Source organism: Dipodomys merriami, unplaced genomic scaffold (genome assembly GCF_024711535.1).
Source record: "Dipodomys merriami isolate MVZ:Mamm:240054 unplaced genomic scaffold, mDipMer1.0.p SCAF_446, whole genome shotgun sequence".
In the NCBI taxonomy this organism is placed as follows: domain Eukaryota; kingdom Metazoa; phylum Chordata; class Mammalia; order Rodentia; family Heteromyidae; genus Dipodomys; species Dipodomys merriami.
Window position 1 is genome coordinate 297,814 of NW_027206009.1, and position 141,414 is coordinate 439,227.

At 50.3% G+C, this 141,414-nt stretch overlaps 4 protein-coding genes across 7 annotated transcripts in view; all 4 read right to left on the minus strand.

The window, feature by feature from the left end:
* Positions 1–527: 527 nt before the first annotated feature.
* Positions 528–63,890, minus strand: LOC138808180 (uncharacterized protein KIAA0232-like). 3 transcript variants are annotated; one of them, XM_069994115.1, is made up of 10 exons: positions 63,776–63,890; positions 48,053–48,553; positions 34,124–34,261; positions 22,999–23,065; positions 22,044–22,122; positions 15,446–18,782; positions 14,016–14,087; positions 8,659–8,767; positions 4,941–5,038; positions 528–3,137 (listed from the first exon to the last, which is right to left on the minus strand). In XM_069994115.1, exons 2-10 carry the CDS (start codon positions 48,281–48,283, stop codon positions 2,961–2,963), a joined length of 4,308 nt encoding a protein of 1,435 aa, XP_069850216.1. In that variant the 5' UTR covers positions 48,284–48,553; positions 63,776–63,890; the 3' UTR covers positions 528–2,960. The 3 variants fall into 3 exon arrangements, with proteins under 3 accessions (XP_069850216.1, XP_069850217.1, XP_069850218.1); XM_069994116.1 differs by lacking the exon at positions 14,016–14,087; XM_069994117.1 differs by lacking the exon at positions 4,941–5,038 and having other exon boundaries at positions 3,023–3,137.
* Positions 63,891–105,328: 41,438 nt separating this feature from the next.
* LOC138808192 (biogenesis of lysosome-related organelles complex 1 subunit 4-like) lies at positions 105,329–106,317 on the minus strand. The gene has a single exon (XM_069994164.1). The coding sequence runs from the start codon at positions 106,296–106,298 to the stop codon at positions 105,657–105,659; it is 642 nt and encodes a 213-aa protein (XP_069850265.1). The 5' UTR covers positions 106,299–106,317; the 3' UTR covers positions 105,329–105,656.
* A 4,354-nt stretch (positions 106,318–110,671) lies between these two features.
* Positions 110,672–113,308, minus strand: LOC138808182 (MORF4 family-associated protein 1-like). Its single transcript, XM_069994124.1, has 2 exons — positions 112,717–113,308; positions 110,672–111,623 (listed from the first exon to the last, which is right to left on the minus strand). The coding sequence occupies exon 1, from the start codon at positions 113,097–113,099 to the stop codon at positions 112,731–112,733; it is 369 nt and encodes a 122-aa protein (XP_069850225.1). The 5' UTR covers positions 113,100–113,308; the 3' UTR covers positions 110,672–111,623; positions 112,717–112,730.
* Positions 113,309–118,337: 5,029 nt separating this feature from the next.
* Positions 118,338–141,414, minus strand: part of LOC138808183 (epididymis-specific alpha-mannosidase-like) — a 23,867-nt gene continuing 790 nt past the window's right edge. The window contains exons 2-19 of one of the 2 annotated variants that reach the window (XM_069994125.1): positions 140,276–140,422; positions 138,661–138,766; positions 135,307–135,479; positions 134,758–134,873; positions 133,979–134,156; positions 132,859–133,057; positions 131,664–131,854; positions 130,662–130,833; positions 129,122–129,255; positions 127,628–127,902; positions 126,500–126,691; positions 125,702–125,954; positions 125,010–125,120; positions 124,700–124,913; positions 121,317–121,454; positions 120,006–120,118; positions 119,126–119,243; positions 118,338–118,607 (exon numbers count right to left, since the gene is read on the minus strand). In XM_069994125.1, the coding sequence (XP_069850226.1) occupies positions 118,507–118,607; positions 119,126–119,243; positions 120,006–120,118; positions 121,317–121,454; positions 124,700–124,913; positions 125,010–125,120; positions 125,702–125,954; positions 126,500–126,691; positions 127,628–127,902; positions 129,122–129,255; positions 130,662–130,833; positions 131,664–131,854; positions 132,859–133,057; positions 133,979–134,156; positions 134,758–134,873; positions 135,307–135,479; positions 138,661–138,766; positions 140,276–140,422 (2,931 nt within the window). In that variant the 3' untranslated portion in view covers positions 118,338–118,506. The other variant, XM_069994126.1, reaches the window with a different exon arrangement.

Below are 141,414 nucleotides of genomic sequence, written 5' to 3' on the forward strand. Positions count from 1 at the left end.
GTAGTGAATACACAGAAAAATGCTCTAACCAACCGTGATCAATGCTAAACCTCATGATGGCAGAGAATCCAACTGTAACCACACAGCTGCGTGACTGCTGAGCCTGGACGTCAGGACAGAGCGAGTTCCTGTCTCAACCAGGGGCTGTGGCAGCTCTGCAGCACAGGGGTGAAGAATGGAGGCGTCTGCCTTCCCCATGTGCGCTCTTAAGCATACACAGACTTCTTTTTATAACAGACACCAATCATGTTACATGTGTAAACATCTGTTGTTTTTTTTTCTCCAGAGAAAAACAAAGAAGCAGTTTTATTACCTTTGTGAGGATCAGGCCTACCGCGTGTGCTGGGATAAAAAGTCTGCTTATTACTCAATAGACCCCGCCCACTCCCCTTTCCAGCTTCCGGGGCCTCTGTAAGGAAGTTACCTGCTTTCCATATAATAAGGTAATTTACGCTCTTAGGTTCTTCAGTTAAGAGGCCGAGTTTCTTGAAATCTTTTGTATCATAAATAATATCAGCAAACTGTTTTTAATTTTTTTTTTATTTGGTGTTAACTCCACAAGAAAACAAACAAAAAAAAATCAGTTACTCTGGTGTACGTGAAATCAGAACAATACAACCACGGAAAAAAAAATCTGAGCGCAGGAATGGAAAACTGAAACCTCAGTGCTATGGATATGCAACCTGCGTCACACCAGTGCTGCCACACTACAGAGTAGTGTGCCACACCAGTGAGCGTGTCACACCAGTGTGTGCCACAGGGTAGTGTGCACGGCACATCACAGTGAGCATGTCACACCAGTGAGCGTGCCACACCATGGCATAGTGTATGCGCCACACCATAGCGCGCTCAGCATTTGCCAACTGTTTTTAATGCTTTTTGTGATCATCCATTCACAAAACTTAAAAACCACACTTTCAACTCTGTGCTAAAAGCCTCTGAGCTTTAGCCACTTCACTATGATAACAAATAGACTTTGTCGATCCTTTGCTTATCAGCCTTCCCGTCCCCCACGGAAGGCATTCTATAGCCCCTCCCCCACGCTGGAGGATGTCAGCTCCTTTGTCACTTTGGAGCCCTTTCATGATGAGCAGCAGCTGTCCACAATCAGCTGAGCTCAAGGTTGTATCGGAAATCTATTTATTTGGTCTCTGCTACATAAGCAACGATTCCTAGGATAATGGTCACTGCAGTGATTTTAGGAATTTTCAATTTCCAATCCTTTTTTTTTTTTTTGCCTTTGATGTTATTAAGTGATATTTCAGTGCAGATGCTAATCAAATTTTAGGAAGCTCTAAAAGAAAGAAAATACATAAAAACTTATGTCTATAAATAAATAAGTGCAACAAAAAAACCTTACACATGCACACACGCACTCATACACACACATACACACACATACACATACACACACACACACACACACACACACACACACACATCCACTGTAAAGTGTCAAAGGATGATGGTATGCTGTATAAAAATAAACCCTAGCAGGCAGTGAGGACCCCAGAGAGCGATCCGGGCTTCCCATGGTGAGGATACACACAACTCCAGCACTCCACACAGCACTGATGCTGCTTTCTACATTGTCAATTAAGAAAACACAACACACTTAACTGCTTCAGACCAAATACTTCGTGGGGCAGTTCAGTTCCCAGCCAATAAGCTCGTTATTCCTGTGTCCACTGCCTGCCCAAGTCAGTGGTGACGCTGTCAGACTTTTCTCCAACATCCCTGATGTCGCAGACATGCTAACCTGATTTTACAGGCTAGATGTTTTTGTTTTAAAACAGCGAGCTGGTTAAAAAAAAGGAAAATGATTTAGAATGTTTCGATTTTGCACTTTTTGCTCCTAACCTCGCATCACTCTGCTGTACAGTGTGGTGAGCGCTCGAGGACGTGGGCGGTGCGTGCACACGCCTCCTGCGAGATGCACCGACTCCTTGGGGGAACCCAAGGCAACTGGAAAGCAAGTCACACGAGGCGATAATCAGAACAGCAGTCACACCGATACGCAGAAAAAATTACTCTACCCATCCCAGCCCACAGCACACAGAACTTCCCAGAACATTCTCTCAAACACAAAGTAAGAAGCAAGCTATACTACATCACAGCTACAAAGCAGCTAGCTGCAGCAGCCAAGATTTCTTTGGGGTGATAAGGCCTTCCTTCTTGCATGTCAAATGTTTGTAACTTCCAAGTTTTGAGGACTACAACTCAAAGTAGTCACCAATGAACAGCAACCAAGGGCCTCACCCTGGGCTGAGGGGTGGGTGAGGGGCATCCTTACCCCTCCCCGCCTCATCTCCTGTCCCACCCCCCAAATCCTTGGCTTCTTCAGTTAGCAAGAGTAACAAGTCATAGTTTCTTCCGTGATACTTTAGAGGGAAACTCTAAGAGAGAAAACACAGTAGTAGTTTACTAAGTCTCTAAGCGCACACCCTTGCGGGTCCTAGTCAAGAGTCCATGAGGCTTCACTGAAGGACCGCGGATGAGTCGCCATGCCTCCCTCCTGCCTTCAGAAAGGCCCGGGCCCCGTGCAGGGAAGGGCCCATCTCCTGGCTCTCAGAGAACATGGCTAGTCTCTGGCCAGCGCCACAGCTGCTGGCGCTGCTATGTGGGTGGGTCATGGCGGAGCAGCGGCAGCGAGGGGAAGGAAGGCCTGCAGCTGCGATGCAGGAGCGGGGACACCTCTAAGACAAGCACATGCACACCCATTCTTCACTGGACAGCACAGTCTAGTCTACTTCAGATAGCAAGAACTGAACAGCTGGGAAACAAATCTTCAACAGGACAGCTGTCCTCAACTCTAAAATAAGCAAGAAGAGAAAGAGAATCACTGATGTGAATCAGTTAATTGAAGAAGAAACCTAAGTTGCTGCTTTAGACTAACAGGCCTCACAGAAGGCGATTTCCCGTCACACATCGTTTGACACGAGCGGAGCCACTCTGCAGGGTCAGAGGTGAGTTCGGGAGAAGAGCTCCTCTCCACTGGGGCCCGCCCACTGGCCGCCTTCGGAGCCAGAGTCCCGGGAGTCGGAGCTGGCACTGGAGTACGTCTTCCTGCGGAGGCCGTTCGGTTTTGCTCCAGAACCTCTCTCTTCTGTGCATCGTGCCTCATAAACAGAAGACACCTAAGATTCAAGAACAAATGTTCAACAGTTCAAAAATCAAAACTTCTCCTCCAAAGGGCTAAGACACCCCACTGATTAAACAGAGAAGAAAGAACAAATCACTAGTGTTCTGTGGAGTTTCACTTTTTTAGAGAAAAATTTCCTCTGCTCCCTAATCCATCAAGATCCCAAATATGAATTCTGCACGGGGTCACGTGGACAATGTGGCGGTGTCAGGGTAGCTAAAAGGGATTCCTTAATTTTCTACAAGTGTTTAAGTGCTCTGGTGCTGGGTGCAGACGGGTGCAGACCTTTTCCAGGAGGTGGCCACTCCTCGGGTTCGATGCCCTGCGGGTGGGGAGGATGGGAGTGGCTGAGAGGTGGGACTCTGGGGGGGAGGGGGGAGTTTCTGCAATGGGCCCAGCATGATCTCACCCTGCATAGGGTTGATTCTCTAGTGTGGGACTGTTCCTCCATGAGAGGGTTAGCATCTCTTGCCCCTCAGACACGAGAGGCAAGTAGAAACTCTGCGAGTCACAGCAACGCTCGCCACCCCCACAACACACTTACCAGCCCTACTCTATCACTGTCCCTGCTAGAGAGCCCAAAGCACTAGCACTGAAAGGCCAGGGAGGGGAGATCAAGACTGCTGAGCCAGGGGGCCAAAGCACACAGGGCCTTCCAGGCCAGAGGGAGTTAGGGCTTTATGCAGCAGGTAGGAGTGCGGGGAACGGGATGGGGGTGGGGTCCTAGAGTCAGGGCACAGGGGCTCCCGGCTCAGGACTGCACTCACTTGGTAGTTCAGTTCTATGACCTTAGCCACATGGCTCTTAATCTTTAGGTGCCTCATGTTTTGGGGTTTTTTGTTTTTTTTCCAGGAAAAATGGGCGTGCCATCAGTGCCTACCACGTGAGGGTATTTTGAGGCCACTGTCTTGCTGGCTAGAGAGCAGAAGCAGAAGCAGGAAGGACCCTGAGGAGGCATGAGAGGATGGATAGAGGGGCGGTATGAAGTGGATGTGAGTGGAACTCAGGCCAGTAGGCAGACTGCATGTGCAGGGAGGGAGGAAGAGACAGGCAAGAGTGGCTCCAGGTCTGGGCTTGAGGTTGGTGGGAAGGAGGAGTCTGCGAGCCCCCTTACAGGGCAGCCTCGGTCCACCAAATGACAGGCCTGTGGGCACAGACATCACGTGGTGTTTTGAAGGAAGTTCTTACAGGGCTTGAACCAACACCCACAATCAGCTCTGAGAAGGAAAATGAGTCTCCTTAAATTTATTCACCCGCCTTCTTGCCTAACTAGGAAGGCCTGAGACTAAGGCAGACACGGGCCATGACCCTGCCTTCAAGGCACCCAGCCTTTCTGACAATACCGATGTATAGATTATCCAGTGCACCAAATGCCATGGCTCCAACAAGAGTGCTACCCAGACAGTGTGGTGAGGGACAGAGGCAGGGGGGAGGGGGCGGAATATCTGTCCCTCAGAGGCCAGGACAGACAGGAAAAAGCCACTAGAAAGGCTCCTTGGCAAGTGCTTTGACAGATGCAAAGGTGCCGCTCAAGAAGGTCGGGGCCGGCCAGCTTCCCATGTAGATGTCCTGCGGCAGCAGTGTCAAGGCGGCCAGAGCAAGACGGAGGACTTTGTGAGAAGGCTGGACATAAAGGGTCAAGGGAGAAGGTGAGGGAAACCCGAAGGAAAAGCCAGAGAGGATGGGGATGGGGAGGGGGTGGGAGTACGTCGCATGGCTCCCAGGTGTCTGACTACAGTGACGAGGGCAGCCGTGGCCATTTCTAAGTTAACAGCAAGGAGGAGGACAGTCCACTTACCCTATTAAAATCTAACAGACGCTCTTCATTACTGGGTATTTCTTTAACATCTGGATATTCTTCTATACCATTGTCTCCCTTGGCATTTGTATAACATTCTTAATCATTTTGAATGGAAAAGGGAAAAAAGGGAAAGGGGGGAAATTCCATTAAGACAGTTATGAAACATACATTTTTGTTCCATTTTCACTGAAAAGTCAGATCTCCCAACCCTTTGGAGGTTTAAAGCAGGCACTAAAAGAAGGCAGGCAGCAAGGTATGCACAGGAAAAATGCTCTCTTGGACCAGACTATGAATGAATCTGATCTAAACCACAGGCATTCTAAGCACAGTCCAACATGAGACCTGCTCCAATCTGCTCTCGCGCCTCTGACAGGGTGCCCTTGGGAGCACAGGATAAGGAAGCTCATGGGGCTGTGCTCTCAAGAGTGCATGCGAGTGGAGGGAGACGGTGACACGCTACGGATGTGCTCATGAAACAGCACACAGGGACGTGCAAGGAGAAAGCAAGACAGGCCTGGCCTGGCCTGTTCTTCCTGGCAACCCCCCTAACCCAGTGTTCCCTATACCTGTGCCACGTGAAAGGAAGGAGGCTAACCAGTCTCCTTGTACCGGGCAGTGGCCCCCAAAGCAGGAAGGACTCAAACAGCTCCAAGAAGTCCAATTGTTTGCAGCCTAGGCTGAGCATCTGAGTCATCGGTAGCACTCAAGAGACAGACTGCTAGAACTGCTTGAAGAGGCAGGCGACGGTCCAGCCGTCTGAGAAGCAACCCCAGCAGGTACTAGTCTCAATCTAGACTGGCCTTTGTCCCCTGGCTTCATGCAGGCAGCGGCTATGAAAGACATGGCACATGAGAAAACTAGCTAGACTGGACTTGGGCCTAGCTCTGACATATACTCGGGCAGGAAGTCCCTTGGTACTCGAAGCAGCACCAATGCAATGCTCTGTGCACAGAGGCACGGCAGCAGCCACCACTGGGGGTCAAGGGAGGCCGTGCATGCCAAGGCCTACCCTGTGCAGCCTTTCACCTTGTGTTGGCTGTATGCATCACTCTCCACAACCTGGCATGGCCAACTGAAAACTACTAGGAAAACCCAGGCTTGATGCCAGTTCTGCTCCTCACCTGCAGTGTAACTCTGTCCCAGACCTCTTACCTGCCCTCGGAAGACTCTGAGCACATCACCTTCAAGGAGGCACTCACTGTGCACGAAGTTGGCATGCGCACAACCACCACACTAGGCTGGACAGGGCAGGGGCCTGTGATGGCCCAGCCTTGCTTCCTCCCTCTGACTACGCTCCCACCCCGCTGCTCTTGCCCCAGCTGGTCCAGGAATGCTCCTCTCTCCCAGGAAGGGCATTAGGACAGAGAACTAGGCCCCTGCAGCTCACAGTGCTCACAGCAACAGCCATGAGTAAATTCAAGGGATAAGCCCAGCACGGTCTGGTGCCCTGTACCTTTCTGCACAGCTGCCCAGACTGGACTCGTGCCTTTGAGCCTCTACTTACAAATGGAGCCAGTGGAGCACACAAAGGCCCCATCACTGTGGAGACCTAGAAACTAGGCACAGCAACATGGAGTTCCAACTGAGCACTGTGTCTCCAGTCTGGGCTCTAACCATGGTCTCTGCTCCAGACTCAGGGCCCTCTCCACATGGCTAGGATAACACATGCCAGTGCCAGCAGACCCTTCCAAATCCTGAAAGCCAGCTGGACAGTGCTGTCACACCAGTCAAAGCCTCTGGAGCCTGCTCTCCACTAACTGGCTGCTTACACTCCCGTGTCATCAGCCTTTGTCCAGCCACTGCTTCTGTCTGGCACTTCTCCCTGCAGCTAGTCTAGGCAGTCCCACCTAACCAGAGGAGGGCAGGGATTGTCTCTGCATTCCCAGAGCCAAGAGCAGTACCCAGTACAAGGCAGGCATGACCTGCTGAGTGAAGTGCCCATTCAGCAAGAAGACGACGGGGGAGAGTGCCAGGGGCATGCACCCTCAAGCCAGCTGGGAGCCCAAACAGGCTGTCTCACTTCCCAGCCTGGGCCCCTCTGTGTACTGGAGGACAATCTGCTTTCCAGAGAACAAGTCAGGCACTACTCTGAGCAGTGCCAATCATGCCCAATACTAGAAGCATCAGAATGTGCTCAGTCATTACTGCCTACCTGTCTTCTACCTGGAACTTCCTCCCGAGGCTAGAATTACCCAGGCCCCCCACAGAAAGTACATTTCATACTGTCATGACTGGGCAGCTCACGGGGATCTAATCATCCAAAGGAGTGGCTGCCTCCAGGCACAGGTGGCTCCCTCCTGTCATCCTAGCCACTCAGGAGCAGAGATCCAAGGATCTCAGTTCAAAGCTAGCCCGGGCAGAAAAATCTGTCAAATTCTATGTCCACTTAACCAGCAAAATGCCAGACTGGAGGTGTGGCTCAAGTGGTTGAGTGCTAGCTGTAAGATAACACACTGAGGCCCTGTATTCAGGCCCTGACACATAAGTGAACAAACACAGACACACACACACGGACTGGCTACTATCACTTATCCACAAGCCACTCTATACCACAGACAGAAGTAGTACATAGCATCACTTATTGGCACCTGCCAAGAGATTATAACCTTGATAACTGAGAACCTAAAGCCAGAAGTTGGTGCTGGGTTCCTTCCTACTAAGGATGACAGCCATCCCAGAGCTGAGGGACCCATCAGTGGAGTACATGTTAAAATCACTACAAGGAAGCAGTCTTATGCTAAAGGTGGCAGCTCCTTACTAAAGGCTCTTCCAGAGTGGGCTTCTGCAGCACAGCTCTGGATTCTTCACTGTTGCCACAGATGTTTGAAGCATACACCTGATGGTAACACCCTCCAAACTCACAGACACCCTTTCCTCAGCCATCCTTTCTCCATGGAAACTCTGACAAACACACTTAGGTTCCCAAATAATCAGATAAGCTCCTTCCCATCTGCTTCTGGGCCCAGCGACAACCTGCTGAGCCCATGGGACCTTGTTTATTTATTTATTTTTTTGTCAGTGGTGGGACTTGAACTCGGCCTGGGCGCTGTCCCGAGCTCTTCAACTCAAGGCCAGGGCTCTATCATTTCCAGTTTTCTGGTAGTTAATTGGAGATAAGAGTCTCCTGCCTGGGCTGGCCTTGAACCTCAATCTTCAGATCTCAGTCTCCTGAGTTGCTAGGATGACAGGAAGGAGCCACAGCAGCCGGCTTTGTTTAATATCTTCAAGCAGCTGTACGAAGGAGTTGCCATTCAACAAGAAGTCTACAAATACAATCTATCTTGATCAATGTCACTCCCTTCAATATTCTCAATGCATCCCTCTCCTCCCCACCCCTACCCTCACTCTTTTTAATTTTGCAGGCCATGCATTGGATTCTTGGCTGCATGCTCCTCTTCTGGACCCCTGTTCTTTTCTCCTGTCAGTCCCTCGTGCTTTCTTTCCTGATTATTTCCTCCTCTGTGTCCACTGGTGGCAGCACACATCTCATCATGGCCATTAGGAATTTCCAACCTGTCCCCTGTTGCCCTGTTGTTGAGGTTAATAGCAGGATCCAGTTCTCACTCCTCATCACTATGTGCTGTGTGTGTGTGACAAAGATGCTTGCCACAGAAATCGCTAGTTAAGTGTTCGTGGACTGACAGTCCTAACAAAGGAATTTGTTGCGCTAATGAATTTGAAATCTGAATGAGTAAATGAACACAAATCTCCTTACCTTCACATTCTGATGCTGGAAAAAGAGGAGAATACAAAGCTTTTTCCCACCACATCTGCTTTCCTTGATTTGTATTCATTTCTTGTACATCAGTGTTCAATACAGGAAACTGTTTAGATTAAACCAAATACAGAAAGTGTTTATAAACTGGCAGGATAGAGACTATCCAACTATTATTAATTATGGACAGCAAAGTCCAGGATTTTTACACTGGTGAGACTTTTTGGTACTGTTTTGGATAAGGCAAGGATAAAAGCCAACATGTTTGTAGCAAATTAAGTTTTCATAAAAAGCTATTACTCTGAAAGTGGACAAAAATCTTAACAAAACAAACCCCAAACTACTAAACAAGGCTTAAAATCGGACAAGAAATGCTGCCAATTTAGAGAAGATTTCTAGGTTTCAAAGTGCACACAGGTAATCAGGGCTCTGGCATTAATGAGGTACGCTACAGAATGGGGTAAAGGGTGACGACTCTTACCCATGGCCACAGCAGGGGGAGGTGTCCACACCCACAAGAGTAACCCAAGGCTGAATCCACGCTCCAACGTTCACAACTACAACTCTCAAAGGTTAGCTGGACTCTCTCACCACCTTTCTGGGAAGCGAGGGCAAGGCCCCACATGGCTGTGGCCAGCTTGGTCGGCACACACATTCTGGTGTGCCAGTCTTCACCCCTCCCGTGTTCTTTTTACTCTGCCTGTGGCAGGCCTGTTAACACTCCCAGAGCTAGGGCCTAGGCTTGTAGAAGCAGCCTGCTCAGCGGAGAGGCCTGTAAACTCCAGATAAATATTTACCATTTTAATGCCTTTTTTTTTTTTTTGTCGGTCGTGGGTCTTGAACTCTGGGCCTGGGGGCTGTCCCTCAGCTCTTCAGCTTAAGGCTAGCCCTCTACTGCTTGAGCCACAGAGCCACTTAATCTTTATCACTTTAAAGGTGTGTTCAAGTTTAAAACCTGAACTACTTCAATAGCTGATGATCATCAATTCTCTAAAAGGTTTAAGCTTTTAACTGTAAATTATTTTATGGGTCTAAAACTGTTTGACTCAGAAACATATCTCTATTTTGTGACTGAGAAACACACTTCATGCTTTCATTTTTATTCAAAATAATTTTCAGAAATACCCCTAAATTAGGAACCAGAGGAGAATGGTACTGTCTATCCAAAGTGGTCAGTTAACTAATCTTCGTTGTTTTCTCCTGCAGCTTATTCTACAGGAGACCTAATCGCACTGTTAAGACTCGAGGTGCTGGGGTCAAGAGGACTGAGCAGGTGAGGCTGAACGTAACTGAGGCCAGCAGTACAGTCTGTAGTTAATTAAAGGTGGACAACAACACCTGACACCCGGTTCACAGCAACCCTAAGCCTCTTCAGGAAGACCTTACCTATTCTGCGAGAGGCACTGGGCAGTACTAAGGGAAGGGTAGCAGAATTCTCACCACCGCATACTGGAAAGATGTGGATTTTAGGGAACAGGCCCCTGTTGGAGTTCCCATCAGCTCTGAGGACCTAATGATGCTGCTTATTTATCTGTGAATCCTCTCATGAGACAGGATGAGGACTTGGGCGAGAGAAGGGGAGTTAATGATGGAGGACTGGTCATGGTGAAGAAGGAGCCTGGAGGGGTCAAGGCACCACTGAGGAACTGGGGTCACACACGGAGACGAGGTCAGATGCCAACGGAGACGCACTGGGAGCTTAAGGACAAGACTATGTATTTTAACCAGGTACACAGTAGATAACTGTGCCTACAAACCTGAAGAATCCCCTCTAATCTAGGGTGATTACTCAGCACATCAGTTCTTCTCTTTCTTCTGCTGACCCCATTACTAAGAGCTGACCCATTTCTACCTTTGTTTCAGGAGTCTTTGCAGCAGCATCCTCCATTTGGATGTCAGCTCCAATGGCAGGTTATTTACAGTCTTGTTTCATGCTTGGCTAACTATGTTCAACAAATAGGTGTCAGTTCATGAACTCTTTCCTGCCGGTTGTTCCCAACTTTTAGGTTGCAAAGCAAAGATGTGACCACATTTTGCTTACCTACTGTTTAACAATGAACTAAGCTTGGTTTGGTTGTGAGTACTAAGGAGGAAACTGGAGTCAGGGAAGAGAGTTAGATCACCAAGAGGAGGTGATCTACCTGCCTCCGGTATCTTCTCCCTCACCCACCTCCAAGTGCTTCCTGCCTGGTCTGACTCCTCCCTGCATCCCCAACTAACCATGTGCCTGGTGTCCACGCCCCGATTCTGGACAGCCTTACACTCTCATAAAGCACCTAAGTCAGTGTGTTCACTGTAAAGGCAGCAGGTAATGACAAAAACACAGGCTCTCTGCTGCTATTCATTCTAGCACCTGGCACAGCAGGCACTTGATAATACTCAATGAAAACAGTGCATGTGTGCGGGGTTGGGGGGTGGAGGGATGGGGAAGGGAGGAAGAGGAAAAAGAAGAGGAGAGAGAGAGAGAAGCTTTATCCAAATTGCCTAACAACGAACATTTTTAGCAACACCTGTTACACTCAGAGTTCTTCAGAAGATGAAGGTAAAGGAAGCCAAGACTCTGAGCTTTACATTCTTTCTTACTCAATAGCCTAGCTATTCAGGGGAGCAGAAAGATGCTGCAGTACCTTTATGGGGTTCCAGCATCCTCTGTCAAAGCTGCCTGTGTTGTTAGGGCCCGCCTTAACCTCTTTAAAGAAAAAAAAAGTGAAAAAAAAAAAAAAAAAAAGCAACAGATAAGAGAAGATCCTGAGCACAACACAGCCTGGAAAGCACCTGCTTTGTGCTTTCCCTCATTTGTGGAGATTGAGAGCCATGGGAAAGCTTTGGCCAGCTCCCTCCCCTCACCCTGTGGAGCCTGTACCTCCTGCAGCAAAACATCATGGGGGGGCTGGGAAGGTGGCTCAGTGGTAGAGCGCTTGCCTTGCATGTCTGAGGCCCTGGGTTCAATTCCTCAGCACCACATAAGCAAAAAGAAAAAAGCCAGAAGTGGCGCTGTGGCTCAAGTGGTAGAGCGCTAGCCTTGAGCTGAAGAGCTGAGGGACAGCGCCCAGGCCCAGAGTTCAGACCCCACAACCGGACCCCTCCCCCCCCCAAAAAAAAAACAGCATGGGAGGGATTGTTGTAACATCGCCAGGACAGCCCCTTTCCGACTGCAGACCCACCGCCCTCCACAGCCAGTCTAGCAGCACAGCCCAACGTCTGTAGAATCTAAGTGACTTCTCTTTGACTGGACCAGGAGATTCTTGAAGGCAGTAACTGAGCCTCCTGCTTCTTTTTGGAGCTAAGGGAGCAATGGAGTAAGTGACAAGAAGGCATACACGCTGAGGACCTGCGGTACACTGCAAGTTTGTTGGTCCTTACTTCCACCCACAATGAAAGAGCCATGGTCCCTACCATACACACCTCTACCCAGGCTTCTCCACCTGGCATCCCGCCTGCAGCCTACGCCCTCCTTACATCCTGTACAACCCAAGTGTGTTCAAATGGCCTTCCACACCTCTTATGGTCTGGACAGGCTCTCCAAGGTTCCAATAGCGGTCCAGGTTCACCTCCATCTCCCAGTCTACCTCAGTCCCTAAAATGGTGTTGGCTCTGATGCACTGAAGGTTAAGGAACTAGGTAGTGGATCACATACATCCATACAGTGAAACGTGTAGGAAATCAAAGGCCATTATAATAACATGCCATTTTAGTTAAAAAGGAGAAAACAGGAGGAAGTATGTGTTTCCACGCAGGAAACACAGATGGCAGATTTACTTGTGCTAGCAGTTGCTACTGGGAAATATGATACTCTCCTGTAACTTAATACAAAATGTACCAATGGCCTATTTCAATGAAAGTAAACTATTTACAAACTCATTTTATAACCTGTTTACTTTGTGTGTGCCAGTACCAGGGCTTGAACTCAGGGACTTGTATTCGCAGCTTTTTTGTTCAAGGCTGGCACTCTACTCTTGAAACAGACCCCCACTTCTGGCTTTTTGCTGGCTAACGGAGATAAGCTTTGAGCTGCACTCCTCAGATCTTAGTCTCCTGAGTAGCTAGGACTACAGACTTGGGTTGCCAGCACCTGGCTGGACTGGTTTTCTTGAAGACCAGAATGAACTCTTCATGGACAAGAACGATGCTCCCTCACCCAGGGCTCCCACCTCAGTGAAACAAGCAGGCCACAGGCATCTGAAAAGGCTGCGTAAGTGAACTTTTTTTTTTTTTTTTGGTCAGTTGTGGGACCTGAACTCAGGGTTTACATATCTTTCTCCCTGGACTTTTTCCATGGACTAACCTATTTATCTCATCTTTATGTAAATTCAAATATTCTCATAATACTGACTGCTATTCTGACTCATGTTCATTATATCTTGTGGTTTTTAGTTTAACTCTCAATTCTAAACATAAGGAGATCATAACTTATAGTATAAGTATCAATTATGAGTGAAAGAAAGCAATCATTTGATTTGTTTTGTTTTGTGGGAAGTAGGGGCTCAAACCTAGGGTCAGGTCTATGCTAAGCAAGCTGGTACTATTCGCTGTCCCTGAACCTCTTTTTGCTCAAGGCTAGTGCTCTACCACTTGAGCCACAGCACCACTTCCAGTTTTTCAGTGGATAAAAGTGTCACGCAGACATTTCTGTCCGGTCTGGCTTTGAACCGCAATCCTCAGATCTCAGCCTCCAGAGTAGCTAGGATGATAGATAGGCATGAGCTACTGGCACCCAAAAACAAATCCTATTCTTCTCATTTTCCCAAATACCAATTCTACTAGAAATGCTACATTTTTGTCCTCTTGCTCTAGTGCAGAGACTACTAGTCACTTTTTTTTTTTGGTCCAGTTGTGGGGCCTGAACTCTGGGCCTGAGCACTGTCCCTCAGCTCTTCAGCTCAAGGCTAGTGCTCTACCACTTGAGCCACAGCGCCACTTCCGGCTTTTTTCTTTTTGCTTATGTGGTGCTGAGGAATCGAACCCAGGGTCTCAGGCATGCAAGGCAAGCGCTCTACCACTGAGCCAACTTCCCAGCCCTACTAGTCACTTTTAAGTGAGTTCACAGACTGCCTTCTGGAAAGGTTCTCCAGGGAAGGTAAGAATCTCCTCTTATGAGCCCCAAAGTTGACCAGCCAATTGTGACGGGGGCAAGGGCACAGGTCTGAGCCCCAGCCTAGTCTCAAACTGTCCCTTCAGGTCACTCCTTCAACTTCATACCTCACGTGGATCTATGAGGTCAACCTGAACCTATAGAGATGTTAGGAGAGATTGGTGCTGACAGTACCGGCAACTCAACTCTTGGGAAACCCCAAACATCCTCTGGAAGCTAAGACCTCAAGGCCCAGAATGCTGATAAGATAAATACATCAACATACTAGAAAGCGAAGGAATATGGTAGTGGTATGATGTAGAATCTTGCTTCTTTCCTCTTTTTCTTTCTTCCCAATCTGGAACCAGGTGAAATACAAAGTACATAAAGGAATATTTAAGGAATAAAAATGGGGCAATGAACAACAAATAAAGGCTAGCATTACTGAGTTCTCTTTAGCATTCACATTTTGGTTTTTCAGTGGAAGTGAACTCATCACTCTACACATCTCTATGGGCCGACTAGAAGGGATTCCAAGTTCCTGGGACCCCTATTCTCACAGCTGGACACTGAAGCACAGAGCCTCAACAAATGAGTAAGGTGTGGTCCACAGCCATATGGAGTTGCTAATCAAGTACAAGACAGAAAGTACATAAAAAACATGGAAAATGTGATAAAACAAGAGGCAAGAAGTGCAGGAAAATTACAAGGGAGAAATGAATTCAGCGTGAGGGTGAAGTAGAGAAGTAGGACTGTGTCAGTGAAGGAGGTGCCTGGTGCAGAGGGCCTCAAGGTGTGGGTGGAACCAGCATGCTGAGGGAGGGGAGAGCGAGGGGGAAGGGAGAAGAGGAAGGAAAGGAGGGGGAAGGGAGGAGGGACACAGCAGCTGTCCACCTCAGAAAGCCTGGCTTCTAAATGCCTTCAACTCTGCTTAATAAGCTGCTTTTGGAAAAAGGCCAGCCACGACTATGCCAAATGCTAGTTGAAAAGTGAGCGAGACAGGTAGCTAAGCTTGTTTGTGAGACAAGTTATTGCCTTAAATATTATTTCTGGTGTAATCAACTGAACTTCAAACCACTTTTTAGGGATATACTTTAGGGGTACAATAACTCTTACTTCATAGACAATCATAGAGAATTCTCAATTTCAAGAACCCATACTTCATATAAAGCCAGGTATACCTATACTAAGGCTCAGTAAAATATGTTTTGCGGCATTTGGTTTGTGGGTTCCTTTTTACATGTACCACACTATATCTTAGGGAACACTGTCCAGATGTAATGTATTTTACACATAATAAAGTTTTAATACACCTGACCAACATCGAACAGGCTTGCTACCTAAAAAAAAAATCTTTCTGCTAGCAACTATGTCTTGGTTCATGAACTCTGAAATCTGAAATGCTTATGTACATTAAGTTTTTGCTTAAAGCATAGTACATGTATATTATGTAAGAAACTTGTATGCTGAAATTTCTTTCCAGAGAAAATGTCTTTTCTCTGTAGGAAAGTCTACTGTCTACTTCAAATTTATAAATGTCAAATCCATTTTAAGTCCTTAAAAAAAATGTAAATTTGTAAGAAAGGTAAGCCCTAAGACATTTCAGCTAGTTTCCCAGAAATTTAAACCTTATCTTTCATGTCTGATATGGCTCTTCCAGGATTACTGTCTGGTTGATACTTGGTCAAATACAGGCAAGCTAGGTTTTATACATACCTCTTCCAGCTGTCCGGAAGAAAGTGGATTCTCTTCACAAGCAGGGAACTGACAGCCTGCTTTGCAACTGCAAAAATCATTGATTTCTTCCTCACACTGTGCCATTATCTTACAATTTGCTTCTGAGCTTTCTGAATCTATCTCCAGAGATTCATCCATGCTACATTCCAAACACTGGTTCTGCTTTGCAGCCGGCAGAGTCCCAGCGGCCTCCTCCTGGGAATCCAGCGATGTCTGAGCACTCTTCTCCATTCCAGATTTCTTTAACCTGGGGAGGAATTTCCCAGACTCCAGCTCTGATTTTCCATAGTAATGACCTTCTTTCTCTGCATCTTCTTCCAGAGGTTTGAGATCAGCCTGTGGATCTTCAAACACATCAACCTGAGAAGGAATGGGAATACTGGCTTCCTCTTTCTCAGATTCAAATTCCGACTCACTTCCTCCTCCGGGGGACAGTTCAGATGCAGAAATTGGACGAAAGTGAGTCCTCGGAGAAATCCGAATAGCCCTGTATTGTGTTCTGTCAACACCACATATTCTGGGGTGAAAAACTTCACTGTCTGAATCAGAGCAGAGGATTGATTTCGGCTTAAAACTAGGGCTGAAAGATGCAATCCCTTCAGGTTCAAATGAACATTCTACATGAAGAACTTGTGAAAATGGATTGCTTAAGTCCAAGGAGGAGAATGAATATTCAAGCCCAGGATCTTCCACTTGAAAGTTACCACATGCCCCAAGCAAGTCTTCATGGAAGATAAAAGAAAATCCCTTATTCAATCCATTTTCCCCACTCTTCGGCTGATCGTTCTGTTCAAATGAAACGAAGGGCTTCCATAATTGCCTGTGACCAGGAGCAAAGCTGTTTCCAGGGGTCATGAAGACGTCTGTGCCAGCTATTGTCACAACGTCGGAAGCTGCACACTGCAGCAAGCTTCCTTTTGTGTGACTAGGTGGTACAACTGCCCACTCCCCATCGCTGTTGAAGGTCTTGAGTTCTCCATAAACTCCTCCGAGAATGAATGCATTCTCTTTATCTTGGGCCACATCCCACGGTTTCGAAGGTGTGGTATAGTCACCACCATCCACATTTGACAGCTCCCTAGAAACAAATGCTCTTTTCTCCGGGTTCTCCTTCTGCCCCTCCCAGAGATGATATTCTGATCTCTGCACAGCCCTGCTAGGCTCCTGAAGGGTCTCCAGTTTAGCTTCGGCATCCAAACAGCAGCAGTAGTTATTTACATCAGTCGAGAACAATTCATCCTCAACTCTTTCCATTTCTACCGTAGCTGCAGAATTTCCATCTGCCATTTTTGTCCAAATGTCTTTAATGACCCCTGAGCTGTAGCCATCTCCGTGTGGACTGCTTTCACTACCTGCTTGTGTAGTTCCAAAGCTTTTGTTTTCTGGTTTTTGTTCTAGCTGAATACCACAGACAGATTCTAGTTTAGATCTTTTCTTGAAAACTAATGTAGGAACTTCCCCTAAAGTCCTACTGTTTTGCTGGCAAGTTTCATCTTGCAAAAAATCTAGAAGTTCTTCATCCACATAATTTGATGAGATTCTAGGAACTACATAGTTAATATCTTCTCCACTAAACTGTGTGGATTCTTCAAACTGAATGTTTAATGTCTCATTATCTGAACGTGTTTCTTCTGAATGGGACCACGGACTACAGGTTCTTGTTGAAAGATTAGAACAGTGTTCATGTTCTTCAAAGGCACTATTTTTGGTCCATATTAGCAATCTAGACTGTGTTTTCCCAAGCAGATTAGCACTAGAATCTGTATTTTCATTTCCCAAATTGAGTGTTTCAAAAGAAAATGGTAAAACAGAATTACTGCATTGCACTTCAAACACTGAAAAACAAGAGTTTATACCAGATCCTTCATTCATATCTGAAAAGAGCTCTTGATTGCCAGCAAGCAAGTGTGAATTGAGCATTGTGCTGTCCAAGACCGGAGAGTCTCCTCCAAAACTCTCCCCATCGGCATCACCAGAGCTGGATGAACAGCACTCCCAAAACTGAGCCAGATTGCCAAGGTCTTGCAGAAACAAGCCCTCGGCACCCACGGGGCTGGTAGAATCTGTCCATATTGCACGTTCCCCTCGCAACTCCATACCATCTAACACTATGCAACATTCGGCCTCAAAATCTGTATTCTCTTTGCTTTTCTGTCGAATCATATTCAAAATCCGACTTTCTCCTTGCATTGTTTCTGAGGCACCAGGATCCAACATGGATTGATCAATATCCACTTCATAGAAGTGTGTTAATTCTGATAGATGAATATCATCCAAATACTTATTGTCCTCTGGCAGAGAACATAATGAGGTCCCAGTGAAGTCAATATCCTCATTTATAACGGCAGGCATCTCTACAAAATGACCATCAATGAAAGTACCTGCTGAGAGGTATGTTTTATGAATATTATTGTTGCTGATACAAAGACCATGCACTGATTCAGACAAGCTTTCCACTGCCTCTGATGTCGGAGCACTTGCGTCTTGTCTGTTTCGGTATGTGGTCTCTAGCTTGCTTTTTCTGCTCACTGGAACAAAGTATTCAGCAATGGGTTCGGTGTACCACAGGGGTTCCTCCTTGTATTCTTTGTCATCTCTGCTCTCTGCACACAGGTCTTTTCCTCCCATGCTCCCAGGATCTTTCCTCCCTGTCTCTTTCACTGGTCGTTTACCTCGCTTGCACAGCTGCCTGATGGACCCGCTGCTGCTGCTGCTGCTGCTGCTGCTGCTGCCACCACTGCTGCCACTACCAGCACCAGCACCAGCACCAGCAGCACCAGCAGCACCAGCACCAGCATGGATGCTTCTTTCTGCCTTCTCACCATGCTTCAGTGACAGCCTGCTTTGGCCATTCCGCCCTTTTTTGTTTCGGATTTCTCGCGCCTTGTGTCTCACTTTCATATACTTCATAGATGCTTTTAATTCACCTTGATTACCACTTGAACTTGAGCCTGCTTCACTGGAGCCAGAAGACCATGAGCGAGGACGAATCTTCCCTTCAGGTTTATGTCTGATTTGCTTTCTATACAAGGCAGGCTTATCTTCAGAAGTGCTGGGACTCACATTGTTCTCCTTATTATGTCTGCTTCTGCTCTGCGTTTTCTCATGAATAAGGGTGGGCACTTGGGCACCTCTTTCCTTGGTGACTTCGCCTTCACTATGACAGTCCTTTGGAGAGGGTGTATCTGTGCTTGCTGGGGGGGCTGTGGAGGAGGAGGAACTAGAGTAAGAACAGGCTTTGGACTTGTTCCACACTGTCATGATTTCTTGCAGGCAAACTGGTTTCTCAGAAAGTGGTGGAAATGCTTCGTAGTACCTGAGAAACAGAGTAAAGAGTTCAAAAGCAAGCACTTGCAGGTGTTAACACATAGCCACATACTAGTCCCAACCAGAGAGTACAGCATCTCATCTTTTTTTTTTTTCTTTTTTGACAGTCCTGGGGCTTGAACTCTGGGCCTGGGCACCATCCCTGAGCTTCTTTTGCTCAAGGATAGCACTCTATCACTTGAGCCATATTCTCAGCCAAGTAACTCATCTTGAGTCATACAGAAATCATTAATCTAAAATAATTTATAGTACAGTAATGTATGTGGTATTCCTACTTGGGAGTATAAATGGTTTCCACCTCATAGAGAGGCTCCTGGAGTAAAAGAATTCACACAAGAAATAAGTAAGAAAAGAGTCTGCTACAGGCTCTGTCCTTGTTCCCAGTGCTCTATCTCAGGACGCTAGCACAGGGTCTGTCCTTGTCTCTGGTGCTCTATCTCAGGACGCTAGCACAGGGTCTGTCCTTGTCTCTGGTGCTCTATCTCAGAATGCTAGCACAGGGTCTGTCCTTGTCTCTGGTGCTCTATCTCAGGATGCTAGCACAGGGTCTGTCCTTGTCTCTGGTGCTCTATCTCAGGACGCTAGCACAGGGTCTGTCCTTGTCTCTGGTGCTCTATCTCAGAATGCTAGCACAGGGTCTGTCCTTGTCTCTGGTGCTCTATCTCAGGATGCTAGCACAGGGTCTGTCCTTGTCTCTGGTGCTCTATCTCAGGATGCTAGCACAGGGTCTGTCCTTGTTCCCGGTGCTCTATCTCAGGATGCTAGCACAGGGTCTGTCCTTGTCTCTGGTGCTCTATCTCAGGACGCTAGCACAGGGTCTGTCCTTGTTCCCGGTGCTCTATCTCAGGATGCTAGCACAGGCTCTGTCCTTGTCTCCAGTGCTCTATCTCAGGACGCTAGCACAGGGTCTGTCCTTGTCTCTGGTGCTCTATCTCGGGATGCTAGCACAGGGTCTGTCCTTGTCTCTGGTGCTCTATCTCAGGACGCTAGCACAGGGTCTGTCCTTGTTCCCGGTGCTCTATCTCAGGATGCTAGCACAGGCTCTGTCCTTGTCTCTGGTGCTCTATCTCAGGACGCTAGCACAGGGTCTGTCCTTGTTCCCAGTGCTCTATCTCAGGACGCTAGCACAGGGTCTGTCCTTGTTCCCAGTGCTCTATCTCAGGATGCTAGCACAGGGTCTGTCCTTGTTCCCAGTGCTCTATCTCAGGATGCTAGCACAGGGTCTGTCCTTGTCTCTGGTGCTCTATCTCAGGATGCTAGCACAGGGTCTGTCCTTGTCTCTGGTGCTCTATCTCAGGATGCTAGCACAGGGTCTGTCCTTGTCTCTGGTGCTCTATCTCAGGATGCTAGCACAGGGTCTGTCCTTGTCTCTGGTGCTCTATCTCAGGACGCTAGCACAGGGTCTGTCCTTGTTCCCGGTGCTCTATCTCAGGATGCTAGCACAGGCTCTGTCCTTGTCTCTGGTGCTCTATCTCAGGATGCTAGCACAGGGTCTGTCCTTGTCTCTGGTGCTCTATCTCAGGATGCTAGCACAGGGTCTGTCCTTGTTCCCGGTGCTCTATCTCAGGATGCTAGCACAGGGTCTGGCATTTAAGAAGGCCTTCAGGAATGATAGGGAATATGACATCCTGGTGCTTAGAAAAGCAGACATTGGAGAAGCCAAAAACAATGAGAAAAGTAGACCAAAACTGGGTCTTGCAGACCCACAGTGCATCAGTTTAGAGAACTGTGATGTGTGAGGACATGACAAAACACACGCCATTCTCTACAGTGGATGCCTACATGCATCACTGACCACTGAAAATGGACAGAGGGAAGATCAGGGAGGCTGGCTACAGTGAGCTTGAAAATGAGGAACTTACTTCTGACTTTCTAGGACACTAGTGCTATTAAAGATCTAAGAGCAGAATGACTTGCCAAAGGATAATTTAAAGCCATGTTGGCCACTGAGAGCACTCATGCCCCACAGACAACACTCCAGGTCATGCCCAAAATGTCAAAGGCCGTGTTTTCAAGGGTCTGAACATGACTCTCCTTTCAGTCTATATTACAGCTATTCAACAGAAATATATTTTTCTAAATATATATACATATATATCATATATATATATAGATAGATAGATAGATAGATAGTTCTAGCAATCACACTAAAAGTATAAGATGGTGAAATCAATTCCAGTAATATACTCTAACCAAGTAAGTCCATATTATCGTTTCAATGAGAAATTCAGGTTTTGTACTTTTTTATACTGTCTTTGCAACCTAATGAGAATTCACCACTTATGGTGTGTCTCAATGCAAACTAGCCATATTTCAACAGCTCAGTACCCTTGCATGTCTTGCAATAACTGGATTAGATAGCACAAGTCTATACATGTTCATTTTTCCTTAGGCTTCAGAAGCTTGTTGTTGTTGTTGGTCATGGGGCTTGAACTCCGGGCCTGGGCACTGTCCCTCAGCTCTTCAGCTCAAGGCTAGTGCTTTACCACTTGAGCCACAGCGCCACTTCCAGGCTTCAGAAGTTTATAAAAGACGTGACAAAGTTGCCTGCTTACAATGAAGATTATTTGAATACTACTTACAAAGAAAAGAACTAAATGTATAGATGGTTAGGTCAAAGATCTGATTGTGTTCTTTTTTTTTTTTTTTTTTTTTTTTGGTTTTTGGTTTTGGTCGGTCCTGAGGCTTGAACTCTTGGCTTGGGTGCTGTCCCAGCGCTCTTCAGCTCAAGGCAAGCACTCTACCACTTGAGCCACAGCGCCACTTCTGGTTTTTTAGTGGTTTACTGGAGTTAAGAGTCTCATGGACTTTCCTGCCCAGGCTGGCTTTGAACCGTGATCCTCAGATCTCAGCCTCCTGAGTAGATAGGATTACAGGCATGAGCCACCAGCACTTGGCTGTGTGTTCTCTTTTTGATAAGCAGTGAAGACTCAGTTTTCTTGCATAAATATAGAGACAGTAACAATTTCTTACAGCCATCTCAAAGGCTAATAACATAATGGACTTTGTAAACAACAGCCTTCCTTGTTTCATTCATTTTATAAATGTTAATTGCATCTGCAGTGTGAGCACAGAACCAATGAACTCTTTTGCAATCTCAGTATCAGTCATGTGATAAAGCTTCAATGGATGTTTTCTAAATTATGAAATAACAAATTAAATATACAACAAAACAAAAATAGAAGGCATGTCGCACTGTTAGTCTAATCTTAGCACACAGACATCTGGTACTGAGTACACTCTTACATACATTTCCACCTGATCCTTTGTGGGGGACGGCTCCGCCTCTGGAGAGGGCGACCCCTCTAACTTTTTGTGATTCTTCTCTTCTGTTAAGAAACAAAAATTCAGAAAGATTTGTCTTCTATCTAGTTAATACATGCCACGTTCTTTAGTTTCTCAAATAATGTTAATCAGAAATAACAGAGGCTTGTGTGGCCTCAAGAGAGTTCTTACTGGTTGCCTTTTTAATATAAATCTATTTCTTCAGTGGGCTAAAAGGCATTCCTTGGCTAAATCACACTAGCATCAGGCCTAAAGGTGAGAATGGTTTATCCTGTCACTGATACCATGGCTCTGGAGGCACTTGAATTAAGAGACCGAAGTCCCCTTAACTTTCTAATTAGACCAGAAGGGAACAAGCATCTGTTAAGATTCCAAAAATATTTTCTCACAAAATTCGGACTCATGGACTTTATACTGATTCATTTTGGCTAATACTAACCTGTACAGAAAATCCTCTATCACCATCAGCTGTTACATGACTTGCAGGCAAGCTAGGTGTCCCTTCAACTCAAGCAGAAACCACAAGTGTCTCTCCCCACTTGGCCCAGACACTAGATTACATCACCTACAAGCTGTGCCCTTCACAGGAGGCCTCAAGGTATGTGCACAGGTAAGGCAGGAAACAATGGTTCTTTGCTTAAAATCTAGGTCTCCTCTGAAGTCTTACAAAGCAATCAGCTACAGCAACCATACCTTAAATTTGAGCTTGAATTTTTCCTGTCAATAAAGGTTTCTTATGGTTGAAGTCCCTCCTTTTGAAGCAGGGATTTCTACAAGTGGCTGCAAAGGGCCAACACAGAAGCCATTCACAGAGCTCAAGACAGCATGGAATCAATCTACAATTTTCCTCAATCCAGATCCCCAGAGGTGTGATGGCAGGATGGGGCCACTGCTCCCGATGAGCTGATACTGACACTCACCTTGCTCACTCTGCAGGTCTTTCAGTCTGCAGCAGAGCTCCTCCACCAAGGTCTCAATTCCAGAGCTCTGCGTGACAACAAAAAGACTATTATTAGTTTGCCGCTAGGTACATGAAAGACAGACACTTAATACAGAGGCCTACAAGACTTCCACCTGGGCTGAAAAGGTGGCTCAATGGTAGAGCACTTGCCCTGCATGCATGAGGCCCTGGGTTTGATTTCTCAGCACCACATAAGCAAAAAGAAAAAAAGCCGGAAGTGGCACTGTGGATCAAGTGGTAGAGCACTAGCCTTGAGCTGAAGAGCTGAGGGATAGCGCCCAGGCCCAGAGTTCAAGCCCCACAACCAACCCAAAAAAAAAAAAAAAAAAAAAAAGACTTCCACCTAAGAAAAGAAATACATTGCCACAGTTAAGTGAACACTAGCATTTAAAAGCTGCATCTTTGTAGACCCAAATTAATTTATTTTACTACTTAACAACGTAAGTGGAACTTACTGTTAAAACATAGAAGTATTAATGACTGTTCTAGAATGGTATGTCTTCCCAGAGGACCATTATGGCTCTCGAAGTACAACAGACTGAGGACTCAAGTCCCATTATCTGGCCAAAAGTCATCCATCAAAAAACCAGCATGAAGGCTCACACCTAAAATCCTGCCTATTGAGGACGCTGAGATCTGAAGACTGAGGTTCAAAGCCAGCCTGGGCAGGAAAGTCCACGAGACTCTTATCTCAAACAAATCGAAAGTAGTGCTATGGCTCAAGTGGTAGAGCGCTAGCCTTGAGCTGAAGAGCTCAGGGACAGCGTCCAGACCCAGAGTTCAAGCCCCCACAAAAAATCTTTCTGACAGGCTCAAGTAATAGAGCCCTTGCCTAGCAAATGTGAGACCTGAAGTTCAATGTTTAGAACCACACAAACAACAAATCCTTTTTCCAGTCTTATAGAAATACAAGGCAAAGAAAATGACACACACACACACACACACACACACACACACACACACACACTCCCTCCCTCCCTCCCTCCCTTCCTTCCTTCCTTCCTTCCTTCTTTCCTTCCTTCCTTCCTTCCTTCCCTCCCTCCCTCCCTCCCTCCCTCCCTCCCTTCCCTTCAGGGAAATCATCAAGTCTCTAGCCAAGGAGGAAGAGACCTAGAAATGAAACTCCTCCTTGGTGATTATACAGATCAGACACTGTAATAAAATAAGCCTTTTCTTTTTAAAATTATCCTCTAAGTCCTCTAGCAGCATTTGTTCTTCTGTAAGTGAACTTTCATGACTGCAACAACAAAAGCAGTACAAAACAACGTATCAGTGCTGTGAGTAATCAGGGAAGCTCTGTTTCTTTCTGAGTCAGGAACAAAGAATACACCTCTAAACAGAAGTGGGGTTAACATTTAAGGAGAGAACAACGAGAGTATGGAATTGGGAGGATAAAAATAAGAGTCACGCTTTAATGAAAAATGAATATTGGAAGCAGGCACAAACACATAATAACTCACTACGAAGACATTTAAACTTTTCAAATTCTTGATTTCAAGGAAAAAAAATAAGAAAATCCTTTACAACTTCAAGTTTATTCACTGGCCCCAGTTCTAATGAAATGGAACCATGTCTCTTATGTGGGCAACATGGACAGTTGCAATGAGACAGAACACAGCGCCTCTCAGCCTGCAGGACTAAAAATAGACATCTACCCAATTCGCTTAACTCAAAATGACTCAGCACAAGCATTAAGGATATCTTAAGCAAGAAACCTCCCTGTTATACAGTTTTGCAGTTTAAGCAGCAAGAAACAGAGTACAACGAAAATGGTTAATGGCAAACATCAATAGTTACACTCTAGGCACCAACATTTGTAACAAGGAGGCAGGAAAATGGACCAGAAGAAAGCTACCTTCCTTCTTTAGAAAACAACAAAAACAATTCTAAAGACATGGCAGAAATTAGCTGTAAACACTGGTCCACTCCACAATTCCATCAGAGAAAGTCTTGCTTACCATAATGTTCAAGGTGTGATAAGGCTGGCAATTATACTCCATTTCCCCCTGACCCGGAACCTAACACCAGTGTCAGCTGACATGCTGCATACTGTTCTGTAGAACAAGCCTATGTCACTGTGCTCGTAAACCAAGGGCTGTCTGCAGTGCAAAACTGAACCTCCAGAGACAGCTTATTAAACACCTTTCAATACTCTAATACTAGTAGTCATTTGGAACGCTGAATGACCATTACAACCTAGTAACGGGATATTTTTCTTTGTCTTAGAAATTAGCCATGCTTTCAGATTTACATATGGGAGCAAATGTCATATACACACAGTATATATTATGTATATATATTTTCACATATACAGAGCAAAAGAAATAAAGAGCTTCTTCCATACTGTGTATAAAAAGCAAGCTTTACCAGTCAGGTTTTATTCTCTTTGCTAACTATACACAGTATCCTCCTTTGTAATTTTAGAACAATCATTTAGGCTACTGGGTTATCCTAAGCAGACCAGAAAGTCTGAAGGCACACAGAAACTGCCAGCACACCTTGTCACGTCCTGGCCTACACGACACCAATTTAAAACTGAGAAATTTTATTTAAATTTGCAATTAAAATATAAACTACAATGTAATCTGAAGAATCATATTTTCTAAGCATATCACATCCATAGGGATATTCAAGAATACTCAAGAAGTGGTGCTGTGGCTGAAGTGGCAGGGCACTTGCCTTGAGCAGAAGAGCGCAGGGACAGTGCCCAGTCCCACAGTTCAAGAACCATGGCCGGCGGGGGGGAAAAAAAAATTGGTAGAATTCTTACTTAGCATGCATGAAGCCCTGGGTTCCTTATTACCACATAAACAGAAAAGGCTGGAAGTGGCACTGTGGCTCAAGTGGTAGAGCACTAGCCTTGAGCAAAAGAAGCTCAGGGACAGCACCCAGGCCCAGAGTTCAAGCCCCAGTACCAGCAAAAAAGACATACATCATAGTACCATTTATATAAAGCTAAGGAACATAAAAAAGCCCCATATTTGCATGTGCCTTCAAACAATAAGCTCTACAATGGACTAATAAATAAGCATGGGACAAGATAAGCACCAGGTCGGGCAGGTGGTGGCCCCTGGCCCAGGGAGGGCTCAGTACCTTCCCTGCCACACCTCGGCCTTCCCAGCCTTGGTCAGTGTGTCCTACACCCCACACTGTACTGTCAGGCCACACTAGCCCCATGCCAGCCTGTAACTGCCTGCACCCCTATTTTTATGCCCTTTGCTCACCAACGGGGCAGACTTTTATAGCAGCCCCTCCCACTTGTTCCTTTCTCACACCCTCACTTTCCACTTTTGAAAGAAAGGAAAGAGGGCATTTCCAGTACTTCACCCACTTCCCAGCACAGACACTGCCTTACGCTAGAGGGAGCGCTGGAACAGGGGCTGACGGTGTGCATCGTTCCAACAGTCCAGTCTAGCTATGTTTGTGTTCAGAGGGGTCAGAGGTGCCCCAAGTAGAGTCAGAGGTGGTCTGACGGTCCGCTGTCCCAAGCATAGTCAGTGTTAAAGTGAGAGCCACTGACAGCTGGAGGCACTTATGTCTCCTATCTGGGGTTCCAAGACATCTCCAAAAATCCTACTGCCGGGGAGAATGGTTCAGGGCAACGGACATAGATAGAAAATGTAATGTAATGCCTAGCCTTTATTCTGCTTTTAGCTAATTCATGGACCCACGTGAGGTGATTAGTGTTTCTCAGCAGATAATTTACTTTGTAAATATACAGCATATAAACAATACATATGAAAAATATGAAGGTACTCTCCTGGCAAAAAGAGCATTTACTAATGAGAGTCCAGGGGGGTGTGTGAAGCTAAGTGAAGAAGACCCCAGTACCGTACCTGGGCATGAATCTTCTATAAAGCTTCTTTGAATAACCAGATCTGATTAGTTACTCAGATTCAGCAGTATCACTGTTACAGTCAAAACTGACACACAGCACTGTAATAGATTCACTCTCCAAGCAGGACATCACAACCTTTTTAATCCTCCCACTCTCAAAATGGGAAATGATAGAAAAGTTTTGATTAGTTTTAAGAGGCTCAATGAAACCAGGTGCCTGTAATCCTAGCTACTCAGGAGGCTGAGCTCTGAAGATCACAGTTTGAAGCCAGCAACTGGGAGTGGAGCTGTGGCTCAAGTGGTAGAGTGCCAGCCTTTAGCACTAAAGCTCAGGGACAGCACCCTGAGGCTTTAACCAGCCCAAACAAACAAAAAAAATGGCTAAATTCAAGTCTCAGCGGCAGGCACCTTCCTAGCAAGCATAAGGTCCTGAGTTCAAGCCCCAGCACCAAATACATACATACATACAAACTCACAAACATACGTACATACATACAAACACACAAACTCAATGAAAATAAAACAAATATAAGTTATTTAAAATAAAACAAATGCAAGCAAACATTAAAAGGCTTGAGCTTTGAGGATGGAGATATATAAACAAGTAAACCTGAGGATTTTTTTTTTTTTGGGTCCGGTCGTGGGGCCTGAACTCTGGGCCTGAGCGCTGTCCCTCAGCTCTTCAGCTCAAAACTAGCGCTCTACCACTTGAGCCACAGCGCCACTTCCGGCTCTTTTCTTTTTGCTTATGTGGTGCTGAGGAATTGAACCCAGGGCCTCCGGCATGCAAGGCAAGTGCTCTACCACTGAGCCAGCCACCTTCCCAGCCCAAACCTGAGAATTTAAACCAACAATAGCTACAGCAGAGTTTACAACTATTTCCTACTTTTCTAAAGGGAAAGGAGAGAAAGCTGAATATACTTAACAATATCAGATCCATGGGGAAGAGCTGAGAAATACACCATGCAACAGCTACCTGCTCCCAGGAGGCTGAGCTGCTACTGCTAAGTCACAGTACCATTCCTCCTAAGCAGACCCCATTACTAACTGAAACAACAGCAAATGCGAAACACATCAGAAAATGAATACTCAGAGACTCGCATGCTATTTGCATGTATAAATGAAAAGTGAATTACCAAAGGCAGCTTGAGCCAGGACCTAACAACCAACAAAGTCTATCAAGGGTCTTGATCTTCTAGAGAGATAATTCACCATATGCTCAGAAATCGTCACATCACTGCCAAATTTTCATCGATTTAAGAAATTAAAATGTAAGCTAGGTACTGGTGGCTCACGCCTGTAATCCTAGCTACTCAGGAGGCTGAGATCTGAGGATCGAGGTTCAAAGCCAAGCCCAGGCAGGAAAGTCTGTGAGACTCTTATCTCCAATAAACCACTAGAAAACTGGAAGTGGTGCGGTGGCTCAAGCAGTAGAGTGTTCACCTTGAGCTGAAGAGCTGAGGGACAGCGCCTAAGCCCTGAGTTCAAGCCCCATGCCCAACCCCCCCCCCCAAAAAAAAGAAATTAGGGGGCTGGGAAGGTGTCTCAGTGGTAGAGTGCTTGCCTCATATGCATGAGGCCCTGGGTTCAATTCCTCAGCACTACCTAAACAGAAAAAGCTGGAAGTGGTGCTGTGTCTCAAGTGGTAGAGCACTAGCTTTGAGCTGAGGAGCTGAGGGGCAGCACCCAGACCGAGAGTTCAAACCCCACAATGGACAAAAAATAAATAAATAAAAAAGAAATTAAAATGTAGCCAGGTGGCGGTGGTGGTGGCTCATGTCTGTAATCCTAGCTACTCAGATGGCTGAGATCTGAGGATCAAGGTTCAAAGCCAGCCTGGGCAAGAAAGTCCATGAGACTCCAATCGCCAATTAACTACCAGAATACCAGAAGTGGAGCTGTGACTCAAAGTGGTAGCATGCTAGCCTTAAACAAAAAAGCTCTGAGACAGCGTCCAGGCCTTGAGTTCAAGCCCTATGACTGACAAAAATAAAAATTAAGCCAGGTACCAGTGGCGCATGCCTGTCATCCTAGCTACTCAGGAGGCTGAGATCTGAAGATCACAGTTCAAAGCCAGCCCAGGCAGGAAAGTCCATGAGACTCTTATCTCCAGTAAACCACTAGAAAATCCGAAGTGATGCTATGGCTCAAGTGGTAGAGTGCTAGCCTTGAGCTAAAGAGCACAGGGACAGTGCCCAAGCCTAGAAATCAAGCCCCACAACCAACCAAAATAAATAATAAATTAATAAATAATAAAATTAAAATTAAAACGTGACATATTTCACCTCAGTTGAAGTCTTTTCTGGTAGTTTCTCAGATATAAAATATGGAGTTATGCAGGCCAAGAGATGTGCTATAAAGCACAAGAAGAGTCTGGCAATGGTATGGTTAGACAACAGTCCACACTGTAACAGCCATACTACACATTAACACAGTGACAAGAATTTGTCTTATCTAAATGCACATCAGCCGGGTGCCGGTGGCTCATGCCTGTAATCCTAGCTACTCAGGAGGCTGAGATCTGAGGATCACAGTTCAAAGCCAAACCGGGCAGGAAAGACTGTAAGACTCCTATCTCCAATAAACCACTAGAAAACCGGAAGTGGTGTTATAGTTGGAGTAGTAGTGCGCTCACCTTGAGCTGACGAGCGCAGGGACAATGCCCAAGCCCAGAGTTCAAGCCCCACGACTGACAAAATAAATAAATAAATAAATAAATGAATAAATAAAATGCACATCACTACTACTAATCTACTATACCCCTATATGCAATATAATGTCATCTATATTACTGCCCTATAATTAGGTCATTGGCATTTTTATCAACTCACAAATATGAACTGTTTGTGGTTTGTTTGTTTGTTTTGGGTCCGGTCATGGGGCCTGAACTCTGGGCCTGGGGGCTGTCCCTCAGCTCTTCAGCTCAAGGCTAGTGCTCTACCACTTGAGCCACAGCGCCACTTCCGGCTTTTTTCTTTTTTTTTGTTGTTTTGTTTTTTTGTTTTTTTGGTCGGCCGTGGGGCTTGAACTCTGGGCCTGGGCGCTGTCCCTCAGCTCTTCAGTTCAAGGCGAGCGCTCTACCATTTGAGCTACAGCGCCACTTCCCCGGCTTTTTTCTTTTTGCTTATGTTGTGCTGAGGAATCGAACCCAGGGCCTCATGCTTGCAAGGCAAGCGCTCTACCACTGAGCCACCTTCCCAGCCCCTGTTAGTGGTTTTGACTGTGGTGAGTGATACTGATGACAGAGTGTCCTTGGAAGACCTCTAAGGGGGAACACCTGACTGAATCAGAGAGCCCAGCCCAATATGAAGGACATGACCATCCGTAGTAGTGAGGAAACAAGCAATAAACCTACCAAAACCATTCACTGTGGTGACAAAATACCATGATACACACTGTTTCATTATAATGTCCTACCTAGATTCTCCTGATCTTTTCTTTAGAAATCTGTGCAAGAGATTCTACAGAGAAGATCTCTGAGAGGACACAGCCTACAACCCATACACTGGCACTCAGGTTCTTTCTACTCACTCCAACTTCCATGAGCCCAGACAGCTGGTTCACAGGCTCTGTACTGAAGCACCAACCAGCACCTGGCTTCAAGGTGGGGACTTACAACTTCTTCCACAAAGGTTCACTGAGTACCTGGCATATGTCTGCATATTCATCACCTCAGGAAACTGAAATTTCATGACAATTTTCAAAATAACTATCAGGAAAAAGTAATGAAATTATTTTTTTTAAGGAAAGAAAGAGGACAACTCTGTTTACTGGTGTTGAAATAACAATCCTTCCTATTACAACAGGGCAAGTACAAGTATTGCTCCACGACAGTCACGGAAGGCCCTGTGGCAGGCATTCCCCTCCCTTGCACTGCTGCCGCCTCCACTCTTCAGCACGCAACATGCTCAGCTGATAGGAATTACACAAACTGCATGTGCAAAGGTCTCACGATAAGACTCTCAACCTCCTCCACAATTTTCGCCTACCCTGTTTTCACACAGCTTAACCATAAACCAAAGGCCAGTTTCTCAGCAACTCTGGTCAGAAGAAGTAAGATGTACTCCCAGACTGAGGCTGCCCTGCTCATATTTTCCTTCCAACATGACTCAGCAACTTCCTTGGATTTTGCTCAGAAAATTTACCTGAAATAACCTCTCACTTATAAAGACCAGCTGCATTCTGAATTTTTTTTTTTTTTGCCAGTCCTAGAATTTGAACTCAGGGTCTAGGCACTGTCCCTGGCTTCTTTGGCTCAAGGCTAGCACACTTGCAGCTTTTTCTCTGTATGTGGTACTGAGGAATCGAACCCAGGGCTTCATGCATGCTAGGCAAGCACTCTACCACTAAGCCATATTCCCAGCCCTGCATTCTGAATTGTTTTAGAGGCTCCAATTTACTTTATCAATCTGCTCCTTCAGTACCATGATCAGAACACTTTGAGGTAACTGACCACCTTTTCTCTGTGGACTACTCACTCATGTCTCTGCTGAAGGGGGACCCAACGCAACGCCCCTCCAACCCACAGTTCATCCAGGGAGGGATGGACACCTAGCCCCACTTCTCTCTGTGGTGAACAGCAGTGGACACCAGGGCTTAGCAGTCATGTCCAGCCAGAGCTGGAATGGCCAGCCTATACCAGGTGTGTGCTAAGGTGGAGAAACAGAATTCTGAAAGCAAGGAAATGACCCAAAAGTAGAAGAAAAACACATGAGAGACTGTAGGTATTTAGAGAAAATGATTTTATCATACTGTGCCCAGCTTGGGTTTCTCCTGAGAACACTACATTCCATCTTGATTTCAGTGTGATATCCTGTATTCATGTATGCATGCATGTATGTACACACACACATGTATCCTATTTTTCTTAAATTAGCTTAATTAAAATCTCTCCTGTGGTAATGAAATGATACCTGATTAAGACATCCATATAACCAGTCATTTCCAAATTTCTATACAACAAGAATATTCAGCAATAGCTTCAGCTAATTCAGAAATTTAAAAGGCGGGAGAGGGGAAGGCCAAAGAGAGAAAGGAGAGGAAAACATTTGGAAGATGGAAGAGCACTCCTAAAAGAAGAGTCAATTTTTAAAAAGTGAAATTTCACCAGGTGGCTCATGCCTATAATCCTAGACAAATAAATCCATGAGCCTCTTATCTCCAATTAACCACCAAAAAGCTGGAAGTGGGAGCTTTGGCTCAAGTGATAGCGTGCCAACCTTGAATGAAAAAAGAGACAGCATTCAGGACCCTAGTTTAGGCTCCAACACACACAGAGAAAAAGGTAAGCTGACCAGGAAGCTGAGATCTGAGAATCATGGTATGAAGCTAGCCCAAGCAGCAACGTCCACAAAACTCTCATCTTCATTTAGCCAGCAAAAAGTTAGAAGTGGCACTGTAACTCTAGTGGTATAGTGCCAGATTTGAGCACAAAGGTTCAGAGACAGTGCCCAGGCCCTGAGTTCAAGTCCCAATATCAGCACACATACACACAAGTGAAACTTCAACTCGGTTCAAGAGAAATTCAGTAACTTTTTCTATGTGGCAGGCATTCACTCTGCTAGGCCCAAAGAGAGCAAAACAAAGCACAAGGGTAATGCCCAGTCCTTGCCTTCAATGAGCAAGATAAGATATAAGCAGAGCCCCTACTTAGCATGTGCAAGGTCTTGTATCTGATCTCGGACACCACACACACTCACAAATAAAACTGTGTGTAAGTACAAATACATTTTATAAAAACAAAACACATATCAACATGGACTCCAAGAATTGGAAATAAGAGGTTCTTATTCTGTCCTGTATGTAGCTATTGCTCTTTTTTTGTCTCTTAAGTTTTCTGTACCTTGTGTCTTGTATATAAGTTTATTCCATCTGTGGAAGGCTAAGGGAATCACAGAAATAGCAGTACAAAGGATGAACTAATTAATGCAACATTGATACTCACTATGTTGGAAATGAACTTCACAACTTGCAGGGAGGGGAGTAGGGAAAGGTAAGCTGGAGAAAATGAGGGATAGGGTAACAGTGTTTAAAAACAAATGTACTCTAAGCCAGGCGCCAGCATCTCGCGCCAGTAATCCTAGCTACACAGGAGGCAAAGATCTGAGGATCGTTGATTAAAAGCCATTCCAGGCAGGAAAGCCCATGAGACTCTTATCTCCAATCAACCACCAGAAAACCAGAAGTGGCCCTGTGGCTCAAGTGGTAGAATGCTCACCTTGAGCTGAAGAGCTGAGGGACAGCACCCAGGCCCAGAGTTCAAGCCTCATGACAAAAAAAAACAAAACAAAACAAAAAAAAAACCCACAAATAAATGTACTCATTACCTTACCTGTGTAACTGTTACTCTCTTGCTCATCACCTTTTCAATGATTTTTTTTTTTTTCCAGTCATGGGGCCTGAACTCTGGGCCTGGGCACTGTCCTTCAGCTCTTCAGCTCAAGGCTAGCGCTCTACCACTGGAGCCAAGCACCACTTCCAGCTTTTTCTGCTTATGTGGTGCTAAGGAATCGAACCCAGGGCCTCATGCATGCAAGGCAAGCACTCTACTACTGAGCCACCTTCCCAGCCCCTCAATGAAGATTTTTAAAAGTAAAACATGGGACTGGGAATGTGGCTTAGTGATATAGAGTGTTTGTCTAGGATTCATGAAGCCCTGGGTTCAATTCCTCAGTACCACATACAGAAAAAAATCAGAAGTGGTGCTATCGCTGAAGTGGTAGAATGCTAGCCTTGAGCAAAAGAAGTTCAGGAACAGTGCCCAGGCCCTGAATTCAAGCCCCAGGACTGGCAAAAAGAAATTAAAAAGTAGCCGGGTGCCAGTGGCTCACGCCTGTAATCCTAGCTACTCAGGAGGCTGAGATTTGAGGATCAAGGTTCAAAGCCAAGCCAGGGCAGGAAAGTCCATGAGACTCTTATCTCCAATAAACCACTAGAAAACTGGAAGTGGTGCTGTAGCTCAAACAGTAGAGCACACGCCTTGAGCTGAAGTGTGCAGGGACAGCGACAGCGCCCAAGCCCAGAGTTCAAGCCCCACAACAAACCAAAAAAAAAAAAAAAAGAAAGAAAGAAAGAAAGAAATTAAAAGTTAAAATGTGAAGTTCTTCAAAAGGGACAAATGGTAATGTTCACATATTACAGTGGTAATGCACAGTTTATTTCTAAAGTTTTTTAACAGGCTGTTATATTTATGTTAAGGCACTTTTCTCTTGCTTCTTCTAGGAGTTAAAAATGACAAGTGAACTTACTTCATCAGAAGCTGATCGAAGACACTGGACAGCAGCCTGTTTCTTCATTTCTTCTAGTGTTAGATCTGAACACTTTTTCTTACTCTTTCCCCATTTCTTATAAGCTCCTTTCTCCCAGCCCAGGAAGATGTCATTCTCCTGCAAGAAGATTGCAACAGGCTCAATAACTACAACTAAAGAATAAGTTTCAAGGGCTGTTTCCAACTACTATATATACATTCACAAAACGGCCCACACTAACATACTCCCCCTGAACACTCAGTAAACAACTCAACTCAGATGTTTGTACATAAACACAAAAATAACTGAAATTCTTAATTACAAGCCTTCTGTAATTCCTACTCTTTAATAATGAGTATTTGGTTACTATCATATTTTAAAAATCAACAGTTAAAATTTCCACATTTTATAGTCTAAAAACAAAAGATAAAGCATGTTAAATTTATTTCTCCTCCCTGACATATATCCATTATAAAAATCTAAAGAAAGCTCAACAGTGGTGTCTCCCACTTGTCATCCCACTCAGGAGACTGAGATCTGAAGGTCATGGTTCAAAACCAGTCTGAGCCTGGCTCACATCTGTTATCCTAGCTACTCAGGAGGCTGAGATCTGAGGATCGAGGTTGAAAGCCAGCCAGGGCAGGAAAGTCCATGAGACTCTTATCTCCAATAAACCACTAGAAAACTGGAAGTGGCACTGTGGCTCAAGCAGTAGAGCGCTCACCTTGAGCTAAAGAGCGCAGGGACAGTGCCCAAGCCCAGAGTTCAATCCCCACGACCGACCAAAAAAAAAAACAAAAAAAACAAAAAACAGTCTAAGCAGGGAAGTCCATGAGACTCTTACCTCTAATTAACCACCAAAAAGCCAGGAGCAGAGCTGCAGCTCAAGTGGTAGAGCTCCAGCCTTGAACAAAAAAATTAAGGGACAATATCCAGGCCCTGAGTTCAAGCCCCAGTATTGATATGTGTGAGTGCATATGTGCATATATGTGATATATAACTAATTGTATAACTCTGTACTTGACTGAATTATAAACATTAACCCATGTTACCAATTCTTTTGGCTATATAATATTCTAAGGTGTGGGTACACTTAGCTATTTTCCTAGACTAGAAACTTTAATATTTTTCATTACCTTTCCTTTCTTTTAATAAATTATAATTAAAACTTTTGGACAGACAACATGTGACAAAGAGAGTAGAAAGGGCAGACAACAGCGCTTGGCTTACCTGTATGAATAAATCAATGAATGAATGAGCTAAAGAAGAAAATGCATACCGATAAAACCAGAAGAACTTTTAAGATCAAATAATAGGTCAGCAACCCAAGTTATTCTAAGGTCCAAAGCATAAAATTTAGTTTTGTACCACAGATAAAAGCGGACCCGGGCGCTGGTGGCTCATGCCTGTCATCCTAGCTACTCAGGAGGCTGAGATCTGCTAAGGCCCAGAGTTCAAGGCCCACAACCGACAAAAAAAAGTGCCAAAAAGATCATTCCTGGGCATGTTTTCAGATCTCACAAGCCTGAAAGTCATTTTTTCCTGATGGTATTATTTCCACTTTCCAAGGGAAAAATATGCAGTAGAGCAATGAGAAGTATCAGTGTTTACATTTATTCAATGTAGTTAGCTAGGCTACTTAGGAGATCTGATGATTCTTGCCAATATTTCTGGGGGTAGAGTTTGTCTTGTAACAAAAACAGGACAGAATCATTACAGTTTGCATTCAAAGCTTTTTAAAGGCAGAGGGAAAAAAAAAAAATCTTTAAAAGTCCTACTATAAACCTGGCGCTGGATTACCATGTCATCAATTCTTAGATGTGAAAATAAAATTATATTCTTTGTAAAAATAAATAAATAAATAAATAAATAAACCTGGCGCTGGTGGCTCACACCTATAATCCTAGCTACTCAGGAAACTGAGATCTGAGGATTCTGGTTTGAAGCTGGCCAGAGCAGGAGCCCCCCCCCCTTTTTTTTTTTGGTCAGTTGTAGGGCTTGAACTCAGGGCCTGGCACTGTCCCTGAGCTCTTCTGCTCAAGGCTAGCACTCTGCCCTTTGAGCCACAGCTCCACTTTCAGTTTTTGAGTGGTTAATTGGAGATAAAAGTCTCATAGAGACTTCTGTACAGGTTGGCTCTGAATCACTATCCTCAGATCTCAGCCTCTTTATTCGGGGGGGGGGGGGTGGGGGGGGTCGGTCGTGGGGCCTGAACTCTGGGCCTGGGCGCTGTCCCTCAGCTCTTCAGCTCAAAACTAGCGCTCTACCACTTGAGCCACAGCACCACTTCCGGCTTTTTTTCTTTTTGCTTATGTGGTGCTGAGGAATCGAACCCAGGGCCTTAGGCATGCAAGGCAAGCGCTCTACCACTGAACCACCTTCCCAGCCCCATCAGCCTCTTGAGTTAGCTAGGATTACATGCACTAGTCATTGGTGCTTGTTAAGAATCTTATCTCCAATTAATTGAAAAAGCTGGAAGCAGCACTGTGGCTTAAGTGGTAGACTGCCAGCCTTGAGCAAAAGGAGCACAGAGACAGCACCTAGGCCCAGAGTTCAAGCCCCAGGCCTGAGAGGGGAAGGGGAGGGGGTCCTGCTATTCACAGTATATAAAAGAACAAATGCAAGTTACTGAAAACAAAACGTATTTTTGTCTTGGCTGGAGACTGGCTGTTTCTCCTTGTTTAAGTATTATTCCTCACAAACATTTTGCTACTAAAGTATATTATAGCTCAGCAGAGGTTAACATATAATGAACAGTCCCAGTCAACTTCTCTTATAGACAGCAGAAATTTTCCCAATTCAGGGAGATCTATAGGCCTTCTGAAACACAGCTTGACAATACCTATCCAACATCTCAAATATATAGGTGTACTTTTGATCCATTTTTTACTTCTGAGACCTGATGTCAACAGTAATGCTGTCTGTGATGCAGACAACTTCAATGTCAAACAGAGAGACATGGCTAAGGAAGTCATTCTTAATAAGTACTACTTATTGACCTGAAAAGTAACTGTTATTTTAAGAGAATCACTTTTACAATAGTATTATCTCACTTTTGGTTAAACATATTGTACATGAAAAGATTTGAGAATGCTATTAAAAGGTTCCCAGGGAGTTTGTGTCTTAGTGAGTAGGGACAGGTTATTACGGGGGGGGGGGGTGGTCCGGTCGTGGGGCCTGGGCGCTGTCCCTCAGCTCTTCAGCTCACAGCCAGCACTCTACCACTTGAGCCACAGCGCCACTTCCGGGTTTTTTTTTCCTTTTTTTTGCTTATGTGGTGCTGGGGAATCGAACCCAGGGCCTCATGCATGCAAGGCAAGTGCTCTGCCACTGAGCCACCTTCCCAGCCCCCAGGTTATCATTACATTTTTATTTTCTAAATTATATCTGGGCCATACTCCCTTAAGGAAGTCACATTTACGGTTTCACATAGAAGTTAGAAGAGGTGTTCACCTATCTATGAAACATCTATCAACAGCTTTACATTTCTGCTTGGCAATCTTTTTATTCATGGAACCAGTTTCATCCTTTCCCAAGAAACCATTGAAGTGTCTTTCTTGTGGTAGCAAGGTTGTAGCAAATATGGTATAGTCCCTGCCTACTAGTGATGAAGTCTAGTGGAAAAGAAAGAAAGGCAAAGCAACCATTCATAGCATGACTGATGCTGTCACACACATCTTAGAAATACTAAGTAAAGTGCAGAAGAGGATGTTCTTTTCTTGGCCTGAGAGGGAAGCAAAGGCTTCCTACCAGAGGAAGGGTCAGGATGCTCGCAGTCTTAAAGACTAAGCTGGCATGAGCAGGAAATGAATACCAGGCAGAAAATGTGCTAATGCAGGGAACAGCCAAGTTTTTCTGTAAAGGACTAGACAGTAACTATATTAAGCCAAGAGAAAGTTCAAAAATAAAATATAGATTCTTTTATATATACACACACACACAAAGAAAAAATGAGAAAGAACATTTCTAAAATTTTTATTGATAAAATGTAATTCAGTAAAAATGTATGTACTATAGCCCTTCTGATGAACAGCTGTTCTGGGGAGGAAATAACATGATTAACTGGAATTTAAAGTTAAGTGTTCCCTACCCATTACAACCAACTAGAGGCCAGAGACAGTGGCACACATGCCTACTGTCCCAGCTACTCAGGAGGTTGTGGGGAGGAGGATTAATCACTAAAGCCCAAGAGCTTCAGACCAACCTAACAAGAGCCAAGAAAGCAAAATAAAACCAAATCAACTACAAATACTCACCTCTTAAGGTTAACTTTTAAAAAATATTTTTGTAGTAAAATACAAATAAAATATACCACATGTGAGTACATGAGAGCAGTTGGTTTCCACCCTCTTTTCCAAACTACTGCTAACCACTAACCTGCCTTCTGTGTAGGGGTTTGCCTGCTGTGGACATTCTAAATAAATGGGCTTTAAAAGAACACACGTCCTTTGGGTCTGGTTTCTTTCACTTACAATGGTGTTCATGTTGTAGCATGTGTCAGCACTTCATTCCCTTTGGTTACCAAATACTATTCAGTTGTACGGATCACTACATTTTGTTGCTCCATTCATCCCCTGACAGACACTTGAGTTGGATGTACATTTTGGCTATCAATAATGCTGCTATGAATATTCAAGTGTGTGTGTGTGTGTGTGTGTGTGTGCGCGCGCGTGTGCGTGCGTGCGTGCGCGTGAGCGCGCCATTGTGGGGCTTGAATGCAGGGCCTGGGTGCTGTCCTTGAGCTTTTAATATGCTAAAGGCTAACACTCTTCCACTTGAGCCACGGCCTCAATTCCAGCTTTTTGGTGGTTAATCAGAGATAAAGAGTCTCTCCTACCTGGGGTGGCTTTGAACCTCAGTCTCCAGGAGTTACTAGGATTACAAACTGTGAGTGCATGGCATCTGGCCTGAGAGATAGCTATTGTAATGCACATTTACTTTCAATTCTACATAGAATTGCTGGGTCAATCAATCTTGAAGAACTGCCTATCTCCAGAGCAGCTGCTTTTCTAATCACACCAGCAATCTACTGGGGTGTGGAGGAGCCCCAACTTTCCATACCCTTGCCAACCTATGTAAGTGTGTTTTTTATTTTAGGTATCCTTGCAGGTATGAAGTGGTATCTCGCTGTGGTTTTAGATTCCCTAAGGATAAATCCTAACTGCAATTTGCATATCACCTTCAGACAAATAGTTACTTAAAACTCTTTGCTTCATTTAATAGTTTTTTCTTTTGAGTGGGAGATAGTACCTGGACCTGAACTCAAGGTTCTCCCTTGACTTGTTCACAGCTGGCAATCTACTACTTAAGCAATACTCCAGGACTTTTCTGCCTGGGCTGGCCCTGGATTAAGACCCTTCGGGTCTCAACTTCTAAAGTAGCTGGGATTACAGCATGAGCCACAGGAGAGCACTTGACTCTGACCTCATTTCTATCTCTCCCCTTCTTGCCATGAAGTATGTAGCTTTCCTTTGCTATACTCTTCTGCCATGAAGTTTTCCTCCCCCACCAAAGCCTACAGGCAATGGAGACAGCTTACCATAAACTGACTGAACCTATGAAACTGTGCCAAAATAACGTCTTTCTCCTTTCTTATGTTGTAAATATATGTATTTACAAATGTATATATTTATATATATGTTTGTTATATTTCAGCGGCAGAAAGCTAATGCACACCTGCTGTCTTTTTATTTCTTCCATCTGTACTGAATGTCAATTGATGATCACAATAAAATAGCAGATACATACCAAATATTACTCAAAAACACTGAGTCAAATGAAATGTTTTTTCTGAGCTCTCCCTGGACTGGAGACCTGGCTTAGGAGCTCCTGCCTACTGATGAAGCTCCTCACTAATGAAGGGCCCTAAGTTCAGACCTCAGTACTAACGAAAACAAAGACAAAAAAAATTAAAACTCTAACCTTAAAGATGAATCACAATTATGAAGAACTTCCCAATGTATTATTTATTGCCAAGTACTTTTCTATTATGATGGCATTTATTACCAAGTAGTATGTATTACCAATTACTTTTCTAGACTTCACTGTGGGGTAACGTAAGGCTAGAGTTTTGAGTGACTCCCTCATGCTGTCTTCTATCAAAAAGGGAGACTGGGAACTGGAGGAAGGCAAGAACACAGCATTCTAATACACAGCTGGTGTCACTGACGTATGCAGTGAGCTGCTGAGCACCCCCCTGCCTCCCACAACTTCCTGGGAGCAGCCTCCTAAGAACATAAACTGACATGTCAGAATGGGACCAGTGCCATCTCATCTTGAAGCTCCGTGTGGCTAAACACAAACTAGTTGTCTCATCTCTTTGGCCACAAGGATCCACTCAGAGAGAGGCATGAGGCCAACCAAAAAGGCACCCTGCACAGTGCTGCTGGGCATGTAGAAAACACTTCTTTTAGAGAGTATAAAAGAATATGACGCCAAAACTATATCTGCTGTCACTATCCTGGCCCTACAAGGAGCTAGTTTATGCCAGAAAAGAAAATAATGAGCAAATAAGTGAGTTCTTCCCAAATGCCAATAAGCAGAGGTAATTATTATTAATAAGTAGCATATATTTAGACCTTTTTTCAAGTGTAGACGATAGCCCAACACAACAGTATAACCAGTATAAATGTACAGCTTCATGAAAAATAGTATTTGTTAGGTTAAACTCAGACCTAGACCATTATACCTGTCAAAAGTTATTTTTGTTACCCTTATACTTAATTGAGTACAATGTTTTAGATCAGAGATAATAGTCCTCAAATCTGGAAGGCAATTACGTTCTACAACACTTTTATAAAAGCAACATCATAATTTAAAAATCTGAGTAAGATCTGCTTTTATTGTTGTATTCTTTCTGGAAAACCAGCCTCCTGTTTGCCCTTAGTGGTGTAAACTTCATAAGCATGTGACTTGGCAGAATGGGGATTCTATCTTCAAGAGAATGAGAGATCACGGGGCTGGTAAGGCAGCTCAGTGGTAGAACGCTTGCCTTGCATGCATGAGGCCCTGGGTTCAATTCCTCAGCACCACATAAGCAAAAAGAAAAAAAGCCAGGGCTGGGAAGATGGCTCAGTGGTAGAGTGCTTGCCTTGCATGCCTGAGGCCCTGGGTTCGATTCCTCAGCACCACATAAGCAAAAAAGAAAAAAAGCCGGAGGTGGCGCTGTGGCTCAAGTGGTAGAGCGCTAGCCTTGAGCTGAAGAGCTGAGGGACAGCGCCCAGGCCCAGAGTTCAGGCCCCACTACCGGACCCAAAAAAAAAAAAAAAAAGAAAAGAAAAAAAGCCAGAAGTGGCGCTGTGGCTCAAGTGGTAGAGTGCTAGCCGTGAGCTGAAGAGCTGAGGGACAGCAACTAGGCCCAGAGTTCAGGCCCCACGACCGGACCCAAAAAAAAAAAAGGAGAATGAGAGATCTGCCCTCCCATCCCAGAACTCTGCAATGAACAGACCACAGAGGTTGTGATGCCATGTGACTTTTGAGGCTGTGTGTGTGTGTGTCAGAGAGAGAGAGCTGGGGGAAGATGTCTTGGGGCTTGAACTCTAGGCCTGGGCAAAGTCCCTGAACTCTTCAGCTCAAGGCTGGCACTTGAGCCACAGTGCGACTTCTGGTTTTCTGGTGGTTTATTGGAGATAAGAGCCTCACAGAATTTTCTGCCTGAGCTGCCTTTGCACCATAATTCTCAGATCTCAGCATCCTGAGGAGCTAGGATCACAGGTGTGAGCCACCAGCGCCCAGCTTGAGACTGTCTAACAGAGCCTCTCTTGGCTTGCCTGCTCAGAGGGAAGCCATTAATAGCGGCAGTCCAGCTCTAGTCCAAATGAAGAGATCTGCTTCATGACCCCACTGAACCTAGCTCTCTAGTTTTCCTACCAAGGTATCAAACATGCTAGTGAAGCTACCTTGGGGCTCCAGGCCAGTGCACCTCCCAGGTGGTTACCAGTGAGTGACCTCACATAAAATCAGGAAGAGGGGCTGGGAAAGTGGCTCGCTGGGAAAGTGGCTCAGTGGTAGAGTGCTTGCCTTGTATGCATGAGGCCCTGGGTTCAATTCCTCAGCACCACATAAGCAGAAAAAGCCAGGAGTGATACTGTGGCTCAAGTGGTAGAGCACTAGCCCGAAGAGCTGAGGGACAACGCCCAGGCGCAGAGTTCAGGCCCCACAACCAATTTAAAAAAAAAAAAAAAAAATTAGGAAGAGGTTAAAAAAAAATCAATTGGGGCTGGGATGCAGTTCAGTGGCAAAGCGCTTGCCTAGCAAGTGCAACATCCTGGGTTGGATCCCCAGTACCAAAAAAGACAAAAAAAAAAAAAATTATTAGCCAAATGCTTTACTACTTGAGCCTTTTGCTTTGTTCATTTTTTGGTGGTACCGGGGAGTGGCCTAGGGCCTTGAGCCAAGAAGGCACATTTGTTGGGAAGGAGCTCTACCACTTGAGCCACATCTCTTGCCACTTTTCCCATTTGTTATTTCAAGGTAGGGTCTCTCACTTTATGCCTGGGCTGATCTTCTTACTCTTCCTGTTCACTAGGGATGACAGGTACCTTGAATTGCACCCAGCCAATGTGCTTCACTTTACTATAAGACATGTGTCACCTCACACAACCACTGGTTGAGGCAGGGTTTCACAAACTTCTATGTTTGGGCTAAGTCTCCAAGCTTATCTCCAGATCTCTGCCTTCCAAATAGTCTGAGTACAGGCTGGAGTCACTGTGCCCAGCCGCTTTAGCAGACAGGTTCTTCTGACTTTGCCTGAGGAGAGCCTGAGACTACAATCCTACCTTCTTCACATAGGTGCACCCAGGCTCACGGGTGTAAACCATCAAATCCAGCTGGTATTCTTCTGAGACAGTCTCACTAACTTTCTTGTCTCAGCTGGCCCCTACTATACATTTTGTTGAACAAATCTAGATTCATTTTATCTACACATATTATCAGAGATTTTAATTTAGCCTCCTAAAATTTATTATTTTAAACCAGGCCATCCTGTCACAAATAGAAAGTGCTACCAGAATGTTAGTCCAGTGTAATAAAACATCTTTTCAAGAGATACACTGTTATCAAAAGTACTAATTATATACAGAAATGTCCTAGTGAACACACTTGCTGAACAAAATATGTGGCAAGGCTGAATATTTCAGATTGAGATTGTTCTGGAAAATTTTGGGGGATACTCTATTAGCAGCTTATAACTGCATCCAATTACTTTTAAAGGATAGTTAATAGAAGAAACTCTATAAAGGATATATGGCAAGGTTTCTTTTTCCTTTTTTTTGTCAGTCATGGGGCTTGAACTCTGGGCCTGGGTGCTGTCCCTCAGCTCTTCAGCCCAAGCTCTTCAGCCACTTCAGGTTTTCTGAGTGGTTTATTGGAGATAAGAGTCTGGCAGCCTCTCCTGAGTTGGCTTTGAATCGTGATACTCAGATCTCAGCCTCCTGAGTAGCTAGGAGTACAGGCGTATGCCACTGGCGCCCGGCTACATGGCAAGGTTTCTATGGATGCTGTTTACTTAGCATTCACTCTGTGCCAGGCACTGTCCTTCCTATATTATTAGTGCCTAGAATGATTCCTCGCATCTATGACAGCTTAACAAATACAAGTCAAAGGGGGCTGGGAAGGTGGCTCAGTGGTAGAGTGCTTGCCTTGCATGCATGAGGCCCTGGGTTCAATTCCTCAGCACCACATAAACAGAAAAAGCCAGAAGTGGCGCTGTGGCTCAAGTGGTAGAGTGCTCGCCTTGAGCTGAAGAGCTGAGGGACAGTGCCCAGGCCCAGAGTTCAGGTGCACAACCGGCAAAAAAAAAAAAAATACAAGTCAAAGAATAAATCTCCTTTAATCCTCAATAATGTCATCAGACTTGCAGAAGACATGAAGCTTAGAAATGAAGAGAAAGGCAGAGGTTCTGATTCACCCAAGCTAGAAGGTGAAACACACTAGGTGCTGATGGGCTCACCTTTATGATCTAGCTAACAGGGAGGGCAGATTGAGAGGATCACAATTTAAGGCTAGCCCAAGCAAAAAGTCCAAAAGACCTCACCTCAACAAAAAAAAAAAAAACGGTTGGGCAAGGTGGCATGTGCCCGTTTTCCCAGCTATAGAAGAAAAAGGAAATAGGAAGATCATGATGGCATTACCACTGAGTACAAAACCTCAGAGACAGCTCCCAAGCCCTGAGTTCAAGCCCCAGGGCCAGCCTACGTGCATGCATACACACATATACAGATAGATACGCAGACGCAGACGCAGACGCAGACGCAGACGCAGACGCAGACGCAGACGCACACGCACACGCACACGCACACACACACACACACACACACACACACACACACACACACACACACACACACACACACACACACACACACACACACACCAGCAGAAAAAGACTAGAGGTATGGTCCAAGTAGTAAAGTACCTGCCTAGCAAGTACAAATCCCAGTTCAAGCCCCACTACTGCCAAAAAAAAAAAAAATAGGTAGAATAAGAACTCAGAGGGCTAGGAAGTTGGCTCGGTGGTACAGCGCTTGCCTTGCATGCCTGAGGCCATGGGTTCGATTCCTCAGCACCACATAAGCAAAAAGAAAAAAGCCGGAAGTGGCGCTGTGGCTCAAGTGGTAGAGCGCTAGCCTTGAGCTGAAGAGCTGAGGGACAGCACCCAGGTCCAGAGTTCAGGCCCCACGACTGGACCCAAAAAAAAAAAAAAAAAAAGAACCCAGATCTTCAGATTTTGCAGCCTATAATTAACCTCATGATAGTGACAATAAAGGAGAAGGCGGGCTCAAAGCAAGAACTGGAAGCTATATATCTGACAGTACTTGGGACAAACCCCAGATACTATCACACACACACACACACACACACCTCAGATACTATCACACACACCCCAGATACTATCACACACACACACCCCCGATACTAACACACACACACACACACACACCCCAGATACTAACACACACACACACCCCAGATACTAACACACACACACACCCCAGATACTATCACACACACACCCCAGATACTAACACACACACACACACCCCAGATACTAACACACACACACACCCCAGATACTAACACACATACCCCAGATACTAACACACACACACACCCCAGATACTATCACACACACACACCCCAGATACTAACACACACACACACACCCCAGATACTATCACACACACACCCCCCAGATACTAACACACACACACACACACACCCCAGATACTAACACACACACACACCCCAGATACTAACACACACACACACACACCCCAGATACTAACACACACACACACACACACACACCCCAGATACTAACACACACACACACCCCAGATACTAACATACACACACACCCCAGATACTAACACACACCCTTCAGTTACTATCACACACACACACACAGATACTCACACACCACACACACACACACACCCCATATACTAACACACACACACACACCCCAGATACTAACACACACACACACCCCAGATACTAACACACACACACACCCCAGATACTATCACAGACACACACACCAGCTACTAACACACACACACACACACACACACACACACCCTTCAGTTAGGGACAATACAATGCATACTATTTTTCATCCCTTGTCCCTCCTATGCCTCCATGATGCACATGCTACAGCACATCTATTCCAGAGTGCTTCTATCTTCCCTAGTCAATGTGAATCCTAGCATGAACACACTCTCCCATTAGGAGCAAAAGCCAATCTGGGGAGGATTTGAGGACTAGAAAAGGTTCTAGGGGCATTCCTAGCTTCTTCCCAGCTCTGAAATGCTGACTATAAAATATTGAACTGGGTTAGGGGCAAAGCTCAAGTAGTAGAGCATTTGTCTAGCAAGTGAGGCCCTATAGTCAATTGCCAGTACTGGAGGAAGGCAAAAAAGATGAAGTTAATTAGGGATACTAGCCAAATAAAGGAATGAAGAAAAAAGTACAATTTAAATGTACATATCAATGCTCATCTAACAGAAAGCACTAGTTTCTGTAGACCTAAAGGTATACTGAAATAAAGCAGATGTTCCTCAACTTACAGTAAGGTTATATTCTTATAAACCCAGGAGGCCTAGCATGCACACTGACTTGCATATTACCTCCCCCCTGCAAAAAAAACTGGCATCTAGGCCCATGTCAAAAGGTGGTCCTGTCAAGAGGAAAAGGAAGCAGCAGGGCTGGAGCAGACTTTCAGGACCGAAGAGAAAAAGCTAGAGACCCAGGGGCACCAGGAGAAAGGCTAGGAAACAGGCTGATCTCCCAGAGATCCCCTCAGACAAGAGGAATTCTAAGGTGGAGTGTAGCACAAGAGGGGCTTCTAGACTGCCAGGAACACTTCACTTCTGTATATGGGTGTATTTACATGGATATGACCTCTGTGAAAATTTACCGAGTCCTATATTTTTCTTTTTCTTTTTTCTTTTTTTTTTTTGTTGGTCGTGAGGCTTGAACTCTGGGCCTGGGTGCTGTGCCTCAGCTCTTCAGCTCAAGGCAAGTGCTCTACCGCTTGAGCCACAGCGCCACTTCCAGTTTTCTAGTAGTTTATTGGAGATAAAAGAGTGTCATGGCCTTTCCTGCCCGGGCTGGCTTTGAACCCTAATCCTCAGATCTCAGCCTCCTAAGTAGCTAGGATTACAGGCGTGAGCCACCAGCACCAGGGGATTTCTTCTTCTTTCTTCTTCTTTTTTCTTTTTCCTCCTCCTCCTCCTCCTCCCTCCTCCTCTTCCTCCTCCTCCTCCTCCTCTTCCTCCTCCTCCTCCTCCTCCTCCTCCTCTTCCTCCTCCTCCTCCTTTTTTTAACCAGCCCTGAGGCTTGAACTCGGGGCCAGGGCACTGTCCCTGGGCTGCTTTTGCTCAAGACTAGCGCTTTACTACTTTCAGCCACAGCACTACTTCCAATTTTTTCTGTTTATGTGGTACTAAGGAATCAAACCCCAGGCTTCATGCATGTTAGGCAAGCACTCTACCACTAAGCCACACTCCCAGCCCAAGAGGACTCTTTCGTGATGTTCAGCACACTGATCATTCCAGATTTCTTTTCTTTTTTTTTTTTTTTTGGGGGGGGGGGAGGAAACTATCATTCTCCTCAAGTTCTGGTCCCTAGGGCTCATATTCTTGTATCCCTAACCCTCCAGACCTCATTACAGTGACCCGAACAAGAACAGAATGGCTTTTAATGTCGATCCTCAGATCTCAGCCTCCTGAGTAACTAAGATGACAGGCGTGAGCCACTGGGGCCTGGCTCCAGTAGCTCTTCTTAAAGAGAACAAAACTAAGGTTGAGGGTTTTCTCAAAAACTAAGATTTGACTTGTCAATTTAAACTCAGCACCTATCAAACACCAAAAGGAGACTTACAATGTGATACACCATGATTTCCAGTAAAGCTGCTGTGTCATACACACTGTAATTAACAATAAGTTTAATATTCTTGCTGATAAAATATAGTATTCACCTTTGGAGTAGTCGAAGCGTAATTGCCTAGGCTATGCAAGACCCTGGCTTCAATCCCTAGTACCACAAGAAAACAAAACAAAAAACCAAAAAGACCCATGGTTAATTTAAGTATGTACTTGAATTGAAAGAGTATCTTGCATAGTAGAAACCTATTCTCTAGGGCATTACTACTCAAAAGTGACTGGTCATAAACCACTGTGGATGTTAATAGGTTATTTAGCAGTCCATAATAAAAGAAAGTAGCACTAAGATCTAAAGTCTGTTGAGAAAAGGCCTAATGTGCTCAGTGACATAGCTAATTTACCTTCCAATGCAATCTTAGTGTCCTGTAACTCAAAGGTTAAAAGTTTGCAGACTCACACTGATAAGCACAATCTGGAATATCAAAATGCACATACAGACACAAGCACAGGTTTTTTTCATGAAATACATGAGACATGTAAATACCTGTTCCTGCAGGTCGTAGTCATAACTGTCATGCAGCAGAAGACTGAGGACGTATCGAGTATAAATCATGGCATCAATGCCACATTTCTCCAGCTCTTGTCCCAGCCAGGTCTGCACTGGGCCCAAAGCATGAAGCAGAGACATGTCAGAAACAGACACTGGGCCTGGATAAGAACCTGAGGAGCTTTCAGATGGCAAACCGTCCACCACAAGTGCACACACAGGGTGCATGAATTTAGGTTGCTGACATCCTTAAAACGCAAAGCATTTTCTGCAGTTGGTACTCAGTTGATCTCTGGAGGGGATTTTCACTCCAGCAGAAAGGAGAGGTGCTTGACATCTAGGACAAACATGTGCATTTGTGCTGTAGTCAGCTCTCTAAATGAGACTTTCCCTTTTCAGGCATGACTAATTAATAAGTATCTTGCCAGCAACAGACATGTAGCTGAAATTTTCTACTTTTGTTTCACATTGAGGCCAAATGTAAATCTCCGGCAGAACCTACAAAAATGAGAGAAGAGAGAAAAATATATAGTTATAAATTCAATTTAAATTTTTAAAACTTCCTCTTCATGAAGGCATTATAGGTATATTAGAAAGTTTCCCCCAACCTCTGGAATCTCTGACTTTAAAAAATTTAATTTTTTCCAGGCGCTGGTGGCTCACGCCTGTCATCCTAGCTACTCAGGAGGCTGAGATCTGAGGATCACGGTTCAAAGCCAGCCCAGGCAGGAAAGTCCATGAGACTCTTATCTCCAATAAACCGCTAGAAAACCGAAGTGGCACTGTGGCTCAAGTGGTCGAGTGCTTGCCTTGAGCTGAAGAGCTGAGGCACAGCACCCAGGCCCAGAGTTCAAGCCCCACGACCGACAAAAAAAAAAATTGTTATTATGAAGGTGATGTACAGAGGGGTTACAGTTACTTAAGTCAGGTAATGAGTACATTTCTTTTTGGACAGTATCACCCCTTCCCTGGCTCTCTCCTAGCTTTTCCCTCCTGCCCCACCCACAAGTTATATAGTTCATTTTCAAGATAGTGTCCAGTAAGTACCACTGCAGCATTTGTTCACCATTTGTCCCTCCATTTCTGTGCCTCACCTTACCCTCCTAAAATCTTTGACATTTTAAACTACATGACACAGTAAACTTTAAAAGCTTAATATCATTTAAAATTAAAATTGAAAGGTTGATTTCTGCTTATGCTCATATTTATTTTGCTATCACAAGATAGCAAATAAATAACTTAGTAGAATTTGTTTATCTGCAACGAAGAATTCACTAACAAATTACCAGTTCATATTGAATATAATAGAAATAAGCTACTGAAGAGCCATTTCATTGGAACACTGCTTTAAAAATTAGTTCCTTAAACTTAAGTTTTATACAGGTAATCAAAATTTTTAAGCCACAGGCTCACACCTGTAATCTTAGACACTCAGGAGGCTGAGATCTGATGATTACTGTTCAAAGGCAGCTAGAGAGCTCATAAATTCAACAGACTCTTAGCTTCAATTAACCAGCAAAAAGCAGGAATGAGAGGCATAGCTGAAGTGGTAGAGCACCATCAGCCTTGTGTTATCACTCTACATTTTTACTCAAGGCTCTTGAGTTCAAGCCCAAGTAATAGCACAAAAAATTTGTTGTTTTTTTTTTGGGGGGGGGTCTGGTTGTGGGACCTGAACTCTGGGCCTGGGCACTGTCCCTCAGCTCTTCAGCTCAAGGCTAGCACTCTACCACTTGAGCCACAGTGCCACTTCTGGCTTTTTTGTTTTTTTCTGCTTATGTGGTGCTGAGGAATCAAACCCAGGGCCTCAAGCATGCAAGGCAAGAGCTCTACCACTGAGCCACCTTCCAAGCCCCCCCAAAAAATTGTTTTAAACAAACAACAACAAAATAAATACCAAAGCTGAAGGGATGGCTCAGATGGCTATATCACCTAGCAAGTATAAAGTCCTGAGCTCAAACCCCACTACCAAAAAATAAAGGTGAAACACAGATTTGTTTTATACCCATGCTAAACTATACTGTTATCTCCACCGCATCTTTCTTGTTCCTCTAGACTGAATCTCTCATTACTTGTAACAAATGACCACCAATGCATTTTATAGTTTTCACAACGTGCTATTCAAGTATGAGTGTTATTTTAAACTATCAAAAATTGTTCATCACAGTGTCAAACTAGAGGAGGGTACCCTTAGGGGAGGGATCCAAAGTTGTTTACTCCTTTGAACATTTAAAATACCACTTATTGACACAAATTCTAGGAAATGGAAATAAGGAGTTTTTGGTCGTTGTGGGTAGTGGTCTTTTGTTGTTGCTGTTGTTTTGTTTTGTTTTTTAGGGGAGGTAAAGGGGGACACAGAAAGGGAGGAAGGCTGAACAAATGCAGTCGTGGTATTCAATATACTCTATGTGGGAAATGAACTACAGGAGGGAGAAACTGGGGGAAAGTAAAGGCAGGAGTAGCATGGTCCAAAAAGAAGTATACTCATTACCTCACTTATGAAATGATAACTCCTCTGTACAACACCTTAATAACATTAAAATTCTATTTTAAAAAATTGTTTATGAGGCTGGGAAGGTGGCTCAGTAGTACAGTGCTTGCCTTGCATGCATGAGGCCCTGGGTTTGATTCCTCAGCACCAAACAGAATAAAGCCGGAAGTTGCACTGTGGCTCAAGTGGTACAGCACTAGCCTTGAGCTGAAGAGCTGAGGGACAGCGCCCAGGCCCAGAATTCAGTCCCCATGACCAACAAAAAAAATTTTTTTGTATTTGCCAGGCGCTGATGGCTCACACTTGTAATCCTAGCTACTCAGGAGGCTGAGATCTGAGGATCACAATTCAAAGCCAACCTAGGCAGGAAAGTCCATGAGACTTTTCTCTCCAGTTAACCACCAGGAAACCGGAAGTGTCGCTGTGGCTAAAGTGCTCAAGCACTCACCTTGAGCTGAAGAGCTCAGGGACAGCACCCAGGCCCAGAGTTTAACCAAAAATTTGTTAAAAATATATTTATATCTAATCTCACAAGTTCATTTACTTGAAAGAACAGCCCCTTGAGTCAGGCTTTAAATGTTGATGTATTGGCAAGGCTAACCTCAAACTCATGATCCTTCTGCCTCAGCCTTCCAAATGCTGGGATTACAAGTTGTGTCATCAAGCCAGGCTAAATAAAGGGGCTTCTCAATCCGTCCAATTGTTTGTTTTACAGTGAAGATGGCTGCAGGGCAATCTGTGTCCATTTAAGCTACAGATAGACTCAATGAAGCTTGCTTGGCACACACTAGGCTTTTTCTGTAGTGTAGTGTAAATTTCCAGCTATTTTAAGAACTTAGCTGTTAAAAACAGTAGCAGTGAATGGTGGTGAATGAATGGAGCTGTGTGAAGGCTCTAGGACAATATTGCTCTGTGCCTGGCAGTGAATGTGTTGGAACAATGGGAGAACAATCCCCAAGAGTTGCTCAATCAATCCACAGCATCCCAGGAAACTCTGGACTAAATTTAAGTTTAAATATACACTAGCAGGATCCAGGAGTCGCGCTCCAGAGGTCTGAGACTCATGATCTGATTTGGGACAAGAGCAATTTTTTTTTTTTTTTGGTAGACTGTGGGTCCAGGCCTGGGTGTGGTCCCCGGGCTTTTGTGCTCAAGACTAGAGCTCTATCACTTTAAGCCTCAGCTCCACTTTTGTTTTCAGGTGGTTAGAGATAAAGATCTCAAGTACTTTCCTGGCCAAGTTAGCTTCAAACTGTGATTTTCAGACCTCCAACTTTTTTTTGGGGGGGGAGGGGGGGTGGTCAGTCGTGGGGCTTGAACTCTGGGCCTGGGCACTGTCCCTCAGCTCTTCAGCTCAAGCCAAGTGCTCTACCACTTGAGCCACAAAGCCACTTCCGGTTTCCTGGTGGTTAATTGGAGATAAAAGTCTCATGGACTTTCTTGCCTAGGTTGGCTTTGAATTGTGATCCTCAGATTACAACCTCCTGAGTAGCTAGGATTACAGGCATGAGCCACCAGCACCTAGCCAAAAACAGTTTTTTTTAAATGAAGGCATTTAATTCTTCAACTGTCTAGTCTACATGTTCTTAACATGACATAACTTTCCCTAAGCGGTCTGTGCTCTGAGGAAGAGAGACAACAGATCCAAAACTTACAATTACCAGGCAATACTTTTTAAACAAATAGATAAGACATAATGTCATGAGTTTCAAATATGTAATGTAGTAAAAAGGGTCATTTTGTGTTGATTCATTAATCTGACAAAATCTCACCCCTTTTATGACAGTGTTCTGGGAAATTCAGTGCTGTTCTTGTGGTACAGCATGAAAATAACTAGTGTTTCTAGGTGTTTACTAGTGGTGGCCTGGCGACGTTTGCTATACGCCATGAAAGTACACTCTATGTATGGTTCAATTTCTCACAATCTATGTTTAAATACAGCAGCCATGGGGTCTGCTTAATTTAACTATTAAGGTGCTTCCCTTCTTTTACATTTTGGTGTAATTACAACACTTTAAAAGCAGGGCTGTTTCTGATATTCTGCTGGTTGGGGACTTCTTTCTGAACTTGCCTGAATTGTAGCATAGCCAATCCTACCAGGTGCCACATAAGAAACAGCTAGGAACCATGCTGCCGCAGCGTTTGTACAATGTGATGCCTGGAAATACCTCGGCTGCTGTTCAGCCAAGACACTCACTTGCTGAAGCAGTCTTCCCTGTTCAAACTTACCTTATATACATGTTTAAAGTATGGAAGCAGGGGCTGGGAAGGTGGCTCAGTGGTAGAGCGCTTGCCTTGCATGCCTGAGGCCCTGGGTTCGATTCCTCAGCACCACATAAGCAAAAAGAAAAAAGCTGGAAGTGGCGCTGTGGCTCAAGTGGTAGAGCGCTAGCCTTGAGCTGAAGAGCTGAGGGACAGCGCCCAGGCCCAGAGTTCAGGTCCTACGACCAGACCCAAAAATAAATAAAATAAAGTATGGATGCAAAACACATACAATTTCAGCTCCTAAATGGCTTTTAATTTTTAATTATTTCAACATGTTAAGTAACATACAGCTCCATTTTCACTTCGTTCCTTGCATCTAGCATTATCACTACACTTTGGTCTAGAGTCTCACTGTCCAATACAATAGCCACTAGTCACAGGTAGCTATTTAAATTCAAGTTAAAAACTGTCCCTCAGCCAGGCACCAGTGGCTCACTCTGTAATCCTAGCTACTCAGAAGGCTAAAATGTGGAAGACAGATTTGAAGCTAGTCCAGGCAGAAAAGTCTGTGAAATTCCATCTCCAATTAACTGGCAAGATGCCAGCGTGGAGGCACACTCAAGGCTCTAGTGAGAGTGTGAAGGTAAGCCAGAGTTCAAGCCCTGGGACTGAAGAAATCTGTACTAGCACAAAAGAAATCATTCCTCAGTCATACCAGCCATGCTTCAAGTGCTCAAAACCTACATGCATAATGATGTGAATCCATGACGGCTACATCACACACAGAAGTTGTGACTCCAGCAAATGACTGTGTTGAGCTCCACAAAGACTCCTTCAAATCTCTCTTCAGAGCACATATACCCCTCATATGCTGCCTGCATTCTATACTCAGTATGATTCCTTATACCCAGGAGCTGGCATGCTGAACGCCAGGCCATCTGATAATACATGCCCAAGTAGAACTGTTTGAAGGAATTGGAAAGCATGTTCCTTTATGCTGGGTAGCCAAAAATCAAATTTCATTACAGGTCAATACAATCATAGACGGTTCGATCACAAGGTCAGACAAATGAAGCTTACTGGCAGGGTAAAACAAGAATGAAAATAACCAGGAGCTGACGGGGGGACAAAAGCAAGGCACAGTATGCTGCACAAACTACCCCCAGATAGTAATAAACACAAAGGCTGTATGTCTGCCGGCCATCCTAGATTGACAGGAATGCCCAGGGTAATTGTTCAAAATGATTATTCTGGTACCCAAGTGGACAAAAAGACCACCATGTGAACTCTGGTACTAGGCCAAAGGCCAAAGAAAACAAGTTCTGTACCAGAGTACACAGTGATGCTTAGAATGATTTCTTCTGGAAATGAGGGTCTCACAGCTCATTAGTTAGAATGAGTGTCCAAGCCCCACTGCATCAGGAACAGGTGTGTGAGCCATAGCCACCACTGCACAGGGGAAGAATTTGGGCCCTTAATAGGAACCACTTAACTTCTTTGTAACTTTGTTGAAACCAGTATCTGGTAGAGTTAGACAAAATTTGGGGTTTTCTGGCCAGTCCTGAGGTTTGAACTCAAGACCTGGGCACTGTCCCTGAGCTTCTTTTGTTCAAGGCTAGCACTCTAACACTTGAGCCACAGTGCCATTTCTGGCTTTTTCTGGGTATGTAGTACTGAGGAATCAAACCAAGGGCTTCATGCATGCTAGGCAAGCACTCTACCACTAAGCCATATTCCCAGCCCTACATAAACTATCAAGAGGCACAGACAGCCAAGCACCAATGACTCACATCTGTACTCGTAATTACTCAGGAGGCTGAGATCTAAGGACCATAGTTCAAAGCCAGCATGGGCAGGAAGTTCCATGAGACTCTTATCTCTAATTAATCACCAGAAAACTGGAAATGGAGCTATGGCTAAAAATAACAGGGCACTACCGCTGAGCAAAAAAGCTCAGGAACAGAACCCAGGCCCTGAGTTCAAGCCCCATGACCAACTGAAAAAAAAAAAGAGAGAGAGGCACATAAGATTAAAACAAGGCCTGGGAAGGTGGCTCAGTGGTAGAGTGCTTGCTCTGCATGCATGAGGCCCTGGGTTCAATTTCTCAGCACCACATAAGCAGAAAAAACCAGAAGTGGTGCTGTGGCTCAAGTGGTAGAGCTCTAGCCTTGAGTTGAAGAGCTCGGGGACAGCGCTCAGGCCCAGAGTCCAGGCCCCACCACCAAAAAAAAAAAAAGATTAAAACAATATATCCATGAAAGATTACCCTTCAGAAACAATGAGCACAGATGAAACATGGCTGCTGAACTGACAACTATCCATTCCCCATCTGTCCCCTTAATCACTTAAGGTCATTGCACTGTGGCTTCACACGGGGCTGTTACTGTCCTCAGCATGCTTTGCTTCATGACTGCCATTCAGACAACTGCCTGTTGGTGTGGGCTCCTTCACAAATGAGGCTACATGGTTCTCAGGCCAAACTGTGACATATTTCATGCCCTATTTAACATAATGCTTACACCTTAGTAGGTGAGCCAAACTGTGTTGAACTACTTCCTAAATCCAAACAAAGGAAAATAAATTCTGGAAAGAGAGTAAGCATGTAGATGGAAATGCCAACTTTCAAGTTTAGAGGCCACAAGAAGAGGGCAAAGTGAGTTTCTCCCTACCCTAGAAATACTTGGGTGAAGAGATCAGGCTGGTGGCTCCCGCCTGTAATCCTCACTACTGAGGAGGCTGAGATCTGAGGATCACAGTTCAAAGCCAGCCCGAGCAGGAAAGTCTGAGAGACTCTTATCTCCAATTAACCACTAGAAAACCAGAAGTGGTACTGTGGCTCAAGCAGTAGAGTGCGCGCCTTGAGCTGAAGAGCGCAGGGATAGAGCCCAGGCCCAGAGTTCAAGCCCCACGACCGACAAAAAAAAAAAAAGTGGGGGAGGGGTCACTCTAACCTAGGAATTCTCACCCATTCTTTTACCATCCCACGTCACATATGCAGCTTGCTCCCTGCCAGGCACTGTGTGTGGTACTGGAGATGTAAAGATGAGGACACTTAGGATTTTTCTATCAGTATGAACTGGTCTATATTAGTGAGCTATGATTTCATGCTTGCAAACCTACTTGTACTTCTTCCCATTGAAACCCTCTGTATTCCCTCTGGAAAGTAAGGTACTTCCACACTTATGCCGCAATTCTTGACTATATACACGTTGTGTGTGCACGCACATGCGCACACCCCAATTCCTGGAGCTTGAACTCAGGATCTGGGTGCTCAAACTTTTTTGCTCAAGGCTAGCACTCTACCACATAAGCCACAGCTCCATTTCTAGCTTTGTTGTTGGTTAACTGGAAATACATTTCCTAGATTTGTTTGCCCAGGCTGGTTTTGAACCATGATTCCCTTAGATCTCAGGACTCCTTAGTAGTTAGAATTACACGCATGCGCTACCAGCACTTGGCTTTGACTACATACTTTTGACTTGTCCTTCAGCAATTAATAAGATCTTTGTAGTAAGGAAGGACAAGTCAAAAGTATGTAGTCAAATCCTGGTACTGGAAGCTCATGCTTGCAATAGCTACCCAAAAGTCTCAAAACAATGTTCACTATTACGAAACTCTAAAAGCTTTTTCTGGAAAATGAAATTTAAATAAAAATGAATGAATGAATGAAAATTGTTAGAAACTAATAAAATAGCTAAATTGTGCAAATTCTAACACTTGATTAGGAGAAATTAAGGCTTATCTTCATTCTAAGAAATGCAAAGGGTTGGTGTTCTATCACTTGGGCCATGTCTCCAGTTTCTATTACTGCTATTTTGCAAGGTGCTTATTTATAACTCTTAAGTTAAATCTGCTTAAGGATGTTATGAATTTGTATATCGCTATAATGAAATACTGAGATTGGCTATTTATAAAGAACCGAGGTTTGCTTGCTCACAGTTCTGCGGACTTACAGTGAAGGCGGTGTAGCTCATTGATGAGGGCGGCAGCCGGCAGCACATCATGGCTGAGCATGTGTCGGAGCAAGCAGCCACATCTTGAATCAGGACACAGGCAGAGAGGAAGGAATCAAGCCTTGCAGCCTTTTTTTTTTTTTTTGGTCAGTGTGGGATTTGAACTCAGGGTCTGGGCTCTGTCCCTGAGCTCTTCAGCTCAAGGCTAGCATAATACCAACCACCTTGAGCCACAACTCCACTTCTGGCTTTCTGGTGATTCATAAGAGTCTTGTGGACTTTCCTGCCCAGGCTGGCTTTGAACCACAATTTTCAGATCTCAGCCTCCTGAGTAGCTAGGATTACAGGCATGAGCCACTGGCATCTGGCTGACTTGCAGCATTTATAACTCTTAAGAGAACTACCCTAGTCCCTTCTCAAAAGCAGCATCCCATGGATCTCCTACTAGATTCCGCCTCCTTTTTTTTTTTTTTATTGTCGGACGTGGGGCTTGAACTCAGGGCACTGTCCCTGAGCTCTTCAGCTCAAGGCTACCCCTCTACCACTTGAGCCACAATGCTACTTCCAGTGTTCTGGTGGTTTTATTGGAGATAAAAGTCTCACAGAATTTCCTGCCCAGACTGGCTTTGAACCACAATCCTCAGATCTCAGCCTCTAGAGTAGCTAGGATTACAGGCATAAGCCATGTGCACCGGGCTTAGATTCTGCCTCTTAAAGGCTTCATTATCTACCAAGACCACCACCCTGAGGGCCAGATGCTTATTACAGGGACCCTTGGAGCACTCTTAAACAACATCCAAACTATAACATCTCCTCTTACAATGCAAAATGCATTTGTTCCATCCCCCATAATCACCAAGTGCCTGAACTATCTGTTTCATTAATGCTCAAAAGACAAATCTGAAATCTCCTAGGACTCAGGCAAACTGTTAGCTATGAGCCCCTGTAAGGAACAAAAATATAAGTTGCATAGTGCCAAGATAAAAGAGTGGGACAGGCATGGATAAACATTACCAGTCCAAAAAGGAGCAATGAAGAAGTAGTAAAATAGCCCAAAGCCACAGCCAAGCCCGGCAGCAGACTTGTAGAGCTGCGCACATCTGCAGGGCTGGCTCTGCACGCGGGCAGGCTGCACGGCAGTGTGGCTGCTTCTGTGGGAGTGTGGCAAGGGCATACTACTTTTTCAGGTCTCCATGGTGGTATGATTTACCAAAAATTGCTTTGTTTTTCCTTTTAATACAAGTGCCTGTGTAAAAGCTTACTTTAAAGCACACAGTCGTGTGTGTGCTCTGAATGTCGTAGAAATTCACCATTTTAGCCCTACTCCCTTCCTCCTGATTCTGAATTAGTTCAGTCAAACATTTAACAAGCTGATACTATGGAAAGGACTAATTGCACACTAGAGGGAACAAGATTCCCCTTTCTTCATGCAAGAATTAAAAATCCAGGAGCAGCTAGGCACCAGTGACTCACGCCTATAATCCTAGCTACTCTGAAGGCTGAGATCTGAGGATCGCAGTTCAAAGCTAGCCTAGGCAGGAAAGTCCATGAGACTCATCTCCAATTAACCACCAAAAATCTGGAAGTGGCGCTGTGGCCCAAGTGGTAGAGCACCAGCCTTGAGCTGAAGAGCTGAGGGACAGTGCCCAGGCCCAGAGTTCAAACCACACGAAGAACAAAAAAAAAAAAAAAAAATCCAGAGGCAGCCACCATACAAATAAATTATAGTTAGAATAAAACAGATTATCAGGCAGACACTGTGTGGGAGAAGAATGATGTGTGCAAGTAGCAGCTTTTCGGTCACATCTTCAAGATTGTGAAGTGAGGCGTGCACAGGACAGTGCCAGTAAAGGAAGCAATCATGAAAATGGCCAGCAGTCTGGTGACTGACTCTGAAATGCCCACGAGGTTCGTGTGAACTACAGTCCCAGGTGGTAATGCAACTCTCAGCCGTGTTCGGAAGTTCAGAAAGTGAAGCTTAGTTGGAGGAAGTAGGTCCTTAGTGTGCCTGGTCCCTCCCTCTCCCTGTCTCCATCCCTCCCCCCTCGGCTCCCTCTCCCTGTCCTGCCTCCCATGAGGTGAGGAACTCTGCTCCATCACATCTCAGTCATGACCAACTGAAGCATCAGACACCATGAGCCAAAGTCTATCTTCCCTCCCCTCAAGTTGGTGAGCCAAGACACCAGCCCAGGTATTTTTTATGGCGATGAAAGCCTAGCACGTAAGGTAACAAGAACTGCAGCTAATCGTTAAGAGTGAGCCCAGATGAAAATGCCCTTAAGAGTGATTTCCTAACCTTTTCAAATCACATCTCAACCAAGAGATGAAGTCGCTCGTGCACCTAAGGTAACAATCTTTGCACAAGCAAGCCTACAGCCTTACCGAGAGAACTGTCACATCCCTTGGGGGTGACAGATAACTTCTGATGCTTATGCTTACACACTTGGATTGAAAATATGGTAATTTGATGTTCATATTAAGTAATTTGACAAAAGACCAAAGGAGGACCAGAAAGGAGATAAGAGGAGTCTAGTTAGGACTACAGTAACTCTTCCTAAGGGATGGTAATGGCCTTAGGAAGGGCAGGGCAGGGCAGGGCAGGGCAAGGCCGGGCAGGATAGGGAATCAGGCAGAAAAAGAATGAAGTTGGTGCATGGAGGCTGTCCTGGTGAAAACATGCTCATGGAGAAAGGAAGTCTCCAAAGGTTCTCAGCTGAGGTAAGAAGGACAACAAAATATGTATGAAGCAAGACATCTTGTTACCTCATACTTGTACAGGATGTGCAGAACACAGCCTGGCCACCTCAAGTGCCTAACAAAGCAAAACAGGTGGGACAAGACGGTTCTCATTTTTCAGAGTAAAGACAAGGCCAAGAGAGGTTTGACAAGCTTGCCTGCAGTGACCCAGTAGGTAGCAGATGAGCCAAGACACCAGCCCTGGTGCTCTTTTAAAACCAATTAATTTTAGGAGTACAATTTCCACAAAAGAAACGTTTTGGACAAAAAGTGTAACATCTAGCCAGGAGCCGGTGGCTCACACCTGTAATCCTAGCTACTCAGGAGTCTGAGATCTGAGGATCGCAGTTCAAAGCCAGGCAAGGCAGAAAAGTCCGTGAGACTCTTATCTCCAATAAACCACCAGAAAACTGGAAGTGGGCTGTGGCTCAAGTGGTAGAGATCTTGCTTTGAAGAGCTCAGGGACAGTGCCCAGGCCTAGAGTTCAAGCCCCAGAATTGACCAAAAAAAAAAAAAAAAGTAGCATCTGCTGGAGGTGAAATGACACTTTATTTCTAAGGAATATTTTCAAGCTCATGCACTGGTACAGACCCTGAGTTTGGATGAAGGCAAGGTGATCATCTCACCTTGCACAAACATAACTGCAAAGAAATACACTGAATTGTCACTATCTTCAACACAGTAAAACCACATTTCTAATGCTATGGTACTCTAATGTTTTGTCATTAAAATTCTCTGTATTGTTAATATGTTCTTAAAGTTAATTATAGGCATTGGTCTTGTTTAGAAAACATCTAAGCATTTTCTTATGTTTAAACCCCTGAGCAGTGTGTTGGGGGGTAAAATATGATGTGGGCATTATAGCCAGAGTTGAATAAAAAAAATTATAATACATGATATAGACAATAATAAAAGTGAAAACAAAAAGCTAAGATCTCATAAAGAGTAACTGATTTACAATACATGATATAAACAATAATGAAAGAGAAAACAAAAAGCCAAGATCACATAAGGAGTAATTCATTTATACTACATGATATAGACAATAATGAAAGTGAAAACAAAAAGCTAAGATCATATAAGGAGTAATTCATGTTGACAAGATTTCCAAAGGGCTCTGGAGAGGATACAATACGTGACTAGTAAGAACTTTTTCTTGTGTGTATGCTAGAACTGGAATTTGAACTCAAAGCTTTTTGTTCTCACTCTGCTTTTTCCCTCAACAACTGGTGCTCTACCACTTGGACCATGGTTATGGTTCTAGCTTTTTTTTGGTTAACTGGAGATGTGAGTCTTAAGGATTTGTGTGCCCAGGCTGAGTTTGAATCACAGTTCTCAGATCTCAGACTTCTGAGTAGCTAGGATTCAAACAGCCACAAGCATCTAGACGTGAAGAAGGTGGGAATAAATGGGCATTCCAATCAGAAAAAAAGATTATAAGCAAAGAGAAATCACTTGGCATGTTTAGAGAACCAAGAGTAGTCTTATTTAGATGTACAATGAGGACAAGAGACAAAAAAGGCCAATCACAGAGGTAACAGGAGGCCCCACTAAGAGGAACCCTCAATGTGATCTTGATGTCTGCATTCTAAGCTCCAGACCACAGTATATTTTACAGAAGTTTATGGAGCCAGAAGCTGGTAAGAACGAACTCTGGAAGCCATGCAAAGTGTAGACAGATAGGAAGGGCAGGAGGAGCGTTAAGTCAAGGCCGTAAACTCTAAGCTGTCAGAGGAATCTGAAGTTTAACAACAGCAACATTAATAGAGTACTGACGAAATTATTTCACATCTTCCTTCACTGACCAGCTCGACCATCCTGTGAGACAGGTGTCAACATTCTTCCCATTTCACAGGTGACAAAACTGGCTCAGAGGCCAGTAACTGCTCCAACTCAAATGCAATCAAATGAGAGACGAAGCTCAGGCTCAGTACTTTTCCACACAGTGCAAAATAAATATCAACTTCATTGTTTCTAAAGAGTGCTATGATAAAATAAGGCATAGAACTGCTCAACAGAACCACTAGATAAGTGCTAACAGTTCATTTAATTTTCTTAAATGTTTGCAACTGGTGTAACAAACTATCCTTAAAATAGTTATACATGTCATGTTGTAATGTTAAGACTTCTATTTTTTCTTTAAAGCAAAGGCACAAAAACCTTGTACTACCAATCATCTTTGTATGGAACTAAATACTTAAGAATAGTAACTGGGAGCCAGGAACCAGTAACTCACGCCTATAATCCTAACTACTCAAGAGGCTGAGATCTGAGGATTGCAGTTCAACGTCAACCCGGGCAGGAAAGTCCATGAAGCTCTTATCTCCAATAAACCACCAGAAAACCGGAAGTGGCACTGTGGCTCAAGTGGTAGACCACTAGCCTTGAGCTGAAGAGTTCAGGGACATTGCCCAGGCCCAGAGTTCAAGCCCCATAACTGACCAAAAAAAAAAAAAAAATAGTAACCAGGTGCTGATGGTTCATGCCTGTAATCCTAACTTCTCAGGAGGCTGTGATCTGAGAATTGTGGTTCAAAGCCAACATAGGCAGGAAGGTCCCTGAGACACATCTCCAATTAATCACTAAAAAGACAGTAGAGCTGTGGCTCAAGAGGTAGAGCAATATAGCCTTGAGTAAAAAGATAGGACCAGTGCCCAGGCCCTGAGTTCAAGCCCCAGGACCAGCACACAGTGTTTTCTTTCAATATTTCATTGGTTGCCTCTTTGCCAGTGGGTCATGCCTGTATCCTAGCTAGGCTCAGAAGGCTGAGATCTGAGGATCACAGTTCAAACCCAATTTAGGAAGGTAAGTCCATGAAAACTCTTATCTGTAATTAACGGAAAAAAGCCAGAAGTGGAGCTAACCTGAACAAAAAGCTAAGGGACAGTGGCTAGGCCCTGAGTTCAAGTATTGGCACAGTAAGTAAATAGATAAATAAGTGGCTGAATTAACATTTCCTTGCTGAAAACAGGCCTATATAAAAGACAATACACCAAAAACTGAGTTAATTGTGTGTGTGTGTGTGTGTGTGTGTGTGTGTGTGTGTTGTCAGGGATCAAAACCAGGTACTGATAGATGCTCGTCAAGCTACGTCCTCAACCGAAACCACTTTTTAAATTATTAAAAATTCATTATTGAGCAAGTGCAGCAATTGAATCTAGGATATGGGAAGCGTTCGTGGCAAGGAGCTTCTGTCTGAGTTGGAAGGCTGAATTTTGGATCCCTAGACCTATTTAAGAATGGTTCAGTCCAAAATAACTGATGGGCGAATGTGACCTTCAGGATGCAGGGTGACATATTTTTTCTCTCCCTTTAAATCTGAAGTCTATGAAATGCTGGACAGAATGTTCAGGAGCCGAGGTTACACTGCAGGGCCCAAATCTGGCAAGCGTGGGGGTGCCCACTCCACGGTCACCTGTTATCAAGCCGCCTGCCACCTCCTCCCCACCAACCCTCGACCTCCCATGTTGAAGCAAGAGAGACATGAACCCCATTTAGACATGAATCCGTGTGGAAGCTGGGTACATTCTCACCAGGGACCCCGTTAAGCTACGTGACGGCGGAGGGCGGCGCGTCGCCCTCCCCACTTGGTCTCCATCCTAGGCTTTCCCCAGCCGGCCCGGGGAGGCCGCGACCCCGAGAGCGCCCCGCCGGGCTGGGGGCTCCGCGCCGGGGGCTCGTCGCGCCGGGTCAGCTGCGCACCGCGCCGCCAGCTCGGTTCCCAGGCGCCACGAAGCCCGCGCGCCGCCCCCTCCCCGCGCCCGTCCGCGCAGCCGGGGCAGCCGCGGGAAAGGCTCCGCCGAGGGGCCGGGCGGCGGCGGCGCGCGGGCCGGCGCCGGTGACTCGGCGGCCCGTCCCTCCGGCCTCCGGCCTAACCTTCGCCAAACCCTGCGCCGCGCCCGGCCCCGCCCGGCCGCCCCCCGCGCCATAGGCCGGCGCGCCCGCCACTCAGCCGCCCTCCGCGGCCCCCGCCCCGCCCCGCCCGCCCTCCGCGGGCCCCGCAAGGACAATGCTGCGGGGCGGCCCGGGGCGCCGGGGCTCCCCGCGGGCCTCGCGTCCGGCGCGCGGGCCTCGGGGCCCGAGGCGGCCGCGGCCGGCAGCGGCGCGCGGGAGGCCGGGCGTGCGCACTCCCCGCCGCCCCGCGGCCCGGCCGCCGGCGGGGGTCCCGGCCCGAGCCCGCCGCGCGCCCCGCGCCCCGCCCGGCCCCGCGGCGCCAGCGGCCCGGCCTCCCTCAGGCCTCCGGGAGCCCCGCGCGCCGCCCGCCGCCTCTCCCCGCCCGGGCCCGTCCCTGCGCCCACCGTGCCGGGCCGCCGCCCACCGCCCCTCGCTCCGTACCTGCCGAGGCGGCCGGGGCGCGCGGCCGGCGGGCGCCTCTCCTCGCGCTCCGAGGGCTGCGGGCGGCTGCCGAGCGCCGGGCGGCCCTGGCCTGCGCCTTACGTAAAGCGGCGGCGGCGGCGGCGGCGGCGGCGGCGGCCCCGGCGCCACACGGCGGAGGGCGGGAGGCGGTGCGCCGCGGCCGCTCCGTTACCTGGCAACGGCCTCAGCGCTCCGCCAACCAGCGACGCGCTCCGTATCCTTCCGCCCCGGCGCCGGGATTACATCAGCGCTCCTGGGCCCCGCCCTCCGGCCTGGCTGCGGGCGGGAGGGCGGGGCGGGGCGGAGGCGGGGCGGGCCTCGAGTGGGAGTCCCGGGTCGGTGACCCGAGGTCCCCCAGGCCAAGCTCGCGGCCAGGTGGGGGCGCCGGGGCCGCTCCGAGGTTAGAGGGCTGGGCTGCCGAGCAGGCCGCCCCTGCGGGGGTCGCGTGTGGGCCTCCCCCCCTCCAAAGCTGCCTGCAGCCCCCCTGTGGGGTCCCCGGGGAGCCCCTGCGGCCTGGCCTGGCGGTGACTGGCTCCTCCACCTGCCGCGCCCCCTCCCGAGTCCCGGAATGGCTGGAGTGGGCGGCTTAAGATAAAGACTGATTCCAAAAGAAAAGGAGCACAGAAGCCAAGCTCAAGAAATGCGCATATATAGGTGTATATATATATATACATATATATATATATTTAAGTAGGCCAAAAAAATAAGACATTCTAGAAGATTCGGAAGTGGGAGCCAAAAATGTGCGCTAACCTTTTAATCAAAGTCTGTTCACACCCACTCACCTTCCCTAAACGACTCCTAAGCCTGGTTCTAAAGAGCAAATAATTAGGCATCCGAGAAGGAAGGAGCCTGCGGGACAGAATCTGCCTTCCAAGGAAAAAAGGCAGGCCCAGAGGGGAAGGGACTTCCTGGGGGCATTGCGCATTGTTTCGTTGGTGGAGGGCGACTAGGTGCCAGGCACTGGTGTTCTGCTCAGAAGCCGCGGGCAGAGTTCCTGGGCACAGCTCATAGACCTGGAGAAGCAGAGGTTGGACGTGGGAGACTTAATCCAATGGAGGTTGGCTGGACACCGCACACTGGAGGAGGCCCAGGCACCGTCATGGATACCGTATCAGTTATAATTGTCATATAGTGACTTTGCTCTTCACAAGAATCCTGGGGTTGATACTTAAGGCACAAAGAAAAAAAATTTTAAAGTATTTTCCCAAAGCCTGGCTGCCTGTGGTTCCCTAAAAGGAAGGCATGGGCAGCCCTCCGGTAGGAAGAGGCAGGAGCGCAGCCTAGGCTTTTCCCCATTTCACTCCCTCAACCTTTTCTGCTGAACAAATCTCATTATAAACCATTGAGTCAACATCTGGGCACTTGTTATACGCCTGGCTCTGGACCAGGCAGGGGTGGGGTGGGGTCCCTGAGCTCCTGGAGAACAAGCTCCAGGAAATGCAAAGGGTGGAAAGGGCCTGGGAAAACCAGGGTTGCCTGGGAACAGGAGAGGAGAGGGAAAGAAGACTTCAGGATCAGATTCGCAGGTGCGCCCGCCTGGCTACACACTTGGAAATGTCTCCCCCTAAATATGGGAGAGTTACAAAAGGCAGTGGACTCCAGACTTTTGCCGCATAACATTTCTGGCATATTTTTTATGAAAAGGTTGCTGTCAGCAAGTTTAAGTTTTGTTCTGTGTATACGTATGTGTATGTGCATACGCATGCCCTGGGGCTTGAACTCAGGGCCTAGGCAATATTCTTGAGCTTTTTCTCTCAAGGTTAGTAGTCCTCTACCACTTTGAGGCACAACTCCACTTCCAGGTTTTTGGTTGTTAATTGGAGAAAAGAGTCTCACAGATGTTCCTACCCAGCTGGTTTTGAACCATGATCCTCAGATCTCAGCCTCGGGAGTCACTAGGATGACAGGCGTGAGCTACCAGCGTCCTGCTAAGCCAAAGTTTTTTGTTTGTTTCCTGTTGTGAATCTTTTTTTTGTTTTTTTGGAGGGGGGGTCCGGTCATGGGGCCTGAACTCTGGGCCTGGGCGCTGTCCCTCAACTCTCCAGCTCAGGGCTAGCGCTTTACCACTTGAGTCACAGCACCACTTCCGGCTTTTTTCTTTTTGCTTATGTGGTGCTGAGGAATTGAACCCAGGGCCTCATGCATGCAAAGCAAGCGCTCTACCACTGAGCCACCTTCCCAGCCCCATCCTGTTGTGAATCTTAAATTCAGGGCCTGAACGCTGTCACTGAGCTCTTCAGCTCAAGGCAAGCACTCAACCACTTCAGCCACAGTGGCACTTCTGGTTTTCTGATGATTAATTGGAGATAAGAGTCTCACAGACATTCCTGCCTGGGCTGGCTTTGAACCTCAATCCTCAGATCTCAGCCACCTGAGTAGCTAGGGTGACAGGTATGAACCACTGGTGTCCTACTAAGTCAAAGTTTTCAATAGTAATATATCTCAGATGTTCTGCAAGAAAAGAAAACAGTTGACAACTTTATAGCCCAACTACTTAACTGCCTTTATTCTTAACATTTTATAGCAAGCCATTTTTTACAAATAACAAACGAGAGCAACCTGAGAACTTCCTGGAGGAAGAGGCAGTCATACTCAATAGGAATGAATCCGGGATTAGTAGGGTTGGAAGAGGAGAGAGAATGTCTTTGTTACAAAAACAAAAACAAACCAAAAAAAATCTATTCTTGGTTTCCTAAACAAAATAGCTGCCTGCAGTTCTGCTTTTCCTGGAAGTCCACTGACTGTGGCCTCTGAGCCTTTTATCTTCACAGACCAGTCTCCTTCCTGACCTTTGCCCAGCAGACACCTTGTTCAAGGCTCAACCACAGTGCCACCTACATCTTCCCTAGTGTTCAGTTTGGAGTAGCCAACCTTCCCCGGATGCCACCTCCCTGCTTGCTTGCTCACAGCTCTTTATCAGCATCTGAAAGTAACTAGCTGGTACATCTCGTCCAAGATGCACAAGGCTTGCATCACAGGACAGCCAGCATCTCGTCCATGGAGTTCTTGTCTGTACAGCCCAGGGCCCACTGCTGCTAGTAACTGCGTGACTACAGGTAGTCTGTCTTTTTCTTTTCTTTCTTTCTGTATCTGTTTTCCTTCCTCCTTGCCTTGTGGGGTTTTTTTCTCTTTCCTTTCTTCTTTCTTTCTCTTCCTCTTTCCCTCTCTCCTTCCTTCTTTTCTTCCTTTTTTCTCTTTTTCACATTCTTTCTTTCTCTTCCCCCCCCAATCTCTCTCTGTTTCTTTCTTCCTTTCTTTTTCCCTTGCTTTCTTTCTGCGTTTGAACTCAAGGCTTTGTGCATGCTAGGCAAGTGCTCTACCACTTGATCTATGTCCCAGCCCTTAACTGAGCCATCTTCTGCCATACAGTCTGAATCAGTACTGGGAGAAAAACAATCCTGCCTTTTTTTTTTTTTTTCTGACCCAGGGGCTTGAACTCAGGGTTTGGGTTCTGTCTCATGCCTCTTTGTACTCAAGGCTAGCACTTTACCACCTGAGCCACAGCACCACTTGCAGCTGTTTCTGAGTGGTTTATTGGAGATAAAGAGTCTTACAGACTTTTCTGCCCAGGCTAGCTTTGAACCGTGATTCTCAGAACTCAGCCTCCTGAGTAGCTAGCAACCCCGCCTCTCTGACCACTTGGGAACAGGATTATCACACATGGCACCTGTGCCCCAGGTACAGATCAGCTGAGTTAAACTCTGGATGCCAGGACCTCTGGAGCTGGAGCTGAGCTTCCCCTGGGAATGCCAAGGGGGCCAGAGGGCTCTGGTTAAAGCAAAGCTGCCCAGGCGGAGGACTCTCTCTCTCTCTTCAGCCTTGTCTACAAAAGAATCCCTCTTGGTTCCATCCTGTGTGTCTGAGCATTCATTTCAGTTCTCTTTAACCCCTGCCCAGCAGTACAGCAGTGGCTGGGAAAGACCAGAGCTGTGGGAGTCGTGTGTGGTGTGTGTGCCGGCTGGGAGTCTGGGACTCGTAGGATGTGCCCCAAGGCAGGGTCTGTGGTGTGTGCCGAGTGGGCCGCAGGCCGGGTGGGCGTCTCGGTGAGGCTCAGGGCTCCGTTTCTCCAGCCATACAGTGGTGTTGAGAAGGCGGGGTCAGACCTCCCAGGCTCGGGGATGCTAGGCACAGAATTTCCCTTCCTGTCCTCTGTTTTCCCTTTTGTACAGCAAAGGACTTGGGCAGGAAGATGTCAGGAAGATGTCCTTCCATTTCTCTGAATGCTGGCAACAGAATTTCACTTAGCTGACACCTTCCTAAGAGAGTGCGGACCAAAGCTCTCTTGTCACCAGACACGCACCCTGCCAGCTCTTCTTTCCCACCCCGACTGCCCTCCAGGGCTCTCCTCACCCCGTCTGACACCCGCAGCAGCCGCAGGCTGATGGATGGCCCTGAGGAGGTCAGCCAGGCTCTCCTGGGCCACACAACCGAGGGACAGTGCCAGGATGTCATTCTCACCCTGTCCTTGTACCAGGTTGCAGCTTCTCATCCGGCGTGACATCCAGAGAAAAGCCTCAAGCAAAGGCCTTGCTGCCACCTCCCAATGCCCCTTCCTGCATTTAGTTAGGCACTAACCTGATGCTCATCTCCAGTCAGATGCCACGTCCCCGTCGCCCACCTGCGCCCCCGCAGCCCTTCCCTCTTCACTTCCTCCGGCCTGTCCCTCCTCACAGCCCCCTCGGGAGCCCTACGTTTCTGTTGGGGTGGCAGACTCCATTTCAAGGCCTGACGAATGGAGGCTAGGCCTCTGAGAATGACCCCGGGCCCCTGACCTTCGTGAGCCTGCAGTTTCCTACTCTATGAGCTCACGGAGGGGTGATCGTTCATCTGCTCCTCTGTGAGTTGGGTGTGGGGCCTGACCAAATCCGGTGTGGTGTCCTGGGCAGCTTCAAGGTTGCCACACACTTGCCTCGCCTGGTCTTCATTCTTCCAAACTTGTCCCAGACATGGACGGCTCGGTCTCACTCTACACCTTCACCCCAGTCCATAAAACACTCAGCTTTGTGCCCAGCACTGCCCTACCCAGAGGTCGGGTGGCATGGGACAGCGGCACAGGGTTTATGCACAAGGCCGGACACCAAGTTGAAGTAAGCTCCACCGTGTCCAGCTTGCTGGCCTGGGTCCACTAGTCTCCTCATCTGTAAAATGAGCACGATAATAGAATTCATGTGCTGGGCGCCGATGGCTTACCCTGTCATCCTAGCTACTCAGGGGGCTGAGATCTGAGGATCGCGGTTCAGAGCCAGCTGGGGCAGGAAAGTCCGTGAGACTCTTTTTTTTTGGGGGGGGGTCCAGTCATGGGGCCTTAACTCTGGGCCTGGGCGGTGTCCCTCAGCTCTTCAGCTCAAGGCTAGTGCTCTACCACTTGAGCCACAGCGCCACTTCCGGCTTTTTTCTTTTTGCTTATGTGGTGCTGAGGAATCGAACCCAGGGCCTTGAGCATGCAAGGCAAGCGCTCTACCACTAAGCCACCTCCCCAGCCCCTCAGTGAGACTCTTATCTCCAATGAACCACCAGAAAACCAGAAGTGGCGCTGTGGCTCAAGCAGTAGAGCGCTCACCTTGAGCTGAAGAGCGTAGGGACAGCGCCCAGGCCCTGAGTTCAAGCCCTACGACCGACAAAAAAATAGAGTTTGTGTTTGAGGGTTCGTGGAGGGTAAGAAGATCCAGAGCAGTGCCAGGGCCCGCCTCAGAAAACCCCCAACACTGTGCACAATGGCAGACGGCCGTCCCAAGCCCCGTTCTCAGCCCTGCCCCTGCCTGTCCTCCGCCACCCCCGTCTGCACAGCACCACGCCTCCCTGTCTCCCACCCCTGTTTGCTCCAAGGCCCAGACTGGTCTCCTGGCCATCCCCCCCGCCCCCCAGCTTCATGTGGGCTGGGTCTCTCACGCTCCGGGCTCAGCACTGCTTCTGGGTTTGACAGCGCCCCTCTCTCGGTGGCTCCCGCTGGAGTCCCAGCACCACCCTGTTGCGTCTGTTTCAGAAATGACCTTGGACTAGGCTCTAAGGTCAGGCCAACCTAGGTGGGAGTTCAGTGCTGCCACTTGTCCCCTTGAAAACTGTCACCCCTGCCCCTGGCTGGCTGGCTTCCAGAGCTGTGAGTGCAAGCGCAAGCGTGCCCTCCACGAGTGAACAGTGAGCACCCATCTGTTTCTCTCTCTCCACGTACACACACACACTCCCCTTTTTTCTCTGTCTCTCATTATATTTCTCTCTCTTCCTCGATCCCACTCTCTCTTTTGAGACAGCATCTCATGATGCTACCCAGGCTGGCTTTGAATTTCTGGACTCAAATAATCCACCCAACCTCCTGAGAAGCTGGGACTGCCACACGTGGTTTGAGCACTAATGCCTTGATGCCTATATTCAGTATATGAATGTCCAACCTCTGCTTGGGAACCCTGTTCCCCTTGCGAACCCTAGTAGACGCAGAACCTGACAGCTGGACCCTGACCGCACCTCTCTCCTGGTGACATGTGCATCATCTTTAATAGCTACCTGAAGCCGTTCACAAGGCTTCTTCTGCACTGGTTTGATCTTCAAACCCAGGGGAACCCTGAATCTGGGTCACCAGCCTGCAGAGGCATTGGAAATGATTTGCAATCCACGTGCCAGCCCACGAGCACAGGGTGCGGCCTGCCGACAGCCAGGCTGCGCAGAGCAGCGCCGCACAGGTGCCCCGAGGTCTGGAGTGGGGAGCTAAAAGGTCACCCTCCCATCACCACGGAGAGCTGCCCTGCAGCAACCCGGGAGGGCCCTGGGGGAGCTGGGGTCTCCCAGGCCCCCTGTTGCTGACCTTCACGTTGGGGGCAGACAAGAGGCCAAGTTTCCAAAAACTTCCTTCTAGCACAGAACTTCCTTCTAGCGCGTGGCGGGACCTGGGGCCAGGCCTAGCAGGCCGGGACCACGGCTCCCAGCCCTTCCATCCCTCCACAGGACACACAGGCATGGCTCACATCTTTGTCCCTTGAGCAGTCCTGGGCCAGCACCAGTCCATTGCTGGGTCCCTGATGACCCAGACTCAGACGCTGTGAGGACTATACTCATGCCAGTGATGTTTGCACAAGAAAGCCGCGTGCATTCTGAGGTTGGGTGACAACTCACTTTCTGTGAGACACAACTCAACCCACACCACCTATGGTGCTGCTGGCCATTCCTATTGCTCCTTCTATCTCAAGCCTTCCAAGAAGAGAGGGGTGATTATCATCATCCTCACTGTCAAGATTGGGGAACAAGGGCTGAGCGAATTGATTTCCACAAAGTCACACACAGTTCAGCTAGAACTCACAGTAACCTCCAAATCTACTTTCTTTCTCCTCCATCCTTCCATCCACTCATTCAACAAACCTTGCCAAGCAGTGTGACAGATGCTGGCTAGACCCTCCGTAGATAGTCACTCTCTCCCTCCCTCTCTCCCTTTCTTCCTCTTTCTCTCCTCTCCTTCCTCCCTTTCCCCCTTCCCTCCTTCCTTCCTTCCTTTCTTCCTTCCTTCCTTTTTTTCTTTTCTCTTGTGTCAGTACTCAGGCCTGAACTCAGGAGGGTATATTTTTGTGTGTGTCTGCCAGCCCTAGGGTTTCAATTTAGGGTACCATCCTATTTGCTCAAGGCTTTCACTTAACCACTTGAACCACATCTCCACTTCCAGCTTTTTAGTGATTTATTAGAGATAAAGAGTCTCACAGACTTTCCTGCCTGGGCTGGCTTTGAACTGTGAGCCTCAGGTCTCAGGTTCCTGAGTTGTTAGGATGACAGGCGTGAGCCACCGCCAGGACCTGGCAGGACCTTGTACTCTTGCTTAGCTTTTTTTTTTTTGGTCATGGGGCTTGAACTCTGGGCCTGAACTCAGCTCTTCAGCTCAAGGCTAGCACTCTACCGCTTGAGCTATAGCGCCACTTCTGGTTTTCTGGTAGTTTGTTGGATATAAGAGTTTCACGGACTTTCCTGCCTGGGCTGTCTTTGAACCACGATCCTCAGATCTCAGCCTCCTACGTAGTTAGTACAGGCGTGAGCCGCCAGCACCCGGCTTCTTGCTTAGCTTTTCTTTGTGCAAGGCTAGAGCTCTACGACATGAGCTACATCTCTACTTCTGGCTTTTTGGTGGTTCACTGGAGAGAAGAATCTCACGGACTTTCCTGCCTGGGCTGGCTTTGAACTGTGATCCTCAGGTCTCAGGCTCCTGAGTAGCTAGGATGACAGGTGAGAGCTGCCTTCACCCCTCAAGAGCTTCTATAATTTCATCTCAACTGACCACCCAGATGTCCTTCTGTCCTTTAGGGATGAAGACACTGAGGCTCAGAGACCTGCAGTCACTGGGCCCATAGAACCCAGAGCCTTCTTCTCCCCTTCTGCTGCTCCTTCCACTTTAAGCAGCCACAGAAGAACAGATGTCGGGGCCACTTGACTATCTGTGAGTTCCTGGGACACCTGGTGTGACCTGGACACGGTGACCTCCAGTGACCCCTCAGCTCTGCGAGTTCCAGATGATAGGGTTGAAGCCACATCCTAGGCAGGGAGGGTGGTGGTTACACAGAATGCCAAGTATTTACAGCCCCATTTGGGCTGTAAAGAATTGCTACTAAAGCCAGTGACGCTGTGGCGTGACATAGGGGAAATGGGAATAATTGACATTTATTAAAACTGATATCATGTTTATGTCTGCATGCCATCATTATTTCCTAATGTGTGACAATGCTGATGTGTCTTTTCCAGGAAGCTAGAATCTTCTAGAAAGAAATGACTTCCAGGGAAGAGAACTTCAGGTGAAATAGCTGGAAAAAGAGTCTGCCCCAGCCAGCCCTCAGCCAAAGAGAACAGAGTTCACTTCCTAGAACCTTTGGTTCCCACATGCAAAAGTTGAACCATGGCACCAGTGGCTCGCCCCTGTGATCCGAGCTACTCAGGAAGCTGAGGTCTGAGAATCACAATTTGAAGCCAGACCAGGCAAGAAAGTCCACAAGATTCTTGTTTCCAATTAGCCACCAGAAAGCTGGGAAGTGGACCAGTGGAAGAGCACCAGCTGTGAGCGACCACGCTCAGGGACCCGGCTTGGCCTGTGCTGCTTGCACCTCGCTCGTGCTGACCACAGCGCCCACGTGGGGAAGCCTGGCCACTGCGTCGTCCCCGGTCCCCGGAGGTGAGAGCGCTGAAGCATCCACGCCAGGGTCTGGGAAGGGAAGACCAGGACTGAAGTTGCTTCTGCTGGCTGAGAGCACAGAGACAAACCAGCAACAATGCCACCCATCCAGAACGGCTCCAAACGCGCCAATGCCACACAGCTTTAAAAACATGCTAGAAGAACACATTCTGTCTCATCAGCAGATCAAAACACCGCCACACAGTATCCACAGGGAATTCACTGAATTGAAGGCCAAAATACACAGACACCCCGGTCTCCTCTCGGCGTGGTGTGGAAGCCACGGCCGGCGTAGACACCGTGACCTTGCTTAGGAGAGCAATGGTCACGCCCATTCGTGGTTGGATTTACAGCATCACAAGGGACTATTGGAATTTCTGCCTGAAAACCACCGGCCCCGGCTGCGTGCACGGCTGGCTGGCTGCCTGGCTCCCAGCCTGCTACTGCCCCCAGCTGCGAGGTAAAGATGCCCCGCAGAGACACCCCCCCCCAAGGGGCCACTCCCAGATTTCAGCCACCTTCTAGGCAGCGTCAGTGTTGGCAGGGACAACTATCAGGCTGTGCTGGGCTTGGAGAAAGCAAGCAACTGGTACTTTGTATCCAGGAAACAAACAAAACAGAAGGAAACAAACCTCAGGGTGACAGCAAAGCGGGTATTTTCTAGTGATTCTTACTGAGGCACCAGGAAAGGTAGCAAAGATGTGGAATGAACTCTCGTGATGCGAGCACCTACTATGCGCCAGGGTGTTTTCACCCACTGACTCTCTGAGGCCCTCACCCCTGGTCAGAAAACCAAGGAAACCGACTCTGAAAGAAACTAGGGAGTCACCCAAGACAGCAGCTGAGGCATGATTTGAACCCAGAGCAGTCTGCTAAAAAATGGACCTGTCAAAACCTTGGGAGCAGAAAGGCCCTGCTGAGAACTGTGTTGTGGCAGATGGAGGAGAGCTCGGAGGCCAGGACCCAGGTTGGTGGTAGGTAGCTCAGGCTTCTCGAAGCTGACGATAAAACAAGTACTCACTGCCAATGGTTTATCACGAAGGAGGGGCCTGCAGAGTGATGGCTTGTGAGGACCAACTCATCCTAAACCCAGAGTCAGCGATGTGGAGAACTCACAGGGCAAGAGGGGTTCCTGGGGGGATCGAGGCTATGGGTCTGGAGACGGTGAGATGGTGTCACCACCAGCCCCTGTTGTCCTCACAGACCTCCCCTGTCCATTTGCTCAGCCCAGCCTGAGTCCTGCCCCAGAGGTCACTGGACCTCCAGGTTCAGCCAAGGCCAGCTCTTCTCTCCATGGCCCCTGGGATGTCCCCTCGCCTTGGCCTAACTAGTTTGCCCTGAGGTGACCTCTTCTCGTGGGGCTCCCAGGCAGGTGACGGGCCTCTCCTGTACACTGAAGGCAGCTAGGTAGTGTCCCATCCCACCCTTGGGTCTGCCCGGAGCATCCGCACCACCCTGGCCTGCCGGCCGCGGGCGCCTTCCGGTGGGAGGGGCGGGAGCCTGGCTCTGCCTCCGGTGCCCAGCCTAGGCCAGGCACCCAGGGTGGCCAGGGGAGTCATGGGAAAGGCACGCACCACTGCCCACGGCCCAGCCATGGGCCCCTGGGTCCAGGCTATTTTTATTTCTTCCCCTGCAGAGCTGAGGCCCTGAGGCAGGTTCTCCGCGGGGTGGACAGAGGACACTCGCTGGGGGCGGTGGGAGTGGGCCTGCGGCACCTCCACACCGGGCCAGCAGCTGAAGCCGTCGGGGACGCCTCCCGCCCCGCCTGGCTGTTGCTGCGTGGCTGGGAGCAAGCATCACCTTTCTGTCTCCTGCTCTGTCACATGGGTGCGGTGGAGCTCTCACAATCATAAGTTGGGGAGCCGGGAAGGGGGTCAGTGGTAAAGCGCTTCCCTGGGTTCCATTCCTCAGTACCACATACACAGAAAAAGCAGGCAGTGGCTCTGTGGCTCAAAGGGGTAGAGTGCTAGCCTTGAGCAAAAGAAGCTCAGGGACAGGGCTGGGAAGGTGGCTCAGTGGTGGAGCGCTTGCCTTGCATGCATGAGGCCCTGGGTTCCATTCCTCAGCACCACATAAGCAGAAAAAGCCGGAAGTGGCGCTGTGGTTCAAGGGGTAGAACTCTCACCTTGAGCTGAAGAGCTGAAGGACAGTGTCCAGCTTCTGAGCTCAAATCCCAGGAGTGGCAAAAACAAAAACAAAAACTCAGACTTGTCTCTGACACGTACTGCTTGTGTGACCTCGGGCAGGGCAGGGATGAGAATGATTGTCTAGTCCTTCCCACAGGGAGTGAGACCAAACGCAATCAGCCATTCTCCTTGAGGGGGGGGAGGGGTTACGAGACACCTGACCCTGACCCTAAGGTCAGGTGTCTCATCCCCCCCACCCCCACCCCGCTGCTGGGGTCCCCAGCTTCCCCGCTTCCTTGAGATTCACTCATGAGAAGCATTTCCCAGAAAGGGGATCTTATAGGTAAGGCCCAAGCAGGGAGAGCTAGAAAAAGGAACACTTCCTGTTCTCCTCTCAGGAAATGGGAGTTCAAGACTCAAAATGGCAGCTGCTGTCTATCTTCTGCCTCAATTCTGAGACTCCAGAGAGTTTAGTTATCTAGAAACTTCTAATCCTTTGACAATGGTTTGGGGTGGGTAAGATGGGTGAGGCTTATCCCAAACACAGGTGGTTTGTCCTTTCAGTCTTTCTGTCTCCTCCCACTCGGGTAGAGCTCCAAGATCTTTACCGTTTCCTGGAAGACAGCTTTAGCTAGTCCCTCCTCCCCCTCCCCCTCCCCCTCCCCCTCCCCCTCCCCCTCCCCCCCTCCCCCTCCCTCTCCCCCCCTCCTCCTGTGCTGGTACTGGAGCTTGAACTCAAGGGTGCTGTCTCTGACTTTTTATGCTGAAGGTAGTGCTCTACCACTTGAGCCACAGCTCCACTTTCAGCTTATTGGGTGGTTAATTGGAGAGAAGCAGCTCACAGTCTTTCCTGCCCTGGCTGGCTTTGAACTGTGACCCTCAGATCTCAGTCTCCTGAGTAGCCAGGATTACAGGCATGAGCCACCGGTGCTGGACCCTCTCCTACATCTCTTAATCTTGCAATTTGACATTTAAAAAGTTCCTGTGGGGGCTGGAAAGGTGGCTCAGTGGTAGAGCGCTTGCCTAGCATGCATGAGGCCCTGGGTTCGATTCCTCAGCACCATATAAGCAAAATGAAAAAAGCCAGAAGTGGCGCTATGAGCTATAGCTATGAGCTATAGCCTTGAGCTGAAGAGCTGAGGGACAGCGCCCAGGCCCAGAGTTCAGGCCCCACGACCGGACCCAAAAAAAGAAAAGGTTAAAAAAAAAAAAAGTTCCTGTGGGTCTGTCCCTTGCCTTCAAGTCCTGACTCCAGCACTAGCTGCAGTGAGGAAATCAGTAATTTATTTCATGTACATAAAGAGCAGTGGTTAATGTAGTGGGGAAACTGAGTCACAGCCATCCCTGTGCTTGGCCAAGCTAGGGGTGGTTGGTTTCACAGACGCCCTGAAGCCCAGCCAGGAGAGGCGGGGGCTGTCCACCCAGCCCCAGGGCCTAGCTGAGGTAGGCCAGCCTTGGAATAGGAAATACCCGGCTCATGGGCACAGCCCGGAGGGCCCTGGCTTGGGGAATATGAAGATCCACTGTGTTGTTTAGGCCCTGGTGAACTCTGCTCCTGGTGCTGTGTTTATGTGTAATGCTCTGCTCATGGCGCTGGGAATGTGGCTCCGTGGTAGCTTGGTCTTCAACATGTGACTTTTGTCTTTAAAAGCTTGCTGCAAACTCTGTTCGGGGCTGCAGGTCTTCATTAGCTGTCTGAGACGGCTAGCTCTCAAGTACAGACTAGAAAATTCGGCCTCTCAAAATGTGGCGTCCCTATTTCCTGGTGGCTGGTTTTAGATCTGATTTAAGGTCGATTTTACCGCACAACATAGCCAGCGCTGCGTGTCTGTGTGGTCAGCTCTGCGTGGACGGCTGACTATGACGCTCCAGCTCATCAGAATGGTTCCACTGAGGAAACACCAACCCATCACCCGGTCACTCAGCCACGGCGGGTCTCCTGCACCTCCGTCCCTCGGGGCTGAGAGCATTTCCACACCGCTCGCAGCAGCCAGGGCCACGGCTCTGGAGATCCGGCAGGCCCGGTGTCTCTGGAAGATGCAGAACCTGCGTGGCGGCTGCACGTGGGTCCGGGAGGACCTTCTCAGGACGATAGGAGTCAAACTGGAGGAGGCAGCCCTGGCCCCGGGGAAGCACCGGGCCCAAGACGCATTGGATCTTCCTGAGCCGGCTGCTGCTCACACAGCGCCCAGCTCCTGGCCTCCGGGGGGGGGGGGGGGGTGGAGACCACCTGCCTGGCTGCGCCAGCTGGGGGCTTCCCGAAGGCCGTCTGGGTGCCTAGCTCCTGTCAGGTGTCACCCTCAAGCACAGTGGAAGACTCCAGGGTGCAGCTCCTTGGTGCCGGGTAGCATCACAGCACCAGGTCCTCTGCTTAAACATCTCCCTCCACCAACCCCAGAGCGACTCCTCAGCCAACCACCCTAGAGCCCTTCCCAGCCTGGGACCAAGACGAAAATAAAGCTTTTTTTTTTTTTTTTTTAACCTTCCCAGCAAAAACCACAAACAAAATAAAATAAAATAAAAAAATTAAAAAGGAAGTGTGGTATGGGGGGGCAGGGGCGGGGCGGGCAGGGGGCCGGGGGAGAGGCTTATCTGCTATTTCAGTTACTTCCTGGGCAGTCTGATGATGGCCTTTTTGATAGTTGTTAAAAATAATAATGTTAGCCTGGTGCCAGCAGCTCACACCTGTAATCCCACTCAGGAGGCTGAGATCTGAGGATCACAGTTCAAAGCCACGCTGGGCAGGAAAGTCCGTGAGACTCTTCCAAAAAAACCACCAGAAAACTGGAAGTGGCGCTGTGGCTCAAGTAGTAGAGCACTAGCCTTGAGCTGAAGAGATGAGGGACAATGTTCAGGCCCAGAGTTCAAGCCCCATGACCGACAAAATAACAATAATAATAATAATAATGCTAAAATAATAATACAACTTCTCTGTCTCTTCATGTATCTAGCCTGCCTCATCTCTCCCCCTACCCCCTCCCAATACCACAACTTTGGTCTCCACAACTTTGATCACTTTAATCTTGAAAGGTTGCAGAGGGGCACTGGACTATAGTTACTTCTTGCTGAGAAGGTTATTGGCCCCACCTGGAAGAGGAGGAGCAGAAAGTTGTGTCACAGATGAATGGACATCATACAAAATCCCTTGACATCATACAACATCACATAAGAAGCAATTGAAGGTGTCTTACGAAGAGAGGAATCTCACAAGGTTTAGTCTTCCGAAGCTGGCCCTTCTGATATTTATTTTAAAATATATATATATAATTTCCCTGTCTCCTCATCCGTCCGTCCTCATGAAGATGGCGGCCTCTGGACACTAGAGCTCCATCAGAACTTGAATGCAGAGTGGGGCTCTCATCTGTCTCCAACACAGACCCAGCATATAGGGCCTGCACTCTGGGCAACCCTCCCCATGGAGTCAGGGTACAGGGGTTTGAGCCCTTTTCTAGCCTAGAGATCACCTACATAGCCCCAAATAACTGCTGCAACTCTGAATGTTATGTCTTCAGCACAGGCAGAAAGCAGGAGGAAGACACAGGTAAAAATAGCTTTCACCAGCTCTGTGTGTGTGTGTGTGTGTGGCTGGAACTGAACCCCAGGCCTCACAGAAGCTAGGCAAGTGTCCTGCTATTGAACAATAAATACACTCAACTTCTCTGTCCTGTTTATGGAGTATTTTGCCTAGTCACCCTCACCAAGTCTTCCTTGACTCATTGGTCAGAATGCAATCACATGCCAAACCTGGATGCAAGGGAGGCTGGGAAATGTAGTTTGGAGCCAGATCCATGTCTCTGGATGAAACCAATGTAGCATTACGAGGGCAGGGAGGAGAGATGGTGCGTGAGAGGAAAGACAACCATCTCCGCTAGATGTCCAATTGTGTTCTCTCTCCCCTGATAAAGGAATAATCCCCTGGACCCTTCTGTGCTGTAGATGACAACATTCAGTCTCCTAGACCCTTCTGTGTTGTAGATGACAGCATTCAGTCTTCCTGGGATGGCCTTCAGGCCTTTTACCCTCTGACCTCTATGCCCTCTCCAACCTGTTCCTCCTCTGCATTCTGGTTCCCAGACAAGACCCGAGGCCTAAGGGAAAGTTGCTTCTTGGTGACATCCATCACACTGCTCTGAAATCACTGAACTTTCTTGAACCGTGCCCCCATCCACCACCGAACCCAGGAACACTGGCATCTTTTGCTTAACAGCTCTGGAGGCTGGAAGGCCAAGATCAAGGTACCAGCAGATCAAGTCTGTGGTGCATCTGTAGACTCACAGTGACACCTTGTCACCTTGTCACTGTGTCCCTGTATGGTGGGAGGGACATGATCTCTCGGGGAACCAGTCCCACTCCTGAGGCCTAATTAACTCCTCCCCCCAAGTCCCTCCTGTTACTGATGCTCGAGAAGGCCTTACGCCATCTTGACCTCAACTGCACAATGGGTTCCTTGGTGCCCCACTGGGCCTACTGGTTTCTGAGCTTTCCAGGCAGCCATAGATGCTCTTGACCCGTGGAGCTCTGTGTGTCAGAAGAGTATGAACCTAAATTCAGGAGGCTGAGGTCTCAGTTGTGAAGTGACAGATAAGAAGGCATGGGAGGGCAGCCGGGCGCCAGTGGCTCACGCCTGTAATCTAGCTACTTCAAAGGTTGAGATCAGGGAGATCTGGACCTAGGCCAGCACAGGGGGAAAAATGTGAGATCCTATCTTAAAAATAACCAGAGCAAAAGTGGCTGATTGATGGCATAGCTCAGGTAATAGAACACCTGTCAAGCAAGAGGGAAAAGACATGAGCTTCAAATCCCAGTACTGCCAATAACAGGAATAAAAGAGAAAAAAGAAAAGGAATAGAGGGGCTGGAGGCCTGGCTCAGGGAATAGAGCGCCAGTCGGTGAGCGGGAGCCTCGGATCCTGAGGTTAAGTCCCAGTCTCAGACCAAAAAAATAAAAAGGAAAAGGATGAAGGTTAACATGTTTGTAAGTTTAAGTATCACTATCCTACAATACTGTGAAATGTGTGAAATTTATGTCATCATTTAATCTCAATAAAAGTTATTTTTAAAAAAAGGAAAAGGAAAAGGCATGGCTGAGCAAACCCTGTATCTTTTCTGGTTTTCCCGGCCAGCTGGGGACTCTCTTCTGCCACTTTCAACACCGGGGCATCTCTAGCCACTGGCTGGAGATGAATGGCCTTCTCTCCAAGTACATACTGTCACACGCAGGGACAGTAGGCCCTGTGGAGACACAGGTGGTGGGTGGGAAGATGTTGACCTGGAAAAGTCTGTGTGACACAATTGGAGCTCAGAGACCTGCACAACTACACACTCTGATCTCAGCCTCGTTCCTTCACTCAGCAGGGTCTGGCCTGTGCTGGGCTCTGGAAGATCAGGGATGAATCTGACAAGCCCTGCCCTGTACGCCTTCCTAGTGTCGTGGAGACAGCAGCAGGCAGTGGACAGACCCCTCTGTGCCTGGGCCATCAGGAGGGCCTCCTGGGGGTGGGGGTCAGCAGCTGTACCTCTTCTACTCATTGAGAATTCACAGTTAGACTGCAAGAGGTGACTCACACCTGCAATCCTAGCTACTCAGGAGGGGTAATCAGGAGGATTTCTGTTCCAAGCCAGCCCAGATACAATGTTCATGAGATCCTCACCTCAGCAGAAAAGCTGAGTGTGGTGGCACATGCCTGTCATCCTAGATATGTAGTAAGTGTGGATAGGTAGATTGAGGTCCAGGCCAGCCCAGGCCAAAAGAGAGAGGAAGAGAGAGAGAGGGGAGACCCTATCACAAAACAAACAACAACAAAAAGCACAATGCAAAAAGTTCAACTCCTAGTAGCAGGTGCTCACGGTGAACCAACAGCCAGGTTTTCTGGGGACGGCACCGGGCCCCCCTCTGGAAGGGGCTCATTGGCAGCCCCCGCCCCTGGCGGGCATCCAGGAATGCCAGGCGACCCAGCATCAAAAGCTCACTTGAGCCACAGGAGCTCCTCAGCCTGCACAGCCTCTAGGCTGTCATTATTCCCTGTTTCCAGATTAGGAAACTGAGGCTCAGAAAAGCAAAGCTGGGTCCCAAGGCTGCTGGGACTTGATCCCCTCTGGGCTCTGGAGCCTGAAGGAGGCGGCCCAGCCCCATCCGGTTTCTGGATGCATGCAGGGTTAAATATAACCCGGGCGGGCGGGAGGCGGGGTGGAAATCACAGGCTAACCGGAAAGTGTAGGCCAAAGGACAGCCTGGCCTCGCTGGCCCTGGGAGTGGCCGGCTGTACGATCTGCTGGGATTCCGGCCATCCTGCCTGCGCTCACCCTCCAGGCGCCCACTCGGGGCGAGGCCCCATCCCCAAATGTGTCACTCCTGTGCACGGTGGCACCTGTGGCTGGGGACGGCGTGGCTGCGGTAGACACGGTGCTGAGGACTCCGCCCTGTGGCTTCTGCTTGGCCAATGAGGGCGTCTCGCCGTGTGGTGAGCGGGCGCCAGCGCACCACGAGGCCTTCCTTTCCTTTCTTGCTTCAAAACTGCTGAAGACAAGTCCACGTAATGTAGGACCACTTGGAAATGTGGCTTCTGTGGTGTTGGTGCATCTCCACTACCTCTGTGTGGGTCAAAACCACATTCATCTGGGCTGGGCACCAGTGGCTCACGCCTGTAATCCCAGCTATCCAGGAGGCTGAGATCTGAGGATTGCCATTCAAAGCCAGCCAGGCTACAAAGTTGGTGAGACGTTTTTGGTCAGTCATGGGGCTTGAACTTATAGCCTGGGTGCTGTCCCTCAGCTCTTCAGCTCAAGGCGAGCAATCTACCACCTGAGCCACAGCACCACTTCTGATTTTCTGGTGGTTCATTGGAGATAAGCGTCTCATGGACTTTCCTGCCAGGGCTGGCTTTGAACCGAGACCCTCAGATCTCAGCCTCCTGAGTAGCTAGGATGACAGGCACCAGCCACTAGCACTCAGCTCTACCTCCAATTAGCCACCAGAAAACCAGAAGTGACACAATGGCTCAAGTGGTAGAGCACTAGCCTGGAGTACAAAAACTCAGGGACAGTGAAGCCAAAAACCCAGAAGTGGACATGTGGCTCAAGTAGTAGAATGTCAACCCTGAGAGAAAAAGGTCAGCAAGGGTATGAAGCCCCACGTTCAAGGCCAAGAACTGGCATGCAAAAAAAGAAAAAAAGAAGAGAAAAGGAAAGCAAGAGCTTTCTATCTGATCCCACCAGGCTGATGGATAGGGAGTTTCCTTCATCAACCCAGGTCTACAGGTGAAGAAACGGAGGCTGAGAAAGGCCGAGTGTCCACACAATTCCCATAGCAACAGGTGGAAGAGCCCTGGGCCCATCACGGATGGATGGATGGCAGACTTTCCTGCTAGGCTGGCTTGGAACCTGGCTCCTCAGATCTCAGCCTCCTGAGTAGCTGGGATGACAGGTGTGAGCCATCGGCGCCTGACACAAAGCCCTTTTATCTGACCCATGGTGAGTGCTCCATTCCTTACGGTTGTTTTGGTTACGTGTTTATCACACACGCTAACATTTATTGAGCATCTACTGTGTACCATCCTAAGCATTTTGCCTGGCTACCTTGTTCATAGAATTCTTTTGGTTCCCCTCTACTCCCTGCAGCTGCTGTGAGAGGTAGGGACCCCAGATGAGCCCCCAGACAGGAAATCAAAGCCCAGAAGGGCCAGCTCCCCAGAAGCCTGTGGAAGAAGACTTGAACCCAGGCCGACCTGACTCTGAGGCCATGTTCCTTTGGTCTACACCCACCTGCAGAGTTTACACACCTGGAACTGTGTGTGGAAGTCTTACCTGGGCTGGGAGATGGTGGAGGCATGCTGTCTGCTCCCCATTTCTGTCATTATTTGATTTGGTTTTATGATGGCTGGTCTTATGATTGATGAATGTTGGTTTTGAAGTTAAGAGTAGCGGGCTGGGAAGTTGGCTCAGTGGTAGAGCGCTTGCCTTGCATGCCTGAGGCCCTGGATTCAATTCCTCAGCACCACATAAGCAGAAAAAAAAAAAGCCGGAAGTGGCGCTGTAGCTCGAATGGTAGTGCACTAGCCTTGAGCTGAAGAGCTGAGGGACAGCGCCCAGGCTCAGAGTTCAGGCCCCATGACCGGACCAAAAATAAATAAATAAATGAAGTTAAGAGTAGCAAGGGATTCTAGAGTCATGTATTACTGAAAACTGTTAAGCACAATTCCACGTGTGGCTCAGTCCCAGCCAATCTAAGACATGGGGGGGGTGGGGGTGGCGGGAGGCGGGGGAGGTGAGATGACCATGTAAAGTTGGTGCTTTTCCTCTTTTACTTACTCTCAGACAAAGGCAATCCTAACAGCAGAAGTCCACTCTGGTGCAGATCTGTGGTGTTTCCCTCCAGCAGGAAAGTGACCCTGAACTCACAGTAGCTCACGGGCTCAGACAGAGTCTGTCAGATGGACACTGGAATGAAAACATCTGAGGCCCAGAGAGGTTTTGTGCAACTTCTCTAGAGGACGCACATGGGGCAGGCTTCACCAAGAGTCCTGCCAGATTCCACACCAGTGATGTCCCTCCAGGCCGGCCCTCCCGGCTCTGGGCGCTGGTTCCCAGTGGGGTGGACCTTCCCTGTGGGGAGCTGTCCCTCGGTGAGGCGTGGCCCGTGGCACCAGAGGGGTCAAGGTTCAAATCCCAGTTCTGCCACCTGCCCAGGCAGTGCCCAGGCTTCCTCCCTTCCCAGGAGGATTGCGCACAGGGTGCGTGCTGAGTCACAGCAGGCAGGATGACTGCGGCTAAACCAAATCAGTTTCTCGGAGCTCAGCCAGAGGCTGGGAAAGCCAGGCGCCCAATAACTGAGGTGGGCAGGGCTGGGCTGGCGGGCAGCGGTATGTCCTTCCGCCCTGACTGGACCTCTCCGGGTCCTCCTCTTCCTCACCCCACGCCCAATGCACACCTGCATCTGAAGACGCATTACTGAGGAAAGGTTGAATACATGCACACATGTGTGCACACATGTGTGCACACACCATGTGCTGTGCACACACATGCATGCGCATATACGTGCACACACACATACATGTGTATACACATGCACACACATGTGCGTGTGACAGCTACATTCTCAGGAGGGGGGCCGAGGGGCTGGAGAAGAGAAGCACAGTCATGGGGGCAGACTGGGGAGGAGGGGCAAAGGGACTCAAGCAGCTGCCAGGCAAACAGATCTGAGTGGGCGGAGCCTGGAAGGGGGCGTGGAGCTCCGGAGCCAGGGAGGCTGTGGGGTGGGGCCTGGCCCCGCAGCTCCCTGCTGTGGGCATCTCCAGACCACACAGCAAGTTTGTAGGCTGTCCAGGCACCAGGCGGAGGGGGCAGAAACACAGATGGAGTCTGGGTTCTGACAGCCTACGAGGCCACATCAACCTCTGAGTGTGAGGCAGGACCTGGATCTCAGCCTCAGTTTCCCCACCTGACAACGCATGAGAATTTCTATCTCGTGATCTCATGGACCCCTCATGAAACCCAGAGAGATGATATTGAACAAAGTATGTTTCTTTTGAACTTCAGGGCCTGGGTGCTGTCCCTGAGTCTCTCTTATGCTCAAGGATGGTGTTCTACCACTTGAGCACAGCACCACTTCTCGTTTTTGAGTGGTTAATTCGAGACAGAAGACTCACAGGGACTTTTCTGCCCGGGGTGGCTTTGATCTGAGATCCTCAGCTCTCAGCCTCCTGAGTAGCTAGATGACAGGCATGAGCCACCAGTGTCCTGTGAGAAAGTTTGTCTTTAAGCCAGGGGTTGGTGGCTCATGTCTGTCATCCTAGTTACTCAGAATAGCTGATGTCCAAAGGATCATAGTTCAAAGCCAGCTAGAACAGAAAGGTCTGAAAGATTCCATAGAGACAGCAAAAGGCTGGACTGGAAGTGTAACTCAAGTCATAGATTGCCAGCTGAGCAGGCAAGTCATGCAAGCAGAAAGCAAAGAGTGTATATAACATGCAAATCTCATCTGTGAGTGCTGCAGCTGCTGCTATCAATATTGCTGATTTGGGGTTTATTTTAGTTGTACTGAAGTTTGAACTTAGGACTTTGTACTTGCCAGGTAGGCATATTATCATGTGAGCCATACCCTAGCCCTTTAACTTTAGATTTCTTTAAAAAAAATAGGATTTGGGGGCTGGGAAGGATTTGGGGGCTCAGTGGTAGAGTGCTTGTTTTGCGTGTACGAGGCCCTGGGTTCGATTCCTCAGCACCACAAAAGCAGAAAAAGCCGTAAGTGGTGCTGTGGCTCAAGTGGTAGAGCACTAGCCTTGAGCTGAAAAGCTAAGGGACAGTGCCCAGGCCCAGAGTTCAGGCCCCATGACCGATTAAAAAAAAGGATTTTAAGTTTATGCCTAGGCCGGCCTCAACCCTCGAATCCTCTTAATTGTGTTTCCTGTGTAGTTGTGAGCATTACCATGCTCAGCTTTTGTGTGAGATGGAGTCTCAAGAACTTCTTGCCTAGGCTGGCTTTGAAGCACAATCCTCCCAATCACCATCTCTTGATTATCTAAGTCTACAGGTGTGAGCCACTGCACCGTTACTATTACTGTTTTAGTCTCAGGGTGAACAAGTAGGCAACTGCTCACTTCAGTGAGAAGAGCCAGAGATTTGAACTCCCCACCTGCATCTAGGAGTACAACCTCCTGGGGTTCTAGGATAGAAGGGGAGCAGGGCTCCTGATGCCATCCTCTGATCTGATACCCTAACTGACCCGCTCCACAAGCCCACCCACACCAGGCAGACCCTCCCTCCACAAACAGTAGTGTTTAGCTGCTGCCTCGGGAGCCACAGACTAGCAGCAGTCAGGGATGACCGAAGCCAGCAAGAGCCACTGAGATGAGCAGAAACGCAGCCACAAGTGTTGAGATCTGGGGACACACACAGCCCCCTGGAGGAGCTGTCTTTGGCTGGGACTGAAGGGGCCCTAGAACCTAGGTCCACATTCATTTCCGGCTCCCAGTGTCAGGCCCTCGCTGGGAGTGGTGCCAGTGGAGGGGTACTAGAAAGGACAGGTGGTGAATATTTTAATTAATTATTATTGGGTGGGGGCCTTGAACTCATGGCCTGGGTGCTGTCCTTGAGCTCTTCTGCTCAAGGATGGAGCTCTACCACTTTGAGCTACAGCGCTACTTCTGGTTTTCTGGTTGTTAGTTGGAGCCTCACAGACTTTCCTGCATGTGCTGGCATTGAACTGGGATCCTCAGATCTCAGCTTCCTGAGTAGCCAGGATGACAGGCGTGAGCCACCAGGGCCTGGCAGAATCTTTTATTATCTTTACATCTGACTAAATTGTTCTCCAGGATAGACCTGGACCCTGAGAAATACAGAAGCCAGGCCACTTAGGGGTCATAGATGAGGGAACACACGGTGTGGCGATAGTGGACAGAGCCCCTTGGCTCCTGGGTTTGGAGGCTCAGGCCTCCTCAGTGAGAGCCAAGCAAAGGTACTAGGTCATTGTGGCACAGCCTGAAGGTAGAGCGTTCTTGTGGAAGACTCGTGGGGCATTGTGACCTCAGGTCATGCCTCAGATTCCCCAGGGCCCGCGAGAAGCCAGGCTGGTTCACTGTCCTTTTGAACCCACAGTCTATCCCATCCCGGTGTATGCCGGGCTGGTTCTGCCAGTGCCCCTGATGTTCCTGTCTGTCCCACGCCCCAGGGCATCTGCCTGCATAGATTCATGAAGCGACAATAAGCCATGTCAGAGATGGGCATGCTGGGTTCCCAGAGGCCTCCCACCCAAACGGCCTGGGAGCCAGGTCTGTCAGGAAGGCCTGCAGGGCCAGCCCAAGAGCCAGGAGAATGAGACAGAGATTGGGGCCGAGGGAGGGTCACAGACCCGGGACCAGAGATAAAGGAACAGCTGGGAAGCCACAGAGGGGCAGGGGATGGCGCATGGGGAGGAGGGTGGGGAGGGGCGAGTTCATGGAAGGCACGGGACGCCCTGGGTCCTGGGCCTGGGCAACCCTGCCAAAGCCCACTGTGGTGAGAGGGGCCTGGGGAGCCATCTGCCCATACTTACACAGCTGCCGCGCACACGCGCGTATGCGCGCGCGCACACACACACACACACACTCATACTGCCATGTGGCCCTGGGGTCCTGTTAGCTGGGGAAGCAAGAGGAGATCCTGCACAGGCCTCTGTGCCTGGGGATCTGGTCCCTGGTGATCTCATCAGCCCTGGGTCCATAGAAAGCTCTAAAGCACCACGTGGTATGAGAACATTCCAGAGAGAAGGCAGGGCGACTCTTCCTGCAGGGGCCACTGCCCATGCTCCCATCCTTCCTGTTCACCCCAGCATCAGCAGGCAGCCACCCGAGTCGCTTGCGTGTGGGTGAGATCTCTCCTCACCCAGGGTTTCTAGGCCCACAGGTGCTTGGGCCGTGGTGCTATGTGGAAAGACTCCATCAGCCCAGTTCATACCAAAAAGCCACTTCCTGCCAGCATGGGGACCGAGGGCCCCAAAGACCAGGGAGGGGCAGAGGCAGAAGGGCCGGGGACAGCCGCGGGGACCAGTTCAAAGGGAGGAGTCACCCTGCCTAGCGATGCCCTCAGAGGACACCATCCCCCAACACCTGCTCTCCATGCTGCCCTGAGCCACGATGCACCCTCCCACGGGCAGGGCTGTGTGGGTGCTCCTGGAAGACCAGAAGGGCCAGGCAGCAATGGAGATGCAGGCAGAACAACTCAGAATTCTCCGTGGATGCCTGTGTTCAATCACTTCCACGTATTTACAGAGCTGATGAGCCGTGAGCTCCTTCAGCTGTCATGGCGTCAGAGCCATCACGTTCCCCCAGACTTTTTCACTGCCAAGGTGTTTCCACATATAGAAGAAGGCACCCTAGCTGGGTGAACCCATGGGCACCTTGCCATGCATCCACACGCCCAGCCCCAGCTGCTCCCCTATGTGGCCCTGAGCAGGGAAAGATAAGGGAGGAGCACTGGCCCCAGCACTGAGTTCCAGGAATGGAGTCACTGAGTCACAGGATATGAGAGGTCACCCATTCATGCCAGTCTCACTACGTGTTTGTGCTTGACCCAGAATAACAAGCGAGGGCAGTTGTCCACTCCGTGCGGTTGTTCCCAGCTAGTTCAGCCCTCACCGTCAGGAAATGGGGGTTGCCACTGTGCAATGGAGGGGGGGGGGCGGTGGCACAGAAAGTGTCTGCTCTGTCCCACACATCGAAAATTACAAGCACAGTGCTAAGCTGCAGCTGGATAAGAGCAAGAATTCTGAGGTGTCTCTGGACAAGAGTGTGACTGTAGAGAAAGCCAATGTATCCTGCATTTTTAAAAGCTAGAACAAAGAAGCCAGAGCCCTTTTCCCACAACTTCCCCGGGAAAGATCACAGGATACAGCCCTACCCCTCTGCTGGAAAACTACAGTGTTCAACTCCAGTCTCCCTGGCCTGCAGAAACCCATTAGATTGTGTGACCCTCACCTTGGGCCCATGTAGCTGGGCCAAACCCTGTGTGGGGACAGCCACACTGCTCTTAATACCAAATTGAATGGCCTCCACAGTCTCTGAACCCAACTCCGTAAATCACAGAAAAAAATCACAAAATTCACCATAGCCAAGATACGGAAACAACCCAGATGCCCCACCACAGATGAATGGATCCATAAATTGTGGTACCTGTCTACAATGGAATATTACATAGCCATTAGAAAGAACAACTCAAGGGCAGCGATGGGAGAGGGAATGAGAGAGAAAGAGGGAACAGCTTACACTAAGCGAAAGGAAAGAAATACACATATCACCCTATTTGGAAGAAATCGTTGTATTGTCAAAGTTTGTAAGAGTTCACAAGCTTTATAGACCATGATAATGACAATTCACCTGTGTTTGTGACATTAACTAAGTATCACTATCCCACCATATTGTGACGGTTATGTAATCACTTAACCTCAATAAGAAATTTTTTTAAAAATCGTGAGCAACCAAGACAATATGCCACCCTCAAAAATTAACAACTTAGGGGAGGAACTTAGTGATAGTGAAGATGGAGCAATGATGAGGGAACTGGTAGTTGAAGTTAAAGGGCAGGCCCACAATCAACCAGAATAATATAGGGAGAAAATGATGAAGAAAATGCTAACGATGACATCTTTTTCTTTTTGGCCAGTCTTGGAGCTTGAACTCAAGGCCTGTGCACTGTCCTTGAGCCTCTCTGTGCTCAAGGCTAGTGCTCTACCACTTAAGCCACAGCATCACTTCTGGCTTTTTCTGTTTATGTAGTATTGAGGGCTTCATGAATGCTAGGCAAGCGCTCTGCCACTAAACCATATTCCCAGCCCCAAGATGAAATCTTAAGAAGATAAAAACTTTACATATCTCAGTGAAGGAAATGAAAGACAAAATTAACAAGTGTTATAAACCATGAGATCTAACATCAACAAAACAGCTTGGAAACAAGAACAGCTCTATTTCTCTATTGCAAAGCACATTTGAAAGCACAGGCATTAGAACAAATGAGGTATAAAACAGGGTATGAGGAGTTGAGGAAAAAGCGGAGGATCAGAACAAAAAGTCACAAGCTTGGGGGAAAAAAAAAACAAAAACAAAAACCCCAGAACAAAGAGACATTCAAGAATTGGCAGTCAGCAAAAGACCAAATAGATGCATTTGGGGGATAGATGAGGGAGAAGAAATAAAAACTAAATGCACTGAAAACCTATTTAACAAAATAATAACAAAACTTCCCCAATCTCAAGAAAGAGAATCTCACCCAAGTGACAGAGGCCTATGTGAGTATTACTTCCCCACCTTTGGGCCTCAGCTCCACCCAGACCTGAGCTCCTCCCTGACCTGGAGTTCCCGCCCTATGCTGGCCACTCCCTCTCCACCCAGACCCACCTCACTTCTGCCCTCACTTCTCCCAAGATGGACCCATGATTTGGATGGGGGCAGATGCCATGTGCTCCCTATCCCGGGGAGATACAGCCCCTCCAATAAGCCTGTGCTTCCTGCCTCTGTGTGGTCCCCTGAGAGGGTCCTGAAGGATCCTTTCAGCATAGCAGAAAGAATCTGGGAAGAAATACTTATAGATATATCACCGTGAAAACACTGGACTTAAAAAACAAGGAATTAATTTTAAAGGCAGCAAAATCAAAGAGGGAAATTTATTACAACAGAAAGAAGGTTAGAATAACAACAGATATCTCCCCATAAACTCTGAATTCAAAGAGCCCCTGGAGTGGTATAATTCAAGCTCTGAACAACAACTGCCAACCTAAACTCGTATACCCAGCTATCATCTCAATTGATGGAGACGCATGACTATAATCCTACCTACTCAGGTGACTGAGATCTAAGGATCATAGTTTGAAGCCAGGCCTAACAGGAATGTCCATGAGACTCTTATCTCCACTTACCACCAGAAAACCGGAAGTGGTGTTGTAGCTCAAAGTGGTAGAGTACTAGCCTTGAGCGAGAAAACATAGGGACAGTGCTCAGATCCTGAGTTCAAGCCCCATGACCGACAAAAGAAAAATTGGTGGAGAAACTAAAACCTTTCATAACAAACAAAAATCTAAAATTCATAAATATTAAACAGCATTACAAAGGATACCAATGGGAAGCATACTATCTGAAGAAGACAAAGTCAAGTAAACACAGCATTCAATAAAAATCACTAGAAGACTGGTAAACACAGGAAGAGGAAAAAAGCAAGCTACATGAAAGCAACACAATGGCAGGAAATGATATTTTTCTTCATAATAACATTAAACATCAACAGGTTCAATTTCCAAATCTAAGACATTTTTATTGTGTTGGGGTCTGTCATAGATGTAGAGCAGCAGATTGGATCAAAAAACCAAGATACAGGGCAGGGAAGGTAGCTTAGTGGTAGAGTGCTTGCCTAGCATGCCTGAAGCCCTGGGTTTCATTCCTCAGTACCACATAAACAGAAAAATTTGGAAATGGTGCTGTGGCTAAATTGGTAGAGTGCTAGCCTTGAGCAAAAGAAGCTCAGGGACAGTGCCCAGGCCTGAGTTCAAGCTCCAGGACTGAAAAAAAAAATCCTCCCTCCCCCCAAGATCTAACGATCTGTAATCTCTAAGAAACACATCTCATGGTCAAAGATAAACACAAATTTCTAGTGAAGGGATGGAAAAAGATCATTCATGCTAATGCATCCCGCAAGAAGGAAGGAGTAGCCTTTTTTTTTTTTTTTTTTGTCGGTCATGGGGCTGAACTCTAGGTCTGGGCGCTGTCCCTCAGCTCTTCAGCTCAAGGCTAACACCCTACCACTTGAGCCACAGTGCCAGTTCTGGCTTTTTTCTGCTTATATGGTACTGAGGAATCGAACCCAGGGTCTCATGCATGTGAGACAAGCACTCTACCACTGAGACACCTTCCCAGCCCAGTAGCCATATTTTTTTATTGGATAAAAAATGCTTCTGGTTAAAATCAGCTAGAAGAGACAAAGAACATTACATAGTAATAAAAGGAACAATCAATGATGAGGAAATCCTATGTTAATATAAAAGCACCAACAAGGAGCACCTAAATACATTAAGTAAACATTCTTAGACTTACAGAACATGATAGTCACCAACACATTACTAGTGGGAGACTTTAATACTCCACTCTCCCCAAAGGACAGGTCAACCAAACAAAGGATCAGCAAAGAAGCCTCTAAATTAAATGATGCCGTAACCCCAATGGACGTACTAGACATCTATAGAATATTTCACCTTCATCTCAGCAGCCCATGGAACCTTCTCCAAAACAGATTATATCCTAGGACACTCAACAAGCCTAAGCAAATACAAAAGGATTGACATAACCCCTTACATCATATCTGATTACAATGGAATTAACCTAGATGACAATAACAAAAAAAATTACAGAAAATGCTCAAAAACACATGGAGACTGAAAAACACACTGTTAACTAACAGGTGAAGAAACATGGAAGAAATAAAGGATGAAATCATAAAATTCCTACAATTCAATGAAAATACATTATACAAGAATCGCTGGAATACTGCAAAAGTAGTCTTGAGAAGAAAGCTCATAACTCTAAGAGTGCACACAAAGAGAACAGAAATAGCTCAAGTAAATAACCTTGTGATACAACTAAAGTCTCTAGGAAAGAAGGAACAAAACAAACCAAAAACTTCTAGATGGAGAGAGATAGTAAAGATTAGAGCAGAAATCAATGAATTAGCGACAAAAAATACATATAGAATCAATGAAACAAAAAGCTGTTCTTTGGGGGGAAAAAATCAGCAAAATCAACAGACCCCTAGCTAAACTGACAGAAAAAAAAGAGGGAAGAGATTCTAATCAACAAAATTAGAGATGACAAAGGTAACATTACAACAAACATTCAAAAAAATCCAAAAGATTATGAGGGACTACTTTCAAAACCTATACTCAAGTAAGATGGAAAATCCAGCTGAAATACATAAATTCCTAGAGACACACAAGCTTCCTCAGCTGAACCAAGAAGACATAAACCACTTAAACAGGCTCATAACACACAATGGGATCCAGGATATAATGAAGTCTCTCAGCAAGGAAAAGTCCAGGTCCTGATGGATTCATGGCCAAATGCTACAAGACCTTTAAAGACAAAATAGCACCAATGGTCCTCAAACTTTTTGATGACATAGAAATGGAAGAATCACTACCAAACACATTTCATGAAACCATCATTGTACTCACCCAAAACTCATGTAGGGATCCAATGATAAAAGAGAACTACCGCCAGGAGCCGTGGCTCAGCTAGTCAGAGGCTGAGAATCACGGTTCAAAGCCAGCCCGGGCTGGCTCCAATTAAACACCAGAACACTGGAAGTGACTCTGTGGCTCAAGTGGTAGATGCTAGCCTTGAGCTGAAGAGCTGAGGGACAGCGCCCAGGCCCAGAGTTCAAGCCCCACGACCAACCAAAAAAAGAAAAAGAAAAAACCAAGACTGGGAGATTCACACACACAGAGTCAGACTACAGGAGGATTTTCTTAGGGGAGGAATCCAAATGTGTGACTTCTCTGAACATTTTAAATACTATTTATTGAAATGAACTCCAGGAAATGGAAACATGCTTTTTGTTGTTACTATTGGTGGTGGTGGTATTTGTATTTACTTTGTGTGTTTTTTTTTTCTTTTGGGGGTGGTAGAGGAGGAGGCTTAGAAAGGGAGGGAGGAAGGGTGAATAAATGCAGTCACGCTATTCAGTCAACACTGTGGAAAATGACCTATGTAACCTGTGGGCAGGGATGGGAGAAGAAAACAGGGAAAGAAAAGGAAGGGGTGAAAGCATGTACTCTACCCCACTTAGGAAGTGGTAGCCCCTCTGTACAACATCTTAATAATAACGAAAATATTTTCTAAATTTATTTTAAATTAAAAATTTTTTAATCTCTTTTTTGTTGTTATTGGTTGTAAGGCTTGAACTCTGGGCCTGGGCGCTGTCCCTCAGCTCTTCAGCTCAAGGCAAGTGCTCTACCACTTAAGCCACAGCACCACTTCTGATTTTCTGGTGTTTAACTGGAGATAAAAGTCTCATGGACTTAAGCCAGGCGCTGGTGGCTCACGCCTGTAATCCTAGCTACTCAGGAGGCTGAGATCTGAGGATTGAGGTTCAAAGCCAGCCCGGGCAGGAGAGACCATAAGACTCCTATCTCCAATAAACCACCAGAAAACCGGAAGTGGCGCTGTAGCTCAAGTGGTAGAGCGCTCACCTTGAGCTGAAGAGCTGAGGGACAGTGCCCAGGCCCAGAGTTCAAGTCTCACGACCGACAAAAAAAAAAAAAAAGTAAAAGTCTCACGGACTTTCCTACCCGAGCTGGCTTTGAACTGTCGTCCTCAGATCTCAGCCTCCTGAGAAGCTGGGATTATAGGTGTGAGCCACCTGCACCTGGCAATTTTAATTATTTTTAAAAATTATTTAAATAAAAAAGAATTGTAAAGGGCCAGCTCTAGTGGTTTGTGCTTGTAATCCTGGCTATTCAGGAGGCTGAAGTCTGAAAATACTGGTCTGAAATCAGCCTAGGCAAAAAACTCTGAGAGACCTTTACCTGCTGTTAAGCAGCACAAAGTGGAAGTAGTGCTCTGGTTCAAGTGGTAGACCACCAGCCTTGAATGAAAAAGCCAAACGAAAGCACAAGGCCCTGAGGCCAAGCCCTATTACCAGTGCTTGTACATGGGTATGCATATACACACACACATACGAAATTGAGTAGGGAAACCTCATTGAAATAAAGAAAAAGAGATAAGTGTACTGGGAGCAAAGTGACTCATTAATGACTCATTATACCACAACTTAAAAACAACCACTATCAAGTTGTTCTAGTTCCTTCCAGTCTTTATTTATAGCTATTTTTTTCAAAATTATATGTTACACAGAATTGTAACAATTTATACATTTAGTTTCTTAACCTTTTTCATTGAAAACTGTGCACCGAACTTGCCCTGCTGTTAAACATACTTGAAGGCATTTTATTGTTGTGCCTCTTTTCTTACTGGAGTTTAAATACACTGCATGAGCAATTCTGCCATTGTTTCTACTTGTGTCTCTCAGAGCTCTGAGTTGGTAGAACCTTGCTTGATAATGGATGTGTACAGATGCGTCTGGTAAGTCAAGTCCTGATCCTCACCAAGGATAGGACAGGAAGATTGAGAGATCAACCTGAGTTACAAAATCCTAATAGAGTGCCTGTTACACCAAAGCATGAGTGAGTGAGAGCAAGAGTGACTGGAAGACTAAGGGACAGGCCAACCCAGATGTGTGTGTGTGTGTGTGTGTGTGTGTGTGTGTGTGTGTGTGTGTGTGTGTGAGTGCGTGCGCGTGCGCGTACCCATGCATATATGTGCCTATAGTGGGACTAATGCTATACCTTAGCTTTTCTGCTCAAGGCTGGCACTCTATCACTTTAGCCACAGCTCCATTTCTGGCTGTTTTGGGAAGTTAATTGGAGATAGGAGTCTCATGGATGTTCCAGCACAGGCCGGCTTTGAACCTTGACCCACTGATGTGGGTAGGATTACAATAGGTAGGATTACAAGTGTACAGCAGTCACCTAGCCCATCCCAGATCTGAATGTGGATTTGCCAGGATTGGGCTGGGAGACCCTGGCCCCTCAGCACACCCTCCCCTGACCTTTACCATCTTCCAGCATGGTGGAGACTGCCCCCACCCCATCCAATGCTCTAATGCTCAGCCTGGCCTTGCACAACACCAGGCCAGGACAGCTCTATTTTCACAGCAGGATGACTGGTGCCTTCTGTGAAGGGTGACTTCTGTGCCAGCCTCACTGCGCTCAGATAGTATGGTAATCAGGGGACAGAGCAGGAGAACACTGACCCATAATCTTAAACCATTCAAAGCATAGTGTTGAGGAAGGGGCTTCCTCAAGGTTGAAAGAGCTTGCTTGTTTTGGAAGATAAATCCAAAAGCAAATTCTCTCTGCAGAGTTGTCTGTGTTTTGTTATCTTCCTGGAGCAGATGTGGCTTTGGAACACCAGACTGAGCAGTATGGACAACTTCTGAGCCAGATAAAGGTCAAGCCCACACCCAAAACAGACTAAAAATAAAAACCAAAACCACCCCCCACCCCTGGTCCCTGGCATCAGTGGCTCATGCCTGTAATCCTAGCTATTCAGGAGGCTGAAATCTGAGGATTGAGGTTCAAAGCCAGCCCAGACAGGAAAGTCCATAAAACTCATCTCCAATTAACTACCAACCCTGAATTCAAGCCCCAGTACTGGCACCAAAACAAAACAAAAGCCTCTAAAGGGTAGCCTGGTGGCTTTAGGAGCGGCTACTGTGGAACTACTTGGCTCTTTCCCAGACAAGCTGGCCTGTGCTTGTGTTGCCCAAACCAGATGGTCAAGGGTGCCACAGGGAACCTCCAATCAGACCCATGGCTCAGCTGGGCTCTTAGAATCGAGCTGAGCTCAGCAAATGAGGTGTTGTTTGTTTTTGTTTGTGCCAGTCCCGGGGCGTGAACTCAGGACCTGGGCTTCTTTTTTTTTGGTCCAGTCATGGGGCCTGAGCGCTGTCCCTCAGCTCTTCAGCTCAAGGCTAGCGCTCTACCACTTGAGCCACAGCACCACTTCTGGCTTTTTTCTTTTTGCTTATGTGGTGCTGAGGAATAGAACCCAGGGCCTCTGGCATGCAAGGCAAGCGCTCTACCACTGAGCTACCTTCCCATTCCGAAGGATCTGGGCTTCTTTTGCTCAAGGCTAGCACTCCTGGGCCACAGCATTACTTCCAGCTTTTTCTGTGTATGTGGTACTGAGGAATTGAACCCAGGGCTTCATGCATGCAAGGCATGCACTCTACCACTAAGCCACATTCCTAGCCCTTTTGTTTTAGTTTGGTTTGGTTGTGTTGGGGGGGGGGGGAAGGTTAATTTAAGTTTGCCCTTAAATCATTCTATTTTTTTTCTTAATTTTTTTCACACTACAAAAACTATACATGTAACTGGCTTAAAAAATAGCAAAACTAGCCGGGCGCTGGTGGCTCACGCCTGTAATCCTAGCTACTCAGGAGGCTGAGATCTGAGGATCGCGGTTCAAAGCCAGCCCGGGCAGGAGAGACCATGAGACTCCTATCTCCAATAAACCACCAGAAAACCGGAAGTGGCGGTGTAGCTCAAGTAGTAGAGCGCTTGCCTTGAGCTGAAGAGCTGAGGGACAGCACCCAGGCCCAGAGTTCAAGCCCCACGACCGACAAAAAAAAAAAAAAAAAGCAAAACTTAAAGAGGAACACAACACAACAAAACTTACGTTTTTATTCTACCACCTAGAAAAATCCATTTTTTCTGTATTCCTGCTCCTCTCTCCCTTCTCTCTATTCTCTCTCTCTCTCTCTCTCTCTCTCTTTCTCTCTCTCTCTCTCTTTCACATACACACTCACATATGATCAATGCAGTTATACTTTTTAGAAAAAGATTTTGCTATATCTCTTCTTCCCACCAGACCCTAAAGACAACCTTGTGAACTGTGGAGTTCTATGAACATTCAAATTGTTTCCAATTTTCCTATAACCCACAATACCTCAGTAACATTACTCAGGGGTCTGAGTCACTCATGTTGACTGGACAGGTTAACTTTTTCACTGGGATTTATTCGACAATCTTCCCAACGATATTAGAACCTGAATAATTGCCTTTATGCATGTTCATATTATCAATAACTGCCTCCTCTGCCTGCAGCAGACCATATGATTATCCCACAAGACCTGCTTAGAACAGAGGACACACAGAGAGGCAGACAGCTTAGGTCAGTATCCATATTGGAACAGAAGCAGGTGAACAGTTATTACCTCTGCCAAGGAGATCCAGAAGGAGCCAAGCAGGTGCTGGATAGAGTAGCTGTGGAAAAGGCAGCCAGAACAGCTTCCCCAAGGAAAGGATGTTTTCACTGAGACCAGAAGGAAGTGGCCATCTTCACATAGGCTGTGTGTGTGCAGAATCTAGGCTTATGACACAGCAGGTGCAAACAAAGGTCCCAAGATCATGCAAATGGCAGTGGCTTAGCTACTCAATTAGCATTCCTTGTGCCTTGTGTGTGCCAGGCCTGGTGTCCCCTGCCTGGGACTCGTTGTGGGTCCTGCTTCTGCCCAGGAAGGGATTAAAGGTGAGGGAGAAAGATCAAATGAATAAAAGTATGTCGTAGACAAGGATTCCTGCTAGAGAGAAAATCTGTCTTCTGCCTGTGTCTCCTGGTCTCGTTAGTGAATGAATGCACTGAATTACCGCTTCACGGATGCACAGGTTGATTGCTGATCTTGACTGGGTGGCTCATGCGTTCATCAGTGAGCCTTGCTGTGACTGAGACAGGTGCTGGGTTAGGCTCCAGGGAGCATGGCTGAGCCAGGTGCAGTTATCCTGGACCCCTGAAGCATTTCAGTGTACAGAGGAGATAGAGGGGTCAGGGGACCCCTTTGGATTACCTGTGGTGAAATCCAAACAGGGGATGATACAAAGAAGTCCTCAGCTCCAGAACCCTATTGAAACAAGAAACAGGAAAACCTTTGCTCAGCCTTGGAGGAGGAGAAAGGAGGCAGCGGCAGGAGGCTCAGCTGCACAGCCTGTGCGGAGGCTCTGCGCCCCTGTGGCCTCAGCAGGACGCCTCTCTCAGGGGAGCGGGGCAGCGGCCTTCTGCTCTTACAGAAGCCGGAGGGGCTGCTGACAAAGAGGTGGCCCCCGTGCTGGCCACACATAGCCCATGTCTTCCTAGAAACTGGCCAAGTGCAGACCACTCCCCCCCAGCTGGCACCGCCCCCTCCTCTCGTGGCCCCCAGGAGCGGACGCGGGTGCCTGCACAGTGGGGGGAACAAGGCTGCATTATGAAAGTTCTGCAGGACGGTGTGGGCAGACAGAAGGCCTGAGTGTGTCCAGGGTGGGCAGGCAGGGAGCCCAGAATAGCTCACTGAGCCCGTGGTCTGGGGACCAAGAGAGCGGCCAGGAAGAAGAAGATCATTATGAAGGGAGGACAGCATGGCCTGAGACAGAGCCAACACGCACGAGGCCCCTCTGCCTCCTCCCCGGGCCACGGCCTGGGCACAGGTAGTTAAGTGCAAATCTGGAGGCCTTGGGGCCCCCTCCAGCACGGGGAGAGGGCCACGTCTGCTGCCTCCTCTGCCCCCTCTTCCTGCCCCTCCCCTCCTCCCCTGCCCTCATCCTCCCTGCTCCCTCAGGACACAAACCACAACTTTAAATTTCCAACCCATAGGTAGAGGAAGCTCTGTGCACATGTTCCCCAACACCTCCAGAAAGTGAGGGCCTGCAGGGACTGCGGGGTGAGCATGAGAAGCAGAACAGAGAACACTGCTGCCAGGGAGGACCCAGCCCCCCCCCCAGCCCTGACCTCTGACCCCTGTGGGGGTGGAGCTCACCACAGGGGGGTGTGCATGCATGTGCTGCAGTGTGGGGTGAGGAAGGGTCGTGTGTGGCGTGTAGGCAGGCTGCCCAGCTGGCACAGAACCCCCTGCAAGGCCACGCAGGGTGGGCTGTTGAGAGGGGCCGGGCTCACTGTCAGCCGTGGACTCCCTGCCCCTGCCCCTGCCCGCCCTCTGTGTGCTTGGGGCTCCGGCAGAGACGCTGGCTGTCTCCCGGGACCCTGCTCCCAGCCCTCTGACCAACACGGGTGCCTCATCATGGGGCTCCCCCAGAATAAGCCAAACCAAACCAAACCAAACATGGGGCTGACAGGGAGACCCCAGGGGCAGGCGGAACAGCAGGCAGACGAGGATGAGATCTGTGCAGCACATTTCAGAGCCAGAGCAGGGCCTCGGGGCCTTGGACGGCTCCTGTTTGAATCACTGTTGCCGAGGGAACCATCGGGTCTGGAGGCAGAGGGACAGGGAGAAAGAGCCTTCCTAACCACCAGCCTGAGCAGTGGCAGATGAGGTTCTTCAGTCTTCTAACCATCTTCTTCTGCCCAAGGGAGAGGCTTCTGTGTGATTCCCCCCACACACAAGGGAAGGTAGGTGGTCCCAGTGGTCCAGTGTTTCTGGGCTCTTCTAAAGGGAGGGCTGTGGATGTTTTCTCTCATTCTTGCAGCCCTGCGGAGTGGCAGCCCGGGATCTAAAGAAGACATTAAGTGACAAAGTTCTGGTTTTGTTGTGCTCAGCATTTCTTTTTCTTTTCTTTTTTCTTTTTTTTGTTTTGTTTTTTTGTCGGCAGTGGGGCTTGAACTCTGGGCCTGGGCGCTGTCCCTCAGCTCTTCAGCTCAAGGCGAGCGCTCTACCACTTGAGCCACAGCGCCACTTCCGGTTTTCTGGTGGCTTATTGGAGATAGGAGTCTCACGGTCTCTCCTGCCCGGGCTGGCTTTGAACCGAGATCCTCAGATCTCAGCCTCCTGAGTAGCTAGGATTACAGGCGTGAGCCACCAGCGCCCAGCTATGTGCTCAGCATTTCTGTCCAGAACCCTTCCAGGAATGACCTCCCACTGCCAGTACTGGGGCACATTCCTAGCGACCTTTAGTGTATACTCAGTGTATAGCAGACAGACTCAGTGGACAGCTAATCCCCGAGAGATAAGGCTGGCTGGAGCAAGGGGAAACTTCCGAGAATTGGGTCTCCAAAGCAGGAAGGGAGGGGGTGTTTCATACTGAGCTAGCTCCCTGTCCGCAGTGACAATAACTAGCTCACGCGCAATGGGTATCACAGGGATGCCAGCGGCATCACACTGCCCTCTAGTGACCACAGGCAGCATGTCCAGAGAGCTTACAGATACTGAGTGTTGCTATTGGTCACCAGGGTGGAGCCTGATGTGCAGGCCTGTGGGTGACCACTGAGTGGACCACCCAGGAAAGCCTCCAATGACTCCTGGGACACTGAAGCAGTGTCACTGCAGGCTCCATGACTCCCTCTGAACTGGGAAGAAGTGGCTCAGGGCTCTCCCTTCCCCGAAGTCAACCATCAGACCCCAGGCTGTCACTTCCATCTCCTATAATCCGGCTTTAGTTTTGTTTAAAAAGTTTTAAATTTTGGTTTGCTTCACTGACCTCCGTGTGTTTTGTATGTTGGTCCCTCCCCCTGGAGCGCTCCAGGGGGTGTTGGAGGCCGTGGCTCAGTTGGTAGAGTCCTAGCCAATGAATGAAAGCATCGGGTATTGAGTTTGAGTTCTGGTCTTGGACCTAAAAAAAAGAAAAGAAGAAAAGAAGGAACAAATGTGCATATGTATGAAGCTGTTCAGGCGAGCTAAAAGCAAAGACTTGAGCCAGCCTGCTGGGCTCCACTCTGCCTCTGCTCCCTGCAGGCTGTGTGATCACAGGCAGTTGACTTAACTTCTCTGGCCCTAGAGACCAGGTTGCTGTCTGTCCATTTCCATCAAGCAGTAATTGTGTCTCCAGCTGACTTTACACTTGGAAGAACTATCAGAAGCTGAAACACTGGGGTTGACTTCAGGATGCCCTGGAGCCTCTGCTCCTTTGTCTGGCCTCTGTTTTCCCACCTGTGGCAGGAAGTGAGCCGGTGGAGAGAGGAACTGGCCAGGCATGGGGATAAGAAGACAGTGAAGCAGTACAGAGAGCGCGTGGGCCGTCTGTATTCTCTGGGATAGTCTCACCTCACTGGATCTGTGAAGACATGTTTGGGGCTTTTCTGTCTACCTCTAGTTTTTCATTTCTGTTTCCTAGAATTTTCTGGTGGTGTTTTATGAGAGCAGCAGCCCATGGTGGATGGGAGCTGAGCACTGGCCTGGCCCAGCTCTGCACGTAGCTCCGAAGGACTCAGAGAAAGGATGAAAACCACGATTTCTAAAGGCCTGGAAGCTTCCATGTGGCACCCTTCAGAATTCCTTGCCAGCCTCCCCTAAACCCAGCCACCAGCCTCTGTGACGGGCACCTCCATTCTCTCAGTGCCTACACTGAAGGTCTGGGCTGGCCTTCCTTGCCCCCTTCCCTGCCCCACGTGCAGCTAGTCTGGGAGTCCGGTATCTTCTTTCTGATTTCTCTCCATCCCTTACCTCTTGCCTGCCTGGTCTCCCAGCCTCCATGCTCGTAAACCAGGGTCACCTCTCTCACTTCTTGCTAGCTGCGCTCCCCCACAGCAATCCGCTGCAGATTCACCCCCGGCGCGGCTTCCACTACAGGATTGGGCCCACTGCTGTTGAGGGCTGGTCAGGTTATCAGACCCAATAAGCCCTGGTGCAACTACGGGCAGGGCCGCTCTCCTTCCCGCTTCACAAATGAGAAGACAGAGGCTCAAAGAGGGCGGTGGCCTGTCTGAGGTTCCCCAGCTAGGATACAGCAGGAAAGAGGCAGGTGTATCAGCTGCTCAAGCCCCTGCTCTTTCCCATTGCCAAGCTGCCAGAGAGCCCAGGATCGAGTCTAGAGGTCATGAGTGTCACCTACAGCTACTGCCAGCGCTGGCGCTGGTGCATCAGCCCGGCCTCCCTCACATCCAGTGTCACAGGTTTCTGTCCAGACCAGGTCCTCCAGGAAGTTTCCCCACCCCCTTCCTCCTAAGGGTCCCCAGCTCAAACGCTCCCTGCTGGTCATTTCAGGTACTGTCTGGAGAGCTAGAGAGGAGTTAGGCTCTGCTCTAAAAGCCCACTTTAGAGAAGGAAAAGTGAGGAACAGCTCACATAAACATGGCTCCAAGAGTAAGGGAGCTTCAGAGGGGCAGAGGGAGCTTGAACACCTGTGATCTGGGCCTGGGAGTGGGTGTCTAGCGGCATTCCGACACACTGCTCTTTCTCTCTCCCTTGCTAGGAAGGCACAGCCCCCTGTGAAGAACATCAGCCCCTGCTGTTAGAAGTTGGTGACAATGGGCTGGGAAGGTGGCTCAGTGGCAGATCGCTTGCCTTGCATGCATGAGGCCCTGGGTTCGATTCCCCAGCACCACATAAGCAAAAAGTGGCGCTGTGGCTCAAATGGTAGAGCGCTAGCCTTGAGCTGAAGAGCTGAGGGACAGCACCCAGGCCCAGAGTTCAGGCCCCATGACTGGACCCAAAAAAAAAAAAAAAAGTTGGTGACAATGCCTTCTGCACACACATGCATCCACACCTTCCCTCTGCAAGGGTGTGGTTTTCCAACCTCTTTCCATGTGAAGGTCCCGAGTGAGCACCACTGCCACCACCCTAGACTTGTCCCCTGCCCAGCAGGTTGAGTAGCCAAGAAGTACAGTCCCCACACAGACCACTGTGTGCCTGGTTCCATGGACTCCTCTCTATCTACTCATAAACCTCATGGAAAGACTCTGCGTGTTACCACACTCTGGGCTGTAAAATGTATCTTAAAATTAAAAACCATAACATAGCCGGACACCTATGGCTCACGCCTATCATCCTAGCTACTCAGGAGGCTGAGATCTGAGGATCGCAGTTCAAAGCCAGCCCAGGCAAGAAAGTATGTGAGACTCTTATTTCCAATTAACCACCAGAAAACTGGAAGTGGCATTGTGGCTCAAGTGGTACAGTGCTCACCTGGAGCTGAAGAGCTCAGGGATAGGGCCCAGGCACAGAGTTCAAGCCCCATGACCAACAACAACAATGAAAAATACCATGTCTGTTCTCGGTTCAAAATAGAACTAAACTAAAAATCAAGAAAGGAAATCCCACATACTGATGTTTCTTGCATTTATATTTTCATGACCAAATGCCTAAGGTGAACAACTAAAGGGGCCTTTGCACATGCTGCTCTGCCCCCTTATCCTTTTTCTGCTCTTAGCACAGATGATGCCACCTGCCAGAGGCCCTCTCCACCCTAGACCATCTTAGGTGCAAAACAAGGTAAAGCTGTCAGCTGGGAGAGGAGGTGCGATGGTGTAGTGGTTGGTAGCTATGTGCTGGAGTGGCCTTCAAGGAATGCAGGGAACCTCTGGCTAGGTGACAAGCCAATGACACCGTCTCTATGCTCACATATGGCCGAGCTGGAGGATGTGGGACTGGTCTCAGGAATCACCAGTTCAGGGCATGTTGGCTGTGGCCCAGGAGCATGGGGATGAGAGAACCTCTGGCAGGGTGCCGAGGGTTGGAGCCAGAGTTGAGGCTCCCAGAACAGGGTTTCCAGCCTCCATGGAGCCAAGGACCTAGGAAGAAAAAAAGAGAGGTCGAAATCTCTTCCTCAGAAAAGGTCTCATTGGCCATGTGAGCATAGCAAGAACAAAAGGAATGTGCTCTTTACGTGTGTGGTTAGACGGATGGCTCTCAAGGGTGCCATGCTCAAGGGTGTGCATTTTAGCTGGGTAGGGTGCTTCAAGCCTGCAACCCTCACTACTTGGATGGGGGGGGGGATTGTGGTTCGAAACCATTCTAGACAAAATGTAAATGAGACTTCATCTCAGCTTGTGGCTGGGGCATAGTGATGCCTGCCTGTCATCTCCAGCAACACGGGAAAGTTCAAATAGGAAGATAGCAGCCCAATCTGGCCTAGGCATAAAGCAAGACTCTACCTTGAAAACAACCAATGCAAAAAGAGGCTGGAGGGGTAGCTTAAGTAAAGGTCAAGCCCCAGTACGGAAAAGAGGGAGAGGGGGAGAAAAAGTAAGAGAGGAAGGAAGGAGGGAGGGAAAGGAAGAAAGAAAATAACAAAGGAAAAAAGAGAAGTATACGTAATATATGCTGCCATTTTTTAATGGTACCGGTCCTAGGGCTTGAACTCAGGGCCTTGGGCTCTGTCCCTGAGCTTCTTTATGTATTCTACCACTTGAAGCACAGTTCTACTTTCAGCCCATCTTTTTAGTAGTTTATTGGAGATTAGAATCTCATGGGCTTTCCTGCCCAAGGATAGCTTCAAACCAGGATCCTCATATCTAAACTCCTGAGAGGTGTCAACAACCAGAGTCTGGTCATTCTCAAGATAGTCTCATTCTAATCTCAATTTGACCTCAATGAAGTGGCATAGTAGTCAGCCATGCTGACCTTAAACTTGAGCTCTTCCTGACTTAATCTTTTGAGTGGTAGAATTACAGCTGCGTTCAACCACACCTGTTTCCTATAGCCCCATTTATAGAGTATTCTTTTGAGGAATTCTTACCTTGAGGAATTGACAATGCAACCACTGCTTTCAAACAGCTTGCACAGGACTTCTCATAAGGCCCAGTGAATTCTAGATGATCTTATTGAGGGGGGACTACTTCCCCTGGTGGTCAGTAGAAGGCCTGTGATTGGTGCACTTTCATTTGTATGAAGGCCTGTGATTGGTGTGAATACCATCACCCCAACTCCTTCATTGCTAGGTAAACAGATTACACCACCTTTTCTAAGAACCTCAAAGATGTGTCCAGACACAAAATAGTAACTACATAAACTAAGTGCTTCTTCGATGTTACTATCTAAAATTCATGTCTAAGTTTGTATATGCAAGAGACTTGTGGACAGGGTGAAAGAACAAAATCCTAACATTCTTTCACACAAATGGCCTCTCCACTGATACACTGATGTTACAGTAACTGAGGTTAGTTTTTCACATCAGGCACAGATGGTACTTCCAAGCTAGCTTTATCTCACTCTCAAGATATGAACAACATGCCTATTTTAAAGCAAATTGGGACATAAGTGAAATATTTCTCAGGAAAGTTTTTCCAGTAAAACTAAAAACCTTACCTAGTACTTCAGTTATAAACCCAGCAAGAATAACCATACAGACTTGTTCCCTATGGATAAACTAAAACTGCGGGGTTGTATTGCCAAATACAACTTCATAATTCATTGTAAACAAAAAAAAAAAAATCAACGTTTCCTTGGAATTCGCCTAATTTTCTTTCATTTACAACCCATGCTATGGAAAGTTAAAAAGAATGCTACACAATGAACCCTCTACTGTAAAAGTAGGCTATAGAAGACAGAATCACAGTTATGATTAATAAGGCTTTAATGGCTCGGTAATTTTTCTCACAGTAATAAATATATAAATCTTGAAAAGATAACACTGTTAGTTGAGTAGGAAAATCCACAAAGAACAGTGCTATTGTAGAGGACAAGTTCATTCATGTGGCTTCCCATCCCCCACCCAGCAGCCTTCAAGTTAGAATTGGAAGACGGCACTTTGTATCAGGATCAAGGAAGCGAAGTGGTCTGCAGAAAATGAACTTTAAAATTCCATTCGGCAACATCATATATGAAGTAATACGATCTTGAATTAATGCTTCAGGCTCTTATTTGGGGTTCTCGTGCAGTTTGACTCAGAGTTGGGGTCTGTCGTTGCAACACGGGAAGTGGTCTTCGGTCCGAAACAGGGCGGGTGGCTCATAGGCCGCGTGCGGAGGCCGGGCGGGGGGCGCCCGGTTAAAGAGGGCGGGCACGTGCATGGCGTGCAGGAGCTTCGTGAAGGCCTTGGGGAAGGCGCCCAGGTCGGCCTCCGCCTTGGTCACGTGCTCCTCCATCCGGGCCACGCTGCGGCCCACCATCCTCACGAAGGCCTCGAGTTTGTCGATCCTGCCGTAGACGCGCCGCATCTCCGCGGCCCTGGCGTGGATGCGCGGCACGCCCTCGCTCACCACGTGCGACGAGTCGCCGCGAATCATGTCCAGCATGCCCGCGAACTCGTCCACTCTGGAGAGCAGGTCTTCGAGGCTGGCGTCCAGGGCCTCCACCTCGGGCCGCGTCCCGGCGCCGGCGCCGGGCAGCAGGCAGGCGGCGCAGCTCGCCGCGGCGCGCCGCAGCAGCGGCAGGTCCTCGCGAGCCTCGTCCTCCCACGGCCCCGAGGCGCTGCTGTGGCTCTGGGACACCGTGCCGCTGTCCCCGCTCCACGCGGCGCCCTGCGGCTCGGCCTCCTCGGCCGGCGCCTCGCGCGGCAGCTCGGCACCTGCGGGGCTGCCCGCCATGGCCCGCCGCGACCGCTTCCGGCGCTCGCCCCCGCTTCCGGCGCCAGCAATATACGTCACTGTGCCACCGCCCGCCCGCGCGCCCTCGTTGGCGCGCGCCCGCCCGCCCGCCCGCTTCTCACCGCCCTGCGCGCGCACGTGTGCGCCGGAACGCGCACGCCCACCCACCTGTTCGTGTAACGATCTCCCGAAGGGAGTGTGTGTGGGGAGGTCCCCTGTGAGGTCCTCGGGGGCAAAGGTCGTGGTGGCCCGAAAGGGGGGTCCGGCCCCGTGGGCGCCGACGCAGTTATTCTGGAAAGTACGGTGGAAGGGATGTCAGCGTCCCGGGGACGGCCCAGCACGTGCACGCCCTCACATCCGGGCTCCGGCGGAGGCGCGCCCCTTCGTCTGGGGCCGGGTCTGCTGCTTCACGCAGGGGGCGCCGGGAGGCCCGGCGCGCGGCCGCCCGCCACCCCGCCACACGAGCCCCGCCCCGCGTGTCCCCAGCCGCCCCGGCTGCCTTCGAAGGCTGCGGCAGCGGTTCGGGCCGGGCCGAGGGGGCGAAGCACGCAGGCCAGCCCGGTGTGCTTCCCGTCAGCGCCGTCGGGGAGGCGTGCCTGTGGCGGCCCGGCGCGGGCGCCCCCCCCCCAGCCGGCTTCGTGCCGCCGACACGGCCCCGTGGGCCCTCTCTGGGCCCCAGGCCCGATCTCCTGGCTGCTTTCCACAGAGGGAGCTGCCCCGGTGGCCAGCTGTTCCCCCGCGAGTCTGACCCCGCTTGTAATTCATTTCTTCTCTGTTGCTTGTCTTTGGCAAAATAGTACTATGTCATTAAACACACTCAGAAAAATGGGGGCCCTGAGCGCAGTGGCTGAGGTACCGGGACTGAGTGGACAGGAGCACGCACGTCCCCAACCTCCTTGGGTCCCCTGCGGGATGACCTCAGGGCTGGCAGGGAGCACGCTTGCCAACGGACCTGTGTCTTTTTCATCTCCCTTCTGTCTACCAGTCAGTCAATGGGTAATAACAACCGGTCTAATTACTGAATGTTGCAGAAAAGCCTGGTCCCAGCTATGAGAACCAGCTGCCAGAGTGGGGAGGAAGGGGTGAAATGGTCAAAGCAAGGGAGAGGTGGATCCAGGTTTGCACAGATGATTTGCTGGGGACCTACAGACAGAAATGTGAGGTGGGTGGCAGCAGAGGGGGGGATGGCACCCTTCCCAGGAGGAAGCGCTTTCGTGCTCAGCTTGTTAAAGGGGGGCTGTGGCCATCTATCTAGAATGCCCTGACCTTTCTCAGAAACTATTAACATCTCCAGTGCTAGCTAGAAAATGGCCCCGGTGCTGGGCACTGGTGGCTCTTGCCTGTAATCCTGGCTAGTAAGAAGGCAACTAACCAGCAAAAGGCTAGTAGCACTAGCCTAGGGGGAAAAACCTAAGGAACAGTGTGTAGACCTTAAGTTCAACTCTCAATACTGGCACAGAAAGAAGAAAAGGGAGGGAGGGGAGGTGGGAAAACACTGGAGTGCTGGTGGCTGACACACAATGCTCATTTGTCTTTATCTTTGTTCTGCAGGGTTTGTGGTATGCCAGGGTCACCTGTAATTTTACCAAGCTGAGTCCTTCCAATGAGTTGTGTGGAGAGAAGACACTGAAGTTTGAAGGAAATAGCTAGTTGGTCTGCAACCAGAGTCATTTCACAAGTATTTATTATCCATAAGGACAGCAGCAAACTCAGTCCAAGGAAGAACTTCCAGCAAAGGCTTTCTGGAGGCCGGGAACTGCTCCGGGGTCCGGCCTGGCTTCTGCCAGGGATCCACCTCCAGAGCGTTGGTCAAGTTCTGCTTTGGCAAAGTAATAGGACGAGCAGGGCAGGGCAGTCACAAACACCACCAGGGCACCTCTGTTAAGTATCCAGATCCTTGAGCAGTTTGTTGTCCCTTCAGCTCCAGGGAGATGCCGAATTCATGTCACAGGCGTGGTTAATTAAGGTCTCACCCTGACTGGCCTTCCCTGGGAGCAGGCGGCATTTGCATCGCTTCTGTATTTCACAGGGTTCAGTGCCGGTCTAGCTGACTTCCTACAAAGGCCCTATGGGCTTTAGAGGGTCTTGAGCTACCCTAGTTCATGTGACATTACAGGAATTAGCCTGTTTAACTTTTGTATGTGTTGGTCCTAGGACTTGAACTCAGGGCTTGGGCTCTGTCCCTGAGCTTTTTTGTTTAAGGCTATTGCTCTACCACTTGAGCCATAGCCCCACTGCTGGCTTTTTGGTGTTTATTGGAAATAAGAGTCCCACAGACTTTCCTGCATGGGCTCGCTTCGAACTGGGATCCTTAGATCTCAGCCTCCTGAGTAGCAAGGGTTGGTTACAGGCATGAGCTACCAGCGCCTAGCTTAGCCCACAATGTTTTAGGCCCAGTTTGGATTGCATTATGTTATGCAGGAGACAGTTTCAGTTTTGGAAGGGGAATGTCTTTGGACTGATAGAGTGCCTTGGAATGGCAAGTACACAGGGGACACGTGTCTAGTCATGCTTCTATCTTTGTGACCTGCTTACTTTGTAGGTGTCCCTTCTCATGCAGCTCTGAACTGGTTTCCATAAATCTGCACTCCACACAACCACCGGGTAAGAATGGAGCCTCAGATGGAGACTAGGCCCATTCTAGCTCTCATCTGGAGAAGGGTTAAGACACAGGTGTGAAGGAAACACAAGGCCCCACCTTCCTGTGCTGCTCAAGGCACCCTGCTGGGCCCTAGGTCCCAGGTCGGCTTGGAGGATCTGTTAGGGAGTCGGAAGGCTGTGTATGTGACCTTCTAGACCAGAGCAGCATCCTTACCAAAGGACCAAATAGAATCCAAATGCAGTCTGAATATCAACAGTAGGGGGTGCTGGCGGCTCAGTGAGGCCTGGACCCTGTGTCTCCATGGTAGCCACCATCTCCAGAGATCATTATCCTGAGTCATCACACAGCAGTCACATGCCCTAAGGTGCATTGTGTAATACAAATTTGTAATACAGCAGGGGAGGCAGGGAAGGCTGCAAAGGCAACGGTGGACAAGTGGTGCCATTAAAGTGATTGTGGGTTTACAGTGAACAGTCACCTACTGTTTATGAAGCTGTAGCTGTGAGGTTACTGGAAAGGTGTCCCCCTCCCCTCTCCCCCCAGGACAGTGTCCAAAGCAGGCCAGTTGAAGGGCCTCGCCTTCTGCTTTCCCAAGTTCTCCCAGGTGGAGAATCCCTTAGACTGGTTCTCAAGGTGGATTCCAGGATCCCTGTCCTTTCCCACCCCAACATTCTAGATGGAAATTCCCAGCGGCTCTTCCCAATTGTTTCTCTAGGAAGCTGTCCTGTACACATCCCGAGTCAAATCCTGGGGCTTGAACTCAGGGCCTGAATGGTGTCTCTGAGCTTTTTTGCTCAAGGTTAGCTCTTCATCACTGGAGCCACAGGTCCATTTCTAGCTTTTTGGTAGTTAATTAGAGGTAAGAGTCTCACACTTTCCTGCCTGGGCTGGCTTTGAACTGTCATCCTCAGATCCCAGCCTCCTTAGTAACTAGAATTCCAAGTGAGCTTCCAGTGAGTACCCAGCTCCCCTGAGCATTTCTACATTAGAACTCCTGAGCAGGACTTCATTTCATATCCTACCAGCTAGCTTCCCCAGGAAACACTCTCCTAAGGTGAAAACTAGAACAAAGCTGAGTTCTTCAGGGCCCAACTTCTGTGTAAGGGAAGGACACACTACCCCAGGCTGTAATGAGACAGGGCCTTCAGGATACAGGCCACACTGGAAAGGGGTGTGGCTGACCCCACCTTCTGCAGCTTGAGGATACAGCTCTCCCTTAGGAAGGGGCTGTGCATCATTGTACCTACCCTTCCATTCTGCACTTGATCTTTGTATGGCAACCCACATGCCTAGTGCAAATGCTAAGATAGTCCTAAACTCAAACACTGGAGATGGTTTGGCTGTGAGAAGATAAGGCCTAAACTATAGGGTTCTGTGAAGTTCATCCCCAAACTGAGAACCAAGTATATTTCCTCCCCTCCCCTGCCACACACATACTTTGGTCATGGGGCTTGAACTCTGGGTCTGGGTACTGTCCCTGGGCTCTTCAGCTCAAGGCAAGCTACTCTTTGAGCTACAGCACCACTCCTGATGTTCTGGTGGTTTATTGGAGATGAGTCTCACAGACTTTCCTGCCCCAGTTGGCTTTGAACCAAGATCGTCAGATCTCAGCCTCTTGAGTAGCTAGGATTACATGCGAGAGCCACCATCCTGGCACCAAAAACATTCTTTACTGGGATTCCAGCAGAGCCAACCCCCCACCCTCTGTCAGAGGCCCAGAGTCTCGGAAGCAAGAATATTCAAGACTTCATCCTTAAACAAAAATTCTTAATTTTTTGTCTTTTCAAGCAAGTGAATACTTTATTAACATGGTAAGGTTACTTTTTGTTTTTCAAACACGGTAGGGTTTTGACCTCAAACATCTGTCAGGTCTGCTACTGAAATGAACGGAGCTGGACAACACACGGACCTCCCAGATGCCTCCTCTCTGCCCACTGAGCGTCCACTGCAGATACTTCCACGTTTCTCCCCCCCCCCATTGCAGGCCTTCGCAAACCTTTAACTTTATGCCTAGACACCCTGAAAATGCAGGAGGGTATGACATCAGCTTGTATGGAGTGTCAGGGTCTCATCTAGGTTCCAGGTCAGATAGAGCCAAGTTAGGTTGTCTAAACAAACTCACCAAATGGGTTACATCAGACAGTGTGTCACATAAAATTTAAAATTTGAACAAAATACATCTCTCCTCCTTTGGTCTCACACAGGAATTAAAGTCCCCAAATGCAAACAATCCACCTCCCCCCTTCTCCCGCTCATCAGTCCCAGACAGGTCAGGCCCATCCACGTTCCCAGCTGAAGTCTGGTCCCTTCTTCAGCAGCGCTTCATGGAGTCTTCTATAACACAGCCCCTTCAGCACCTCCAGAACTCATGTATCACACACAGACGCAAAGTTCCAGGGAGCGATCAGGTCACACGGGAAAGAGCAAAGCACCTCAGAATTTACAAACCACCACCAAAGCCCAGAACACACGTGACTTGTGACTTCGCGGGAGCTCACAATCCGGGCCCTAATCGTGCGCATGGGAGCGTTTTCCAAATACACGTTATTTCCCCAAACAAAACATCCAACCATCAGAACGCCTATTGAGGTCATCAACCACAGACCATCGCAGAAACGCAGTGTAAGTGAGAACAGAGTGCAGACAGAGAAAAAAGGGAAAAAACAAAAGGCTCTCTGGTTCCAGCTCCTCCATCACGCGACCAGAATCCACTGGCTGGAAACCTAGGGCAGATAGAGAGACTCGGTCAACAAGGGGTTAATCCCGGCGCCATGACGTCCGCACGCGGCGGGGAGGGGTGTAGTGATGCTCCTCGGTCTTCTAGCAAAATCTGAAAAGCTCTGGGGGCTGGCTCTGCGTGGGGCCGCGTTCGCCAGACTTTGGAGTTGTAGGATCTCTCTCTAAGGGACTGCACCCCGGAGTGAGGGCGCACCCCGTGTGGGGACAGGAAAACGACCCCGGCTTTGCCCGTCCCCTGTGGAGTGCGCGCGCTCCCACTGCGCTCCCCGGGGGGCCCCCACTCCCGAGGCTCCCCCCCACTGCGCTCCCCGGGGGGCCCCCCACCTCCCCGCGGGCTCCCCACCCCACTGCGCTCCCCGGGGGCCCCCACCCCCACTGCGCTCCCCGGGGGGGCCCCCACTCCCGAGGCTCCCCCCCACTGTGCTCCCCGGGGGGGCCCCCCACCCCACCCCCCCGCGCTCCCCGGGGGCCCCCCACCCCACCCCACTGCGCTCCCCCGGGGCTCCCCACCCCCCCGCGCTCCCCCGGGGCTCCCCACCCCCCCGCGCTCCCCCGGGGCTCCCCACCCCACTGCGCTCCCCGGGGGCCCCCCACCCCCCGCGCTCCCCACCCCACTGCGCTCCCCGGGGGCTCCCCACCCCCCCGCGCTCCCCGGGGGCCCCCCACCCCCCGCGCTTCCCCGGGGCTCCCCACCCCCCGCGCTCCCCGGGGGCCCCCACCCCACTGCGCTCCCCGGGGGCCCCCCACCCCCCCGCGCTCCCCCGGGGCTCCCCACCCCACCGCGCTCCCCGGGGGCCCCCCACCCCCCCGCGCTCCCCCGGGGCTCCCCACCCCACCCCCCCGCGCTCCCCCGGGGCCCCCCACCCCCCCGCGCTCCCCCGGGGCTCCCCAACCCCCGCGCTCCCCCGGGGCTCCCCACCCCACCCCCCCGCGCTCCCCCGGGGCTCCCCACCCCCCGCGCTCCCCGGGGGCCCCCACCCCACTGCGCTCCCCGGGGGGCCCCCCACCTCCCCGCGGCCCCCCGCTCCCGGCCCCCCCCCCCGCTCCCCCCGGACGTCCACGCCCCGCCGCGCTCACCGCGCCCGCCCGGCTCACGACGACGACGCGCTCTTCTCTATCCGCCGCACCAGCGCCACCAGCATCTCGGCCATCTTCGCCATCTCCTGCGCCTTCTCGTCGGCCTTGTCGCTGCGGGCGGCCTTGTCGGCGGCGCCCGCGCCCTGCTGCAGGCGGTTCAGCGCGCTCTCCTCCGCGGCCTCCACCTGCGTCCGCGCGGGCACGAGCGCGCGCCCCGCCCCCCACAGCTTGCCGCGGGGCCGCGCCCGCGCGCGCGCCCGCGCCGCCACGTCCTCGCGCATCTCGCGGATGACGGGCAGCAGGAACTGCTCGAAGTCCTCCTCGGGCTCCAGCACCTCCACCTCCCCGGGCTCGGCCGGCTCCGCCACGTCCAGGGGCCGCATCTCCTCGCCGCTTCGGGTCCGCGCGGGCGGCGTCTGCGGGGCGCAAGGCGGGGCGCGCGCGGCGCTCGGCCTCTGCTCCGGGGTCTCCCCGGAAACTTTTCCCCCTCGGAAACTTTTCTCCCCGAGAGAAGACGCGGAGAGCAGCGACTTGCGAGCAGAGCAGCCCCGGACAAAATGGAGTCCCGGCCGTCAACCAAAACGGTGGTCGTCAACCGGACTCTGCGCGTTGCGGCCCCTTTCACGACACGCCCGCGCCTCGCTTTACGGTCGCGCTGCGAAGTGCGTGCGCGCGCGCGCCCGCGGAGGGGCGGGGCGGGGCGGTGCCGCCGCGGGCGCGCGCGACCCGACCCCCTTCCCCCCTCCCCCCTCCCTCCCCCCCCCCCTCCCCGCCAGTTACCCGGATGCTGGGTCTCGCTCAGGTCGGTGGGTGGGCTCGTCTGGCGCCTCGGGCCCCCGCCGCGCTGCGGGGTCGGCCGCCGAGTGACGCAAAGCCGGGACGGGGCCGTGGTTTAAGTGGCACACCCCTGCCTTGCAGACACAGGCCTCCAATGCAAACCCAGCCCTGCAGACAAAAGGCGCACACGCAGCCTGAGACCGGAGCTCCGGGTTCAAGGCCAGCCGGGGCCCGAAAGTCCGGGAGACTCTTACCCATGATTTCACCACCTGAAGAGCGACGGGAGCTGTGGTGCAAGAAGCTCAAGGACAGAGCTCAGGCCCTGAGTGGGGCCGCAGGACCAGTGTGCGCGTGCGCACACGCCACTCACACAATACACACCACACACACCACACACCACTCACACACCACTCACACACCACTCACACACACACCACACACACACCACTCACACACACACCACACACACACCACACTCACACAATACACACCACACACACATCACTCACACACACCACACACACACCACACTCACACAATACACACCACACACACACCACTCACACAATACACTCACACACCACACTCACACAATACACACACACCACACACACACACACACCACACCACACACCACACTCACCACAATACACTCACACCACACTCACCACACACACCACACTCACAATACACACCACACACACAATACACTCACACACACCACACTCACACAATACACTCACACACCACACACACACACACACCACACACACACGACTCACACACCACACACACACACAGTACACTTAGAACTAAGTAACAGTGCAAGCAAAATATCAAAAGTTGGGGCTGGGAAGGTGGCTCAGTGGTAGAGCGCTTGCCTTGCGTGCATGAGGCCCTGGGTTCGATTCCTCAGCACCACATAAGCAGAAAAGGCCGGAAGTGGCGCTGTGGCTCAAGTGGTAGAGCGCTAGCCTTGAGCTGAAGAGCTGAGGGACAGCACCCAGGCCCAGAGTTCAAGCCCCATGACCAAATATATATCTCAAAAGTTATGTTGTGCCAATGAAGTCTTGGAATGGGGACTTAAGAATTTAAATGCTGCCGGGCGCTGGTGGCTCACGCCTGTAATCCTAGCTACTCAGGAGGCTGAGATCTGAGGATCGCGGTTCAAAGCCAGCCCGGGCAGGAGAGACTGTGAGACTCCTATCTCCAGTAAACCACAAGAAAACCGGAAGTGGCGCTGTAGCTCAAGTGGTAGAGCGCTCGCCTTGAGCTGAAGAGCTGAGGGACAGCGCCCAGGCCCAGAGTTCAAGTCCCACTACCGACCAAAAAAAAAAAAAAAAAAAAGAATTTAAATGCTTTATTAGAAACGAAAGCATTCATGAGTTGTTTCAAGTCAGTTAAATAGAATGAGCTGCAGAGGACAGGAAGGAGGAGACAACAGAGATGAGAACAGAAAACAGCAAGTCCAGCAATCGGGCACCAATGAGGATGGGACACCTATGAATGTCCTGTCCCAAGGCAGCAGGCTGCGTGGGACCCCGTTTCATCTTATCCTAGGGAAGTGGTGCTACTTTTCATTCACTTGGTAGGGCACATTTCATTCCCTCCGCCGCCCACCCCCAGCTGAGCAGAAAGTACCAAAGTCTGCTCTAGCCTCTCACTCTTGAGGTGTCCACTCTGGGGGCTTATGACATGCATCCACCTGGCTAGGTTTGAGAAGGGGTAGATCCCAGTGAGTGAGGCGTGGGAAACAGCAGCCCGAATTCAGAGATAAGCACCTTATCATCGTCTAGCGTGGTGGCAGGCACACAGACAGTACTGCCTTTGCTGTAAGTCTTATACTCCTTACTAAGCTGCAACAGTTACTTAAAAACACACACACACACACACACACACACACACACAACCTTCCATCTCCCTGACCCAGCCTGCTTGCCCAAGTAATCACTGCATTCAGGGAACAGAACATGAATAGCTAAAAGAAACATTCAGCCTTAAAGATTTTAAAATGCCACTTGGGAAAAGGACTTGTCTGATCACAAATGTGTTGGCAAAGAAAAATAATAGCTATCTCAAGGTTGGACATCCATCTTAAGGAAAGCATCTGGCAGAACCTTCCTTTGTTCAAAAGGAATTTTGGACAGTTATGTCACAATGACCCAGATTTAATCAGCAGACCAACTTTGAAATCCATGGGGCCAGTCGATCACAGTGTTCCAGCAAGAAAGTACCAGGTGTCGGGAACAGAGGGGAACACTCACAGCCCACTTTTTCACCCTACATCCTCCTGATCACAGAACAGCATCTTTCTCAGAGCACCCTCGCTCTGCCCTGTAGAGCTGCCTTTGGCTTCTTCTTGCTTAAACACTGCCAAATTCTTACTTTTGTGAAGGAATTCTTATCCCAAGATCTTAGGTCAAAGACCTGGGGCAAAATGCTGAGCCCTGATCCCTATCTCTAGTAGGGGATCTTCACAGCTCTCACCAGACACCAGTGACCATTTCTTTGCTCTGAAAGCCCCATGCTTTGCCTATTCATCTTTCGGTCCTTGCCAGGTCACAAATCTTCCTATCCTCACAGTTTTGCATTGCTCAGATCATAGAGTTGGAGTCATTGGGTAGCCAGAGACTACATGGAGGCTTATTTCTTTTTTAGCACTCCATTGTCTGTATGGGCCATGGTTTATCCACTCATCCACTGAAGGGCATTTGCTTCTGCGTTTGGCAATTGTGAATAAAGCTGGTGAAAACATCTGTGTGTAGGTTTTGGTATGGACACATAAGATATGTATTCCAGGCTGGTCTTAAATGTCCTATCTCAGTCTCCTGAATATCGGGATTACAGCAGTATACCACAGTGCCAGCTCTCATTATGATCAACAGAGGGATGTGTGTGTGTGTGTGTGTGTGTGTGTGTGTGTGTGTGTGTGTGCTGAGTTTGAACCAAGGGTCTTCACTCTTGCTTGGCTTTATTGTTCAAGGCTGGGGCACTATATCACTTGACAACAATTCCACATTTGACTTTTTGTTAGTTAATAAAAGTCTCATATTTTTCTGCTCAGGCTGGCTTCAAACTGCAATCCTCAGATCTCAGCCTCCTGAGGAGCATGAGCCTCATGTACTTGGCCATAATCCATCTATTTAAGCATCTAGAAGTGTCCTTTTCCCTTTCCTTCAAGCCAAGGCATGGCGTGAGCTACGCAAAGGCTCTATCTTGTCTCACAGATTGGTTAATGATGGCCAGAAATGCTTAGTATTCAAGCTGCTCACATGGTTTGGTTTTTATTTGTTTTTGTCAGTTGTGGGGTTTGAATTTAGGCCCTGGGCGCTGTTCCCCAGTTTTTTCCATACAAGGATAGTGCTCTACCACTTTGAGCCACAGCTCTACTTCACTTTTTTGGGGGGGAGGGGGGTGGTTAATTGGAGATAAGAGTCTCAGGACTTTCCTTCTGAGCTGGCTTCCTGAGTAGCGAGGATGACAGGCATGAGCCACCGGCCCCTGGCCAGGCTTCAGGGTTTGCATGGTAAGCACGGTGGCTTGTGAGGAACGTCCTGGCTGTACACATCTGGAGAACCTTGGAGCTGAAGCCACGCCCGGCTGGATGCTGCTCTGTGTTTTCCACTTTCCTATGAAAGGACATGTTCACTTTGCTTTCTTCTGTATTTGAACACTGGTCCTACTCTTGCTAGGCAGGTGGGTTTTCCTCCAAGCCATGCCTTCAGGCCAGTTTACTGTTGTTTTGTTTATTGGTTGGTCTGGGGCTTGAACTCTGGGCCAGCCTGGGCACTGTCCCTGCACTCTTCAGCTCAAGGCAAGCGCTCTACCACTTGAGCCACAGCGCCATTTCTGGTTTTGTAGTGGTTTCTTGGAGATAAGAGTCTTACGGACTTTCCTGCCCTGGCTGGCTTTGAACGGTGATCCTGAGATCTCAGCCTCCTGAGTAGCTAGGATGACAGGCACGAGCCACCTGCCCGGCTTTACTACTGGTTGTTTTGAGGCGGTCTGCTTCCTGTGTAGACGTACACTTGGTGCCATCCACTGACACTGTCCTCCTGTGGCTCGGAGGACAGGTGTGCAGGGTGGCATCCAGCTCTCCATTGAGAAGGGGTCTTGTGAACTTTCCTGCTAGGGCTGGTGTTGAACTGGGATCCTCCCAGACAACCTCATCCCCCCAGGTGCTGGGATTACACGTGGGAGCCACTGGTGCCAAGGGTCACATGTTAACCCTGGAAAGTCATGCCTTACCCCTCTGGACATCACTGTTATAATAATTTTTTTCAAAAAGTTAAAGCTTGGCCAGGCGCTGGTGGCTCCCGCCTGTCATCTCCGCTACTCAGGAGGCTGAGATCTGAGGATTACGGTTCAAAACCAGCCCGGGCAGGAAAGTCCGTGAGACTCATCTCCAATAAACCACTAGAAAACCGGAAGTGACACTGTGGCTCAGGCGGTAGAGTGCTCACCTTGAGCTGAAATGCGCAGGGACAGCGCCCAGGCCCAAAGTTCAAGCCCCACAACCGACCAAAAACCCAAAAACGGTTAAAGCTTATTTTAGAAAGAAAAGAGGAAAGTATTCATGTGAGAGGTGACAAGGGGGCTGGTTTGAACACAGATTTTAATTTTTTTGTTTTTTTGTTTTTTTGGGTCCGGTCATGGGGCCTCAACTCTGGGCCTGGGCACTGTCCCTCAGCTCTTCAGCTCAAGGCTAGCGCTCTACCATTTGAGCCACAGTGCCACTTCCGGCTTTTTTCTTTTTGCTTATGTGGTGCTTAGGAATCGAACCCAGGGCCTCATGCATTCAAGGCAAGCGCTCTACCACTGAGCCACCTTCCCAGCCCCGTAGATTTTAATTTTTTATTAAAAAAACAGGAGAATCGCCCCCACCCCTCCGTGGCCATTGCTTGCCATGCGCCTGTTGGATTTGTGGCTTTCTCCTCATCCTCGCTCCCTCTTCGCAGCTTGTCCTTGAATCTGTCCTTGAATCTGCCGGCCCCCCTCGGCCCTGGGGGCCGCTTACTGCTGTTGGAAGTGAATGAAGAACGTCCGGATTTCCTTGGGGTGTATGGTGATGGAGGTGTCTGCTGGCAGCGGCCTTGGTGGGGAGCTGGGGCAGCCTGGGGAGCACAGAGGGTGGGTCGGTCTGTCTGTCTGCCTGCCTGCCCCCTCCTGGCTGGGGAGCTGTTTATGAGCATCTGCTGTGGCGATGGCTGCTGGACGCCTGCTCCACAGGTGCCTCCCCCCCCCTCTCCCCTCCCTCTCCCCTCCCCCCCAAGTGAAGAGGACTAGAGGGGCTGCTCATCGGCCATGGGGGGACACACAGCACTAAGCTTTCAGATGGGGACCTTGTGAGAAACTTCCCTGTCCCCACCAGGGCCCAGGGCCCTTGGGAGGGTCACGGGACCCCCCCCCCCCCCGCCTCTCTCCCTCCTCTGAAGTGCGAAGTGCAGGCTGGTACCCTGCAGGCAGTGAGCGTGAGCGGAGACCCCTGCCTGGGTGGAGACTCAGGCCAGGGCCTGGCACAGCTGGAGGGTGCGGCACCGGAGTGCGGGGCGGGCGGGCAGCAGGAGCGGGGTCACGCAGCCGAAAGGGCCGAGCTGTCCCGAACCCAGGAAACCCAACGGGGCTTGCAAACCTCTTCGGGGGGCAGACTCTGTCCTCCAGGTCCAACGCCGGAGCGCGTGCACGTCCCAGGTCCCCGTGAGCGAGCGCTCCTCCACGGCGGCCACGGCCCCCAGCCCCTCCAGCACGGCCTGCGGGGAGCAGCGGCGTTGCTGCGGGGCTCTGTGTGTCCCCGCGGAGCCCCGGGGGTGGGGGCGGGCCGCAGGGGAGGCCACAGCACCCACTCCGTGTCCTGGGCCCCAGACCCTGCCTTGGGACCCCTGCCCTATTTATCATCCGCCCATTCCACAGATGGGGAAACCGAGGCTGGGGTGTGCCTCCCCAGGCGGCTGCGGGAGACGTGGGCACAGGTGGGGGCTGGACCCACCACAGGCCAATGCAGCCGCCCAGCAGCCTTCAGAGCAGAGCCCCCCGCCTCAGCGGTGCAGGGCACAGGCTGACGGAGCGGAGACACGGGGGGAGATGGACACAGACCTCGGATTGTCTGACTCTAAAGCACCCTTAAAAGAAGCCTCTAGACTGTGCCGGTGGCTCAGGAGGCTGAGATCTGAGGACTGTGGTTTGAAGCCAGCCTGGGCAGGAAAGTCCGTGAGACTCAGCAAAAGTCAGCAGGGGAGGGGTGTCTCACGTGGTAGGTCACCAGCATTGAGTGGAAACTGCTAGGGAGCAGTGCCCAGGCCCAGGCCATGCTCCCGGAGTAGCACAGAAAGAAAAGGACAGAGTCTCCCAGAATGGGTTTTCTTGCCGCCGCCGCCGCCGCCGCCTGTGCTGGCCAGCGCGGCCGGCTCTTCTGGCAGGGGCGGTCCCACAAGCCAGGTCTTCAGGCTCAGGCTCCCTTCCGGGGCGGGGTGCCCCTGGGGTCCTGGCTCAGGGCGGGGAGGGGGGGCGTTTACCTTGAGGTTCAGGGTCACCGGCTGCGACAGGACTGGGTCCTCACCCATCTCGTACAGGTGGTGGAGGCGGAGCAGGACCCGGTGCAGGTCTGCCTGGGCCTTCCCGTGGTGACCTTTGGGGACAGAAGGTGGCAGTGAGGACACCCAGCTACCATGCTCAAGGCCGCTGACCTGAGCCCGAGGTTTACACCGTGGATTCCACTCCCATCCTCGGCCGTGGTGCCTCAGTCCGCACTTGATAGCGGAGGACACTGAGGCCCGGGACCCAAGGCTGGGGGGCAGCAAAAGGAAGGTCCGGCCTGGGTGGGGCTGACTCTAGGCCTCCGGCCTGACACACTGGGATCTCTGCCAATGTCCTCGTGTCTGCTGGGGTCCCAACTGGGTGATCCCAGCCTCTCTATCCTGTCCCTCTGGGGTTAGGTGTGGCCATGCGGCTGGTGTGTGGCCAAAGTAAAATGCACTGATATGGCATGTAGCTTCTGTGATGAAGCAGGTGTTATATTTCAAGTTCCATCATGGGGACCTGATGGCCATGGTGGGGACTGCACCCGTGCCCCGTGCCGGGAAAAATGCATTTGTGTTATGTGAAGATGGTAAAGTCTTAGGCTCTTTGTTACTGCAGCAGCACCTGACCGTGCTGACTGATACAAGGGTCTCAGTAACCACATCATCTACCTGGTCTTAGTCCTACCCCTGACTGCACTGTGCAGCAAGCTCATAGACACTGCTCCTGTTTTACACATGCGATGGTTAACACTCAGCAAAGCACTGGGCCTCCGGTCCTGGAGAGGCTGACATCAAGGAACGGGGTCGTGGTTTCCTCAAGCTCACCCTAGGGTTATGACGGCACTTGCCTGTTTCCCGACAGTCCTGCAGAAATGGCTGCCCAAGCCCGCCAAAGCTGTGAGCTTTGTCAAATGGCTTCTGCTTGTCCCCAGAGCAGAGGTCAGGCAGGATTCCCACCCGCCTCCTTTCAGGAGTCTGTCCCGGGCAGCAACAGCAGGTGTGTGGCCGGCGGCTCCAGCGGCTCCCTCACTCCATCCCACACGCCCTGTCCAGGGTGGGCACTGGGATGGTTACCCGTCGGTGTGGTGTGGCTGGTCCTGGGCTGGCCCCCCTGCCCCCCTGCCCCGCTGGCTGCGTGCCTCTGGGTATTTGCTAGCTCTCCGTGGGCCTTGGTGTCCTCAATGCCAGGCAACCTCACCTAGCGGTGACAAGTCTCGGGGCACCCTCTTAGCCTGGTGAGGGGCCAGGAGCCTGGGGACCCTGAGCAGGAGGGAGGAGGGTCTGGACGCCCTGGGCACCGCCCACCTTGTTCAAGATGCCGCAGGTGCTCTGTGTGGTTGGTGCTGTAGTTCCAGCCGGGGACGCTCAGGACCTGCAGGTGCAGGTTCGGGGGCAGTGTCACCGCTGTCTGCCGTCGGAGTCCCCGGGGCTCTGAGGAAGCTCCTGTAGGGCAGATGGGCGCTGTGAGGAGAGGGGCCGACCTCACTCCTGGGGCTGAGAACGCGCCACGTGGGCTCTCCACCCTGGTGCGCGGTGTACCACAGGCCAGTCCCCAGGCTCCACCCCTGCGAGACCCCCTCCACCTCCCTCCACATCCCGCTGCTAGGATCACAGAGCAGCCTAAAAGCTGGAGAGATCTTGAGCCTGCTCAATTGCCATTGTGGATTCTAAATGACAACAAGGTCCAGAGAGGGACACGGTATGCTCAAATTCACAGAGCCCCGATTTTGTACCCCAGGTCCCTTGTGTTGTCATCTTTCAGGAGAAGACACTCAAAGGGGCTGCCTCCTCGGCCCCTCCCAAGTCCTCCTTACATCTAAAGCTATCACCCTAATTCTTCAGACCACATGATTGGCCCAGGCATGGACCACCTGACCTGAGCAGGACCAATTCAATCCTCCCCTGGGAGAATTGTCCATGAGACCTGAAAGTTTGAGTCTCAGCTCCTTCTGGGTGTTACATGTTAGCGACAGATAGAAAGCCAGCTGGTATGGATGAGGAGAGTTGTTTTCTGGGAGCAGTCTGGGCTCACTAGACACCAGCCAGCCAGGAGAATAAAGCAGATGAGGAAGAGGATGCCACCTGCAGAAACTGCACAGGGGAGGCCGGGAGAGATCATCTCAGTCCAGGCCTGAAGGCCCTGCTATACACCCCTGCTCTTCCTGTGATTATGGGGACCCCAGAATAAACAATTCCAAGGCTCAGCAAGTTCAAGGTGCATTCCTCTCCCTTGTACCAGGTTGGGGCAGGTGGGATGAGCTGCTCACACACACTGACGCTCCCTCAGCGGCAGACACCCCCCGCCGGGAGGAGCACTGGCACACTGCACCAGGCCAGGCAGGGGCCCTTCCCTGGAAGGGTGCAGCCTGGACACCTGGGAGTAGCAGGCAGACAGTGAGCGGCGCCAGGCCGCACAGCCTTGTCCGCTCGGCTCACAAGGTGCCAACGCCGGCCCAGCCGGGCCTTCCTGTTTAGCGCCTGTTCGTTAGGGAGCTTCCCCAGGCTCTGCTCAGCCTGTGTTGCTTCCGTGCAGAGAGCCTTTCCTGAACTCTCTTCAGATGACTTTTGGTCTCCTCCTGGTTCGCGCTGCATGCTGCTTCCACTATGAGACACCGGGGCCTCCGGATTCTTCTCCGGCCCTCAGATCGTGTTTGTGGGAGCCTGTCCCCCTCCCTGCCTTCCTGAGAACTGCAGGACAGGCTGTGTCCCATACACCTGGCGCAATGCTGGGAAGGTGGCTCAGTGGTATAGTGCTTGCCCATACACCTGGCGCGTGCAGTCTCTGCTGACGCCCTGGGAGATGCTGGCTTTAAAACGGAAGCGGAGCAAACTCCAACACATCCTAGGTAGACATCGGTGGCTCCAGCCTGTGATCCCTAGCTCCTTGGGAGTCAGAGGTCAAGAAGATCTCAGTTCCAGGCCACCTCGAGCCAAAAGCCTGAGAGACTACATCTGAAGGGAAGGAGCTGGGGAGTGGCCCATGCCTTGCCATCACGCTACAACGTGAACCCTGAAATAGGTAGATAGTGGTCCAGGTGAGCTCTCGGTAAGAAGCAAGACCCTTTCTAAAAAATAACAGCATAGAAAAGGAGGTGTGGTTCTGACACAGGCCAAGGCAAGCACGAGGCCCTGCATTCAAACTCCAACACTGCCAAAGCCAAACCCCACCCAAACAAACCAAACGCTCTTAACAGGCAGGAAGAGAATACAACTCAATGATCTCGACAATACAACCGACATTCTATCTAGGTGCCTAATGCTGCAAAGCACCTCCTCATTTCTAAGTGTGTCCATTTTTAAGTGCTTTTTGTGTCCAGCTACTGTGTGTATGCCAGTATTGGGGTTTGAACTTGGCTTGCTTGCCTGGCTGGCACCTGACCACTTGAGCCACACCCCAGCCTTGCTTTTTGCTAGTTGTTTTGTAGATAGCATTTCAAGGGCTTTTCGGGCCAGGCTGACCTTGAAACATGACCACTCAGGCCTCTACCTCCCGAGTCTGTGGGATTACAGGTGTGAACCACCAGCACCAGATTGTGTTCTACTGTTTTCCTCAAGATGCAGAGCTTGGGGCTGTGACCTTAGTGGAGCCAGAGCAAGAGCATGCAGACAGACTGTGAGCTAGACACACGCTCACCTGGCAACAGCATACACAGATCCAGACAAAACTACCCTTTCATGCTGGGCCCAGACCCAGCGACAGTGTTAAGAAGAAAGAGGAAAAAAGGAAGGGAGGGAGAGAAGGAGGAAGGAAGGAAGGGAGGGAGGGAGGGAGGGAGGGAGGAAGAGAGAGGGCTGGGAAGGTGGCTTAGTGGTAGAGTGCTTGCCTAGCATGTATGAAGCCCTGGGTTCGATTCCTTAGTACCACATAAACAGAAAAAGCCCCAGGACTGGCCAAGAAACAAAAGAGAGAGAGAGAGAGAGAGAGAGAGAGGGAGAGAAAGGGAGAGAGATTAAAAAAAAAAACAATGAAAACAAGCTCTTGTGGGGCCCTGGTGGCTCATGCCTGTAATCCTGGCTACTCAGGAGGCTGAGATCCAGAAGCAGATCATCCTCCCGCTCTCATGAACAAGCAGAAAGGAGGGCTGGAGTTGTGGTGCAAGTGGTGAATCACCAGCCCAGTAAAAAGCCTGACTTCCAACTCTGGTACCAATAAAAATGAAATAAAATTAATAAAAAAGAAAGGAAAAGCTACACCAGGGAAGGAAATGGAGGACTCGGGGCAGAGACATGGAGCAGAACAGGCGTGAATCTCACATGGGCATGGCGTAGCCGTTTGCCCTTCCCTCTCCAAGGCTGCCCAGAGCCTGGCGGTGAGGAAGCACAGCTGGGCGCCTCTCGGGCCCATGGCCTTGTCCTGGGCGGCAGGGATACGGGGATTCGCACCCTGAGCCGGCGGGCCTGTGCGGCAGGGATACGGGGATTCGCACCCTGAGCCGGCGGGCCTGTGCGGCAGGGATACGGGGATTCGCACCCTGAGCCGGCGGGCCTGTGCGGCAGGGATACGGGATTCGCACCCTGAGCCGGCGGGCCTGTGCGGCAGGGATACGGGGATTCGCACCCTGAGCCGGCGGGCCTGTGCGGCAGGGATACGGGATTCGCACCCTGAGCCGGCGGGCCTGTGCGGCAGGGATACGGGGTTCGCACCCTGAGCCGGCGGGCCTGTGCGGCAGGGATACGGGGATTCGCACCCTGAGCCGGCGGGCCTGTGCGGGCCAGCTCTCGCAGCAGCACGACAGGCCTGTGCTGCAGCTCCACCCCGCTCCTTGGGCGCAGGGCCGTGGTGAGCGCTGGGGGCCCCAGCAGCAGCCAGAGCGTCGGGTGCACGACGGAGGTGTCGTTCAGCGTGAGGTTGTAGTTGAGGTCCCAGGCCAGGTTGTTCCACAGCCGCCGATGGAGCATCACCTGCGGGAAAGCGTGCTTCCAGGGGCTCCTGCTCACCTCTGGCCAGGCTTACGAGCAGACGCCAGGACGGGGGTGGACCCCCCGCGCCACGCCTACCTCCACCTGCCCGTTCTCTTGGCTGGAGACGCCGTGCGCCCGCTCCGACAGCAGCACGAGCCTGCTTCTGCCGTCCTCGATGAAGGCCGACTGCACCATGGGGTAGTAATTCTGCAGATGCCAACGTCACCCAGGGGCTGGCATGCTACCGGGTGAGGCGGCGCCCCACTATCCCTCCCTAGACTCAAGTGGGCTGTGGGGCAGGGCCCTGGCCTTGGCGACCCACACGCAGGGGCTCAGCCTCCTTCTCTGCTACTCCGTAGCCACGGGACGCAGGGGACCCACTCCAGACCCGGCTAGGAGTTCAACATGCGTCATATCCGCAGAGCGACCCTTGGACAGCACAATGAAAAATGAGCCGGGCGTCGGCGGCTCACACCTGTGATCCTAACGGCTCAGGAGGCTGAGATCTGAGGATCATGACTGAAAGCCAGTCCAGGCAGAAAAGTCCAGGAGACTCTTATCTCCAGTTAACCACCAAAAAGTCAGAAGTAGAGCTGAGGCTCACACGGTAGAGCACTAGCCTTGAGTGGAAAAGCTTAGCGTCAGTGGTCAGGCCCTGAGTCCAAACCCTAATACAGGCACAAAAAACCAAAATGAGAACAAGCAAAACCCAACTTCCCGGAGGCCGTACTGGTAGGAGGTGACGCCAGGGAGCAGGAGAAGCCCCCGGGGTGTGGCGGTCTGCGTACCCGGGCGATGGCGTTGTCCCTGAACCTCTGGTAAGGCCTCCGCTGCATCTGGTAGCCGTTGTTGTCCGAGTAGAGGACCTGGTGGCTGTTCAAATCCGTGCTGGTTCTCAGGATGGCTTCGCGGTTCAGCTCCAAGGGGCCTGCGCTGTACGTCTGCTCTATCCGATGGCACAGCAGCTGCCCGTCGGCCTCCCGAGGCACGTGGGCCAGGCGGGAGTAGATGGCATAGCTGTAAGCCTGGGCCGAGGCGCGTCTGGAGAAGAAAGCCAGCCATGGACACCCCTGGGCACGCCTTCCTTCCTGCCCCGGTGCCGCGGACCCAGCCGGGCTCTGGAGAAGCTCGCATCTGATATGATGGAGCCGCTGTGCTGGGCCTTGACCACTAGTGGGCGAACAAGAGCCCCTCAGTGTGCCCCGCATTCAGACAAAGCTGCTCAGGCACCTGTGCGCATGCAAGGGTTACAGCCATTCTTCCTCTTTTTTTGGCCAGTCCTGGGGCTTGAACTCTGGGCCTGGGCGCTGTCTCTAAGCTTTTGTGCTCCAGGTGAGCACTCTACCACTTGAGCCACAGCTACACTTCCAGGTTTTTGGTGGTTAAGTGGAGATAAGGGTCTCACAGACTTTCCTGCCCAGGCTGGCTTTGACCGAGATCCTCAGAGCTCAGCCTCCTGAGCAGCTGGGATGGCAGGCGTGAGCCACGGCGCCGGCTAGTCACTCTTTTCAAGTTTCATCAAGCAGGCCAGGTGCTGCCTGAGAGGCACCACCCCCTGCCCCCCCCCAATCCCCCCCCCCCAGCACCTGTAGAAGAACTGCCGGATCTCCGTGGCCAGTTTCCCTGCCACAATCTCCATCTCCACGGCCTCCCATGCCGGCTCTGCAGGCTCCTTGGGTGTGAACAGGTAGTTGTCAGAGATGGGGCCCTGTTTCACATCTCCGTTGACGTGGTACTCAAGGAACTCCTGGGCCACGCGCACCGTGCGGTTGCTCTGGCTGTGGCGACAAGAGAAGAAGCGTCACTGTCACTCTGGACCAGGTCTCCCGATGGACGGCCGCAGTCTCCATCTGATTCCATCTGCTGTTCTGGCAGCCAGCAGAGGGCGCTGCTCACCAAGGCGGCTGGCCGTCCTGGCGGCCAACGCTGGACCCTGAGCAACAGGACCACAAGATGGATTTTGGTCATGCTGATCTGCACTGTCTGGTGGGACACTAACTCACCTCGTGTCCCATGCCAGGGTCCTGACACCTGTCACTTCGTTAACTTCTCCCGACCCCCAGGAGACATAGAACACTAACTGATTTCACTACCAAGCCTGCCCAAGATGACAGAAGTGCCCTTTCTGTGGCCACGTTATTCCGGAGGTCACAGTAAGGGGTGCTCTGGCCGAGGAAAGTGAGGCTCAGGACAAATGTGCTGGTCATGGACTAGCCAGTGACACAGCAGCTGAGTCAGGGTCCTGAGTCCATGAGACTCCTATCTCCAATTAGCCACCAGAAATCCAGCAGTGGCGCTGTGGCTCAAGTGATAGAGTGCGTGCCTTGAGCCGAAGAGCTCAGGGACAACGCCCAGGCCCACAGTTCAAACCCCATGACCGACAAAAAAATAAAATAAAAAATTTGAGATCTGAGGATCGCAGTTCAAAGCCAGCCCTGGCAGGAAAGGTCATAAGACTCTTATCTCCAATAAACCACCCGAAAAACAGAAGTGGCACTGTGGCTCAAGTGGTAGCGTGCTTGCCTTGAGCTGAAGAGCTGAGGGACAGTGCCCAGGCCCAGAGTTCAAGCCCCACAACAGACAAAAAAATAAAAATCAGAAAGTCACAAGGAGGGCTGTTGTGCTGTCTGGTCCTTCCTCCAGCCAGGGAAGCGAAGGCGGCGCTGGGGAGGCCCCGGCTCCCGCCCCCAGCGCCAGCCCGGGCTGCACCTCACCTCTCCCGGATGCTGTCCATCAGGTTGGTGTCCCGGTCCAGCAGCACGGTGTAACAGTCGTTCCTCACGGGCACCAGCTTCCTGCCGCCCTGGCGGGCCTGCCTCCTTGTTCTGCGGCCATACCTGAGGACGTGGGCCCCGGCGGCAGCGGGCTCCCAGGGGCCTGCGTGGGGCTCTGTGGCGGGCCGGAGCTGGTAGTGCCGGTAACTGAGGCCTGGGATGGTGGTCAGGATGAGCAGCTCGTACGCAGAGGGCTGCCTGCTGGAGCTCTGAATCTGCAAGGCCACCGAGAATGTGTGTGTGTGTGTGAACAGACCCATCAGTCACCTGAGCAGCCCCGCTCTCCCTCCCAGCCAGGCAGGGTGTCCTTCCATCTCCAGACTGAGCCTGTGACCCCCAGCCCTTATATCAGCCCCAGGGACCCTTCACAGCCCAAAGATGGCTGGCTGCTGGGTCCCCTGGGCACGCACACACACGTTGTCTAAACATTTCCAGTCACAGATCCTTTCCATCCCGAGGACAAAGGGGCTGGACTTAGGCTGAGGGAAGTGGTTTTCTGCAGGGCACTGCCTGCCATCGTCTTGCTTTGCGGCATTATGAGTCCTTTTCTTGGTTTGTCTTTTCTTTTTTTGTGACTGGGATGGAACGCAGGACATTGCGCTCGTGCTAGGCGAGCGCTCTGCACTGAGCTGCAGCCCAGCCCTCGTTCTCTCTTTCCTTTGTCCCAGGCACCTGTCCTGGCCTTGGGCCTGTGTTCGAGTGTGGAGTAAATGAACTTGGGTTTGATAACACTAGCTGCAGCATGTGTTCCTAGCCCGTATGGGGGGGGAAGGGGCCCTATTAGCAAGCCGGGATGGGACACGTATGTTCCTGCTGCTGGTCCCGCACGCTGCAACCCGGCCCCTCTGTCTGGACGCGTCCTGCCCGCGCTGCCACCCTGTTTGGACGCTCTTTCTCGCCTGTCTCCCTGCTCCTGTGTTAGCCTCAACCCCAGCAACGCCACCTGCTGGCGGGAGGGGGGATGGGGGGCGTGGAGCTAAATCTGTGAACTTCCCCTGTGTGTGTGTGTGTGTGTGTGTGTGTGTGTGTGTGTGTGTGTGTGTGTGTGTGTAGGGCCTTAGGGGTGGGCTCGCTCCTATCTGCTCCCAACCCCCGCCCCCCCGGCCCCCAGCCTTTCTCAGGCTCAGCTAAGGGAACCTCCAGCTCCCGAGTCATCTCTCTGTCCTGAAACGTCTACTTGGGTTGAGGCACCCAGCCTGGGGACCACGAGCCAGGTCCAGGATGCCAACAGGCCCAGAGTGTAGCCTTTGGGACCATGGCCGGCTCTGGGCAGCAGCAGAGGAAGGGAACGGACAGCAGGCCAGGGCGGGGGTGCACAGCTGAATACCACCCAAGCCCCTGCATGCTGTGAGGCATCTCCGCGGCGTCTGCGCATGTGCACGCGGAGCTGAGACGGTCGGCGGCAAGTCCGCCCGGCAGAGTTCGCGTCCGTACCTGCGCGGGCACAGGGTGGCCCAGCTCGTCCGTGACGTGGACTCGGGCGAAGCCAACGGTCAGGGTGACGAGGGTGGTGACCGTCCAGGCCAGTGGGTTGTAAACTGAGGCAGAGTATCCCGCCGGCTTTGTGCCTGCTCAGAGAACAGGCTTCGCTTGCTGCCACCGAGACCTCTGCGCTCCCCCAAGGATGAGGGAAACTGAGGCAGGCAAGACCCAGCTCTCCGGGGCTGGGGGAGGGCCAGCCACAGGAGGGGCTCACACCTGCCGGTCCCGAGTGGGGAGGTGGGACGGGAGCACATCGTGTTCACCGAACAGCCCAGGTCCTGTCTACCCAGACACCTCTCTGCCTGCTGGCCCATTCAGCGAAGGAAACAGGCGCAGGGAGGCCCAACCACCGGCCGAGCCGCCCAGGCTCTCAGGCCGGCAGCGGAAGCTCTTGCTGTTGGGCCTGTGAGCAACTGAATTCTCTGGGGCCTGGAGGGTCGGGTTCTAGTGATGTGGCCCTGTGGTCCCTTTCTTTCCTTTTTCTGTTGGTCGTAGGGCTTGAACTCAGGGCCTGGGTGCTGTCTCTGAGGTTTTTCACTCAAGGCTGGTACTCTAGACAACACCACAGCACCATTTCCGGTTTCCTAGTAGTTTACTGGAGATAAGACTCTCACGGACTTTCCTGCCTGGCCTGGCACTGAACCGCGATCCTCAGATCTCAGCCTCCTGAGTAGCTGGGATGACAGGCGTGAGCCCCCGGCGCCCGGTTCTGTGACCTCTGTGGCCTCTGTCTGTCCCACCTGCCGCTGTGCAGTCCTGACATCTCTTGCTCTCCAGCCTCCCTCCTGCGCCAGGCTGACCTCTGTCGGGTCTCCTCTACCTCCCCAGGTGCTGGTGGGATTGGCGGCACCGTGGGAACTGTCCGTCCAGCAGTGACGTCACAGCCCAGGTGACAGCTCTCTTTCTGCACTGTCTCCCAGGCTGGTGGTCCAAGGGTGGGTCCCTGTCTGTTCTAACCCTGGGCCTTCAGAGTCTGCCAGAATCTGCAGGTAGGATGGGGTCAACACAGACGAGGCAGAAGGACACAGGTCATGTGGACACCACAACGGGACACTGTGTGGAGAATGGGAAGGCCAGAGCGAGGAGGGACAGCAAGTTCAAGGTGGCTGGGCGGAGAGGACGGCTGGGGAGGGGCTTGTACAGGAAGCTGGGTGCGTATGTTAGAGATCAACCTGTCCCCTCTACCCCCAGGGGCACCCTCTGTCCCTCTGCCCCTGTGGGGTCTCAGACATGAAGAACCTGCGCCACGGCTGCCTAGAGTTACCGTCGGCCGGGCTGAGCTCAGGAAGGCATGGTGGAGCCAGCCCCGCCCCTCCCCCCCAATGCAGGGAAGCACAGAAGGGGGGTCAAATCCTCTCCCCTCTTCATTTCCTGGGTGAAGATGCAGGGCCAGAGCACTGCGCTCACTGCCAGGGTCACATCACGGCTGTTGGGTATGAGTGCCGGCCACCTGCTGGCCAGCCCCGGCTCTCCTCCCAGGGCCCCCGCTTACCTGGGGGGGCCTGCAGAGCTGCGTGCTGCTCCCCTGCGGAGGAGCCCCGCCCCTCCAGGGCGAGGGAGGCCATGAGCTTGCGCACGCCCAGCATCCCCGCGGCCAGGTGCTCGCTGTACATGTCGCGCACCTTGGGGGACTCGGTACCGGTGACGGCATCGTGGTGCTGGACCTGCCAGGAGCCCAGGAGGAAGGGGGTCAGAGAGGCCCTGAGAGGCCCCGGCCAGGCAGTGGCGCCTACGCCAGTGGAGGGGGAAACGGACGCAGACAGCTGCAGAGCTTGCCCCGCGTCTCCTGGTCCGGGTGGCGCCTGCCTGAGCCTCATCTCTATTGCAACAGGCTCCAGAGAGACCCGGGCTCCTCTCCCTCCTCCCATGCGCGTGGCTGCTCCCCGCCCGGCTCACGCCTCAGTGCCAGGGCAGGGGTGAGTGTCCTCATCTTCCCAGAGGGGAAACTGAGGCATTACAGGTGAAGCCACTGCGGCCGGCTGTTCTGATGGACTTTCTTCCCAGCATCCCAAGTCCTGCCCATCATTCCCTTCAGGTAACTGCTCATCTCCCCACTTTCTGGATGGATGACACGTAACAAGGCCCCATCTTCCCAGTGTGTTACATGTGTGTGGGGTAGGGGAGGAGTGGAAAGATGGACATTATAAACAATTTGGGTCATGGATATTACCACATTCCAGCATCCCACAATCCTCCTGGGTATGTACAAGGCTGGAGGAAACTAGGGTTCAGAGAGGGTAGGCCACATGCCTGAGGTCACACAGGAGAGGAAGGCTGTGTCCAGGAAGGACCGACCAAGTGAGACTTCAAGGAAGCCACCGCTGGGTGCCGTGGGAACTTGGGCCAGCTTTGCCACGCACTGACCTTGTCCCTAGAGGGGACCTGTACAGACGGGTGTCTATGGGAGGAAGCCCTAGCAGGGGGTGGCATAAGGGTGGGAAGCGCAGGCCACAGGAGGCCCAGTGCTGCTCCAAGGCTGAGGAGTGGGCGTTACCTCAGAGACAGCCCAGCGGAGCTGCTGGAGCTGCAGCAGGGCCCAGGTGGGATCCAGGGCCCCGGGGGGGGCTGGCCACAGGTAGCGCGTGAACATGGACTCCCCGGCGTACAACAGGGCGCTGGCTCTCCGCGCCAGGCCCTTGAGCGTGCTGCGCGACGCGAAGAAGCCCGTCCAGGCCTGCCACAGTTCTGGAGAACAAGGGCGGACCATGAGCCCCAGGATCCTTGGACCATGGGGCCTGGTAAGCCCCGGTCCCAGAAGAGCCGAAGACTCTAGATGATCCGGTAGCCATTTACAGCTAGGCCAGAGAGGGAGCACTTCACATGGTAGCTCCATGGAATGCCTGTGTTTGGTGCAAACAGTCCTTCATTTGCATGAGGGGCTGTGCTGTGATTGGCATAAACACAGTCCTTCATTTGCATGAGGGGCTGTGCTGTGATTGGCATAAACACAGTCCTTCATTTGCATGAGGGGCTATGCTGTGATTGGTACAAACAACTGGACCACAGCCTCTTCCTAAAGATATAAAAATGTTTTGTTATTTTTGAGATAAGATCTTATTGTACTACCTTTGCCCAAGCTGGCCTCAAATTCATGATCCTCCTGCCTTCAACTGGAGTTACAGGTAGCTGGAGTTACAGGTGTGTGCCACCATTGCGGGCCTCAGCTCACTTCTAGCACTGGGGCTTTGACCTCAGCCTGCGCTTGCTTGGCTGGCCCTGTGCCAGCTGAGACACGCTCGCAGCCGTTTTCTTTTTCTGGTCATTATGAAGACTCTTGCATACTTTTCTACCTGATGGCTTTGAACGGCAACCTTCTGGCTCTCTGCCTCCTGAGCAGGCAAGATCACGGGCGCGATCTGCCACTGCCCGGCTTCAGCTCACTTCAGCCAAGTTACCCTTCTGTGTTGATGCTCATCTGGCTAGTTTGTCTCACCTACCTTTCTTGGTGGGGTGAGGGGTCCAGAGCTAGAGCCGAACCCACCTTTTGCTTGCTAGGCAGGCATTGGACCACTTGAGAGGAGACCGGCCCGCGTGAGCTGCCGGCAGAGCGTGCCCATGGTACGTGGCGGGGGTCCCTTACTGGATACCTTCCCTGGCCTCCTACCTGACGCCCCAGTGCCAAGCCCACACTGAACTGGGAGCTGGCTGCCCCCCACAGCAGAGCGCTACCCAGACCCCCAGGGGCGTACCTGAGGAATAGGGCAGGAAATCGTGGTGGTCGCGGACGCTCCAGGTGGCGTTGAGTGTGTGCAGCGTGTGGAAGAACTCGCCCAGCGTGGCGTATTGCACGGAGACTCCGAGCTCCGCTGTGCGGCTGTTGATGTGGTCCAGCAGGGGGTCCATGTTGGCAAATTGCACCGAGGCGTTGAAGAACTGCTTGTCACAGCCCTGCGGGCCAGACACGAGCCGCAGCTGGTACTCCTGGGGGCTGGGCCCTGGCCGGGCGGGCGGGCTCAGCAGAGCGCCTGCCAGCCAGAGCCCCAGAACGGCTCCTGTGGTTGTCACTGCTGAGTACCTCACACAATTGTCAGAACTGCTACGTATGGGTAGACTATGGGCTCTGTTTTAGTGCAGGTTCTGGGGCTTGAACTCAAAGCTTGGGTCCTGACCCTGAGTGATTTTTTGCTGAAAGCTATAGCTCTACCACTTGAGCCACACCTCCACTTCCGGCTTTATTTGGTGTTCAAGTCTTACCCACTTTCTTGCCCAGGCTGGCCTTGAACTGTGATCCTCAGATCTTAGCCTCTGAGTAGATAGGATTATAAGCATGAGCCGTGGCATCCAGCCCAAGGCATTTATCAGCAGTGATCACAGTTCTCACTCACTAACGTACTGCAATAGCGGTCCTAGGCTGGGAAGGCAGGCTTCAGGCTCCCTGACCAGGTCTGAATATGAAGTCCTTCCTGGCCTCTCTCTTAAACTGCTGTGTGTCTCAGTGAAATTCCTTACACTCTCAGCCTCTGAGCAGCAAGGCCCGCCTCCCAAGCCCAGCAGGGCCAGCTGATGGGCGAGGCAAACAGAGCCTATAGAAGAGGGTCTGGCGCTGACCCCCACGGTGCCTCCCTCACAAGCCCCACAGCCAGCAGACGGGGCAGGAACTGCCGTGAATCTGAGCTCCCCCAGGTCTTGGTCTCGGGGCTGGAGAGGCCGAGGCGTGCAGGTGAGGACCCGCGAGGCTGGGGATGGTCTGACACTGAGAGCGGTGGCTAGCTCCCAGTAGGGGAGAGGCCGGGGGCCTGGCTGGAGCAGGCGCTGGCCATGCAGGTGGTCCTGGGGTGGGAACCCCCCCGGCCCCCACACACGCCATACCCAGGGCCAGAGCACGTGGGGTGCTCGGAACCACGCGGCCCGCTGCTTCACGTTGGCCACCAGGACCTCGGCGTACAGGTGGATGTTGTCTGGCGTGACGGGCTGGCTCATGTTGGGGTACACCCCGTCCGGGGGTGGCTCTGGGAAGAAGGCCACACCATTCCAGTAAAAGCCAGTCCTGTGCAAGAGCAGACGCGCGGGGAGAGGAGGCTGGGTGCCGGGCTCCACCAGCCGTGAGGTCTGCCAGGGGCACGTGGGTACGTTACCCCAGCTCCACACGGCCCCACTGTCCACCTCCCCACACCTCACCCAACGCTGCTTCCTCTCCACAGCACCCCACATCCACACCGGGGCCTGCCCAGAACCCGGCGCCCTGTCGGGGCCTCACGGGCAGAGGCGGGGGGCTCTCGGGTGACACTGGGGTGCTGGGGTGTGGGGCATGCATGGGAAGGAGGGGTCGTAGGTCAGGAGACTCCTGGAGAACCCGGCTTGCGGAGCCCAGGGAAGGCCGGGACCTGGCAGGGGTGGGGGCTCCCAGGGTGCTGGCATTGAACGATCCCACACTGGTACAGGGACCCACAGCAGAAGCCCTGGGGTCACTCTAAGCTAGACGTCAATCCTGCGTCCCGGTGGCCAGCTGCGTGGCCTGAGCTGGTCAGTAGCCCTCTCCGAGTCCCAGTAACAACACCCACTCTGCTATGGAAGCTTCGAATTGAGAAATGGGGGGACACGCTGCCCCCCAGGACCCCGGCTGGGCAGCCCGCGAAGGCTGCACGCACCTGTTGGAGAAGGGGATGGCGGATGGGGTGCAGTAGCTGTACTGGTCCATGACGTGAGTGAAGATCTCCTGCGGGGCGCCCAGGGAACGGGACCCTCGCCACACAAACTGGAGTCCCTGAAACACCAGAGGGGTTGAGGCCTGAGGCCCGAGGCCCGGCCGGCCTCGCTGCCCTCGGGCCTCAGGGCCCGCCCGCTTCACTGCGCTCTGCTGCGTCCTCCAGGCTTGGACAAGGCTTTCCAGAAGTTGCTAATTTGCCATGCAGCTGCTCATTTCAGAGCCCATAGCTCCAGCTCCATGGAGGGACGGCCCAACGAAGGAGCCAACACCCCCTGTCGAACGGGGGGCGCCTTGAAGCCCGAGGTGGTCAAGCTGGGCCTGTGGCTGTGGGAGCGACAGGTCAGGCCTGCAAGGGGGAGGCCTCCCTGGAGGAAGCGGCAGGACTGGCAGTCCACCAGGGCCAGGCACATTCAGTGGCCCTCTACAGAAGCCGTGAATGAGGGAGGCAGGGAGGGAGGGAGGGGGTCAGCAGGGGTGGCTCACCCCCTACCTGGGCCTTCTGCATGGCATCCTTCATGTTGTAGTCGATTCTGGAGATGAGGTGTGCGTTGAAGCCTGCCAGGGCAAACAGGGTGGGGGTTGTGGCAGATGCACCGAAAGGGTCGACGTGCCAGGAGAACTGTGGCCGCATCCCGAAGGTCTGGTACAGAAATCCGTGTCCTTCTGCAGAGAGAGCACAGAGCCGGGGCTGTGAGCGCGAGCAGGTCCCGCTCGCCCGGCTCACCCCGGGCGCCTGTCCACCCGCCAGGCTGCAGAGCAGCTGCCAGGCCGAGCAGTACGCGTGAGTCTACAGAGGTGAAGGCTCTCAGCTTTAACTCTTAAACACAAGGACTGCACACGACTCACCATCAATGTCTAAGCGCACAGTTCAGAGGCATTAAATGTATTTGTGTTATATAACTATCCCATCCGTCCATCCATCCATTAATACACACCCATCCACCCATCCACCCACCCACCGATCATCCATCCATCCATCCAATACCCACCCATCAACAACCACCCACCCACCACTCATCCATCCATCCACCAACAACCACTCATCCACAGTCCATCCATCTACCCACCCACTTAACATCCACCTATCTACCCTCATCCATCCATTTCTCCACCACCATCCATCTGCCCCTCATCTGTCCTTCCATCCACCCATTCATCTACCCCATTCATTCATTCATTCATTTACCCCTCATCCATCCATCCACCCATCCCAGAAGTCTTTCCACTCTGCAAAACTGAAACTCTGTCCTTCAATACCAGCTCCCCATGTCCTGGCACCTGCTACCCCGGGGTCCATCTCTGTGGTTGTGGTTCCTCTGGAGACCTCCTGTAAGTGGAGCCCTGCAGGATGCTTCCTGTGTCCAGCTCATTTCACTGAATACTGGCTGACAGCAGGGATGATGGGATTGGGGGGGGGGAGCAGCAAGTTAGCCCATAAGGAGTGATCAAGGATCTGCCAGGGAGTGGGGTTAGGGGCATGCTCTGGCCCTCAGGGACTCCAGCCAGGGCTGGCCGAGCATGCAGGAAGCTGAGGAGATGGCAAAGGAGGTTGGGGAGCTCCGAGGAGGCAAGGTCAGCAGCAGCACACTGAGGTGGCAGGCAGGCTCTGCCTCTCACCAGATGGGGTAGCTGGGGGAGGTGTAGGTCCCAGGGCCATCAGTGAGTGGCTTCCCTGGGCTCCCAGAGTCCACACTTTGTTCAGGTGCACGTGTCAGCCTCCACCCAGTGAGGAGGCACAGTGGTCTGCACTGGGCATGCTCAGTGCATCCTACATTTGTACTCTGCCTGCCTGGAGCCAGCAGCAGGCACCAGGCACTTTGGATAACACACCGGGAAGCCATGGGGCGGAGACACTGATACAGCCTTGGGTGTCTGTGCTCAGCTCACTGCAAACAGCCTAGGAAGTGTGAACGGAGCCCATGAAAACCACCAAGATCCTCTGCCCACGGGCTCTTTTGGCTGGAGCGAGGCCCATGGAATCCCAGTCAAAGACTACACTTCCCAGCCTCCCCTGCAGCAGGTGGGCGTTACACAACTCCATTGTGGCCAATGGACTATGCAAAAAATAGTGGACAACAGACTCCAGCTTCCTCCGCAGCAGAGGATGGCCATGGAGCTAACTTCCGGGTACTTCGAGAGGATTAGAAAGGATGGACATGTTCTCCATCCCCCTCTGCAGGCCGTAAAGATGGGACTAACTTCAGCAAAGATAACAGACAACGCTCCCAGCCACGCTTGCTGCTGTGGGAGGCTCCGGGCGATGGGAACATGGCTGCAGGGATGAAGCCCAGTCCTGCGTCCCAAGGCCGGCCTTTCTCCACCTTTCCCTTTCTCCTCCCTGTGGAATGGCAACTCAGAGGGCAGGCTGCTGGCGCTGTGCCAGGAGGGCCGTGAAGCCCGGAGGAGGGAGAGCCTGGGCCCTGCCCGCTGTGCTGTGCGCGGCAGAACCTTCCGCGTAAACACAACGAATCATCTCTCTTGTAGGAAGCAGGCAGATGGCGCACGCGGCCCCCAGAACACATGGCTCTGTGTTAGGAGAGGATGATGGTAGGAGCTTGGAATCTGAAGGCAGAGAGCTGAGGCTCACTCCAGCCTGGCCTCCATCTGTCACCACCAGCAGCACCAACCGTCACCAATCACCACCTGAGCAGCAGGGCCACCCCAGGGCCTTGTGGGGAGGGAGAGACTGCAGGAGGAGCTCAAGAGGTGTGAGGGGTCAAGAAGAAGGGCCATGTGTCCAATGCCACCTTTGAGATGGAGCAAAACCCAGGGAAGCAGGACATCCCCAAATAAGGCTGCGAGGAAGAGACTCCAGATGGACTACGGGAGAGGGCCAAGGGCAAGGTGCCAACGCCATCTCGTCGTTTCACAGAAAGGGAAACTGAGGCCTGCGGAGCAGAGAGGATGTGGGCCTACAAGCTTCAGGCATGAGCCCAGATTCGTCATGGAGGTGCCCCCGCAGCTTTGCATGGCGACCTGGAGGGTGTGGACGCAGTGGTGGAGACGGTGGAGGGGTTAGGGCTGATGGTGGTGATGGTGGCTGACTGGCGATGGTGAAGAGCTGGCGATGCTGGGGGTAGCAATGTCTGTGTCAGCGGCAATAGGGGGGGGCTACTCCCAATCTGACCTCATGACATTGTGCAGTGGGGTGCTGGCCATGGAGCTGTGGGAGGTGACATTTCCCTGCTGGGTTTGGGTCTTGCTCTGCTTCCAGCTCTCCTTTCTAGGCCCCAGTCAACCCTTTGGAGCAGGAATGCTTACTCTGGGCCATTGACAGAAGAAGTACGTAACCTGTTCTTCATTTTTACAGGGCCACAGCTAAGATGGCCTTCCGTCCACAGGAGACTTTGCATTTGCACTTTTGAGCAATGCTGGACCATCAAGACTTCAGGGACTCCTGGAGGTGGTCTGGATGGATTTTACATTATGGGATGGACATGAGCCTTGGGGACAATGTTACAGTGAAATGTGGATTGAATATAAAATGTCCCAATAAGCTCATATGATGAGTGAGTATGTGGACCTGGCTGGTGGTAGTATTTTGGAAGGTTCTGGAAATTTTAGGAGGTAGACCAGAGTTGGAAGACATAGGTCATAAAGGACGGGTCCCCAGCCCCTTCCTGTCCGTCTGTACCCCATTTCCTGTCTACCATGAGAAGAGCAGTGTCCACACACTCCCATTACCACATTGTTCCCCTTCACTGAGGGCCCAGACCAATGGAGCCAAGGACTAGGGATCGAAACTTCTGAAACCATGAGCCAAACTAAACCTTTCTCCCTTAAGCTGGTTTTCTCTGGGATTTGGCCACAGCTATGACAAAAGCAACTAGCATGGTAGTCAGACCTGTGAGCTGTAGGATTTGGTCATCAAGATGGGTCACAGCCTCGTCATGCATGACCTGGCCTCCAAGAACAAACTCCAGGCGACCTTCTTTCAGGAGCTGGCGGACCTGGGCGCAGATGGGTAAAGAGAAGATAGCCAGGTCATGAGTCTTGAGCTGGGCTGGGCCTGCGACCTGCAGAGCTCAGCCTGCTGTGGCCTCAGAGACGCTATGAAATTCCTACCACAAAAGCAGAACATTGACCTGAACATCTATGAGCCACCACCCAGAGAACACCTGTTCCATGGCTCTTATTAGGGACCTACCTCTATGTCAATAATCTATAAATAATTTGTGCGTGTGAGTCCTAGGGCTTGCACTCAGGGCCTAGGCGTTGTCCCTAAACTTCTTTTGCTCAAGGCTAGTGTTCTACTACTTAAGTCAACAGCTACACTTCTGGTTTTTTCTGAGTGGTTCACTGGAGATAAGAATCTCATGAACTTTCCTGCTCGAGCTGGCTTCAAGGTACAATCCTCAGATCTCAGCCTCCTGATTAGCTAGGATTATAGGTGTGAGTCACCAGTGCCTGGCCTATAAATACATTTTTCATTTTAAAATTATTTCAAATTTATGAAAAAGCTGCATGAACAATACCAAGAGCTTCTATGCATCCATTTGTTTATAAACATTTCTTTCTTTTTTCTTTTTGTTGGTTGTGGGGCTAGAACTCTGGGCCTGGGTGCTGTCCCTCAGCTCTTCAGCTCAAGGCGAGCACTCTACCGCTTGAGCCACAGCACCACTTCTGGTTTTCTAGTGGTTTATTGGAGATAAGAGTCTCACGGACTTTCCTGCCTGGGGTGGCTTTGAACTGTGATCCTCAGATCTCAGCCTCCTGAGTAGCTAGAATTACAGGCGTGAGCCACTTGCACCTGGCTTTCATAAACATTTCTGACCATTTTTTTTTTCCAATCTCTACACTTAGGCTTTTTTCAAACTACTTAAAGTAAGTTAGCAACAGCCTGCCTTTTGCTCAGATGAACAAGGATTAGCACTGTAATATTAAGATCAAAATCAGGAAATTTAACACAAAGAGGAAACATTAACTATAAAGCACAATCCTTATGCAAATTTCCAATTGTGCCACAAGTTTCCTTCTCCTGATGCAAGAGTCAGCCTAGAAATATGGGGTGCATTAAACTGCCACCTCTCTTTTATAGAAATGGAACTGATGTGGTCACAGAGGCCAGCCACAGCCTGTGGTGACACCCACAGGACAAGTGCCAGGCTGCCTCCTTGGTCAGAAGCAATCGCTTGCCTGCCCTTGAACCACAGAGACCCCGATCCTGGGCCATAGCTCCTGTGCCGGGGCAGACAGACATCACAAATCAGGAGAGGTTGGAGGCACCAGGGCACGGCCTTGGCCAGTGCCACTGTTGCCTCTCAGGAGGGCATGGCCAGCTCATCAGAGTTGGCTACGTTTGCATCAACAGTCAGCCAGGACGGGTGGCTCGTCCCTGGGCTATGGTTCTGACCTAAGCTTGTGGATCCTGCCCCGGCCCTGGAGGCGGCGGCCAGGGCCTTTCCCAGCCAAGTCCTCCCAGGCCCTGCGGCCACCTGTGTGGCCAGGCGATGCGTCACCTGGCGCTTCTGCTGCTCCGAGGCCACGCCATCCCACCACAGCCGAAAGAACTCCTGCTCCACAGCGATGAAGCGGCGCTGCTGCCCGCGGACCAGCTCGGCTACCACAGAGGTGTAGACGTTGGCCGCATATGCCCGCATGCTTTCCTGGGGAGGGGGCACTGTCACACCACTGTTCCTGGGGCTGGGTGGGGGTGGGGAGGGGAGGGCTGGCCTCAAGGAGCAAAGGGAAAAATCTGACAAGACCAAATAACCACAGCTGGACTGCTGAAGGAACACACCCCTGGGGCTCCTCCCCTCTGGTCCCCACAGTGCCCACGACCCCTGTGTGGCTCCAGCAGCGTGTGAGGTGGGAACTCAGCAGGCACAGGCTCCCTGCCTGTGACAGGATCAAGCGTCAGGACAGGAAGCAGGACATGTTGTGTGGGCAGGGGATGAGGGCCAGGTAGGCTCTGAGGATCTGGGCTGGCAGCAGCCAAATCCCAGGTGAGTGAGGTGTGGCCACAGCACCCCGAAGGAGTCTGCCTAGGCTGAGATAAGGAGGGACGCAGGTGGCAGGGGTCTCCTATAAGAGAACCTACTCCCAGTTTTCCCTGAGGGCCTCACCGGCCCCTGGTGCTCATTGACAAATGGCCTGAGCACAGGGCAGGGAGCCAGGATGAGAAGATCACTGGCCTTGGGAAATGCATTCATCTTCTCTGGGCCTCAGTTTCCTCTTCTGAAAACTAAGAACAGCTGGTTGAGTCCACCCCTAAATTGTCTCATCTGCTGATCACTCCCCCCCACACACACCCCAAGGTCACCAGACCAACCCAGGACCAGACTTAACACCCCATATCAAATCTCCCTGCCTCTCTTTAAAATCTGCGTAGCTAAGATTACAGGCTTGGGCCACCATGCGTGGCCGGAGAGTGATCGTGAATAACCTCAGAGCAAAAGGAGGGGCTGAGTCCTGTGTTCAAGGGGGAAAGTGGTTGAGATAGAAGCAACAGTCAGTGCTTTAAGGGTTGGAGGAGGGAGGCCAGTGTGTGTGTGTGTATGTATGTGTGTGTGTGGGGGGGGAGATGAACAAACAGGCTCCTTCAGAGTTTAGAGGGCAGCTGACCACTGCGAGCCTCAATGGGGGGGGTGGCAGGAGT

Excerpts from the sequence above, each read along its gene's own strand:
- LOC138808180 (XM_069994115.1), bottom strand. The coding sequence starts at position 48,283 with ATGCACCCTGTGTGTGCACTTGTGGTGGACGGTTTGCCATCTGAAAGC. Across the intron at positions 18,783-22,043 it reads ACAAAGGATCAGGTGGAAAT|GTACTACGAAGCATTTCCAC; the intron begins GTATGTAAGAGT and ends TCTGTTTCTCAG. Across the intron at positions 8,768-14,015 it reads CCATATTCCTTCGCTTTCTA|TTTCCTGTATTGAACACTGA; the intron begins GTATGTTGATGT and ends TAATCTAAACAG.
- LOC138808192 (XM_069994164.1), bottom strand. The coding sequence starts at position 106,298 with ATGGCGGGCAGCCCCGCAGGTGCCGAGCTGCCGCGCGAGGCGCCGGCC.
- LOC138808182 (XM_069994124.1), bottom strand. The coding sequence starts at position 113,099 with ATGCGGCCCCTGGACGTGGCGGAGCCGGCCGAGCCCGGGGAGGTGGAG.